General features: G+C 44.1%; 1 protein-coding gene and 1 long non-coding RNA gene across 2 annotated transcripts; one reads left to right on the top strand and one right to left on the bottom strand.

The window, feature by feature from the left end:
• The first annotated feature begins 59,158 nt into the window (after nt 1-59,158).
• On the top strand, nt 59,159-95,335 carry PRAG1 (PEAK1 related, kinase-activating pseudokinase 1). Its single transcript, XM_075607506.1, has 6 exons — nt 59,159-59,399; nt 66,680-67,092; nt 69,579-71,260; nt 80,246-80,424; nt 87,861-88,600; nt 93,015-95,335. The coding sequence occupies exons 2-6, from the start codon at nt 66,754-66,756 to the stop codon at nt 94,041-94,043; spliced, it is 3,969 nt and encodes a 1,322-aa protein (XP_075463621.1). The 5' UTR covers nt 59,159-59,399; nt 66,680-66,753; the 3' UTR covers nt 94,044-95,335.
• LOC142498889 (uncharacterized) lies at nt 80,088-83,066 on the bottom strand. Its single transcript, XR_012802575.1, has 3 exons — nt 82,903-83,066; nt 81,368-81,466; nt 80,088-80,410 (listed from the first exon to the last, which is right to left on the bottom strand). It is a non-coding gene; the product is annotated as an uncharacterized LOC142498889 (long non-coding RNA).
• Nucleotides 95,336-144,179: the final 48,844 nt, after the last annotated feature.

Here is a 144,179-nt window from a genome sequence, read left to right as displayed (position 1 = left end):
CACGTGGGACGGAGGGGGAAGCCCAAACCAAGCCCCGCTCGCAACCCAGCCCCCCCCCTCCGCTCCCCACGTGGGACGGAGGGGGAAGCCCAAAACAAGCGCCGCGCGCGATCCAGCCCCCCCCCCACACCCTCCCCCCTCCGCTCCCCACGTGGGACGGAGGGGGAAGCCCAAAACAAGCGCGCGATCCAGCCCCCCCGCACCCTCCGCTCCCCACGTGGGACGGAGGGGGAAGCCCAAAACAAGCGCGCGATCCAGCCCCCCCACACCCTCCGCTCCCCACGTGGGACGGAGGGGGAAGTGCCAACCCAGCTTCCCCCGTGCGCGCCTCCTGCGCCAGTCCACCTCCTGCCCATGATCTCCCCCTAATCACCTGCTCCCGATCCTCGCTTGCTGCCCGGGGGTGTCCGGGGAGCGTGCTGCGGCGTCGGCCACTTCGGGGGGGGGGGGACCTGCTGCTGCTGAGGCCCACGCTGCGCTGTGTGTCCCATGTCTTGGAGAGGGCCCACTGCCATGCGGAGACCCCACTGCTGCCACGTGTGACCCGGTGAGTGTGTGAGTGACAGACTGAGTGTCTGTGAGTGTGTGAGTGTGCCTGTGTGCCTGTGAGTGTGTCTGTGAGTGTGCCTGTGTGTCTGTGAGTGTGCCTGTGTGTCTGTGAGTGTGCCTGTGTGCCTGTGTGTCTGTGAGTGTGCCTGTGTGTCTGTCAGTGTGCCTGTGTGTCTGTCAGTGTGCCTGTGTGTCTGTCAGTGTGCCTGTGTGTATGTCAGTGTGCCTGTGTGCCGGTGTGCCTGTGTGCCTGTGTGTCTGTCAGTGTGCCTGTGTGTCTGTGTGTCTGTCAGTGTGCCTGTGTGTCTGTCAGTGTGCCTGTGTGTCTGTCAGTGTGCCTGTGTGTCTGTCAGTGTGCCTGTGTGTCTGTCAGTGTGCCTGTGTGTCTGTCAGTGTGCCTGTGTGTCTGTCAGTGTGCCTGTGTGTCTGTGAGTGTGCCTGTGTGTGTGTGTGTGTCTGTGAGTGTGCCTGTGTGTCTGTGAGTGTGCCTGTGTGTCTGTGAGTGTGCCTGTGTGTCTGTCAGTGTGCCTGAGTGTCTGTCAGTGTGCCTGTGTGTCTGTCAGTGTGCCTGTGTGTGTGCCTGTCTGTGTGTCTGTGTGTGTGCCTGTCTGTGTGTCTGTGTGTGTGCCTGTCTGTGTGTCTGTGTGTGTGCCTGTCTGTGTGTCTGTGTGTGTGCCTGTCAGTGTGCCTGTGTGTCTGTGAGTGTGCCTGTGTGCCTGTGTGTGTGTGAGTGTGCCTGTGTGTCTGTGAGTGTGTCAGTGTGCCTGTGTGTCAGTGTGCCTGTGTGTCTGTGTGTCTGTGTGTCTGTGTGTCTGTCAGTGTGCCTGTGTGTCTGTGAGTGTGCCTGTGTGTCTGTAAGTGTGCCTGTGTGTCTGTCAGTGTGCCTGTGTGTCTGTCAGTGTGCCTGTGTGCCTGTCAGTGTGCCTGTGTGTCTGTCAGTGTGCCTGTGTGCCTGTCTGTGTGTCTGTGTGTGTGCCTGTCTGTGTGTCTGTGTGCCTGTCTGTGTGTCTGTGTGTGTGTGTGTGTGTGTGTCTGTGTGTGTGTGTGTGTGAGTGAGTGTCTCTGAGTGTGTGTCTGTGAGTCTTCTGTGTGAGTGTGTCTCTGCGTGAGTGTCTGCATGAGTGTGTCTCTGCGTGTCTGTGAGTGAGAGTGAGTGTGTGTCTGTGTGTCACCCTCTCCCTGTGTCGCCCTCGCCTTCTCCCAGTCGCCCTCGCCCTCTCTCTGTCTTTGTCTCTCATTCTCTCTGTGTGTGTTCTGTGTCTCTCTTTTTTTGTCTCTCATTTTTGTGTCTCTCATTTTTGTGTCTCTCATTTTTGTGTGTCTCTCATTTTTGTGTCTCTCATTTTTGTGTGTCTCTCATTTTTGTGTGTCTCTCTTTTTCTGTGTGTGTCTCTCTTTTTCTGTGTGTGTCTCTCTTTTTCTGTGTGTGTCTCTCTTTTTCTGTGTGTGTCTCTCTTTTTCTGTGTGTCTCTCTTTTTCTGTGTGTGTCTCTCTTTTTCTGTGTGTCTCTCTTTTTCTGTGTGTGTCTCTCTTTTTCTGTGTGTGTCTCTCTCTGTCTGTCTCTCTCTGTCTGTCTCTCTCTATCTGTCTCTCTCTATCTGTCTCTCTCTATCTGTCTCTCTCTATCTGTCTCTCTCTATCTGTCTCTCTCTATCTGTCTCTCTGGCCGAGTCCATAGAAGGACAGGCCGCGCTGAGCCGTGCGGACGCTCCGCGCTGAGCCCCTGCATACTCAATGAGGATGCCTTGAGAGGGGGCTCACGCGAGCGTCCGCAGGCATGCTGAGGCGCTGGAGTTTTCAGCCGACAGCCAAGCTGTTTTTCAGAGCACTGTCGGCTGAAAACATCCAATCAGTGCTGAGCAGCGTCAACGTCACGGCGCCTTGACGTCCCTTTATCTGTCTCTATCTGTCTCTCTCTCTGTCTCTCTCTCTGTCTCTCTCTCTGTCTCTCTCTCTGTCTCTCTCTCCCACTCTCTCTCCCACTCTCTCTCCCACTCTCTCTCCCACTCTCTCTCTGTCTCTCCCGCTCTCTCTCTCTGTCTCTCCCACTCTCTTTCTGTGTCTCCCACTCTCTTTCTGTCTCTCCCACTCTCTCTCTGTCTCTCCCACTCTCTCTCTCTGTCTCTCCCACTCTCTCTCTCTGTCTCTCCCACTCTCTCTCTCTGTCTCTCCCACTCTCTCTCTGTCTCTCCCACTCTCTCTCTGTCTCTCCCACTCTCTCTCTGTCTCTGTCTCTCCCACTCTCTCACTCTCTCTCACTCTCTCTCCCACTCTCTCTCTCTCTCTCCCACTCTCTCTCTCTCCCACTCTCTCTCTCTCCCACTCTCTCTCTCTCCCACTCTCTCTCTCTCCCACTCTCTCTCTCTCCCACTCTCTCTCTCCCACTCTCTCTCTCTCCCACTCTCTCTCTCTCCCACTCTCTCTCTCTCCCACTCTCTCTCTCTCCCACTCTCTCTCTCTCCCACTCTCTCTCTCTCTCCCACTCTCTCCCTCTCCCACTCTCTCACTCTCTCTCTCTCTCACTCACTCTCACTCTCTCCCACACTCTCTCTCTCTCTCCCCCACACACTCTCTCTCTCTCTCCCCCACACACTCTCGCTCTCTCCCCCACACACTCTCACACTATGGATCTGGATATCTTAACTGCCCTATACTACACTGAAATAACCTATACTGCTTACTTCCAGATCTGACTCAAGCTTCACACGGAAGACATCGAACCCCCCCTAACCCAGAAGACAGGTAACGAACACCTCCCCTCCAATGTATAACATTGCGGGAATGAGGGTACCTGGACTTTGAGGGTCTGCGGATCAGGTAAGATCCCAGACGGGATTGCTGCTTTAAATATTGTGAAGCGGGGGCATCCAGACACTAGTTAAGGGGTGCAGGAAACTGGTCATCCACATCTGGCTTTTTTTTTCTAGATTCGACATTTATACACACACACACACACACCAAGGACTAATTGTAGTATAATGTAATACAATAAATAAACTAATATCAAAAACGAATGTTCTTACTGCACCGACACACTTTATTCGAGCAAATACCCAGTATGTACCTGGCAGATACCTGGAATGCGCCGCTCCTCACCTCTGACAAGCCCCGTTGCGTTTGCCTTCCCAGCCTGGGTTCATGCCTGGCTGACGGGCGGCTGATCTGTTAAATGATAATGATTAGGATTTAATAGGCTGCAATGCTTCGCGTGTCTACCAGATGGCATAAATTCATGAATTGTAATGCAGTATATATATATATATATACTGTGCAGTATTGCAGCCAGCGGGAATAAAATGCTTCAATCCCTGCCTGGAAAATACCTCAATGCACTCGGGCAGAAAACAGTCACAAACCTCAATACACCCGGGTATACCCGAATTCGTGGGACTAGCCGAGCTCGAATAAAGTGTGTCGCCAGTGTACTAGGAATTTATTCAATTTATTTAATTTATGGCTTTTTTTTAAATGCGTGGCTGGGGGCGGGACTAGAGGCGGGGTTGGGGGCGGGACTAGGGGCGGGACTAGGTGGCGAGTAGATTTTTGGGTTCGGCGAGTAGATTTTTGGGGGATTTGTCAAGCACTGTGTATATATATATATATATATATATATATATATATATATATATATATATATATATATATATATAGCAACTGTAAATATTACTGTATACTCATTTGCATGTCTTAGACAGGTCTGCAACCCTGTCTTTCCCCATTATCGCCCAGCATACAACGCTTCCACTGCAGCAAGGGATTCTGGGAAATGACATGCAAATGAGCACTCAGTGCCACCTTTTGCCACCATATATATTAATTTTTACTTTTTGTAGGACAACTAGATATAAATATATATATATATATATATATATATATATATATAGATAGATAGATAGATAGATAGATAGATAGATAGATAGATAGATAGATAGATAGATATAGAGAGAGACATATATACAGATATATATATAGGTATAAGTTGCAGCGGAAATATAGATAAGAACTGTAACCTACGACACGCCTACGACACACTATGACACGCCTAGTACAGTAACATTTGTCACCTGGTAGAAATGGAGCAGAATAAATTCCGATATCTCTGTCCCCGGGCAAACCCTCCACGACGACAGGAAGAAATTTTTCCCGCATCTGCTCCTCCAATGGTGTTAAGATTAGAGCTTGTGCTGGCAGCCCACCTCCAGTGCTAGAAGCATGCATCCGTTGTGCTTGTATTTTTTTCTTTAAGTTTGCCCTTATATCATCGAATCTCTTCCGACAGTTCGGCTGGTCCCTGACATGATTCCCACACGCAGACACAGCCAAGGTTATTTGATCCCACATTTCTTTTTTTGATGCTGAACTTGTCCGCCCTTGAAATACATACAAAATATATGACGTTAATTATTATTATAAAAACGAGCAGTTTCCTAAACTGCTACCTGTTCCAAGAGATACCAAACATGCTGGCTTAGGTGTAATATGTGTACCACATGAGCATTTACGTGTAAACATACAAATGTAGGGAAGCTTGCATGAATATTGTATGAACTTTGCCAAAAAATTACACTGATTGTTATGGTCGTTCTAAAGCATGAAGGAATATGTGTGTAACAATTAAGTTTAATTGATAGATATTATAGAATAATATTTTGATATTAAGACATCTCACATGTCCTAGGATAACATGCCTTTGAAGAATCAATGCAAAGATAGACTTACCTAGTAAATGCCCATACAGACATTCATAGTGCTCCAGAATCCCTGTGACAAGAACTCTGTTTTCCTCTTCATTGAACCGAGGATTACGTGGCCGCTCAAGACGTTTCTTCCGAATACGTGCAGGCCCAGAGCTTGGCTGCTGCTGACTGGACTCTCCTTCTTCTAATGGAAGAGACTCCAAAAGCGGGCCACCAGCAACCACCCCACCAGCAGACGCACCAGCAGCAGACACCCCACCAGCACCAGCAACAGAGCCACCAGCAGCACTCGCACTCACAGCAACACCACTCGCACTCACAGCCACAGCACTCCCCTGAATCCTACGCTCACTCAGACGCGTACTCACATGACTACCAGTACCACTCAAGCCAGCATCACTCTTCCCACGCCTAGCGGCCATACCTCTAGCACTCACAAAGAACAGAAAATAAATTTAAAGACAATCACACTGAACACTTACAAAGTGAAAACAAGACAAAGATGTAAACAAAACAACACAGGACAAACCTCTCACAATACACCACAACTGTCTCAGTCAATATGAAATATGTAAATTGCCCAGCTCTGTGTGTGTCTCTCTCTCTCTCTCTCTCTCTCTCTCTCTCTCTCTCCCAACAACACAGAGAATGAATAAAAATACACACTGCCTTTAAATGGGCCGCTCAATCCAAAACATGCTTGCTTCGGCAGATTCAGCAAGAAGTTTCATTGGGGAACCTAACACCACCTCACCATGCACGCAGATACATCTGTGTGTGATTGGCAAATCATCGGCAGAGTGGGAGCAAATGTTTTCGGCTTGATTCGGAAGGGATTCAGCACTTATTGCATACGGAGAGGGAAAATCGGCAGAATCATGCCGATAAGGTACCCTTGGCGATTGCACTTTTTCGGCGCTTACTGCATAGAGCCCATAGTCTCCTGAAGAATTCTTCTAGGTCTAAGTACAATTGGATTTGATCCAGTTTGGTGGTGGGACAGAATATTAGTCCCTTGGAGAGAAATTAGATTAGAACTCCCTGGCAGACTGTGTGTTCTTCTGGGTTGAGGGTGTGTATCTGTCTTGAAAAGACAGTTGGGGTTTCTAGTTCTAAATAGTTGTCCTGCTTTTTGTTTGTTTGAAATACCTTATGTTGTGCCAATGGTCTGCAGTCATACTGAGGGAGGAGTTGTAGTTTCTTCTGTTTCTTCTTGATTAAGTTCTGCTACAGTTTCTTGTGTAGAGTTTGCATATCTTTTTCCAGTTTGTTGGTATTTGTACTGCTTTGCAATTGCAGGGTTTGGAGTATTGTGCATTTTTGCCATTCTAATTTCTGTTTTTTTCCATATAGTTGATTGATCAGTTTGTTTCTCAGTTTCTCACTGGTGCGTTTTCAGAGTTCTTCCGCGTAATGTGATTTGTGTGTTGTTGCAAGTTCATAAAGTTCACTAATACACATTTTGCATATGTCTTGTGCAGCGTCATAGCAAGTATCTGGACATTTCCTTGCTCCACGGTAGCCTTTGGGACACTATCATTTTTGTCTGCCACAGCTTATATCAGTAACACCTAGCTTTGGCATTAGGGAGTCATTTTCTCATGTTTTTTTCACCCTTGTTTTCTCTGCTGACTCATTGTTTACATTTCAGACTTTGAGGGGACCCCACCTCAGCACATTTTAGACATTTATTTTCTGTCTTTCTCTGGCTCTTTATTATAACTGCCAGGGTTTAGCCACCACCTTCTGGCTACACAGCATCTAGGGTATTCATTCATTATATTTTCATTGTTGCTCTTTTTTCTGTGTTTACTTGGGTTTCTGTAGATATTGTTTTTTTCAGTCATTTGTACTATCATGTGTTGCTGATCGGCCGATCTCCATTGCATTTCCAGGGGAAATTACTTTCCCCTGGATTTGCATTATCATACCATGTATTTTGCATGTTACATATTTTGTGTCCCTACATTTTTATTGTGTGTTCTTTGGTTCAGCAGTGTTCAATTAGTATGTGTTTAGGTATATTTTAATATTATTTTTGTGTTTTGTATTGCTAATAAAATCCATTTTGTACTTTCACATATTTTTCGTGTGCTTTCAACAAACCCTCTTTCTTTCTTTTTGTGTTTATATATATATATATTTGAAAATTCGTATTATCTCCAACTCAGTGGGATAGCCATGGGCTCAAACATGGCCCCATCATATGCGAACCTTTACATGGACATGTATGAGCAAACCCACATCTTATGCGATGCGCCCAATGCACATTACATCAGAAAGTTCTTACGCTACATTGACGATATTTTTATTGTTTGGAGTGGCTCAACTGTAGAATTACAGGACTTTGTGAACCATCTTAACGATATTCCATCAAAGATACGTTTTACACTGTGTTACAGTGAACTTGAAATTCCATTCTTGGATACGATGGTATACAAAGCAGGTGACAAATTGGCCACTAGGCTATATCAAAAAATAACTGACAAGAACACACTGCTTTATGCCACAAGCCACCACCCGGCCCCGTTGAAAAAGGGGCTCCCATTTTCCCAGCTACTACGAGTGAAGCGAATCACTAGTGATCATAATGAGTTGGAACCTGCTCTCATCAACATGGCTAACAGGTTCCTAGAGCGAGGTTACAGTCCGGTCGACGTCAAAAATGCATTGGATCGTGTGATCCGGTTGGATAATGCGGATTATACTAACACTGAACTGGGAGAGCAAACAACAAGCTCAAGATTCAATGTTATAAGTACATTTAGCACTGCGTCCCCATGCATACAACGTGGCATTAGAGATAATTGGCATGTTTTAGCTAATGATGACAAAATAGGCAATTTTTTTCGTGAACCCCCCTTGTTTTGTTTTCGCCGTGGTCCGTCTATTGGGGACATGATCACGCAGGCAGATCCAGCTGACAAATACGGCAAGGACAAAACTTGGTTAACCCAAAAACCTGGGGCCTACAGGTGTAAGGGTTGCACGAACTGCCAATATATGCAAGTGGGGTCTTTCTATTGCCATCCACACAATGGGACCAAAATCAAAATTCACCAACATCTGAATTGTGAATCTAAATTTGTTATATATTTGATTAAATGTCCCTGTGGTTTACTGTATATTGGGAAGACAGTGCGAATGCTTAAAGAACGCATACCCATCCATCGTTCTACAATTCGTAAAGTATTGTCCACGGACGCCAAGGATTTGGAGTTCAAATGTCTCCCTGTTGCCAAACATTTCAGGGACTTTAAGCATTCACTGGCAACGTTTAGGTGTATGCCAATCTCACAGATCCGAGCGCCTACACGAGGGGGTGATAGAAACAGACTTTTGTTGCAAAGCGAAGCAAGACACATCTTTGAATTAAAAACAGTGGCCCCTTTTGGCTTAAACGAAGATTTTTCGCTAGGATGTTTCTTATGAATGACATCTGGACCATGATATTTTGTGGTAGTGTACAATTGTTTACTGTTGTGTTGTTGTGCAATTTTGTATGTCATTGTTCCTTCTGTAATATTTCTGCATTACGTTTTCAGGTGTTATTTCCATATGTGCCTATGTATTGTTATTTTCACTTCATCACGCAATGGTTTTAATGTATGCATCAAGATAGTTTATGATGTCCCGCTTCGAGACCGTAGATATTACATGTTGTATTTGAGACTGTAGAACATCTGACATATCGTTTAAATATGCCTTGTTGGTCACAGGTTGTCTTTAGGACAGAGTTTGACCACGGAGTGCAGTATGTATATTGTCCTCGGATGGACACATTCTTGCCCATCATAAGTTGTCTCATTAGTCACATATGCTATAAGCCCATCGGTCGCTCTAATTTAGAGGAAATTGGTTTGACTATACATGATATCTGGTTTTCGATTTTAGACTTTATTAGTCGTTGTAATTATAGTATTTATTATAGTGGGACAGTAATAACAATATATCTTACAGCGATGCACATAGTGTTTCACATGTGTGGTGGTAAATTGGTTTATGTATGTTTGCTGTGTGTGCTACTGTACGCGTTCTCATGCTGGAACTGGTCCTTCTGAGCATTTTTTAAAGCAATAATAACACATAACATTACATGCTCCATTGAGCCTTAGCATATGAGCTTTCCCAATAAGGTCCCATTTGTTAGGTGCCCTTCCCTATAGCATTTATTTTGTTAGAACCCCTTATATGTACTTGAGGTGGTTTACATGTGAGGGTGCCCTTATGTGCGCAGTGGGGCTAGCTTAAAAACAGTAAAGATCCTGCATTGTGATGTATTGTGCTCACTGAGCCGCCGGGGGAGCTTCGCGCATGCGCGAACCGCCATTACAGTGGCCATATGTACCATTCGGGCCACCGCAGCTAGTTCATGAGGTAACATCTTGGGATGCAATATGGCGGTGCGTTCCAGCAGTACACTGCTGGTCACGGCATTGGGAGCCCGCGCATGCGCGATTGTGCCTACGGGTGGACCATTGAGGCCACCGTAGTTTAACAGGCTGATTCACATCAGAGAATCCAAGATGGCGATGCGTTCCAGCATTTGTATGCGTGTCACAGCGGCGCGGTTTCGCGGGCAATGTTGCCCCTGCACGGGTGAGTTTAATTTTATTTTTGATTAGTTTGGGTATATAAGGTGGTGGACTAGCATTCACTTATTGCACGTCCCTGAGGAAGGTCACGTTGAGTGGACCTAAACGTTTTAGGTGGTGCCATGTTACTTTGAATACAACTTCATTGGAACTACTGGACTGTGTGCTGTCTCGTTTTTTCCGGACTCCAATCTGGTAAAATCTACTTTTTACATGTGCATATGGGGCTAGCATCAGCATCTTACTTTTGTTTACAGTGTGCCAACTGAGATGATTTTTTCATGTGTAACTATATGAGTTGGGCACCTGCCAGTAAAAGGATACGAAGTACCCTGCAAGGGGTTAAAGTCTGTGGTCCACGGCGTTTTTGGCCTATTCCGTGGATGTTATACGTGTAATAGCCTTACCATAAATGAATGTTGGTTTTAACCACGTAAGGAAATAACATGGAGGAGTTTGCAGACACGTTTGAGGTTTTTTCAGCCATCTCTGAATCAGCTAGCTTTAGCGAGGCTGAGATTTCCAGCATCCGTTACACGGAATCCTTTGAATCTGTTTTGGGACCTGAAAGAGCGAGTGACGTGTACAATGACCTGATTAAATTAAAAAAGAGGGAAGTTGACTACTATCTGCACGGTGTGACGCTGTCACATTATCACAAAGAAAAATTGCTACCCCGTGGGTTTAGAATAAAAAATCAGCCCACTATAGGGAGAACAGATCCAGAGTTCTGTAGAAGATGGATTGCAATATTAAATAAATGTGCATTTGACTTGATTATCCTTGTAATTGATCAATCAAGTAAGGAAATCATTAAGATCAAAAAAGAGATAGACACCATTTACTCCAAACATGGAACAACTTTAGAAACTGACACTTCAACAAATTGGACGGACAAAATACAGTCCTCCATCGACACATACAGAAACAATCTCATTAAATATAAGAGAGAGAAACTCAAAATTGTGGAGTCAGATTATAAGGATCGTAAGGTATACAGATGGTTGCTGGGGTTAAGTGATCCACCAACAGGTGCGCAAGGTCAGCAGAGGGGCCAGTCCCGCCGAAGACGGGGGGGGTACAGAAAGCCTGGGTACAACACCAGTGATACGGACTTCTCAGACGCCGCAGACACTGTCAGTGACAGTATGTCTGCAGAACCTTCTTTTTTAGGACAAGGACCGGATGGGAGAGCCAAGCCGCCTATAGGAGTCGGAGATGCCGGAGGAAAACTAGGCGAGGAGGCCGAAAGACGACGATATCCGGAGCGCCACCCAAACAGGGGGAGAGGTCCAAAACAACAACCCAGGAAACGGTAATTTTTAATCTTTCCAAACATACCCTCTCATCGGCGGAGTTAAATGTTCTACACAAAGGTCTTGGCTTCGTGCCAACATATAAGCAAGACCCATTCAAATGGGAAGTGGACCTCTTTAAATTAAATAGACACCTTAAACTCAAGGACTTCTTTTCAAAAGCAGAAGCCAACCAAGCACCTGATTATACAAGATCCCATTTCAGGCCACGCAGTACGTTTGATCCACAGGTGTCTAATCCCAGTATTGCAACATTTATGAACCTTCTAGGTAAAGCTACAAGAAGTAATATCAAGAAACAGAAAAAAGCTTCTTCAATCTGACGAATGACGAAAGACTGGCGGTCAAGTCCTTAAGAAACAACAAGAGTATTATCATCCGGGCCGCTGATAAAGGCGGTGGAATCGTCATTTTGGACTATCTTTACTACAGAGAGGAGGTGTTGCGCCAACTGGGAGACACTGAAACGTACAAACAGTTGGGCAAAGATCCCACTGTGGCGTATAAAGGGGAAATCGATGCCATTATCCAAATGGGCATATCCAATGGATGGATCTCGGAAGATACCGGCGGTTTCCTTACCCAGCAGCACCCTAGAATACCTGTCATGTATACGATCCCCAAGATTCACAAATCTACCACACACCCACCAGGTCGACCAATCATCTCGGCTCGGACATCACTATGCCATCCGATTTCGCAATACGTGGATTTTTATTTACAACCGCTGGTGGCGGGCATGGCTACGTTTGTCAAGGACACTACCAATTTCATGGAGCATATTAACGATCTAGCATTTGATCCATCTGGGTGCATATTAGCTACCCTCGATGTAGCAAGTCTTTAAACGAACATTCCGCACAAAGAGGGGTTGGAGGCTATCAGAAGAAAGTTGATAACAAGCACGTTGCAGACTGGACCTCCGTCTGAATTCTTACTGCTCCTGATAGAAGTCATCCTAAACAAAAATTTCTTTAGGTTTGAAAATTCGTATTATCTCCAACTCAGTGGGACAGCCATGGGCTCAAACATGGCCCCATCATATGCGAACCTTTACATGGACATGTATGAGCAAACCCACATCTTATGCGATGCGCCCAATGCACATTACATCAGAAAGTTCTTACGCTACATTGACGATATTTTTATTGTTTGGAGTAGCTCAACTGTAGAATTACAGGACTTTGTGAACCATCTTAACGATATTCCATCAAAGATACGTTTTACACTGTGTTACAGTGAACTTGAAATTCCATTCTTGGATACGATGGTATACAAAGCAGGTGACAAATTGGCCACTAGGCTATATCAAAAAATAACTGACAAGAACACACTGCTTTATGCCACAAGCCACCACCCGGCCCCGTTGAAAAAGGGGCTCCCATTTTCCCAGCTACTACGAGTGAAGCGAATCACTAGTGATCATAATGAGTTGGAACCTGCTCTCATCAACATGGCTAACAGGTTCCTAGAGCGAGGTTACAGTCCGGTCGACGTCAAAAATGCATTGGATCGTGTGATCCGGTTGGATAATGCGGATTATACTAACACCGAACTGGGAGAGCAAACAACAAGCTCAAGATTCAATGTTATAAGTACATTCAGCACTGCGTCCCCATGCATACAACGTGGCATTAGAGATAATTGGCATGTTTTAGCTAATGATGACAAAATAGGCAATTTTTTTCGTGAACCCCCCTTGTTTTGTTTTCGCCGTGGTCCGTCTATTGGGGACATGATCACGCAGGCAGATCCAGCTGACAAATACGGCAAGGACAAAACTTGGTTAACCCAAAAACCTGGGGCCTACAGGTGTAAGGGTTGCACGAACTGCCAATATATGCAAGTGGGGTCTTTCTATTGCCATCCACACAATGGGACCAAAATCAAAATTCACCAACATCTGAATTGTGAATCTAAATTTGTTATATATTTGATTAAATGTCCCTGTGGTTTACTGTATATTGGGAAGACAGTGCGAATGCTTAAAGAACGCATACCCATCCATCGTTCTACAATTCGTAAAGCATTGTCCACGGACGCCAAGGATTTGGAGTTCAAATGTCTCCCTGTTGCCAAACATTTCAGGGACTTTAAGCATTCACTGGCAACGTTTAGGTGTATGCCAATCTCACAGATCCGAGCGCCTACACGAGGGGGTGATAGAAACAGACTTTTGTTGCAAAGCGAAGCAAGACACATCTTTAAATTAAAAACAGTGGCCCCTTTTGGCTTAAACGAAGATTTTTCGCTAGGATGTTTCTTATGAATGACATCTGGACCATGATATTTTGTGGTAGTGTACAATTGTTTACTGTTGTGTTGTTGTGCAATTTTGTATGTCATTGTTCCTTCTGTAATATTTCTGCATTACGTTTTCAGGTGTTATTTCCATATGTGCCTATGTATTGTTATTTTCACTTCATCACGCAATGGTTTTAATGTATGCATCAAGATAGTTTATGATGTCCCGCTTCGAGACCGTAGATATTGCATGTTGTATTTGAGACTGTAGAACATCTGACATATCGTTTAAATATGCCTTGTTGGTCACAGGTTGTCTTTAGGACAGAGTTTGACCACAGAGTGCAGTATGTATATTGTCCTCGGATGGACACATTCTTGCCCATCATAAGTTGTCTCATTAGTCACATATGCTATAAGCCCATCGGTCGCTCTAATTTAGAGGAAATTGGTTTGACTATACATGATATCTGGTTTTCGATTTTAGACTTTATTAGTCGTTGTAATTATAGTATTTATTATAGTGGGACAGTAATAACAATATATCTTACAGCGATGCACATAGTGTTTCACATGTGTGGTGGTAAATTGGTTTATGTATGTTTGCTGTGTGTGCTACTGTACGCGTTCTCATGCTGGAACTGGTCCTTCTGAGCATTTTTTAAAGCAATAATAACACATAACATTACATGCTCCATTGAGCCTTAGCATATGAGCTTTCCCAATAAGGTCCCATTTGTTAGGTGCCCTTCCCTATAGCATTTATTTTGTTAGAACCCCTTATATGTACTTGAGGTGGTTTACATGTGAGGGTGCCCTTATGTGCGCAGTGGGGCTAGCTTAAAAACAGTAAAGATCCTGCATTGTGATGCATTGTGCTCACTGAGCCGCCGGGGGAGCTTCGCGCATGCGCGAACCGCCATTACAGTGGCCATATGTACCATTCGGGCCACCGCAGCTAGTTCATGAGGTAACATCTTGGGATGCAATATGGCGGTGCGTTCCAGCAGTACACTGCTGGTCACGGCATTGGGAGCCCGCGCATGCGCGATTGTGCCTACGGGTGGACCATTGAGGCCACCGTAGTTTAACAGGCTGATTCACATCAGAGAATCCAAGATGGCGATGCGTTCCAGCATTTGTATGCGTGTCACAGCGGCGCGGTTTCGCGGGTAATGTTGCCCCTGCACGGGTGAGTTTAATTTTATTTTTGATTAGTTTGGGTATATAAGGTGGTGGACTAGCATTCACTTATTGCACGTCCCTGAGGAAGGTCACGTTGAGTGGACCGAAACGTTGGAGGTGGTGCCATGTTACTTTGAATACAACTTCATTGGAACTACTGGACTGTGTGCTGTCTCGTTTTTTCCGGACTCCAATCTGGTAAAATCTACTTTTTATATATATATATATATATATATATATATATATATATATATATATATATATATATATATATATACATATATATATATATATATATATAATTTAATATTTGTATTTATATATATACATTTTTTTTTTATACACACGTATTTTGATTTCATATGGTATTTTTTTTTATATATTTAGGTATTCTGATTATATATCTCATGTATGTATTTTTGTATTATATACTTTATGTATATACACTTTATTACACAGTTGATTAGCCATTTTATTCCCCACCAATCGGATTTTTGAAAAGAACTATAAATATCCATCAAGCCCCCCCCCCCTCCCCTCCAGTGAGTTATCCCGGGATGAAGTCGGCGTTTATCCGACGAAACGCGTAGGGCACGTCATCACGCTGGACGTATGTGGATTAACTTCAGAGGATTCCCTGACTGTGTATCTTTGGAACACGGAGAGGCTGTGTTGTCGTTCGTCCGGTATGCGAGTGAGGAGTCGGCATGTGTGGTGCCTCACATCCAGGTTACAGTCCCCCACGGGACTTGTTCTTGGTGCAGGAGTCCTTTCGGAAGAATGGGTCAAATCGGTTTATGAGTCGGAGTGTCTATATCTACCCCTGCCTACAGAGCCTTACGGGATATCCCGGCTGAAGGTCGCAGGTCTCGACTCTACATCTAACCGATCAGGTACTCCTATTTACATTGCCTAAAATGACTTATTTGCACTACACCAGGACATCAGGCTCTTAGCTGATGGGCGCAATTGAGCGCAGATCCCGAATCAGCAAACATTAGGGCTCAGAGTGTCAGGAGTCAGTTACATGGAAACTAACACTGGAACTGTTTGTTTATGTGCATTTGCTACCAGAGTTACTTATCATCTTTACCCTACTTCCAAGGAGGACATTACAAGAAACACACAAATAATCTAAGACTTCATTAACCCTCAAGGTTCTTTCCTCTATTTCCATCAGGATACAGCATCCACCCACATCCATTTTTAAATTGATAATTTCAATTATATTTTTCATGTAATTAATTGGTCATACTATTTGTCTGATTGTTTTATATATATATATATATATATATATATATATATATATATATATATATGCTAATTAAGAGTGTGCACTCATCAATTTGTGTGTGTGTGTGTGTGTGTGTGTGTGTGTGTGTGTGTGTGTGTGTGTGTGTGTGTGTGTGTGTGTGTGTGTGTGTGTGTGTGTGTGTGTGTGTGTGTGTGTGTGTATATATATATATATATATATATATATATTAGTTCTGTTCATTTAAGTTACAGTTTATAAAAATATCAGAATCAAGCATGACATTTATGATAACAGTTACATTGATTTTATTGTGCAACACAAAGTAGGTGAGGTATCATGCAGTTCATTATACACTTTAAATTGCTACATTCTCTGTACAGATTTAAACTGAATTAAAATCAGCCGGTACTGCCAGTGCGATTTCACTCTATGACAAAAAAGCATATAGAAATTATTGTCAGACATAAGTTTCATTGAGTAACTTGCTTTGTCATGGAGAAGAAAAATCTAACGTTTCCTTACATAAGCTTTAACATTGAAATAGGTTTACATTTTTTAAATGTTTACTTACAATCAATCAGAAGAATTTACAGTCCTTAACCATTAAACATACAACGATACGGTTCAAGCAATAATTTTCTCGGCAATTTTTTTTTATCACTATTGTACAACGTTAGACAAAAGCAGTTAAAGCAGCAATCCTTTGGAATTTCTCTTTTTTTTTTTGCTAAATCGAAACCTTAGTGGTTCCCTGGAGCTGAAACGTGTTCTTTCTAGCCACACCCCCCCCCCCCCCCATCCCACCCACTGTTTCCCAAGATATTTACTTTTTTATTTGCTGGTAAAATAAAAGTAAAATCAAAGATGGCTGCAAGGGGTCTTCCAATAGAAAGCTGCAATATCATGCTCTGATGATGTTACTGTTTCCTATTGGTCAGTGAGTGGCGGCTTGGAGTACAGTAGCTACTATAACAATTTAGTATTAATTTATTTCCAGGTAATTTAGCTCTTAATTAATTAAGCTGACAATCCTGCTACCCCTGTAAGTCTTCACTAAATTCTGTGTGGGCACCGCTGAAACGCCAAATTAGAAAAAAGGGTTGATCAGAGGAGGCATGTGTTATCTCACAGATAAAGAAGATTAAATGTATGTTTCTGCAAATAACATGTTCTGTCCTCTTAGCCACCAGATCATCTCAGGTCTCCTCTTTTATCTGCCAGCAAGTAGAATATAACTATTGTACTGTATGTTCAAAGAAAAACCTCGGGGGGAGCATGCAATACTGTCTATTGTATATATTTTTTTGCATGTCTGCATAAAGGAGGCCAACCTGAATCTTATGTTAGAATTATTAAACCAAAAACACAAATCTTTTAAAAAAACCTTTAATATATCCATGTTCAAATATTTTCAATTCCTAAAAACAAAAAAAGACATTTCCATCAAACCACTTCTGGTAATAGTACAGGCCTGCACAACTCCAGTCCTTGAGGGCAGCAAACAGGCCAGGTTATCAGGATATCCCTACTTCAGCACAGCTGACTCAATTAGTGGCTCAGTATGACTGAGCCACTAAGGGTTTGTCCCCGCATGCTACTGCAGCGCCCGCTGTGGAGGACGCTGCAGGGACGAGAGCCCTCCCCTCAATGGTGCCGGGCCCGCTGCGAGGGGGGGCCGCAGCGCTGTGGCGAGAGTTTCTATTGAGAGCAGGACTCGCGACGGAGTGCTAGGCCACGCCCCCCGGCGGTTCAGCCAATGAGGGCGAACCTGCCGGGTGACGTCATGGCCGTGCCCCCGTCACTCCCCCGCCATGCCCCTCCCCCCCCGGTCTCTCTTCCTGCAGCTCACTGCAGACCGGGGAATCGGCTGCACACGCCGCCAGCCTCGCGGGCACGCGTGCCGTGGAGGCACTGGGACCATAGCCTAATTGAGCCAGCTATGCTGAAGTAGGGATATCCTGAAAACCTGGCCTGTTTGCCGCCCTCGAGGACTGGAGTTGTGCAGGCCTGGAATATAGGATGGCCCAAGATAAACAGGCCCCATTAGTTTTTTGGGGGAAATGCAGTTCATGTCTTGCATTCAGTTGTGCTGCCATGCAGTAAGTGTTGGGGTTTCATTATGCAGCTGACAACTGAGTAATAGATATTTCCCATTGTTTCAAAATTATAAATGATAAAATTTCTAACAAAAAATGAATGAGGCCATTTTTCCTTGGGCTACCCGGTATTATGACTAGAGATGGGAGAAAAAATGTTGCCGATTTGGATCCGGTTCCTTTGGATTTTCATGGATCAGTCTCAAAAAGAGCGATCCGCTGTTATCAGATTTATTTTCTATCACTGACAATCCATCTGGCGGATTTAATAATCCGTGGTCGGATTGTTAAAAATGCCGCACTCAGATTGAAGGAGAGATGAGAGATTTTTAACAATCTGCTGTGCAGATTTCAGATTCAATATGGAATCTGGTTGCAAATTCTTAAAAAATCCACCTAGATTGTATCCAATAGCAGATTCGCATCAATCAGCATACATTTTTTAGCATTCAATCCGCAGACGGAATTTGGTAGGGGGACATATTTGGGCCAAAGAACTCCTGGGAAATGGATTTGGACTGATTCATTGATCTCTAATTATGACTTATAAGTATCGAGGCTAAAGTGGTGCACGTCTGGGGCAAAAACACCATATGTATCAAAATAAAAATTCCCATTTACATTAGTAGAATTTTTTGTTTGATACCTTTTGCTAAGAATTGCACCACTTCTTGCCTTGACACACAACCCCCTATGTGTTTTCACTGCGTGTATCAATAAAAGGCCAGCAGGCATTTTCTTCCATTCCTCGTCACTGGATATTTTAGAGAGCTTTACCACAGAGAGTATTGTTTTAGAAAACAAAAACTAGCATCTGGAGACTTAGGGTGGGCTCATTCATCAAACAATACAAAAAAATATATGTTTCCAAGGCACTCCTAAATTAGATAGAAAAGCTATGAGAGTTATTTATTAAAGTCTGGAGGCAAAACCAAAAGCAAGAAAACTGCACCCAACGTGTTAAGAAAAAAAACATTGTAATTGAAAACATTTGGGATTTCCTTCTTTTACAAATCTGACCTGCCCATTGGTCATGAGACATTGCACATCAGGGTCATATGAACCTGCAAATTATATTGGTTGAATGTTCCCATTTTTTGGCGAATTCTTTTGGCAAAAAAATAAAATAAAACAATTGCATGTTTCTTGACTTTGGGAACTTTATCAAACAGTTGTCACATCTCCTGCTTTGAGACTTTGATAAATGTCCCACTATGGCCCAGTAACAGATGTTTTGGATTGCTATTAGAATTTACTTTTCTCTCATGAAGTGTTAAAGCGTCTCTTTTTCACCAGGTATTATTATTTAAAAAAAAAAATGTTAAAGTTGATTTATTTCTTCATATGTAATTTGTAATATGCTCAACATTGTTGGTGCTATTAGATTTGTGTTTGCATGTGTTTGGAAGTATTAAATATCACATTTTAAAATATGTATATTTATATACATATAATAATTCTAGTTGTTTTAATAAATATCTAATTGGATGCAAAAAATGAGTGTAGAATTATTTTAAACTGCCATGTGGCCAAAAATGGAAACAAATTCTACACTATATTGGTGACAATCTAAGGGGTAAATGCTATATATGTTGAAGCGGCTATATACTGTACAGACGTCAATAGTGATTTTCAGCCGAAAAACATCCTCTTTGGCAAACATAGAATTTACCCCTAAAGCTTCTTCTTATATGGGAATAGAAACAATCAGCAGATCCACACCAACACACAACATGGTTAAAGAGCTTAACAACCTAATTGGCTTCCTTAACCAAATGTAAATATTCCTACAGAGAAGATTTAGCATCTTTTGTTCCGCTGGTAATTAAGCATTACTTCTTTTTTTTTTTCTTAGGGTTTCTCAATGAGGAAGCATTTCCTCTCACCATAGCCCCCCTCTATCTTTATAAGAGAGGTATTATGGATCAAGGATGGAGTAGAGGAGGGGGCTTTGCCTGTGTAAAACTCTTGTTGAACACACCGTGACATCAGACAAAGGGAAGGAGCCAGAAGAAATGAAACCCCTGCCAAGTCTCAGCTGAAATGATTTTAAATTACTTAGGTGTGAGATTCTCGTAAAAGAGGCATCGATCACCCAGATGTAACCCCTTAAACATGTCACTGCTGTTAGTACATTTTGGTACTAGACAGACTAACACTTTAAGGTAATACATTTTCAAATGTCAAGTTTTGGAAGACTGATGGCAGTTTGTGACATCTGGTGCATACAGTACTGTTAGCTAACAGACAAGGGGATCTGCACGCAGGTGAAGGCTGCAGAGTTTACTCTGCTCAAGCAAAGGGAGGGAAAATTATCCAAACAGTTACTGGGAGGGTGGTGCTCACAGGGAATGGATTGATAATAGGTGAGAGGAAAGAAAGAATCCCTTTAGTGGGGCACTAAGGAAAGTGCACCCTAATTAAAACTTACATTTTATTGTAAACTGATTAAAATAGATTGTTTGGAGAAACCACTTACATAAAACAAACAAACAAATAATAATTAAAAGACGGAGAGGTGTGGTAGGGTGTTTAATGGAGGTGTTATTAAATATAAGTACCTCTTTAATCAAATCTTAATAGACCCTAGAAAATGGGTGGTCTCTATACCAAAGGTAAGTATGAGTACTCACAGTGATAGGATATCTCTGAACCCCTGTGACCATTACAGTTGAATGGGGTAAAGACAGTTGAATGTATTTGTCTGCTAGATGAAAAGTAAGGCTGTATGCATTAATGGCTGAAATGAAACAGACACAAAACACCTCAAACAACAGTATATATCAATATAAATTCGACCAGTCTATTGTAAGACCAGCCACACTCACTGCAGAGATAGGAGAGATCAACCTTTTGCTGCCCACGGACGCAGTCTACGAAGCACTCAGACAGTGTATAGCCCACACCTCACCGATGAGCCGACGTAACGTGATGGTGACGTCAGACGTACCCTACGTACGTTTTACCGTAACTGGCTTCATCGGGGGCCCCCTGAGTGCTTCGTAGACTGCGTCCGTGGGCAGCAAAAGCACTCAGACCTCAGGGTTGATCTCTCCTATCACCTCCATTAAACACCCTAGCACACCTCTCCGTCTTTTAATTATTATTTGTTTGTTTGTTTTATGTATGTGGTTTCTCCAAACAATCTATTTTAATCAGTTTACAATAAAATGTAAGTTTTAATTGGGGTGCACTTTCCTTAGTGCCCCACTAAAGGGATTCTTTCTTTCCTCTCACATACTGTTAGCTGGCAGAAAGTTCCTGCACCTTAAAAGGGAAATCCCTCCTAGGACCAAAGTGAACTAATTTCAGCAGTGACATATTTAAGGGGTCTCACTCATCTCGGTGATTGATTAATTGAACAAATCTGACACTTATATGTATTTGATTTTTTTTTTAAAGTTAGACTTGGGAGGCGTTTAATTTCCTCTGGCAACTTCCTTGTATCTGAGCCCCCCTCTTTTCACATTAACATTATTGGTTCTCTGATAAGGACAGGGTGGGATAAGTGTACAGAAAAAAACCTTGATCGATAAACCACCCCCCCCCCCATTCAGATGCCCCTAAGAAATTCAACTTGTAAATGACGTCCAAAAAATTGAAAGCAGCCAATCTTTAGGGAAGCCAGTTAAAGTGTTACTTTTTTAAGTATGTTTTCTGGCCTGCTGTGTGGGATTGCACCTTTTATATTTGTCAGGGTAAAGGGAGAAAAAGTGACACGCAGAGGTACCCGATTTGATACATCTCTCAATGTATTACTTCCTGGTAAAACATTTTTATAAATAAATAAAAAATAAACATCTTACAATATGTGCGATGACTGGCACTGTCGCCCGGAAAGCTTCAATGATGTAAATGGGTCTTTGCGTGGGATAGCACCAGATCAGCGCTATTGCAGTTTACAGAATGAGGGCCTGTGATTTTATCCATGAAGATGAAAAACACTCACGCTGGTCCATGAGTGGGGGGGGGAGGGGTTACAGGGGGTACGCGGGGGGAACGCAGTTCCTGTACCTTTTTTCATAGACCACGTAGTAAATTTGATCGCATTATTGTGATAATCTAAAAAAAAAAAAATTGGGGGGATGTTTAATAAATTAGAATGTAATAGTTACTATTAACAAAAATAGCATAGATTCGAACCGACTTTGAAAAATGAATAAATGTGTATATTATTGAGCATGTCCACGAATAATTCCCCCTCCCATCCTCACGTCAGAGTTCCCACCGCCTTTCTTTCTAGAACAAAAAATATCATTGTCAATAACAACGTCAAAACGTATTACGCTTTATGTCCAATGTGAAGAGGCCAGCAGCAAAACAGTTAATCTGTGTACACTTTGGAGGGATTAGAAACTTTAATCAAATAAACTGCAGGCATGGGTGACTGTTTACAACATCTTGTAAATAAATAAAGCAAAACGGCTCTCCAGTTCCTGCAGTTACAGTATATCATGGTGCAAAAACAACCGCAGCGACAAAAAGGGTGCACAGGAGAGGATTACAGAGAATGTGCTGCGGTGTTTTGTTTTTTTTGTTCTCTGCATGAGTTTAATCACGCCGAGTTGAAAAGGAGGAGAATTCAAACAATGCAGAGAACATTTCAGTGCAAAGTGGAATTATGGCCTGGATTTGGAAGCACGCACCGCAGGTGTTTGGTAAACAAGGGATTTTTGCAATTCAGAATAAGAAGCCCCTGCTAAATAAACTTTTGTTGGGGGGAGGGGAAAACCGGGGGAGGTTAGTTTGCATGTGTGGACTTGTTCCAACTTCTGTTAGGCGAGAGATAATCTAGAAGTTAATTTATTTTTATATGTAAGACAGTGGCTTTATGTAATGCTGAGCAAGCCATAACATAACATGTCTGGAGAAGGGAACTAATTGGTCCTGAACATGTGCATTATTTTTATATTTAACTGTAAAAATGCCTTTGTGCTGTGTACCACGCGCTGTACTGGTATTCAGAAGGATTTTGAGTTCCATTGGGAGAAAAGCACCATAGGAAATAAAGTTATTATTATTATTATTATTATTATTATTATTATTATTATTATTATTATTATTATTATTATTATTATTATTATATCAGCAACTGGCAAACAAATACTTCATGGCTGCCCGGTAGACCAATCGTTTTTCTCCTACATTATAATAGGATAAAGTTCCAGAGCTCCCACATTTTCCAACCAAATGATACAAACCTGCCCTTTTGCTTAACTCTTTAAAAAAACAGGGAAGTCTATTTAGAAGGGCATCTTTGTTTCTATTCTTGTACTAGAGTATAAAGCTTTGGAAAATAGAATCCCACATGTTTTGTGCCCCCTTAGTAAAAAATGAAATTTCAAAAGTTGGTCTTTTCGAACCAACCATGGTACCATTACCTTTTTAATAGGAAGACGGAGTGGCTCAGTGAGTAAAGTATATTTCTATAAGTCTCTATATCACGTATAGAGTATCATCTGCACAATTACATGTTTTCGTTCCCTTCCATTTCTGTGATTGATTTGGAGGGATAATACCTGCATCCTAAGAGAAAATTGAATCCACCTGAAAGCAATGGGTCTTGTGTTGTGTATATATATATATATATATATATATATATATATATATATATATATATATATATATATTTATATATATGATATAGAGCAGGGGTGGGCAACCTATTTTTCAATGTAGCCACAAGAGTGGCGAATTAGAAGTGAAAATAGCCACACCATGTAAAAATGTAGGTATTATGTTGCGCATGCGAAAATTTTAAACACACGGTTTGAAAAAGTTTAGAAATTCTCAGACCATAACCCCCCTCAAGCTCCCTCACCCCCCTCCTCCTCTCACCCCCTCAAGCTCCCTCACCCCCCTCCTCCTCTCACCCCCTCAAGCTCCCTCACCCCCCTCCTCCTCTCACCCCTCATGCCACCACCACTATCTTCCTCCTCATCTCATTTCCCCCATCATCATCTCATGTAAACCCCCTCATCTCCCCCAGCACCCTTCATCATCTGCCCCAGCACCCTTCATCATCTGCTCCAGCACCCATCATCATCTGCCCCAGCACCCTTCATCATCTCCCCCAGCAGCCCCCTCATCAGGCAGCAGCCCTCTTCCCCCCGTCCCTGGTATCAGCCCCCGCCCCCTGTATCAGGCATCAGCCCCCGTCCCCCTCATCAGGCATCAGCTCCCCTCCCCCATCCCAGGCATCAGCCCCCCTACCCCATCCCAGGCATCAGCCTCCCTACCCCCCATCCCAGGCATCAGCCCCCGTCACCCCCGTATCAGGCATCAGCCCCTGTCCCCTGCATCAGGCATCAGCCCCGTCTCCTAACCAGATCGCGGCGGCTGAGAAAGAAAGGGAAGGAAGCGGTGGTGGCGGGCCTGGCCAGGGGAGGGTGGGGATGGGGATGGGGAGGAGCGTTTCAGCGCATCAACTTCTGGTGCTGGAGGGAAGGAAGCGCGTCACACCACTGAAGCGGGCTGGGAGGAAGGGGAGCGTGCCACACAGCCGGAGCGCGCTCCTTCCCTACCAAGTAAGACTCGTAAAGCGAGAAGGGCCGAACTGCTCCAAGGAAAAAAAATTTGGGCCGCGCGGGAAAAATCATCATCATCATCATCATCATCTCTCCTCCAGCACCTATCATCATCATCATCATCATCCTCATATATCTCCCCCAGCACCCCTCACTATCAACCTTTGCGATACTCCCCCACCTATATCTCATACCCCCATCTCTCCCCTCACCCACACACATAATACTCCCTCTCCACATCAAACACACAATACCCCCCTGCACACCACAGACATCCCACCCCCCCTTCACATCACATCCTTCTCCCCCCGTGCCCTCACATCACTCTCCCCCCATGCACCTCATATCACTCTCCCCCCGTGCACCTCACATCACTCTCCCCCCGTGCACCTTACATCACTCTCCCCCCGTGCACCTCACATCACTCTCCCCCCCCTGCACCTCACATCACTCTCCCCCCCTGCACCTCACATCATTTTCCCCCCCTGCACCTCACATCATTCTCCCCCCCTGCACCTCACATCACTCTCCCTCCCTGCACCTCACATCACTCTCCCTCCCTGCACCTTACATCATTCTCCCCCCCTGCACCTCACATCATTCTCCCCCCTGCACCTCACATCACTCTCCCTCCCTGCACCTCACATCACCCCCCCTACCTCCAATCACTCCCCCACCTCCAATCACCCCCCTACCTCCAATGACCCCTCCCCCTGCACCTCCAATGACCCCCCCCCTGCACCTCCAATGACCCCCCCTGCACCTCCAATGACCCCCCCTGCACCTCCAATTTCACCCACTCCCTCTCTACCTCGGTTTGCTCGGAGGAGGCGGCAGAGAAGGCAGGACTGCACGCGTGCGCTCTAGCAGGCACGGAAGTGCCTCAATGCTAGAGCGCGCTGCTGCCTGCAGTTCTCTGAGCGGGCTGATCCGGGAGGGGGGAGAGCGGGCTGATCCGGGAGGGGGGAGAGTGGGCTGATCCGGGAGGGGGGAGAGCGGGCTGATCCGGGAGGGGGGAGAGTGGGCTGATCCGGGAGGGGGGAGTCGGGCTGATCGGGGAGGGGGGAGAGCGGGCTGATCCGGGAGGGGGGAGAGTGGGCTGATCCGGGAGGGGGGAGTCGGGCTGATCGGGGAGGGGGGAGAGCGGGCTGATCGGGGAGTGGGAGAGCGGGCTGATCCGGGAGGGGGGAGAGCGGGCTGATCCGGGAGGGGGGAGAGTGGGCTGATCTGGGAGGGGGGAGTAGGGCTGATCAGGGAGGGGGGAGAGCGGGCTGATCGGGGAGGGGGGAGAGCGGGCTGATCGGGGAGGGGGGAGAGCGGGCTGATTGGGGAGGGGGAGAGCGGGCTGATTGGGGAGGGGGAGAGCGGGCTGATCCGGGAGGGGGGAGAGCGGGCTGATCCGGGAGGGGGGAGAGCGGGCTGATCGGGGAGGGGGGAGAGCGGGCTGATCGGGGAGGGCAGCCCTTATATTGTGGTTACTCAATTCGCCACACTTTGACTCCCAATTCGCCACAAGTGGCGAATGGCAAAAGGGTTGCCCACCCTGGATATAGAGAATGTGAGTGTGAATCTACCAGCTTTATCCACACAAACATTGTGTTACAAACATTATTATACCATTGTGTGTTCTCTATTCCTCTTGTTTTTGGTTTCTGTGCTGCCCAAATTTCTGAAGATGGCTACAATATATGTAGGAGCAAGTTTGAGGGAGCAGTGGATATCACATCATACATGAAAGATAAAACATAACAACCAGTAGTGCAATATGTCTACTATAAATAAATAAATGGAGTGCTAAAGTCTTCAATGTGAATACTCACATTCTGGTGAGTATATAATGCAGAATCCAATCAGTGGCACTGCTTGCAGGATTAGATGTGCGTGTGGGTTAACCTCCAAAGAGAGAAAACAGGAACACCATAGCGCAGATGTATTCAAAAAAACTTTATCTAAATATTAAAACTGGTCCTGTATGTATGTATGTCTTTATTTATATAGCGCCATTAGTGTACATAGTGCTTCACAGCAGTAATACACGTAACAATCCTATAAATAACAGATAATACAAATAACAGATCATGGGAATTAGTGCTTCAGACATGAAAGTAACATTAAGGAAGAAGAGTCCCTGCTCCGGGGAGCTTACAATCGAATTGGTGGGGAGAACATACAGAGACAGCAGGAGGGCATTCAGGTAAGTGTGTCTGCAGGGGGCCAAGCTTTATGTATCATGTATAGTATTAGCCACGGTGTTACTCATATGCTTCTTTAAGCAAGTGTGTCTTAATGTGAATCTTAAAGGTGGATAGAGAGGGTGCTAGGGGATGGCATTCCAGAGGTGTGGGGCAGAAAGTGAGAAAGGTTGAAAGCGGGAGAGGGCTTTAGATACAAAGGGGGTAGAGAGAAGACATCCTTGAGCAGAAGAGTCAGGATGGTGCATAGCGAGAAATTAGGGCTAAGATGTAAGTAGGAGCAGAAGAGTGTAAAGCTTTAAAGTGAGGAGGAGAATTAAGTGCGAGATTTGTGATTTGATAGGAAGCCAGGACAGTGATTTCAGCAGGGGAGACACTGAGACAGATTTCGGAAATAGTAGAGTGATTCTGGCAGCAGCGTTTAGGATAGATTGTAAGGGAGACAGGTGAGAGGCAGTAAGGCCGGACAGAAGGAGGTTACAGTAATCGAGGCGAGAGAGAATGAGGGCCTGAGTGAAAGTTTTAGCAGTCAAGCAACAGAGGAAAGGGCGTATCTTTATTATATTGCGGAGGACAAAGCAACAGGTTTTAGATATGTTTTGAATGTGAGGGGCGAATGAGAGAGAGGAGTCAAGTGTGGCCCCTAGGTAGCGTGCTTGGGCTACTGGGTGAATGATGGTACTTCCAACACTAATGTGGAAGGAGGTAGTAGGGCCAGGTTTGGGAGGCAGAATAAGGAGCTCTGTTTTTGCCATGTTAAGTTTCAGTCGGCGAATGGCCATCCAGGATGATATTCCAGAGAGCAGGATATGTAGAAGGAAAGGAGCACAGCTTCCACATCAGTGGATAAAAAATAGATAGGGCAACTCCAGATGTAGTAAAATTGTGTTTATTGCACAATCAGCTTAGCAATGAAGGTGTAGAAAACACACCAACATGTTTCATCCAACAGGACTTTATCTTTTTTTTTTTTAAAGATCATTTCTTGCCACTGTATGTATGTATGTATGTATGTATGTATGTATGTATGTATATATGTCTAGATCAATATATACATACAGGGTAAGAAATGGTTTGATAGGAAATGCTTGTTTTGCTGTCTTTAAAATGATTTTGGCTATGCTGCTATGCATAAATGTGTGTGTAATGTATTTTGTAATTAGATAGATGTAATTTTTGGTGTTGTATGCTGTACTTTAGGTGTGGTGAGGCTTGCTTTTGTATATTGTATTCTTTTTGGTACTTATATTTTGTCTGATGGTAACTTGTTCTGTTTAACGATTGAAATAGTTAATTGTGTAATTGTTATGGATGGTATTTTAATTGTTTTGGGATTTGATTAATGAATGCTAATTGATTTATGGTGACTTGCTTGGTTTAAATAGTATACTTGTTTGGATTTAATGGTATTTTGTTTGGAATATTTTATTGTTAACATTGATTGTCAGAGTGTACACGGTGCATAGATTGTATGCATCATGTATACATGTAAATTCAATGTTTTGATTGGCATTTGATGCTTTTGATTGGAAGATGAGATTTGATTTTTTAAGGAAATAGGATTTTATTTTCCTGTGGCTGATATGGAGAAGTGGTATTTTTATTAGAGCATGTTTTTGATAACCCTGAAACATTTCTTTGTATATTGGTTCATCATGTGTATATATATATATATATACACATATAAGATGAAAATGAGGATGGCCTTCATCGTGGCAGCCGGACATGGGTGAGTGCTATATGTATTTAATGTATTTTGCACATTACTATACTGTATGTGTTAAGGGTGATGTATTTATGTGTTGTAAATTTTTTTGGGGTGCACTAAATTGGTACTGCAGGCCTGCGGGGAACACCCGAGGGCCACCGCCGGCCTATAGTATCATTGCTGTGCATCCCCAAAATGTTCTATATGTAATGGGGGTATAGGGGTTGTTGGGGGCACAGGGGGTGTATGTTGTTTATTGCAATGTTTATTGGGGGCAATTGTCCCCAATAAACATGCTATTATGCCTTAACCCCTTCATTGCTTTAGCGGCTATCCGCTAAGGTAATGAAGCAGCATTAATGTATTTTCATAATATTGTGCGGGAGCAGGGGGTCCCCTGAGCTGAACCGCTTTGATTTGTGGCTCAGGGACCCCCTGCTTCCCGAGTTACAGGCCCCGGTTTGGGGCATCGGTTCCAGTGTAGCTGCCATATTTATAGCGGGCACGTCGCGTATGGGACGCTATAAATATGGCGGTGAAACTGGCACCCGATGACACATACCGGGGCCTGTAACTCGGGAAGCAGGGGGTCCCTGATCCACAAATCAATGCGGTTCAGCTCAAGGGACGCCCTGCTCACAGTACACTATTATTAAAAATATATTCATGCTACTTCGTTACCATAGCACATAGCCGCAAAGGTAAGGAATGATTGTTTATTGATATGGGTGTTTTATTCATAGTGTATATGTGCAGAGGGTCTCCGGAGCTGAACCGCTTTGGTTTTAGGTCCGGGGACACCCTGCTTCCCGAGATACAGGCACCTTTATGGGGTGCCGGTATCCCTCTGCTTTGTTTACATTCCACGGTCACGTGATCGGGACATTTAAATGCAGAGGGATACCGTCACCTCATAAAGGGGCCTGTATCTCGGGAAGCAGGGGGTCCCCGGACCTGAAACCAATGTGGTTCAGCTCCGGAGACCTCCTGCACATGTACACTATGAATAAAATTGTATTTAAAATAATTTTTAATGTGCCGATGTTTGCGCCGAGAGAGCGGCGGATCTCTCTCGGCTGCAGACACATCTCGGCAGGGGACGGCTTCTTGGCAGCTTCTCACCAGGCAGACTGTCTCACCACCGGTTACTCGCCATGTTTCTCTCGCTGTGATTCGCCAGGGATTCGGCCCTTCCTGCATACAGCGAGGGCAACACGCAAAAAACATGGTGAATTCAAACCCCTGGCGAATGCAATTTACCGCTGCTTACTGCATGACCCCCTTTGACTCCTAGTATTCCTAAGTTTTTACCTTTAGTTAGTATAGATCTCAACTTATCAGAATATTTTTTTGTGGGGTCCCTTGTTAGTCTCTGATAGGTATCTGTATCGCCTAACTGTCTGCCAGCTTCTGCTATGTAGTTATGTTTGTTTATCACGACTACCCCCTCCCCACCCTTGTCAGCTTGTTTTATGACAATGTTATGATCTTCAGCCAATTCTTCAAGAGCATCTCTCTCACTTTTACTGAGATTCTGTATCGATTTAGTTTTATTGTATGTAAGTTCTTCGAAATCTTGGATGAGTTGTTGTGCAAATACATCTAAAAAATTCCCTTTGCTTCCCTGGGGATAGAAGGTGGATTTCTGTTTCAATCGAGTGTGTATATATTCTTGTTTCGTAACATCACTGGTGACAGGGAGATCTATCCCAGGATTGCCTGCTGTCCTCATTTCAGTGTCTTTTTTGAGGAAAAAACATCAGTTTTCTTAAGAACCTGTTGGCATCTATAAATAATTCGAAGCCACTAGGGCCTACTGTTGGTGCAAACGTTAAGTCTTTGGCTATTACTTTTTCTTGAGATGGGGTTAGGATTTTAGAACTAAGATTGAATATACTTTGTCTGTTTTAAAGGATTTTTATTATAGTTCTTCATTTGTAGTTGTTATTGTTTTTCAAAATGCATGTTTATTGTGCTCATGTAAAGCATGTCTAGACTGCCTCCCTCAATTGATATACTATCCACCAATCACTTGGTTATTATCCGATAAGGTGATTAAGGGGTTAATTGATATCAGAATGTAATTGCACTGTATTGGCTATGTATTTTGTTGGCAATGGAGGACACGGATTTTGCTGGCGAGGGGGCTTCTTATTGATGAGGTGATTAGAACTTTAGTTATTTTATTATGCTACTTAATGTGTTTAATAATGGGCAAATAATCTATTATCCCTATCTGGATAATAGTTATTTTGCACATTATTATACTGTATGTGTTGTGGGGGGGGGGGGGGATTGATATATTTAAAGTATAGGACATGTTTATAGGACATGTTTATATACTATGTCTCCATAGTCAATAATTGGCATTAGCATCTGCTGTGCAATACGCTTTCTGATCAGGAGACTTAGGGAGGATTTGTTCCTGTAAAGTACCCCTAGTTTGGCATAAGTCTTGGTTGTCAAGGTATCAATGTGCATCACGAATGTTAAGTAGGAGTCAAACCATATGCCCAGGTATTTAAAACTAGTGACAGGGGTTAGGGTGGTGTTAGCGTTGGTTCTAATCTTGAGCTTAGTCACTGGAGGCTTTACAAATTTAGTCTTGGTCCCAAATACCATTGTTACAGTCTTGTCAGTGTTTAAAAACAGTTTGTTTTGGGAAATCCAGTTTTCGAGTCTCAAAATTCAGACTGAAGTATGTGTTGAAGGTCAGAGAGGCTATGGCTGTGTGCATATAGGATTGTGTCATCTGCATACATGTGTATTGAGGCTCCCTGACAAGCTGTGGGAAGATCATTAATGAACACTGAGAAGAGACCCCCTACTCGCCAGAACCTCTGTATTTTGGGGCACGAACCACCAGATATGGGCTACCTCCGTAGCCCCTGCAACAGAGATTCGTGGTCCCTGGGTAAATCTGCCTCAACCTCTGGGGCATCAAGTACCCTCTGAAAATAACTTTATAGATATTTTCTTTGGATATGGTACATACTGATGTGTTCGTTGCATTGGTCCAGATAGTTTGCCAGTCCACCCAAGAAATCTCCACCTGAAAATCCTGGGCCCATTGAACTATATACCGGTGTGTGCAAGGAGCTTTAAATTAACGGGAGCTAAGAAATTGGTAAATACTTCAAATAAGTCCCCACTAATAATTTATATTTCTGCATAATTCTTTGAATACTGTGTACTCTGGGAAAGACCAATCTGAGGACAGTTGCCTAAAATAGTGAGAAACCTGCAAAAATCTGAACATCTCCGCTCCCGTCAAAGAGTATCTCTGACAAAAATCGTTAAAATTGAATCATTTACCTCTCAGAAGCATATCTCCCACATCCCTTATGTCATTAACCTTCCATAGATCAAAAGTACTTGTGGACCAGCCTGGACCAAAGTCCAGGTTGTCAAATATAGGGGTACATCTCGAAGGGGCTGAGGCTAATTGATCAATGGTTTTGGCCTTAAACCAAATCCTAATGGAAAATTTTATTACGGCCGAGTCGAAAAGGTCTGGTCTAAGACCCTTTGTTGGCTTATTACTCCATAAAAGAGCTACCCATCGGTATTGACCTTCCTGGGAATGCCAAAAAAACACCTGTTTCAGATTGGCAGCTAAATAATATTTCCTGATATCAGGGACCGCCAGGCCCCCTCTCTCTCTGGGTGCAAGCATAACTGATCTCAGCACTCTTGGTCTTTTGTTACCCCAAATAAATTGCATAATTTTATTCTGTAAGTCCCTTAAGCATTTTATTGGAATAGAGACTGGGAGTGTCGGGAAACAATAAAGCAGTTTCGTGAGAATATTCAACTTAACTGATATAATACGACCTATCCAGGAAATTTGGTAGCCGTTCCAGAGTAGAATTTCCCGTTTTAATTTTGTAAAAAGTTCTGGATAGTTATCTTTATATAGAGATTGATAGTTTTTGTGAGGAAAATCCCTAGATATTTCAATCCCCCTTATTCCAATAAGTGTAATTGAAATTTAATTTGATTAATTTAACCTCGGAGTCTGGTAAAATTAAATTTAAAGTCTCTGATTTAGCTGAATTGATTTTATAACCTGAGAACAACCCGCACCTAGAGAGCTCCTCCTGTAAATTGGGCCGTGAAGTCAGAGGGTTGGAAATTGTCAGGATAATATCATCGGCAAAGGGGGATCATTTGAAACTTTCCTGGCCAATCTTGATACCCTGAATATCGGGGTTTTTTCTTATTTTGCTTGCAAGTAGTTCAATTGTTAATGCAAAAAGCCGGGTGGGTGGTGGGGGGGGGGGGGGTAATGGACAACCTTGCCTGGTCCCATTACTGATATTGATTTGGTTTAATTCCCCCCTGTGGCATTTTTAGGGAGGCTGTAGGGGCATCATATATGGCTTGGACCCCTTTTAAAAATGGGCCGGAGAAGCCAAACCCCAACATAGTTCTGTTTAGAAACCCCAGATAATTCTGTTGAACGCTTTTTCAGCGTCTAGACTCAACAGCATCGCTTTGGGTTTAGAGCACTGAACATAATCAATTATATTGATAATCTTGCGTTTATTATCTGAGGCCTGACGCTTGCTTATAAAACCTACTTGATCATAATGGATTAGTCTTTAAATCTGTATTAAGTAGCGAGATTGGCCTGTAAGGTCCTTTCCTTCCTTAGGTATTACTACTATATTTGCTTTTGACATTTGCGAGGGAATCTGGGAACCCAATAAAAAGCTATTAAACATATCTAAAAGATATGGAGCTAGCATTCCCTAGTATTTTTTATAATAAAGATTTGAGAAGCCATCTGGCCCTGAGGCTTTTGAGGGCTTTAGACCTTTAATAACCTCTATTAGTTCTGTCAGACTAACTTTAGAATTGAGTCGCTCTAATTCTTCCGTGGAGAGTTTTAGAAATTCACATGCCTGGAGATAGCTGTCATTTGTTCACTGGAGGATTTATTAAAATTGAGATCTGTTGAATAAAAATTTAGAAAATTCCTCAGCAATTTGGAAAGGGTTATGTGTAATTTCCCTGTTACCTCACTTTATAGCTGATATTTGCGATTTAGCTTTAACACCTTTTAATTTGCAGGCGAGAAGCTTATCTGCCTTATTACCTTTATTATAATAAGTCTGGCGGGTCAATTTAAATGCTTTTTCGGTGTCCTCCAGTCTTAGTTTATGTAGTTCCTCTCTAGTCTGACAAAGAAGTTTATAGATCTTCGTGTAAGGGCGCGTTTTATGTTCCTGTTCGAATTCAATTATTTTAGCTGTGAGTTTACCTTGGCCTCTAATGGAGGCTTTATGAGCCTCCCAGAGAGTGGACGGGCTTTCGACTGAGCCTTTATTTAGTCTGAAATAATCTACCAGAATATTCCCTATCTGTTCCTCAATCCTCGTCTGGTTCAGAAGTGACTCATTTAGTCGCCACTGGAAAACCTTAGGTCTAGTGAAAGGGGGTCTCAGGACCATTTCCCCTGGGGTGTGGTCAGACCATGATATAGGGCCTATACCTGTCTGAGCGACCCGATCCAGAAGATTCGCTGAGACAAATATATAGTCAATTCTAATATATACATCGTGTGGGGGAGAGTAAAATGTTTAATCCCTTTGTTTTTTGTTCTTCATACGCCAAGCGTCTAACAGTGCAAACTCTGTTGTCAATTTCTTAAAAATGTTTGCTTTGCTGAAAACCTCGTTCGCTATTTTATACCGCGGGGATGAGGACCTGTCCAAATCGGGGTTCAGAGTCATATTAAAATCACCCCCTAGTATTATATCATCCGAGGGGGATTCCCCAATCTCCTCTAAAATTGCTTTCAGAAAATCAGCTTGTTGATCATTCGGGGCATATATATATATTTACTAAGGTCATTCTAATCCCCGACAGCAGCCCTCTCACCAAAATAAATCTACCTTCCTTATCCCTTTTAATTTCTTCCATTTGGAATTGGATATCATGTTTTAACAGAATTTTAACTCTTTTCTTTTTGGAGAAAGAGGAGTAGAAAGCCAATGGATAAGTATCCTGAAAAGTGTTAGGGAGGTCCTGGGTGTTAAAATGGGCTTCCTGCAGAAATAGAATATCTGCCTGCATTTTCTTAAATTTTCTCAGGTCTATTCTCCTCTTTTTATTTGAGTTTATGTCCTTTCACATTTAAAGAGACTACTTTAATGGGAAGTTGGACAGTCATAGTTTACAAATCAAAACTCGCTCTGCAGAATTCGTGAGATATAAAATAGATTGTGGGTGCTGTGACAGAGTCACTGACTCAGTAGGCTGTGACAGTGAATGAAGAGATGCTGTAGCCAGTTCACCGAGTGTTAATCTGCTCAGACAGAGAAAGCACAGCTGAAGACTGATTAAACAGGGGCTGAACTATCAGTGAAACAAGTGCTTTAAAAAGCAGGAAGTTGCTCACACAAGGTGAGCTTGTTTTTCCATCTGAGGGTGGAGAGACTTCTCCCGGCTAGGAAGCCGTAGCTGCTGCTGCTCTGGTACCCCAGTCCTGCGAGGAGCTTTGCTGCTGGGACCAGCTGGGACCCCAACCCAGGGTAAAGATAAAGATACAGATTGCTGCGAGGCTGGACACAGCTTGCTCCCCGGAACCGTGTTCCTGTTTGCTGTTGGAGCTGCATTACAGATAAGACTTTATTATTATGCTTATTGGTTATCCTTTGTGTAGCATATGTTTTGGGCATGACCAGATTAGCTGGCTGTCCTGTTAGTAAGGGCTCAAAAAGTGAGTTAGTTTCCCTAACGGGAACAGGCTTTAATTTCTAGAAAGTAGTTTTTAAAGGGACAGTGCACCCGTACTTTATTTTGGTTGTGGCTAATAAACTACTATAGTTGAACGTTTCCCATCGTGTCTAGCGTCTTACTGACCCCGCCGCGAGGCCGTCCTGCCACAGTGCACAGACGTCATTACCTGGATTGAGAACTCACTACGACCCATTTTGGGGGAGGGAAGACGTATCTTTCTCGATGATCTGTGGTGGTATTGGGAAGGGAACACCTTGGGGAGGGGAAAGAGATTAGGGGAACAGACTCAAAAAACAAAAACAACAACAAAGAGTAAATGGGTGGGATGGATCTAGTATTTATCCTAAAACTTGTTAACTGATGGTCCTCATGCGGACCAAACTAAAGGGCTAAAAAATACCCAAATGGGGGGGGTGCACAAGCGCCGAGGGTTCCGGAGCCCTCCGAACTCCGCTGAGGACTCCTGCTTACCAATACCGCTGAGCCTCTTAACCTCTAAACTCAACCCCTTTCATAATACCCGCAAGAGATGAAAAGAAGGAGGGGAAATAACTGGAAGTATTACGTAAAACCTGAAATAAATAAAAACATTTCAAACCACAGAAGATATTATCAAGGACAAGATTAAGGCTGAAAAAATTGTCTGTTTCTCGAATTTCTTAGTCTCCCCTTAGGTCTAACAGGTCCCAGGGTAGGGGCCTCATGAATGTCAAACCTCGGCGTGGAAAAACGTTCACCACGGATCATCTAATCTGAGCCGCCATCCTCCTCCAGCGGTCGATCCGGGTCAGCCAAGGCAAAAGAAGAAAATCTTTCTCCCAAACAAGTCAGAAGAGCTGAGTCGGGGGTCTCTGGGTTGGCGTCGCTTTCACTCCGCCGAGAAGCTTCCGGTGGACTCTTGTGCTTCGGAGATGGTTGCGACTTCGCCGACTGCTGGCTGTGTACATACAGGGCTCCTAGGAAATTCTCTGCCTCTTCTGGGAATCTTATGGAGTGTTTCTTCCCATCTTTAGTCACAACTAGGCGCAATGGGAAGGCCCATCTGTAGCGGATCTCGTTATCTCTCAGAACCGTTGTGACTGGGCAGGGACCTCTCCTTCTAGAAATTGTAGATCTAGAAATGTCTTGGAAGATCTGGATCTTGGAACCTTCGGTATGGACAAATTCTTGGTTTCCACAGCCTCTCGTAATTTTCTCTGTTGTAGTATAATAGTGCAGTTTAACTATTACATCCCTGCATCACCGAGGATCCGCGAATTTTGGAACCAAGGCTCGATGTACTGTATCCATATGTAAATCACTTGATTGAAGCAATGAGTCTTTTTGGGTAAACAAGTTAATCAGATATGGTTGTAACTCACCCGGTTCAACTGTTTCGGGATGTTTCTGACTCTGAGATTTTGCCTCCTTTCCCGGTTCTCCAAGTCATCCACTGTGTCGTTCAGGTTCCTGATCTCATCGTTAAGTCGGAACAATTCTTCCTTCATTGAGCCCTGGCTCTGTAAGGATTCTGCAAGATTGTTTACCAGCTGAATTGTTCCTTCTGTCAAGGAAGTCAACCCTGCTTTAAATTCAGCCACAGCTTTGTTCAGAGCCACTTGAAACACCCCTTGCATCTCTTTAAATAATTATTTTAAGGCTTTTGGGGCGATCTGGGTATTTTCTTCTGTGTCTTATTCGTCCTCTTTGTCTGTAAACCTTTCCTCTTGTTGTTGTAGTTCCCCCTGTGCCTGTGAGTGCGCATGCATGCGCAAGCCTGCACAGGTGCCATCTTGGGACCAAGGAACCGAAGAGGGAGCTTTTGTAAGTATCCGGAGACGGAGGGAGTTGTAGCCTTACGGTCTTTGCGGGAGAGGGGCATCCTCAGAGGTTCCGCCATCAGGGGAGGTTATTTTTGTCCACTTTGCGGCTGTTTAGAGGGCTAATTGATCCGCAAACTTGGCGGAGTTCATGGAGCTGGCTCAGAGAGCTTCAATTCTCCCTGACGCTGCATGCACGCCCCCAGGAGTGATTTTTAAAAAAGCTAAAAAATCTGACAAATCGATTAGCACCAAGCAATCTGTCATCCAAAAAAAACAAAATTCAAACATTTGGCTTAATCCAACTAATGTTTTTTTTGGCTGCTTTTCATGTAGAGCTTGTCAGTTTAAAGCTGTGGATAAACTACAGTTTAGATTTAAAGCCACTGGTGAACAATTCTCCATTAAAAGTCATATTACTTGTGAGACTATGTGAAAGAAATGGGGAAAATCCCCTGGTGGTGCTACAAATATACCAGGCAGTCAATAAAGAAATATGCACTAAGTAAAAACCAAATATTGAATAAATGAACGGTATAAGTGTCCCAATTGGAATGCCGATGTTATGTGCGGGCCTGAATACCCCCACCTCACCTGTTTGGAGCCGTTGGAAGCGATGTCCCCACGCCGATGGAACACACCCCCCCGGGGAGGAGAAGATAGCTGGTGTACACCTCCTCGGCTGAACTTGCGGCAAACCCGGTGAAGAGACTGACAGGTGTAAAGCAGCCCTGCAGGCAGAGTCTCTGACCGTCTAACCGGGTGCCTGCTGGAGATCCCTTGGTGAACCGGTCCGTCGCTGCAGGGGGGTAGGTGGCGGCTAATGGTGGGGAGGACGACACACTCAAACCTCCAAGCTGGGTCCGTCGATGCTGTGATGTCCCGGAGCAGGTGAGGGAAGGGGTTATCGGCTGCACACTGGCTATGTCCAGGACACTGCGCAGCTCGTGAAGAAAATCCTCTCGGATGGAACAGCTGCTCCGTGTGTAAAGTGCCGGTGCGTGCTGCAATGCTAGGGAGAGGTCAAAAAATGATAATGGAAGAGCAGAGCACTGCCAAAGGAAAATGAAGAGGGCCTGATGCAAAAAATGAGTTTATTAATTAGGCATAATAGCCAAAAAAGGACAAACACACTAAATATAACTCTAGTACTTGGGTAAAACCAAAAGATCTCTCAAGACTCGAATACTTAAGCATCTCAGCAATATCAGGAGGAAAATGATGACCCATAATGCCACCAAACATTTCTGCATGTATCACCAGGCAGATAGTTCAGGCCTAAAATATCAAGGCATAGAAAAAGTATTGCAAAATTGGAGAGGTGAGAACAGGGACGTGGACCTCATGAGAAAGGAAACATATTGGATACACAAATTAAGAACACTGACCCACAAAGTGCCAGGGGGTGTTTTTGATTTTGAATATCCTTGTGTATTGAGTCATCTCTGCAATAGGAGTTGTATCTATCAATGGGAATATTAATATTTACTATTGCCTTTAGAGTATATTCAAACATGAGAAAAATGTATTATAATATATTACATTACATTTTGACATGTTCATAGGTAGAGGGTGATTACTGTGAATACCTTACACCCACCTTTCAACAGAGTATGAGTATGAATATATTAATGTATGGTCCTCTTTCTCTCTTTTATCTCATATACATGTTCATATGAGGATATACTCACCTACGACTGAAGATTGCGTCGGTTAATGTATATAAAATTACTATGTGTGATCCATCTGTTTGTTTTAACATGTTTAATGTGTTGTATTGCTGGTGTCTTCCAAGACACTGTGACATTTCTATAACGAGGACATTTAATATTCTATATTTATCCATAGTTCTGACCATAGTAAATGTCGATGTTAAAGACTGTAGAGCAGAGGAATAATGTAATACAGTTAACACTGCATTTTAGTTTGACACCAGCACTACACTCTGGAGATATCACATACAAGTCTGTTTTAAATTATTTTTATTATAGTTCTTCAATTGTAGTTGTTATTGTTATTCGAAATGCATGTTTATTGTGCTCATGTAAAGCATTTCTAGACTGCCTCCCTCAATTGATATAGTATCCACCAATCACTTGAGCGCAACTTTAAGAGCAGGGGATTCTGTATCCAATCAAAAGTTCTGAGTCCCTTTTAATCTTCAGAGCGTGTGGGCTAGGCAATAGATGCTGATGAAGCCGGGGACACCCAGAGAAACGTGTTGAGTTCTATTGCACCAAACAGGGAACTCCAGTGAGACGACCAAAGTTTCCGGGCGGCCGCAACCAGAAGCTGTACCAACCGGCACCTCGCAGTGATCACCGTAGCAGTGCAGAGGCGGTGAGATCGCCGCCAAGTTCAATTATTGATGTTTAATTGCCTTTCACCAAGTGGCCTTCTTGTAAGTGCGCACTTTATGTGCCAGGACCAGTTTTAATATTCAGATAAAGTTTGTTAATAGATCTGCGCTATGGTGTTCCTGTTTTTCTCTTTGAAGGTTAACCCATCTAATCCTGCAAGCAGTGCTAATGATTGGATTCTGCATTTATATACTCACCAGAATGTGATTATACACAGTGAACACTTCAGCACTCCATTTATTTATTTATTTATTTATAATAGACATAGGGGACTATTGGTTGTTATGTTTTATCTTTCATGTATGATGTGATATCCACCGCTCCCTCAAACTTGCTCCTACCCATTACTTGAAGAGACGTAGAAACCGTCTTTTTGAAGGTTGAGTGGAGGCTCACAGCTTATTATTTTTAACACTTTAATAATTATTTATAAGTCACTTGCACTGTGCACTTTATTTGTTCACACCTATGCAGTGTGTTTCAGCATCACTAGTGCTAGTAGAGAGCGCCACCCTATATATCCCCACTTTCTATACAATATATCTAGAACAGAAATATATAAATGAAAACGAGTAGCATGGATTGCTGCATTAGAAACTTTGCCCTAAAATAATGTGACGCGGGATAATACCTAAACCTAGATTGCCATTTCTTAATTTGTTTAATCCCTTTTCTGTCACAGGATCAGGCACGCATGGCTTTACAGTATGTGGCGGTATTCTTATTCAGCAAGGATTCTAGAAAACAAGCAATCTATTCCATAAATGGTCTGCCTCTGACTTGTAGCATATGAACACAATCTCAGTGGTCAACTATACTATATAATGGTACAATGGGGTATGGAAAAAAAACACAATTTTTTTTTATTCTTCAAATCTAAACAACCCAACTCTTTAGCGCTTTTCCCACCATTGTCCACAAATATTGGGCTTTCCTGCACTCAATCAAAGTAGCATTGCTTTTTTTAATGGCACTGCGGCCCCTGCATAATCCTTTTAAAAATGTTGTTTAGAGTGTGTACTCCACCTAATTGATTTTGGTTACCTTACCAAGCAGAGAATAGATACATTTCTAAATGTAATCTTTGGTACAACAGGCAAAAAAGTGATCATTTAATTTCCCCAAGATCAAGCCTAAAAAAAAAGAGCCGATGCATTGATAAGCAGATCCTGTGATGTGTCCTGCACAAGAAACCCCAGCCCTGTGTGCATATCTGCAATGCTTTCCTTGGGTCTTCTTCGTGTGTGGAATGTGTAGAGCTGCACCAGCAACACCTACTCTGGTGAATAAAAATTCCGAGCTCCCAAATCCTGAATAGAAATGACATACTTCACATGCCACGCTAGACGCAGATGTGCAGAAAAGACCAAGAGAGACAATAAAAGGAATGAACAATTTTTTGACACTTCAAAGAACGCCAGGAGGAGGATTCCACGTTTCCTTCATTGTTATAAATGGTTGCTATTAAATAAAAAAAAATAACCTGTTCACCAACTTAGGGGGGAGGGGTGGGGGGTAAATCATGTCCTGGACTGCAAAATATATATCTAAGGGTAAATATAGGAGGAGACGGCTTCATAGCATATTGTACTGGGGCCAATGAGCTGCAAAACAAATCCTGCCACATTCCTTTATAGAGCACAACAGATCCCATTTCCCAACATACCACAGTCCTGCCTGACACAAAATGGAAACATGTCATGTTTTCAAGTTACGATGTTAGTTAGCATGGATGTTTAACTCATCCTGAAATGAGGGGGTTAAGCAATTGAAAGGGCCTTTGTTTAGAGAAAAGGGGCTTTGAAAAACGCAGCACTGTTAGAATATCCGTTGACTGTTTATTCATGTAAAGCCTGTAAATCACAGGCAGCAGGTGCGGACTGGAATGTTCTGGCTGTTGCATCTGCTTTGTGTGTCCAATTTACTTTAACTGCCATTGTGGCAATGCCACCAACGATATGAGATTGGGAGGGGGAAAAAAATAAGTATTTTTCGTTCACTTGAATATGCTGGATGTATTTGGCCAAGAATCAATGCCTGAAGACACAACATGTAATAAACTGGAGAGTAAAACGATGTACAACGCAAGTCATGCTCTTGGGTAGATATGGGTTGTGCTACTTAAATATGACTTAATTTAATGTTCCCACCAATGTTCTCTGTGAGTGAACGTGCAGCAGTATAAAAGTATTGATGAGTATACAAATTTCCAATGAATTTCCAATGAAAATGCTCTGTTTAAAGAACAGCGACAGCGAAATGATGATTGGCTCTCTTGCTTACAGCTGCTGATCTATACAGTCTAACCCAGTCCAAATACAACTTGCAAACCCCATATCATAGTGAAGAAGGACTTTCCTGCAGATAAGTACTGTATTAAAAGAATAGGAAGCCGGACCTGGCATCACACATAATTACACACATCAAGGCTATTTTACCTAATTAAAATAAAATAAATATAGGAAATATATTTATTTAAGAAGAAAGAACTTGGTAGAATGTCATTTCCCCCCATAGCAAATGCCAACAATAGGTGCAATAAAATCAGGCGCTGGTTTCATATCCATCTACCCAATTCCATGCACTCAAGGCGCTGTAGTGCATGGCATTGGGTACAGGGCGGTGTAATACAATTTATTATTTACAAATTCAAAGATGTCTCTTAAAAAGTGTCCACCCCTTTCTGATTTCTTCTATCACAAATAGTATAACAGATTTTATAAACTGTGTCTATAAAGCATTAATTGCCACAGTGTTTGTAATGATAATGCTTTCCTGCAAAGTAGCCCTACTTTTCACACATCCCCCTACTTCCCTCTTCCATTCTGGAAAGATTTTAAAAACTTCTACTTAAAGTCCCTACATTGTCTAGTCAACCCCAACCCCACTTTCCTGTTTCCTCTCTCTCTCCTATCCTGCTTTCCCAAAGAGAGGGAAAGCTCCCACAATCCTGTATTTTGCACTCTTCCCAGGCCGTTTTCACGCATCACACATTAGTACAGTATCTCAGCGAGCTTTCTCCTGCTATGTACTAGCTGTGGAACTGTATAGTCCATTAGCAATTCTTCGCCTCTTGTTCTTGCTAAAGACAGTTCTACTCCTCCAATGTTGCCATTCAAATGTCTGCAACCAGCAGGAGGGTGACCTGGAGGTGCTGGAATTCTGACACACTGGGTTAACATGGTGACAGGATGGGATGGGAGATTTTCCCACAAATCAGGAGAGTTTGTGTGTATTTTGATCAATCTAATAGACACAGCTGCATATGGTCAATTTTATCAAGACTCTCCAAAATGGATTTCAAGTTATTTAGGGGGTAACTCTATATACACCAAAGACTTCAATAGGGATTTTGGGCTAAAATCGGCCTAAACAGCTGCTTCAGTGTTTATAGAACAAGACCCTTATTGTCTGTGCCTTAGAGGGGCGAGAAAAATGTTGTGAACCCCTTAGGATTTTCACATATTTCAACCCTAAAATTTTATTCGATCTTAATTTAAGTCCAACTAATAGATAAAGATAACCTGAACAAACAAATGACACAAAAACATGATACTTATTCTACATTTATTTATTTATTCACAAATTATTCAACGTTCAATATCCATGTGTGAAAAAGTATGTGCACCTTTAGATGCAGTACCTGGTGGCACCCCTTTGAGCAGCACTAACTTCAACTAAGTGTTTCCTGCAACTGCTGGTCAGTCTCTCACATCGGTTTTGAGGAATTTTGGTCCATTCCTCATTACAGCTGCTTCAACTCAGTGACATTTGAGGGCTTAATTGCATGGACAGCTCACTTCAGGTTCCGCCACAACATTTCAATGGGGTTTAGGTCCGGAGTTTGACCAAGCCTTTCTAAAACATGGAATTTCTTCTTCTGCAGCCATTCGTCTGTAGATCTGCTTGCATGTTTAGGATCATTGTCTTGCTGCATGACCCACTTTCACAATGCAGAATTCGTGGTTGTGTCAATGATGGCAAGCCGACCAGGTCCCGAGTCAGCAAAGCAGCCCCAAACCATCACACTCTCACCACCATGCTTGCCATTTGGGATGAGGTTCTTCTGATCGAACGCAGTGTTTGATTTTTGCCAAATATACAATTTCTCATTGAGGCCAAAAGGTTCTATCTTTGACTTGTGTGTCCAGAGAACATTTTCATTAGTCTTGTGGATCATGTATGTGCTCTTTCGCGAACTTTAAGCGGGAAGCAATGTTCTTTTTAGAGAGCAGTGGTTTCTTCCTGGCTATCCTTCCATGAACACCATTCTTGTTCAATCTTTTTCTGATAGTTGAGTCATGAACACTCACATTAACCAAGGTGAGAGTGGCCTGCAGATCCTTTGATTTTACTCTGGGGCTCTTTGTGACTTCCTGGATGATTTGCAGGTTTGTTCTTGGAGAGATTTTGGTAGGATGACTGCTCCTGAGTAGAGTGACTGTCATCTTGAACTTTCTCCATTTGTAGAGTACCTGACAGTGGATTGGTGGAGCCAATCCTTTTAAAAGGTTTTGTAACCCTTTCTAGACTGATGAGCATCAATAACTGCTTTTCTGAGGTCCTCAGAGGTTTATTTTGATCATGGCATGACGTGTTTCCACACACCTACAGTATATGGTGCAGACCAAACTCACAAAGTTTCTAACCTTTATATAGGATGGGGACTCACACACTCACTCCTGAAGATCTACTTAATTATTTAAACACCTTATTCTTGTTATCCCCTTTAATTTAGCTGATAAAACCAAGGTTTCACTTACTTTTGCACATACCCCGACTCTTAATTACTAATTGTTTGTCTAATTTATACATAATTTTATTTCAAAAGACATGGAATTGGTTAATATAAACCCCAATGGATAAACAGAAAATTGGAGGGCAGGAGCATATTGGTGCCTCCGCTAACCAACTAGAAGCTCATTTTTCAAACGCACTCCTGTGCGGTTAATATAGTGTACTTTGCACATACTGCTGTCTACTGCAGTCAGTAATTCTGAGGTCAGGATAGCGTTGTTGTCAGCCCGTAATAGCATTCTGCGACTTTCCGATTGGCCACGGGTTACTATGGTAACCCGTGACGCTATAAATACACGCTTCCGACCTCAGCTGTTATTCACTCGCCCCTGAAGAATCTCCGTGTAGGAAGGAAACGCGTAGGGCGTTCGGCGTGGTGATGTCATCAGGGAGGGACTGGTGGGAGTCGAGTATCGTTGGTACACTGTATCTTCTGTCTCTGCTACAGACTCGTTTTATTTGCTCTTGTGTCTCGGTTCAGTTGTTGGCTTTCACACTGTGGGTTTTGTTTGTGGCTGTCTCAGTGCTATCTATTATGTATGTCAGACGGTTCAATGTTATGCACTGGATACATTGATTCAACAAACACTGACTGTCATATTGAGGGCTTTATGCACCACTCACTGCCAACTGAGTGCTACTATATATGAAGGCACAGTGCTTTGCAGCAGACCATATGATTGTTTGACGCTGATTGCTCTATATAAGATATTGTCTTATTAGCACTGTTTAACTTAGACGGCATGTCCATAAACCACAGTTCAATTTATGTGCTGCTTGTATTCATTTAAGCAGAGTGTTTAGTCACAGCTGATTCCAGGCATTTATACTTTTTATTAGCTATATTTGTTATTGATCTATGTGCTGTGTATGTTAACATTATCAGGCGTAGAGTCAATCCACATACCTCCAACTTGTGATTGTGTTGTACCTACAGTGTTAATATTATGTTTTATTTGTTCAGAACAGCAGTTAATTATTCTATCAACACACTGTTTGGTGCTACATCCCACAATTACAGGTTGGTTTGATCGGTATGCTACGCTTTATGCCGCACAACACATATATGTTGATATAGTGATTAGAGTCTCGTTAGTGACTGTAATTCAGAGATCCAATGTTCTATAACAATAGGCAACATCAGGTGTTAATTAGCTCTTCTGATTCATTTCAGATATATGCAATAGTGTTATACACCTCTAGCCCAACCCTACCTCCCCACCACCCTTCCTTTATAAGTACATTGTGTGTATATTATCAATACTTTGTATGTAGAATTAATTTTAGCAAGTTAATTATTAAACGTTAAGTTTTAACCGCCCAGGAGTGCGTTTGAAAAATGAGCTTCTAGTTGGTTAGCGGAGGCACCAATATGCTCCTGCCCTCCAATTTTCTGTTTATTCATTAATATTGTGGGTGCAGTTGATGAGCTGATATTAATGAATAAACAGAAAATTGGAGGGCAGGAGCATATTGGTGCCTCCGCTAACCAACTAGAAGCTCATTTTTCAAACTTAAATTGCCACTGTCCCACACCCACAGTCGCTCCTACCAACCATTGTGGCCAAACACTGACATCTACTGCGCTTATTCCCTCACCTGCTGTCTCTGTGTCTACCAACATACCACATAGATTGTAAGCTCTCTGGGGTAGGGATTTCCTTTCCTATTGTCTGACTTGCTGCGATTATTGTATTATTATAATTTCCTGTTCTGTATTGCTTTTGTAATGCGCTGAGTACCCTGCCGGTGCTATATAAACAAAGATATACATGCAAATTGGGGCACATTGTAAATCAGTCTTTTTACTAAAGTAAACTGCAGTACTATCAAGAGGCACCCTTGTTTATTCTCCTGTCTACAATTGTGGACTTATTAGATGGCACTGTAACTTGTGTATATATTGTTATAATGGAGTGTTATAAAGGAAGATCACTGGTCAACTAAGTAAGAAAGCTTGATCCAAGGCAAATGATCCATTCCTGGTGATCACGGGGAGATCACTTTATTTCCGTCTTGCCTTAGGGAATAATATTACACAGCAAAATCATTGTGGCCGGAATTTAGAATGCTATAAATTCTACCATGTACAGTGTTGCCAATTCTGCCAAGAAATTAAATCTTGCTGATGGTAATCAAACCTTTATCACTGTTCCTAACTAGGAAATGGTCTCATGTGAGATAACTAGTAAAATACTTTTTTTTTTTTAAACACTAAAAATGTTCTGGTCAAAACGGGGTTAAGTTAGATTTCTGTGGCCTTGTAAGGAAATGGAAAAAGATCAGAAAGAAAAAGGAAGCGTGAGTAAATATCCAGAAATTGCATCCATTCCCAAAGGAAATGCTGACACAATTTCCCCTCCAAAATTGAAAGAACGTGCTTTGTTACAGAGTTTACTTCCTGTGTGCCACATAAGTTGCCTTAGATATAGTACAGTACAGTATGTGCTTGAAATACTGTTGCTTATCTCCATAAATAAAATGGATTCAAGATAAAGTGGTTCACAACCTTCCCTGAGGACCACAAATCTCTATGGGGTCCTGTGTATTCATGCAAAGAGTTTCCTTTGATGCAACTCATATTGTGATGAAGAAATCACTCAGCACTGACCGCTTCAAAACACAGGCTGCTTATTTATTGAAGAGTCAACGTTTAGGCCTAAACACGGACTTTTGTCACAATGAAGCCAACACAGCTCCTGAATTGCATTTAATTATCCACAACCCAGATGCCACGAGAATCTAATGCCAGCAGCTCTTGTTGCATACCAACCCAATAGTGTGATAAAATCCCTGATGTTTAGAAAACAAAAGAAACATTAAATCATGCCTTTCCCACATATCACAATGTAAGGCATAGGAGAAAATACAAAAAAAATGCAGGGTATACACAAACCACTGAATGTACACAAGTGTTCAATAAACTGAGCTTAAATGTTGCTAAGCACATACTGTATAGTCTGATACCGCCAAAACCGCAAATTGAGGGGTTAATAAGCAAAGACATAAAGATGTAACAATATAAAAAAGGCAAATACTTGTTTATTTTTACACATTTCTTCATTTTCTACAAACACTTGTGTCAAATGTATCAAAGTATTTCCTACATTTGATGCAAATTGTGAGCCAGAAAAGTTTACGTCACCTTAGACCTGGCAGATTTTTTTGGTGCGAATACAAGATATAAAAGTGACACACAGAGTTTGCCACATCTCATTGTGTGCTCATTTGCATGTCATTTCCTAGGATCCCTGGCTGCAGTGAAAGCTCTGTATACTAAGAGATAATGGGGAAAAACAGGGTTGCAGACCTGTCTCAGATATGTGAATGTCCCTACAAGCTTTATTTTTATTTAATAACTTTAATTCATATAGCACGTTTCTCCAAAGCGCTTCAAAAATACAGTATAGTGCACGGTATTCAGCACATAGAAATGAACCCCCACAAATCCTATTCACACCCTCTGTCTATCTACTTCTTCCTGCTGCTGGGGATTTCTTTCCTAACCCAGCCATATACAAACCTGCTCTCACCCACGCCTCCCTGCCATCTCTTCCCCTGCAAATGGTGTTAACCTATCTAATTTAATACTAACCAACCTTAAAACTTGCCTCGCAAAAGAAGCATCATAATAGCCTGCATTCATGGCTACTGTCTCACACCCACAGTCACTCCTACCAACGATTGTGCCCAAGCACTGCCATCTACAGCAGCGGTGCGCAAACTGGGGGGGGGCAGGAGAATTTCTAGGGGATGCATGGCGGGTTACATAGGCCCTGCGCTCTTCCCCACGGCTTCTAAATTAAATGCTGGGGGAGGCGTGAGGCCTCTGTAATTCACTTACCTGCTGCCTGCCGGGTCTTCGGCGATGCATCGCCATGGCAACGTGCGGCAAATAATGCGATGGGGTCAGTGACATGACGTCACATGAACCGCGACGTCATTTGACGCCAAGCCATTGGGAGGGGGGGGCGCGCGAACGCTGCGGCTTTGAGGAAGGGGGCCGTAGCTCAAAAAGTTTGCGCACCCCTGATCTACTGCACTTAGTCCCTCACCTGCTGTCTCTGTAAATCTTCCATCATACCACTTAGATTATAAACTCTTCAGTGCAGGGATTTCTTTTCCTATTGTCTGATTTTGCAGCGCTTATTGTATTATTATAATTACTTGTACTGTATAATTTGCGAAGCACTGAGTACACTTTTGGCGCTATATAAATAAAGATATACACATATGTTACAGACACAGTCCCTGCCCTGTAGAGTTTACAATCTATGATTTTGGGTGCGTGACTTGCCCAAGGTCACAAGGAGCTGACACTGGAAATTGAACCAGGCTCCTCTGATTCAAACTCAGTGACGTTGTTTACAGTCAGTGTCTTTGCTCACTGAGCCACTCCTTATTTTGCTCTATCTCTCATTATAATCTGTCCGCTGTGTAAATCCTCTCTAACTCCTCCTATTGTCACTCCCCAAATCGAAAGGTGATGCAAACGGCGCACAACCGGGAGCAAAGACCTTCATACTGTGCATTGGCGCAAAGAGACACAAGATGAAAATGATGCAATTTGAGTACATTTTGCTCCAAATGTGCTATGATACATCACCCTCAAAAAAGGATCAATGCCACCTATGTCTCAGGCGTGCATCAAAAGTTACTGCACCATAATGAGAAAACGTAACAGGATGTCAATGTAACACTATTCTCCTGCTGTATCTGTTCTTACACTAAAACAGGGATTTGTACAGTAGCTCTAAACGTCCTGGTCCTGCTTCTCTATAGCAATACCAAATTTCAAATTGTGTACTAAACTACTCACCATAGGTATAAAGAAAGGAACAACAAACACTATTGTAGATGTCTAGGTGTGGCACACTCCCTCCCACAATGAGCAGCCATTTTACCTCTTGTTTCAACGTTGCCCCTTATTCCGCCTAGATTGTAAACTCTCATGAGCAGGGCCCTTATTACCTTCTGTATGTATTTGTGGATGCTTGTCCTTATTTGGGATGTCATTCTGTTTCTGTAATATTTTCGTACAATCCAGGGGGAGCATGTGGGGAAAAAAGACAATAGTGCAAACAATATAAGTGCAGACGTGTTTCAATGTTGGGAGAAATGTTGCAGACTTGGCTCTATATACAGCCTACTCACAAGATGCAGGATGTAACACAGCGGGAATAATAAATGTCGCTGTGCCTGGAGTTTCTCCAAAGGTATATTGTAGTCTATGATCCCATCAGTGGACTCAGGGGAGGTTTGTCCAACATAAGAGGGTAGAGAGAGACTACATAGCGCAGATCAATATTGTAAAAAAGACATTTTATGTAAAGAATGAAACACACTTACAATAGTGCAAAAGTAATATACATAACTCTGTACTCCCATTGTACCACACTGCGGAATATGTTGGCGCTCTACAAATGAATGATAATAATAGTAATGTCTCTGTTGGATCACTAACTAACCTAACCGCTCTCCCGGAGTAGGGCAAGTCTCTTTTGTGTGGCCTAGGTAGAAAGCTTGTAGCAGGTGTGTTGCAGTGCCATGCAGGGTTTCTACTGGTGGCAGTGTTGAATGCATTGAGCGTAGTAATAACGTTTCTTAATCTTGCAGCAGATTGCTTGTCAGAGACCTTAATTTAACCCTTCTCTGACCCAGCAGTTTCTGAAAAAGAACAAAGGGAGAAAAAAAACCGTACAAAGAATATAGGATTTCTCCTTTTTCTTATTATTTATCTATTAGATTGTAAGCTCTCCGGCGAAGGGATTTCCTTTCCTATTGTTGCCCTTATTGTATTTTAATTAGCTGAACAGTACTGTCTCTTTTGTAAAGCGCTTTGTACATTGTGAGCGCTATATAAATAAAGATATATATGTAGCCTGGAGCTCCCGTGGCTCCTGGAGACCCCCCTCCCCTTGGGCAGCTCGGTCGCGGGTGTCGAGAGACCCGACGACTGCTTCCAAGGGTGGGGGCTGGAGCAGGGAGCAGCGCGGCTTCTCCTGCCTGCGGCCGGTTGCCGGGGACGCGATCGGGCGGTTGCTAAGGCCGCGATCGCGTCTCTAAGGTCCCGGCGGCCGGACAAGCAGGGCGCCGCCATTGAGGACACTGTTGCGCATGCGCAGGGACGCGTAGGCGCAGGGACAGCCCCCGAGACAGGGATAGCTCGCGCGAGAGCAGGGAAAGCTGAGGGAAGGTCGAGGCAGCCCGGGAAAGCTTGCGCAAGCGCAGTGAAGGTAGGGAAAAGCCCGCGAACCCCTAGCCTACCAGGGAAGGCTCTGAGCTGGGACTACATATCCCAAGAGCCTTTGCGAGCCCCATGTGACCCCAGGGAGCCAATAGGGCTTAGGAGACCCCTGGGAAAAGAGATACATTTGGCGGGCTTGGAGCACGTTAGATCAGTCAGAGGAAGGAACAGACAAGGGAAGGAGGTAGGGTACAGGAGTCAGGGACTCCCCTGTACTAGGCCAGCACCCCCTTGGTCCGAGATAGCTCAGCTCCCCAGTAAGGTGAGTGTTGCCAGGGGCAGCCCTCAGGATAGGGACCCTGCCACTTACATTAGTGGGAGCTGGGGAAAGGAAGGTTACAGAGAGTTGGAGTCAGGGAGCTGTAGGGAAGTAGGGTGCGGGGAGCGAGTGCAGCTTCTGCCCCATATAGGTACCTACACCCCAGGTAGGCCCCAACGCCCCACTAGTTTAGTGGGTAAGTGCTTAGGGAGGCCCGAGATAGGAACGCTGCCCTTTAGCATAGAGTGCTGCCTTGTCAGAGTCACGGCTGTTAGTGCTGTGAGGTCTGACAGGCAGGCACCTTGTTTTGCAGCACGTTGGCTGCAGCCTCCAGTGAGCTACAGCTTGCGGCTGTAGGCGCTGGGACTAGTTAGCAAGTAGTGAGGCTGAAGGGACTTGGGTAGTTAGGGGAGTGGGACAGGTCATTACCCCTGCAGGCCCATAGGAGTTCCCCCAAGCCACTACAGGTTGCTGTACTACAGGGACAGGCCCTAGGTTAGGGTTCCTGTCACGTTAGTACTACTTAGATAGATAGGGACACAGCGGCTGCTGCTGTTCCTGTGGAAGCGGTTGGACCCACGTTGAGGTCCACAGAGACGATTCCAGAGTGGGACCGCCCTAGCGGTGCGCACATGCCGGAGTTCGCTTGGATAATCAGACGGATTCATCACACGTCTGACCCTTTGTGAAGATTGCTGACCCGAGCACCGGAGTGCTCGGCAGGTATCTAATACATAAGTGCACCACCGGGCCCTTAGCTTAACTGTGACTGCGCAGTCACCCATTGACTCTCTGCAAGAGTGCGGGACATTGGGTGGGGATTCTCGGGACACTGGGTGGGATCACCTGGTGTTGGGGAAGCGTCCTGCGTGACGCAGTAGGTGTCTCCTCGAGAGAGGGACACAGGTTATATTGTGGTACTGCCGTGATATGTTGTTTGCATGTTAGTAAAGTCCTTAGTTATTATATACCCGTGTATGTGATTATTGTATTGTCCTGCGAGGAACCACTCCCCCTCTGGTGGGAGCCATCGCAGGTGGAGGCGCTGAATTGAGTAAGTGGTTACCCCTAGTATAATTGCCCCAGGTTCCCCGTGGCGGAAGCTCAGCCCTCCTGCGAGCCAACAGGTAATGCACCACACCTATGGTAACACCGTATGTTCCTTGCACCCACATCAGATCTGCGATTGGGGGGGGAATACCCGTTACATATACATGCATACATCTGTTCATTATGTAACTCATCATCACTAACTCTCCTTTGGCAAACAGCTAACTGCAAGCTGTCAGGGTTTTTCCAATATGGATAACACCTTGATACTAAGAAATCCAAGATGAAAATGCCTCCCTCAGCATCAATTTCATGCCAACATTGCATTGATAGACAAACTCCTTTTTTAACGATGGTAAAGAAAAATGTGGGCAGTTTTAATTGCATGTATGCATATTTTTATTTATATAGCGCTATTTATGTACATAGCGCTTCACAGCAGTAATACACGTGACATAATGTACTAACTGATATATATCACATTTTATTTGATGTTATTACGTTTAAATCCCCTTAAGTAATGTGCCCAGAATATGTTGGCAAATAATAATAATCCAGGGATGTTTCTGAGACTGGCACAGAAATCCAGGGACTAGTTTCCCTGGACCAGACCAGTAGTTTAAAGAGGACGTGAGTGTGAGTGTGAGTGTTTCAAAATCCACCGCCCCTGGGCACTTACATATGTCTTCTTCCTCCTTCCGATTCACAGCGTCGGACGTCACCAAAGTTGCCATGGCAACAAGACGCCGTGTGATGCCCTGTTGGTGACGTCCGCAGCGTCATTTCACGCTGCGAATCAAAAGGAGGAGGAGGGCAGGCAGCAAGGAGGCGCCTGGCATGTGTAAGTGACTTCCCATCAGGCCCGAGAGCGCAGACATTTTTGCCACCCCAAAATTGTGCTGCCTTAGGCCCGGGCCTACTGGGAAATCTGCCAATGAGTGTGAGTGCTTCACTAGTTACACTGTAAAGTCTTCAGGCTTCACTGTCCATGTATGTTTGTGTCAGTACTCAAGTTAGTATGCCATACTTTGTCCCACCATTAAAGCAGTTAAACATGTGTAACGGGTATTCCCCTCCCCCCAATCGCAGATTTAGTGTGGGGTGAAGGAGAACATACAATGTTACTCGGGTGTGGTGCATTACCTGTTGGCTCGCAGGAGGGCTGAGCTTCCGCCCCGGGGAACCTGGGGCAATTATACTAGGGGTACTCACTCACAACAATGCAGCGCCTCCACCTGCGATGGCTCCCACCTCGTGGGGGAGTGGTTCCTCGCAGGACAATCAATAATACCATACACAGCCTATATATAATAACTGGTGACTTTACTAACAGACAAGACCACATAGAATAACAGGTGTCCCTCTCACGAGTAGAATCTAACTGCGACGTCTCGCATGATGCTTCCCCAACACCAGGTGATCCCACCCAGTGTCCAAAGAACCCCACCCAATGTCCCGTACTCTTGCAGAGAGAGTCAATGGGTGACTGCGCAGTCACTATTTATACTAAGGGCCGTTGGTGCACTTGTGTATTAGATAGTACCTGCCGAGCACTCCCGTGCTCGGATCTCCAACTGCTTCACAAAGGATCAGTCGTGTGATGGTTCCGTCTGATCCTACACCGGACTCCTTGCACGTGGACCGCCAGGGGCGATCCCAACCTGGAAACAGTCTCTGAGGACCGCAACTTGGATCCGAACCTCTTAGCAGGAACCACAGCGTCCGCTGTGTCCCTGTCTAATCTACCCTACCGTGACAGGATCCCTAACATAGGACCTGTCCCTACAGCACTAAGTGACACGCGCTATACTATAGGCCGTCCCTACAGCACAGCAACCTGTAATGGCTTTAGGGAAAACTCCTAGGGGCCTACAGGGGTTAAATAACCTGCCCCACTCCCCTAACTCTTCCCAGTCCTGACTGTTGCTAAACTAATCCCAGCGCCTACAGCAGCAAGCTGTAGCTCATTGGATGCTGCAGCCAACGTGCTGCGCAACAAGGTGCCTGCCTGTCAGACCTCACAGCACTAACAGCCGTGACTCTGACAAGGCAGCACTCTACACTAAGGGCAGCGTCCCTATCTTGGGCCTCCCTCAGCATTTACCCACTAAACTAGTGGGGAGTTGGGGCCTACCTGGGGTGTGGGTACCTATATGGGGCAGGAGCTGCACTCGCTCCCCGCACCCTTCCTTCCCTCACAGCTCCCTGACTCCAACTCTCTTAACTTTTCTTTCCCAGCTCCCACTAATGTAAGTGGCAGGGTCCCTAACCTGAGGGCTGTCCCTGGCAACACTCACCTTACTGGGGAGCTGAGCTATCTCGGGCCCTGGGGGTGCTGGCCTAGTACAGGGAGTCCCTGACTCCTGTACCCTACCTCCTTCCCTGGGCTGCTCCGGTCTCTCACTGCCCAATGTGCTGCAACTGACAAAAACCCTGTCTGCACACAACATTGTTGCAACTCTGCAGCATGAGAATCTGCCAGCTCTATTGGCTTCATTGCTGCCTGTGACAAGGGTGAAAGTGCAGTCCCCAGAGACTGCTGGGAATTGTAGTCCTTGGCAAAGCTCTTTTCTATGGGGACCACGTGCGCGATCTTTACTGCGCATGAGCGAAGCTCGCGCCCAAACCAAGAGGGCGGTGCCCGCCGGGAGAAGTCGCCGTCCCCTTCCCCACTGCCACAGGGGTAAGGCAGAGGGCAAAGGAAAATCAGGGGAACCGGGGGTGACCCCCTTACACATGCATATATATTTTAGCTTGACCATTCTTGAGAACAGTGACGTCACCAGCTCTCTAAGCATGAGCGCTAGGCTGTCCTTCTGCAATTTGCGAGCGTGAGCCGGGGGCGTGGCATTTTAGGGAGGGGGCGTGTTATTGTCTGTATTGTGTGTGTGTCAATAAATAAATATATATATATATACAGTGCTCGACAAACCCGGTCACCAGCTCGCCAGCTGCGATCGGATATTGGCTCTTGGCCAGTAACCTTTCCCCTGCTCTGCAAAAAAAAAATCCCCTGCTCGAGAAAAAAAAAAAAAAATGAAAAAAAAAAAAATCGTAGCTGATTGGCTGTGACGCGGGATGGAGTTGCCAGGACTTCAAACCGCCCTTTGTGCACGGGTAAGTAATGGGGGGGGGGGTGGGGGGGCAGTGAGTGTGTGCATGCGCGTCTGCTGCTCCTCCCCTTCCTCCTCCTCCTCATATCCTCCTGTATAATTGTGTCAGCTCCTATAATTTACAATTTAAGGATCCGGTCATGGAGGAGTTTGGACAGATGCTTCAGGTGGGGGGAATATAATACACATTAAATATTTATATACAGTATACACTGATACATCCCCCCCTCCGGTGTTCCCGCTGCCCGCGCGGGTCGGAACATACTGCAAAAGCCGGGGTGTTTCCCTCCCCCACCGTCCGGTGCCCGCGCGGGTCACATACTGTAGTAGCCGGGGTGTTTCTCTCCCCCCCCCTCCTTCCAGTGTTCCCGCTGCCCGCGCGGGTCACATACTGAGGTAGCGGGCTATTTCTCCCCCCCCCCTCCCCTCCGGTGTTCCCGCTGCTCGCGCGGGTCACATACTGAGGTAGCGGGCTGTTTCTCCCCCCCCCCCCTCCCCTCCGGTGTTCCCGCTGCTCGCGCGGGTCACATACTGAGGTAGCGGGCTGTTTCTCCCCCCCCCCCCACTCCCCTCCGGTGTTCCCCCTGCTCGCGCGGGTCACATACTGAGGTAGCGGGGTGTTTCTCCCCCCCCTCCCCTCCCCTCCGGTGTTCCCGCTGCTCGCGCGGGTCACATACTGAGGTAGCGGGCTGTTTCTCCCCCCCCCTCACCTCCCCTCCCCTCCGGTGTTCCCCCTGCTCGCGCGGGTCACATACTGAGGTAGCGGGCTGTTTCTCCCCCCCCCCTCCCCTCCCCTCCCCTCCGGTGTTCCCGCTGCCCGCGCGGGTCTGAAGATATTGCAGTTGCCGGTGTTTCTCTCCCCTCGGTGCTCCCGCTGCTGGCGCGGGGCGGGAGGAAGTAGCGGGGTGTTTCTCTCTCTACCCCTCCCCCCCCTCTCCCCTCCGGCGCATGTACCTTCCCGTGTGTGTGTGTGTGTGTGTGTGTGTGTGTGTGTGTGTGTGTGTGTGTGTGTGTGTGTGTGTGTGTGTGTGTGTGTGTGTGTGTGTGTGTGTGTGTGTACGGGTATGAGAGATTGAGTGTGTGTGTGTGTGTATGGGAGAGAGATTGTGTGTGTGTGTGTGTGTGTGCAGGACACAGAGGTAACCCCCCAGTCAGTCACCCCCACCCAGTCAGTCACCCCCCCCACCCAGTCAGTCACCCCCCCCCCCACCCAGTCAGTCACCCCCCCCCCACCCAGTCAGTCACCCCCCCACCCAGTCAGTCACCCCCCCCAGTCATCCCACCCCCCAGTTAGTTACCCCCCCCCAGTTAGTTACCCCCCCCAATCAGTTACCCCCCCAGTCAGTTACCCCCCGTCAGTCAGTTCCCCCCCGTCAGTCAGTTACCCCCCCCCCCGTCAGTCAGTTCCCCCCCCCCCCCCCCGTCAGTCAGTTTTCCTCCCTCTCTGTCTCTCCCCTCTCTGTCTCTCTGTCTCTCCCCTCTCTGTCTCTCGGTCTCTCGCCTCTCGGTCTCTCGCCTCTCGGTCTCTCGCCTCTCGGTCTGTCGCCTCTCTGTCTCTCCCCTCTCTGTCTCTCCCCTCTCTGTCTCTCGCCTCTCTGTCTCTCCCCTCTCTGTCTCTCGCCTCTCTGTCTCTCCCCTCTCTGTCTCTCCCCTCTCTGTCTCTCCCCTCTCTGTCTCTCCCCTCTCAGTCTCTCCCCTCTCTGTCTCTCCCCTCTCTGTCTCTCCCCTCTCTGTCTCTCTGTCTCTCCCCTCTCTGTCTCTCTGTCTCTCCCCCTCTGTCTCTCTGTCTCTCCCCTCTCTGTCTCTCTGTCTCTCCCCTCTCTGTCTCTCCCCTCTCTGTCTCTCTGTCTCCCCCCTCTCTGTCTCTCCCCTCTCTGTCTCTCGCCTCTCTGTCTCTCGCCTCTCTGTCTCTCGCCTCTCTGTCTCTCCCCTCTCTGTCTCTCTGTCTCTCCCCTCTCTGTCTCTCTGTCTCTCCCCTCTCTGTCTCTCTGTCTCTCCCCTCTCTGTCTCCCCCCTATCTGTCTCTCCCCTCTCTGTCTCTCCCCTCTCTGTCTCTCCCCTCTCTGTCTCTCCCCTCTCTGTCTCTCTGTCTCTCCCCTCTCTGTCTCTCTGTCTCTCCCCTCTCTGTCTCTCTGTCTCTCCCCTCTCTGTCTCTCTGTCTCCCCCCTCTCTGTCTCTCCCCTCTGTCTCTCCCCTCTCTGTCTCTCGCCTCTCTGTATCTCGCCTCTTTGTCTCTCGCCTCTCTGTCTCTCCCCTCTCTGTCTCTCCCCTCTCTGTCTCTCCCCTCTCTGTCTCTCCCCTCTCTGTCTCTCCCCTCTCTGTCTCTCTGTCTCTCCCCTCTCTGTCTCTCTCTCTCTCGCTCTCTCTCCCTTCTCTGTCTCTTCGCTCTCCTTTCTCTGTCTCTTCGCTCTCCCTTCTCTGTCTCTTCGCTCTCCCCTCTCTGTCTCTTCGCTTTTCCCTCTCTGTCTCTTCGCTCTCCCCTCTCTGTGTCTTCGCTCTTCCCTCTCTGTCTCTTCGCTCTTCCCTCTCTCCCCTCTCTGTCTCTCTCCCCTCTCTGTCTCTCTCCCCTCTTTGTCTCTCTCCCCTCTCTGTCTCTCTCTCTCCCCTCTGTCTCTCTCTCCCCTCTCTGTCTCTCTCTCCCCTCTCTGTCTCTCTCTCCCCTCTCTGTCTCTCTCTCCCCTCTCTGTCTCTCTCTCACTCTCTGCCTCACACTCTCGATCTGGATATCTTATTTACCCTGTATATATTAACTGCCCTATACTACACCGAAATAACCTATACTGCTTTCTTCCAGATCTGACTCAAGCTTCACACGGAATCCCCCCTAACCCAGAAGACAGGTATAACATTGCGGGAATGAGGGTACCTGGACATTGAAGAACTGCGGATCAGGTAAGATCCCATGCGGGATTGCTGCTTTAAATATTGTGAAGCGGGGGCATCCAGACACTGGTTAAGGGGTGCAGGAAACTAGTCATTCACATCTGGTTTTTTTTTCTAGATCCGACATTTACACACACACACACACACACACACACACACACACACACACACACACACACACACACACACACACACACACACACACACACACACACACACACACACACACACACACACACACACACGTAACAAAGACTAATTGTAGTATAATGTAATATAGTAAATAAACTTATGTCAAAAACTAATGTTCTTACTAGGAATTTATTCAATTTATTTTATTTATGTATTTTTTTTTTAGCGGGGGCGGGGTTGGGGGCGGGACTAGGTGGCGAGTAGATTTTTTGGTGCGGCGAGTAGATTTTTGGGTGATTTGTCAAGCACTGTATATATATATAGATATGTAAATATAACTGTATGCTCATCTGCATGTCTAAGGCAGGTCTGCAACCACGCCCTTCACCATTATCACCCAGCACACAGCACTTCCACTGCAGCAAGGGATTCTGGGAAATGACATGCAAATGAGCACTCAGTGCCACTTTTTGCTTCAAAAACCATTTTTAACATGGTTCCCTATAGGCTTAAGCTTACTGCATGGTCACAGCTTTGAGCACAGCCAGGGTTAAGGTGCATACCCAGAAAACTACCCACAGTCAGCTGTTTCGACCTTAATGGGTCTCATCAGTGTGGGGTTGATTGACTGGGTATGCAAAGAAGCTAAGGGATGGGATATACCATAATACTGAGTTAAGTTATGGTGAGTAAAAAAAGTGACAAAAACCCTCCATATATATATAGCAATAACAATAAAGTCCAAGTAGACAGGCAACAATATCAACATAAAATAAAATTGATCAAATCTATCGGATTGGTGTACTACACTTTATTTCTCAATCTTTAGAACTGGGGAATAATACTGTTTTTATTGTCTCTGGTAGGGAGTGCATTGACTGGTGCTGATTCGTTGCAGAAGGATCATGTGACCCTTCTGAGCGCTTGGAAATCATTTTTCCATGTCTCCCCAAGCGCTGAGCATTGCCGAGCGTACGTGCACATGCGCGCACACGAAGCGTCAGCGTGGCCATGCTCATTTGATAACACTAAAGGGAGCGCGCCAAGCATAGCGCACGTCGCGGCAGCGTGGCCGCAGCCTAATACTGAAGTACTCATTTACTCTGAACTTTTATGGATCTTTTTGCTAGGATGTCCATAAGAGGCATAGCACTACATTACAGGCACAGAAGGGGTTAACACGTCCTCAGCCTGTCCCCCCCCCTCCCCTCCTCTTTTGTCTTCCTTAATGTAATTACATTAATTGTCCTGTGTATACTGTGAAATGAACCCGTTTAAGCAGACAAAAGGTGTCCTGTGGGTGGAGCACTGCAGAATGAATACAGAACCAGTGCTACTTGTGTGTAGGATTCGTTCTGTTCTTATCTAGTTGGAGAAGGGAAGGGCTGAGCTCCACCCCTCACTCCCCACCTCTGCCCCCAGCCAGCCTCCTTGCTGCAGTAGTAACAGAAGTCTTCTGGCAGCTCACATTCTCCCGCACAGGCTGTGAGCAGCAGCCGAGTCTGACTCTTCACATACTATTAAGTGACGCTGATTTGAACCCACTTGCCATTGACTCTGCATGCCATCCAGATTAAGGGAGATCCTCGGATTGATTTTGCCATGATCTGCACTGAAGGCACTACAACCCTCCCCTGAACACTACCAGGTAACAGGATGCAGTTTATTTGAATTGTGTGTTTACAAGTGTAAACAAACAAACTCATACCATGTTTATGCAAAAAAGAAAAAGGATCTGGCTGTCTTTAGACAAAAAAAAACACATTGTTTTGCATAACAGTTTCTTTAGTTTTCGGGATCTGATTGTAACCTGCATCATCTACTAGTGTTTAAAAAAAAAAAAAAAAGCAATAGGAACTTGCCCAGGCAACATCGTATTCCCTTCACTTTCTACTTGTCTTGTGATAGCCCACCCCTTCCCCCAGGCTGCTGACATGTTAGCAGTCAAAGGGTTACAAGGAAAGTTTGTTTCGATCCCAAGGGATAGGTGGAATTAGGGGGGAAAAAGCTGAAACTCTTTGGTGTTACATTTTAACCCAAAACAGAGGTTTCTGTTTTGCCATTGTTTATCAGTGGGGGTATTTATGGTGGGGAAGCTGTGGAGATCCCGTGAGTCTGCTGCTTTCCTGGAGAATCCTGTTTAACAAGAGGAACTGACTTCAGGGGACAGGGTGTGAAAGCAGCAGCCGCACAAGGCAGGTAGTCTCCCAGTGAGCGTTTCTAGGAGAAATTGGAAAGTTTTGTTCCTGGGGTCACTTTTCATGCAGCACAAGCAAGTGGAGACCTGAAACCTGAAGCAGTATCTTGGTAACATAACTCTTGTTCTTACTTTGCTGAAAATGGTTCCAGTAACATAGCAAAATAAGAGTGCTGTGTAGTAACTCCTAATATCATTTAACGGGTCCATTAACTTGTAAATAAATGTTTACCCCACTACTTGAGTGAGGGTGGCAGAGGTAAGAGTAGCATTGTGGATAATCAATAGAGGCTTGCTGACTTTGCAACTATTTGGGGATGTTACTTGTCACAATAGTTGAAGCTCCTTTAAAAAGTATCTGCTCTGTAAAGTCAAAAAGGGAAATTGTGGGGTAAATATATTTGTATTCTAAAGCAGGTCAATATGAAAGATGATGAATTATAAAGTGCTATGTAAGGTTTGTAAATAAATAATCCAGTCGTAGTTTCTCACTCGGATCTTTTGGACTATGTACCATATATGTCAGTTACTGCAAATGAGACTGTAAGATCTGGATTCATTGTGCATGTGTTCGATGTACAGTGAGCTCCTTGAAGCACACCCTCCACATCTACTAGTGTGTATATTACTGTTATTTTATTGTTATTGTCTTCACAACCCATTCTACTTTTAGAATGTGCCAACATACCTGAAGGAAAGTACAATGGGGTGGGAAGACAGTGTTTTAAATAGCAGCAACCATGTATAAGAGGAATTTGTTCTGGTGACTCGAGTTCACACTGAGGTTTCCATGCATCCCCCATGGAAACCCAGTGGTGGCTGCTTAAATGTATCTTAACTAATATTGTAAAGCACTCTGGAATTCAACAGTAATATGTACACACAGAAAACCTCAATATGGGATTAAGGCAGATTTTATGACTGTACATTTAATGTCTTTTGGAGAAACCCATTAGTTAAGTTACCTTACTACAATCCAATGTATTATGGTGGTTGTTTCTTTTGTACTTCTATTTTTGCATGTAAGGGTCACCCTCAAAATAGAAATCCCACCACTTCAAAACAAACACAAGGGCAAGCCATGTGGAAAGAAAAGACAGGAATGTGAATTGATCAGCCTTAGAAGATAGGGCACTGCAGGGATTACCGTGTGTTGTTTTTCCAGTATCTGAAATAAACTGCCCATGTTTGCAATAAGCTTTTTTATTAGGAGAGTATTGTTTCCAGATTGCGCATAGCCTTTATTTGATCAACACCGCATTCAACATAGTCATCTATGATCTGCCAAGATCTGTATGTTCCTTTACAGCTGGAGGAGCCAATGCGATTGTCATGTTTACACTTGTACTATCACTTGCATATAAGTGTATTAGTAATGCAGTCCTCCCTGCCAGAGACCACAAATGGTAACCTAATTTCTGTAGCACCTTGTTGCCAGTGCAAATGTGGCTTCTCCCGTCTTCTTTGAAGGCTTTTTAAGAGCATCTACCTTGTGCCCGCAGTGCATTCCATTGCAGTGACTTGAATCTTTCTCCAGCACTGAAGGAAGGGCAATCATATAAACGTTTATGGGTCCAACTGTGTGATAAGCAGTCAGTATAACTGTGTCATATAGCGCAGCTGAATTGAGAGATTACCTTTTCTCAAAGCACTTCGTATTTCTGCAGTTACAAGGTGCCATTTCTCTAACGGTCTATTACAGCCGGTTAGCACTGTAATAAATGTGACTTGTTTCTAAGTCCGATACTGACTAAAGAGGTGAGTCATCCTGCTTTTTGCTCTAGTGCGAAATGAGCGCAGGTCAGCATTACATTGACAGTTTTTTTTGTTTTTGTTTTCCTTTCTTTTTGCTTAACTCTTTTCCTGCTAGAGGGGGCCCTGCAACGCACTGCAAAAGGGGGTTCATGTGGAAAGTGAGCCAAAATTGAAAAAATTGTTCCGCTGCTCCCTACAAATGTTAACTGTTCTCCCATCTATATCATTGTAATTCCCAGATTGTAATGCATTTTATTGGTCCGACATTGAATGAATCCACCGAAGTTGCACGTCTAGGCCACAAAAAGTAGCGCGGTTTTATAAATGTTGCAGCAGCAGAGTTACCTGCTGGGTTCAGTCACTTGAGCGGTTCCAAACAGTGAGGGCGAACCGCTCACGGCCACGCCTGCTCTCCACCGGCTCCCTGGTATAATCACTATGCTGCTCAGCGCTGGGTGACATCACAGAATAGCACTGCCACCTTCCCGCATTTTGTACAATTGAGCCCTTACGCAGCTCTTCTAGGACCTAGCTGTGCGCAGCAACTGCATGTTATACCAGCTGCTGCACAGCACATGTTTTTACTCAAGGCAGGTATCTGCTGACTGACAAATGTTATTGCAGGGCAGACGACCAAAGCAAAGTGGTCTACGTTGCTAACAGCCTTTAAATGTATTCAGCTCTCAGTAATACCTTTTTACTGCAAGGTGTACAAAACAAACAAACAATAACTATATTGCTTGACAGCAACATTTTGGTGACATGGGATAGTTCAGAGCCAGTGCATTGTGCTGCTGTTAAGTGAAGCCACATTCCTGGAGGGATTAGATAAATTAATCATAGATTTGGCATTCAGCAGTAGATTATTCAATTTACCTGTCCTGATTAACCCCTTGAAGCCTGGGCATTTCAATCTTCTAATATGTAGATCTTTATATATATATATATAGCGCTATCTGTGTATATAACACTTCACAGCAGTGATAGACGTCACATAATAATATAACGCATAATGGGAATAAGCGCTTGTGACATAAAAGTAACATTAGGAAAAGGTGTAACTGTCCAAATCCTTTCTACAAACTCAAATCAACTGGTATTTTAACCTTAAACCTAAAGGTGGTGGCACACCAATTTCTTTCTTAATCAAGAATATGACTTTAAATGAAATAATAATAAAGAAAATGCTTAAATGTATAATTTGTGTTCCCCATCTAAAAATACATGTTCTTTTAACAAGCTTTTTTTTAATGTTCTCTACCTAAATTCTTTCCATTTCTTTTATAATGTAGCATTCTGCTGCTATTTGTTTCTATTTGGCTAACACATCAGACTAACATGGCTACTGAACCATTTATTTTTTTTTGCACATAATTACTAATCTTTGCTGTCTGTGTATGATGCATGTCAGCTTTAGCACAATCACTTAACGTTAAGGATATGCAAAATGTTTCCGATTTTGAGGAATTGTTTGCATCTTTTTTTCTTGGTTTTTTTTTTTTTGCATTTTTGTGACATTTTTGCTCTAAACTTTGCCAGAATTTCACTTTTTACGGGCCAGTATTTAGTGAAAATGGCAGTATACAAAGGGCCACGCCTGCACTTTTAATGATTTGACGAATATGTTTTGCGACGCTTCCGGATTTTGCACTAGAATGTACGCTGAAAATACAGCCACGAACTTCTTCGGTCAAAGTGTTGCACCTCTCCATTTTAGTATACTCTACGCATGGCCACATCCTGTATATAACAGGTCTAACTGAGCACATTGGCCTACTGGTTAAATCTTGTTACTGACTTTCTCTTACTAAGCATAGGTGATCTTTCAGAGATGTAAAGACCATGAACTCCGATTGAGAAATGGGGACTGATTCATCAAGCCCTGATGCAGGTTACCACACCTCATCCAGCGTTAACTTTAATGGCAAATAATTCCAGATTGGGATGGACATAACCCACATCGGAGCTTGATAAATCCTAGTGTATGACCCTCCTACTCCATGAATTTAGCATCATTCAAAAGTGCAATCCCACATAGCTGGGCATAAAACAACTTTTTATACGTAATGTAACAATCTATTTGGATTTCGTAAACAAACCTAACTGTGCCCATAGCAAAGGTTTGGCTGCTTTCGTTTTTGGGAAATTAGATTTTCTTAGGGGCCTCTGAATGTGAAAGTGTTTGTCAATCAAGTGTTATCCCGCCCTGTCCCTATTAGAGAACCAATAAAGATAAGACAAGAGGGAGAGAGGGAATTCTGGCTGTACAAGCACTAGCTGAACACTGTGATATCGCACAAAAGGGAGCAGCTGGAGGGAATCAAATCACCGTGTTTATAGACTAATTTTTAAAAAAAATAAACATTTTAAAAATATTTCTAGTTATCAGATTTGGGTAAAAAAAAAAAAGGGCATCAATAATCAGCATGTAACATCCATGTTGCTGGCATTGGTTCACTTTGGTTTTCCGGCAAGGGAAGGATATCTTTGCAATGTATGGAATAAGGCATATATATCTATCTCTTACAAAGCATCTCTGTGATGCTATGGGGAAGTTAAAATATGATCATGAGCCCTACTGACATTATTATGTAACAGTACAGAAATATCTTTATTTCTAAATTCTCCCACAACTCGCACACATGAATGGTCTATTCTAAATTACATTTAATAAAAAATATCCCCTTGTGAGCATATTCACATGTCTTACACAGGTCTGCAGCCCTGCTTTTCCCTGTTATCTCGTGGCATACAGTGCTTCCACTGCAGCGAGGGATTCTGGGAAATGAGCACACCATTACAAAACCATGTCTTACATCCTCCCCTTTTTCAGATCCCTATACCATTCCTTCCTTACCTTCTCTTCCTGTATATGTACTGTCACATCCCATGGCTACTTCAGGTCCCACCAAATGGTTTCCCCTTCTCGTCTTATTTTCCCTATTTAGTTGAATAAGAAGCAGGATGATGCGCAATCAATGGAATTTGATTAATCATTAAGTATGTATTTGATCACTTCTCACCATATTGAATAGAGTGATAAATATACAGTATCTTCTTTCTACCCACAATGTTTTTTTCTCTGTGGCAATTTTTCCTCTGTCTCCTGTGCCATAAACAAATGCTACATTTCTATTCCACCCCACTGATGCCATATCTACTGTATATCTATCTACCTTTTATTCTCTTCCAGTATCTAGTTTTATATATATATATATATATATATATATATATATATATATATATATATATTTATTTATTTTTTGCGTTAAATCACTTGGCCTTGTAATATAATATTTTGCACTATTTTTACATTAATTTAAGATATGTTTAAATCTACTGTTAGTGGGACTGTGCCTTTTCATTTTTATCTCCACTGTGAGCCTACTTCTGGGCTTCAGGATCTACTGCTTCCCACTTAGCCCAAAAAATATTCCTTGTACATATTGCCTTTCCTTTCCCTTCTTCATCCTGATCACATATTCACAAATTCTGCTTCAGTTTTCTATTCCAGAGAAATATTAATTGAACACGGTATTTGTGGGGACTCTTAAAATATGGCCTCGTTTTTAATTCTAAAAACGACTTTACAACTAGTGGTTTACAGAGAATGAAACCCTAACAAAAGGTAGAAATGCTGGCACCAGGCTTTGTCATCATGAGATTAAAATCTAACTCTAGTTTTTGAATGTTCCATAGATATTTAGGACAATTATGAACAAGAATGCACTGGATGAACAAAACGTGCTTATGAGAAGACAAACAGATCAGTATTTAACTATACAATATGTCAAGTTAGATGTAGCACTGAGGCTTTTTGTCTCTTGTTCTGTACATGAGGTTACAATCCCAGCAGCACTCCTTTTGACACAAATCTACGGGATGTGGTGGTTTTTTTGTTGTGAGTTTACAGGGGCTGTGGGTTCAGAGAACAAGGACTGGATCCCAGCCACGTGGCAATTCTGTTTGTCATGTTATTTGCCTTTCTGATGGGAACCTACAGCTTTGAAAGAGTTCAGCATTATATCACAAACTCCTCCATACAAGAGGCAGCATAAAAGGAACAATGATAAGTGCAGACCAATTGGTGCTAGTTGTTTGAAGTGTGCAATAAGGCTGATGAAGCTGTGAAAGGAGAGAGCACACTTTTGATATGTTAAATGTTCAAGGTGTCAGTTCTAATTGTCAATAAACCAAGAGGAAATGCACATACAGTAGGACCCTATATTTATATTGCTGTGATTTTTGTCATAGAAGTAGGGTGTTTGGGGGGGGGGGGGGGGACACTAAATCTTATCCAACAGTAGAAACACATAATTTAGACAGACTGTAATCATATAGTCAACATTAATATCCTGGTATCGTGAGAATGAAGGATGTACTCATAGGAAGGTTCAGATATGACAATGACCCTATACTGAGTAACTTCCTTGGCAGTTAACTGTATGACACATACAGTTAAATCAGATTTGCGTGTCTGCGTTGCAGTCTAAAAGGAGCCAGTTTTACGAACATCAGATCTTGGCATCCACTTAAGTCATTAAAGCTTTATCCCTTTTGGGGAGTCCTATATCAAACACTAAGGTGTAGCACAAATGCTGAACAAATTTAAACTGTATATAATTTTTGCATAACTTGTATTCTCTTATGTAGCATAAGGGAGAATGCATCAGAGTTTACACAAGAACATAATGCAATATATTTCAATTGAAAAATACTAATGTTAAGGATGTGAAAAAAGGTGTACACATTATCCACATTCTGTAATACAGTTTACTTTAGAAACCAGGTGCATTGTAGGTAATTCAGACTAATTTTATGAGAATAAACTTTGTAAGTGTGAATTTTTGTAATCCTTGGAGAATAGGTCTTGTTTTACTGTTGCTGTTAATCATTGGTAAATGTAACATTTTTGTCAAATGCAATATTGTATCCAAACTTTTTTTTAGTGACTGAGACTTGTGATTTTTTTTTAGGTCTGTCCAAAAAAGCTTCCATCCATTCTGCACGGAGCAGGGCGCAAGATGAGAGCGACAATTCCAGGCATAGGATGCACAAAGCCAACCCACTAAACAGTGAGGGCTTCAAAATGTCTGCGTGCAGCAACTTCGTTGAACAAATTTGGAAGCCCGGATCTTGCAAGAACTGCTTCTACCCAAGAAGTGCCCACCGGCAGCCTCAATCCCCCTCCGATGTGAGAGCTGGCAATTTGCCAGTGTTGCACAGCCTTAATGGGATTAGGATCAAGTCCGAGAACACGCACCAGGATGATGACTGTGTAATTGCTGCTCTGTATTCCAAGCCCACCATAGCAGTAAAGCCAACCATGATTACCTCTGATACCGCTGAGGTGTGGGCAGAGCTGAACAGCACCGAGACCCTCTCTCAGGTAAGTTATCACTGCTCGGCTAATTAAAGAATGCAAAGTGTCCTAGCACTTTCTGTGCTGGAGCTGAGGCATCTGCATAGAAGTAAATACTTAGTTTGAAATAACTTCACCATCAAGTATACAGATCTAACCAATGATCTTGCACCTGCTGGCGCGCTCTCATGCAAGAGAAGTAAGGTTAGCCCTATCCCTTTTTCATTTTCGGCTAATTCTAAACAATGGCTGCTCTTCCCACTGGTGCATGGTGTATGCCCTGCTGCAGCACACCGGTGGGAGTAATAACATTGACTATATCTGTAGAACAAAGCTATACTACATCTGGGAATTGAAGAGAGCTTTTTTTTCCCCACATGGGACCCTGGAGATTTCACTACACTTCCGGTGTCCTTTCTCTCCCTTTTTGCCTTAGTTCCAGGTTCTCCTTGACTCCCTCATGTTTTTGTTGCTCATCATTTTTCTCTTCAAATACACTTGGAAAACAAAACTCCAAAAAAGCACTCCCAACTCTATCTAACCTACTGCAGTTCACTTATTTTAAAGAGGCAGTAGTTTAAGGTTCTTGTTGCTGTATAAGCCCTGGGGAAATGTAGCTTGCAGGTTGTGGTTAGTTTTTAAGGGGAAAACATGAGTTTATCATAGATGGAATAATAGATTTTTGATGGAGCTATAAATCCTTTTATTTCAGAAAGGCCCAACCAAAAGGAGACAGGAGACAGTCTATTCATGTTTGGTTATTTCTACAAAAACACATTCATGTATATAACTTTTTAGAGTTTGTAATAAACTATATAAATTGAGTCTTTAATGCAGTACCTCCGATCTGGCTTTTTTCCCAGCTAATTTTATGTTCTGTAGTTAGAAAGTACTGTTCTTATAAGTGTATTCATTTTTGAGGCAAGGAATAAGAAGTTTTTTTTAAAAAGTCTGTCCTTGGAGTGTGACTGTGCCCCTATTCAATATGCCGTGAAGCCACTTCCCAGTGCTGGAGAACGTTTCAGGTCCATTCATATGAATGGGACTAAAATCTTCTGCAGCAATGTACAGTAGCTTCACAGCATATTGAATAAGGGCTTCAGTGTGTTTGTGTGAGGTTAAGCTGTGACATCTCTGCAGTGTTCTGACTCGAACCACACTATAGATCTCTTGCAAGCTGCATCTATTCTGCAGATGAATAGCCTCCACACAAGCCTGTGCTGGTGTTGGAGCCCTTTACAAGTTTTTATTTATGTAATGGGCGCTATTGCCTTGTTGTTCACTTTACCACATTAACCATTACTTTGTGGAAAGGGCTGTTCACTCGATTACTCAATGTGGTCATGGTTAGTAGAATTAAGATAGTGAGGGAGTCTATGAATACGAATGACATGCCATCTTTCCAACCAAATAATAGGATATCTTTCAATCCTGCTATGCAAAACCTACTTTCTCTACAATCTCCCTTTCTCCCCCCCCCCCCCCCCCCCCCTAACCATCGTGCCATGGCATGATAGGAAAAGGTCCAAAGTGCAGGGAAATCGTTTCAGGCGAGGAGAATCCTGCTTGTGCAGCCAACATAACATAGACAAACAAATTCCTCAAAATGCTGGTCTCCTGTAGGACAGAGGTACAAAGTAGAGCTCTACTCCTCACAAGTTCACAATGCAATTCTTCATTTATCGTAACAGCCAAGAACAGAGGAGAAACAACGTTTCAGGTCCCATATGGATTTTTCATCACCTAATGAAAGTTCCATATAGGACCGGAAATATTGTTTCTCCTCTGTTCTTGGCCTTTGCAATACATGAAGAATTGCATTGTGAACTTGTGAGGAGTAGAGCTCTACTTTGTACCTCTGTCCTACAGGAGACCTGCATTTTGAGGAAGTTGTTTATGGGAAAAGAAACACACTTTAGAGACTTGGAACAATAACAAAAGGCTAAAACTTATAATAATCCATATGATCATTGTGAGACTAACCTCTTTGCAGCAGTGACCTGGTAAACATCGTAGAGCGCTACTTTGGCTGCCCTACCCCCACAGAAAAATAGTGCAATAAATATCTTGTCAAATATCAAAAGTCATGTCAAGGAAAGGTCAATAGAGAACAACCTTGTCTGCAACTAATATATTTGTTCGAAAACAGATTTGAAATGGGCACAGTTAATCCAGACACTTGTCAAAGTTTAGTTTTTGTAAATGTATCTCTAAGGGTTGTGGGGAAAGTAACTGAGGGTACATATTGGGTAACTTATTAAAATACGGCAATATTTATGTAACGGTGTAGAAACTACAGTACTTTTTTAAAGAGCTTACTTTTTATAATGCACAATCAACTCCATAAAACAATAGCATCTTCAGAACATAAGTCTGTAACAGTAGTATCCCTTTGCCTCAAACACCATATGGTATATACCATACATTTTACGTAGAGAGAACATAGTATTTAGAATCTGGTGTGTTTTCATAGAAAATGCTAATTTTTCTTCTTTCTTCTCCTGCTCCCTTAGGTTAGCTGGAAAATGTATTCAACAAGCAATTCAACTTTGAAACCTGAGGACATTTCCAGGGTTACCCTGGACAACTTTAAGAAGCCCTTCGGTCATAATTACAACTGTGCTAGTGACACTACTTCACAATGTGTCTTAAATGGACTACAAAGCCGTGACAAGAACATGGGGATTAATGCTGTACACAACCTGACTTACGTGAGTCACCTTGGTGGTCCAGCTGACAAAGCCACATTTCTTAAGGAAAAGCTACCTACCTCTTATGAGGAATCTACTCGGGTAACTACACCTAATGATGATGGCGATATCAAGAAATTAAACTGCATTCAGGAAGAAGCTGCATTACTTTCTTTAAAGAGTAGAAGTGGTTACTCCTCTGGAACCCATGGTAACAAAGAGACTTATCGTCATATCACACACTCATGTAAAGATAAGCCAGCTCCTCCTGGAACATTGCAATCAAGGGACAATACGGTGCGTCAGGGCACTGGGATTCCAGATACAGGATTGTGTAACCTGGACAACCCAATGCAAGGAAGACCTGCCAAAAACGGGTTAAAAAGCTCTGAATGGGGTTGCAGTAAGAACCTGTACTTCAGCAAAATCAAAGTATCGCTTCACTCTAAATCTGATACCTTGTCAGACACTTTTTCATATGACCGAATGAAAGACAACCCTTTCGCATCACCCACTAACTCAGATTCTCAGATTAGTGAGTTTCATCCACTTAAGAACTACAAAAAAGGCCTGGCAACAAGCCCTCAGCATTTTACATTCCCCGAGCCACATCTACAGCTTCAGGCTGAAGAAAGCCACAGTGAGCCTATTTATGCAGAAAGCACTAAAAGGAAAGGTGTTTTAGGTAGGGTAGGGGTAGGTACAAAGACTGATGGGCAAATAGATGGAAGCTGTAAAAAACAGGCTGCTGACGCCAGTGAGGAGAAACTACAGTCTTTGCACAAAACTGTGTTCCACGATTCCACAACACTGGTGACCGCAAAAATAACGGTCATGGCAGCCCACACAGAAGAAGACAACAGAACAATTTATCTCAGCAGTCCAGACTCTGCAGTTGGGGTTCAGTGGACAAGCAACAGTCCATCATCTACTAATGACCGTGCAAGTCTGTCGCCATCTTTTCACTGGGGTGAGCAAAGCCAAGGGAAACAAGAAATTAAATCTGCTGAAGTGAGCCAAAAGAGCCTTGTGCATCTATCAAATAAATGCCATGGTAATAACAGTGCTGTTGTACCGCCCAAGATGACCAAATCATCTACTAGTAAAAGACTATCACCACCAACACACAATGCTGGCATGATATGCTCACCTTCTCATAAGAAGGAAACAATGGAGGTAAATGACCGGTGTCTGCCTTCTTTATCTGGGGACCGAAGGCAAAAGTTGTACCAGGCATCATGGAGTAGACAGTGCAGGATTGACGAGGAAGAGGAGGAGGAGGCCTCTCTCTCTCAGCAATCAAGGACAAGTGCTTTGGGCAGTGGACAGCTTGTTGCTTCCAGCAGTGCTAGTTGTAATTATGATGACAGAACCAACTTGGAAAAGCCCAAAAGCAGACAAGGCATGAGTAAATCCGCCTCTTGTCCTGTTGAACTTGCTAAAGTAAGCAGTGCAATAGAGGATTCCAGCCACCCCCCACCTCCCCCACCCAAGAAACAATCGAGGTATGTGCTCATTACCAACCGATTTCGGGATTGTGTTGTTCTAAGTTTGAGTACATCTTGTCAACTGCAAATAATGTTAGTTCTGTACCAGCTTTATGGAATATAAGGGGGCATTTCTAACAGCTTTGTTGACCCAATGCTATAATAAAAAGTTTATAAATCATCCTCTATTACCTAGTGACGGGAACAATAATTAAGTACTGTATGTTTCATGGAAATATAAAAGGAAATACCATGCACAATCTACTGTGAGACTTGCCCTGACATGCCTTTTTTTTTAGTAAGTATTGTACTTGCATGTTCAATTACCTTCTTTTAAATTGGCATTATCTATGCTAATGTTTGTATTCATCAGTTTGAGACTGTTTCAGATCATGTCTTGAGATGCTTCAAACTTTAAAACATTAGAAGTGTCAGGCTGATGTTATACCGTTTTAGTCAGTGTGATGGGCAGAATTTTCACAGAAGTCATTAAATGGGTGAAAAATAGCTAAGCACACTCCCTGTATCATCCCCTTAGTCTTAAAGAACAGCGCCTTTTTGTAAAACTAAACTTTTCATATTTGCATGCTTTTTAAGCAGAATAATGCTAATTGGACTTACGTCATACAAACCATTCTTCGGAATAGGATTTGTAATCACAAAGTAGAAGGCAGATGGATGTGGTCAGCGGCAACTTGTTCACCTTTTTATCCTGGAGATGTGACCTATACTATGACATTGTCTCTTATTATACTTTTTACAGCTAATTCATGTTTTTAGGCTGGGGTTCTAAGAAGGTGTTATATCTCACTGTACACACTAGTCTAATGAAAGTTACAACTTTTTACCAACCATGAGATTGTTGAGCTTTCACTGTGGATCTATTTTAGGCAGATGGCTACAGAATATACTGTACTTGTTTCCTCTTTCTAACCAAATAATGGTGGGACAAATTAACAGATTTTAGTTTATTACCGTTTTTTAGTTTAAAGGATTAAACATATTGACTCGGCGAATATGCATGTAATATCCATTAAAGAAAAAGGTGTGGCCCATCGGCAGACCATAGACCAATATACAGATTATTGTGCACTCGTGCACAAAAAGGATTTCCATTCCAAACATATTTCATGTAGTAGAGCTGGTTGGGCTGACTAGGCATCGTTACCTAGTCCTTGTACTTGACATGTCTTTTGACAAAAGACAAAAAGCCCCAGTGCTACATCTAATATGACAAATGATATAGTTTAAATACTTATGTCTCTCTTCTCATAAGTGAGGGTCATTTAGTCAAATTCTTTAGCCAAAGTTTTTTAAGCCTGTAACCACACCACAGTACACCCATTACAGGTCCTAAAACTACATGCAAATGCTTTCTTAACTGCTCTAATGGAGGGAGAAATGTCTTAATAGACTGGTCATTCATAGGTGCATAACAAGAGCTGCTATTTAAAGTAGGGTGGGTGAGATTAAAACCAGGGAGGAGAGGTCAAAAGCCTCCAACCAATTGTTCACCAATTGAAACCTACAAACAATTGTTCTCCAATTGAAACCTACAAACACACACACAACCCCTGCAGGCTCTCAACCCAGACACACCACGTCATATATATTTATGCAATGAGGAGTGATACTGGGTTTGTGACCTAAAGTATATAACAAAAGATAAAAGGCCCCAGAGCTACATCCAATATGACACATTATACAGTTAAATACTTATGTCCCCCCTCATACTGTGCCAGGGGTGCGCAAACTTTTCTGTTAGCGCCCCCCTTGTCAGCTCTCCCCCCTGCTTCTGCCCCCCTTCATTTACCGGCTCTGAGCTTGCGGCGTCATCTGACGTCACGTGACGTCGCGTTGCCATTTGACACCACGGCGTCATTTGATGTTGCGTTATGGCGACGTGTTGCCAAAGAGGCAGCTCAGACCAGGTAAAACAGATTTACAGAGGCCTCGTGTCTCCCCCGCCATTTAATTTAAATGCCCCCTCTCTGCCTGGGGGAAGGGTGTGGGGCCTCGGTAACAACCGTGCCACCCCACCCCTGAAAATCTCGCGCCCCCCACTTTGCGCATCGCTGCTGTAAGTAATGGTAATTTAGTAGAATTCTTCGGTCAAAGCATTTTTAGTCTGTGACCACACCAAGCTATGCCTTTTTTACAGGTCCTTAAACTAAAATGTAGTTGGACCTTTTTTGTTTTGTTGCGTACATGCTCACAAACCAAGTAGCACTCCTTTTGACACAAATATATATGGTGTGGTGGGATTAGGTTCTGATATTGCTGGGGCTGTGTGTGTTTGACATTACTTTTGCACTATGGCTCTCAAATTAGTATCTCTACTGTAGTATTTATTACCATGCTAGTTAATGGTTTGTACATTAACTAGGCTGTAACACAGGAACATTGTGATCGCTGTTAAAAAAAAAAAACTGCTGGTGACATCACCTGAGATCTGACTTCAAAAGTCTGCTCATGGTTCCAAGGTTCAACAAAGAATCTGACCGCTCCTTCTTCTCTTACCGTGCACCCCACAACTGGAAAGATCTACAGATGCAGCGGCCGTTATTCGAACATTCACGCGTTGTATACCTCGGAATACCCATGTCATGGCGCGTGATTTCTTCCAACCTTCCCGCCCCTTCCCACCTTTAAGACGCGAATGCAGAAAATGGCATTTTAGTGTTAAACACTGAAATTGACACAGTAGCACATTACAATTCATTCATTACTGCCATGGATACGAAACAGAATCCATGCAATTCAAACAAAGCAACCGCGATAAACACGTGTGCCTGGGGCGATTGGCGGCGTTAATGCCGCGTGGAATACAGCAGCGCACACAAAAATGGCTCCGTGATTCGTTCGAATAACGGCCGCTGCATCTGTACCTAAGACTCTCATCCGCCACCAGTCTAAGTTCTTTCAAAGCTAAAGCTGTCTCACATTTTAATCTGGTCTGTAACTGTTACACACGCCTATAATATATATTATATCTAACTGTGCATGCAATGTCTTTAAATATGAACAGGGTTATACATTATATTTAATGTTACCATTTATTATTATAACTGTGCCCAGGACATACTTGAAAATGAGAGGTAAAACATTTTATAAATACATAAAATTGTATACCTGCCTATTAATCAGAGTGAAATTTGGGCAAGCAAATCACTTTGACTCCTGATCAATATGCTGTGTAGTCTGTTTTACTAGGCTGGAGACGCGTTTTAGATACACTCAAATAAATAGGAATCATATGTTTTTGAGCACGAGGGAGGTATCTTCACAGTATATAGAAAAAAAGATGGGGAAGAGATCTGATGCAAATATATCTACAGGGTGAAAATATAAGCCCCTGCAATATCCCACTACTTTTGTTACATATGAGTCTGGTTCTAAAGCTATGTAACAGAAATACATAGGCGTTTTCAAGCTAGCGAAACACAAAGGACACGGTTGTAAAACACCTTTTCCCTTTTATCTCGACTCCTTACCACCTATAGCCTGCTTGGAGAAATAGAGATGTATAGACTTTTTTTTTTTCAGAGACGGTTATTGGTGCAATCCCCTTCCTTTGAAGGAGGCACAAGAAGCCAAAGTAGTCTTTAACCCTTTATTTATGAAATGTTTAACCAGGAAGTAATACATTTAGAATTACCTCTCGTTTTCAAGTATGTCCTGGGCATAGAGTTAAAATGACAAATAATACATGGTTACAAATACAGTTACATAAATGAACAGGGTATACATTATATACAAGACATTGCATGCACAGTTAAACATACTATATATTGTAGGCGTATGTAACAGTTACAGACCAGATTAAAATGTGAGAGGATGAAGGGAGGGAGGGTGAGAGAAGATGAAGGGAGGGGGGGGGTGAGAGAAGATGAAGGGAGGGGGGTGAGAGGATGAAGGGAGGGGGGGGTGAGAGGATGAAGGGAGGGGGTTTAGAGAGGATGAAGGGAAGGGGGGTGAGAGGATAAAGGGAGGGGGGAGTGAGAGAAGATTATTTATTTAAAAAATGTTTTACCAGGAAGTAATACATTGAGAGTTACCGCTCGTTTTCAAGTATGTCCTGGGCATAGAGTTAAGATGACAAATAATACATGGTTACAAATACAGTTACAAAAATGAACAGGGTATATATTATATACAAGACATTGCATGCACAGTTAAAGATAATATATATTATAGACGTATGTAGCAGTTACAGACCAGGTTAAAATGTGAGACAGCTTTAGTTTTGAAAGAACTGAGACTGGTGGTGGCTGTGAGAGTCTCCGGTAGGTTTTCCAGTTGTGGGGTACATGGTAAGAGAAAGAGGAACGGCCGGATACTTTGCTGAACCTTGGGGCCATGAACAGTCTTTTGGAGTCTGATCTCAGATGATAAGTGCTGCATGTGGTAGGGAGAGGCGCTTGTTCAGATAGATGGGTAGCTTGCCCAGAAAGTATTTGAATGCAAGAAAGGAAAGATGAACTTTGCGCCTAGACTCAAGACCAATCTAGTTCTTTGAGCATTTCGCAGTGATGTGTGTTGTAGTTGCATTGGAGAACAAAACGGCATATTGAATTGTAGAGGGTGTCAAGTTTTCCAAGGTGGGTTTGGGGTGCCGAGTCGTATTCTATGTCCCCATAGTCGATTAATTGGCATTGGCATCTGCTGTGCGATATGCTTTCTGACCAGCAGACTTAGGAAGGATTTTTTTCCTATAAAGTACATCTAGTTTGGCATAGATTGTGGATGCCAGGGTATCAATGTGCATTCCAAATGTTAAATGGGAGTCAAACCACATGCCCAAGTATTTAAAACTAGTAACAGGAGTTAGGGTGTGTTAGTTAGTGTTGGTTCTGATTTGGAGCTCCGTCATTGGAAGCTTTAAAAATGTAGCCTTGGTCCGAAATACCATTGTTACAGTCTTGTCTGTGTTTAAAAACAGTTTGTTTTGGGAAATCCAATTTTCAAGTCTCAAAAAGACAGATTGAAGTATGTGTTCAAGGTCTGAGAGGCTATGGCTGTGTGCATATAAGACTGTGTCATCTGCATACATGTGTATTGAGGCTCCCTTACAAGCTGTAGGAAGATCATTGATGAACACCGAGATGAGTTGGGGCCCCAGAACAGAGCCTTGCGGGACACTGCAGGTGATATCCAGGGGGTTGGAGTTAGAGCCTGAGAGACGCATGTTGGGATCTACCTGATAGGTAGGACTGAAACCAGTTTAAAGCATGCTTCCCTATTCCAGAGCTCTGGAGTTTGTTAAGCAAGATAACATGGTCAACCGTATCAAAAGCCATTGCAAAATCTAGGAATACTTTACTGCCAGAGATGCCAAAATACTGGCATAACCCACTTTGTGACTTGATCACTGGAGTGATCTGATCAATGCTTTAAAATCATTGCTGTATTCTCTGTAACCCAACTACAGATGTATTGAGCTGCATCTTTCTCCCCGTGGCCCGTGTTCAATATACAGTGAAACCACTTCCCAGTGCTGGAGAAGAGATCGGCTTCATTCAAATGAATGAGACTAAAACCAGGGAAGTGGTTTAACAGCATATTGAATAAGGGCCTTTCTATATGTTCGAATGTATCGCAGTACACACCCTGTGATACTCTGAGTTATATTAGGTTAAGTTGCGTTATCTGGGGGAATAATGTTATTCACCACATCCGTAGCCCTAACAAAAACCAATAGTATATGTTGTATATTCCATATAATTTTTCTTTAAAAAGCTGAGCTTCCCAACATATATTGTGCACCGATTTAGGAAACAACCGTAACAGAATGGTTGAGTAGCCGAGTACTTTAATGTCATTGCAGCTATACTACATATTGGTTAGAGAGACTTGGCCTTTAAGAAAAGGAAGGTGAGAGCACCTCTGTTCAAATTAGGTATCATTATAAACAAATCCCATCTGCTATACCAGAATTTTATAGTAATGACAATTTATTCATATCATAACTCCACCTTTTTTCTTTATACCAGAGGCCTCTGCCTAATAACTCTGAAATACCGAACAACATGTAAAGTTCATTTCACCTTAATCTATGGGACTTGCCTGCTAGCAATTATCATCACCCACTTCTTTGGAGCTATCTTCTCAACATTCCTTGCAGGCATTGTGCAGCAGGATGGCATTCAAGCTGCACAGCCATATACAAGTGTGTAGCTTGATGGGTCCTGTCACTGACCTGTGCCGTAAGATAAATGGGATAATTGACTCGGGACACACAAAAGGTTGTCTGTTAGATTAGATCAACACATGACTATGAGACTATAGTCTTGTTCTCACAACACTGACTGGCCTGATGATTTGTAAAGATTCAACCTCTCTTACAGGTTCAATTTTCTATCATTAGGAATGACATTTGCTTTTTCCTTCTTGTGAGTGAAATACTTCAGTCATATCTTCTAGATGTTTTCAAACTGAAATATTAAACTAAAATAATTTTTACGGGACCTTTAAGTATGGTCATTATTGTGATTATCAAAGCAATGTGTTGTATCTCAGCACAAATCCATGCAACTGTGGAATCGCCTCAATGAGGTACACTTTCTTAACTAGTCCCTCAAAGGAAGCAATTTATATTGCCTACTCCATAAAATATAAGTGCAAAATGAGGAGAGGTTTAACATCCACTCTTTTGTGTTTAGTTAATTTATTGCTTTTTCAACTATAAATGGTCGTATGATCTTTTGTAGTGGGTAACATTGCCTATACTGTACGCTTCTCCATGATAAACTATGTACAATATTCTTGCTTTATACGGTAGCACCCATTTCTCTGTGACAATGCTCAGGCATATGAGACATCAACCCACAGACATCATGGGGGCTGCCATGGCAATGGTATGATTTGTTATGCATCTTGTGTTTATGTTGTGGTGGCATTTTCTTGGTACGGTCAATGAAGATTGTTTAAACACGAGCTGTTCCCGTTATAAGTTCCAAGCTGTGCTTTGTTAATGTACGACCTCAAAGCCTTAAATGGCATTTGTTTTATATTTCTCAGTAGCAGTACTACATAAGAGGGGGGTGAGCTATGTTAAGAATTTGTAGTGTCCTTGAATCCGGTGATTGATTTACACAATGATCTGGTGCCTTCTGTGTGTCTCTCCCTTGAAATCCCTTCCACCTATTCCCACAGCCTTTAAAGGATAAAAAAAATCCTGGAGTGCGGCCTAGTCGCATTCCATCCCGTAGCCCTGACCTCTCAAGTATTGTGACTTCTATTCAGCAGTGGAACTCACAAAGGACATCCACTGCTCAGCCCAAAATTCAAGTTGCATACACTGAGAAGACAAGAAAAGAGCATCGGCACCAACCTCCACAAAACACTGGCCAATTTACCGGCAATTTTATGCATTCCACTGAAGAAAATGTAAATATAGCAAGGGGAAGAGAGGTTAATGATTGCTAATGTTCCAAGGAGAACAAACATTAACCACCACAATATCTCCTTTCAGAAACATTCTTGTTGATTTATGCCAGAACTAGGTTGCTTTTCCACATATTTTCTGAGAGATTCTAGCCTTTATCTTTTGTGTTCTGTACTGGCTCCAAGTCTAATCGCCTAGAAATATGTACGTTGTAAGCCAAACGCAGCTTTAGCTTGGTGCAGGATATAGAACGTATTGTGCTCTCTCTTTTGTCTCTGTCCTTTTTATTTGTGTTGTTGATCCATATGAATATTGTTACCTAATACAGAGCTCTAAATCAACCGCACAGGACTATAGCAATGTTTCCTAATGAATTCTATTCAGGGGCCAAATTCAGCTGAGCTGTAGTGATTTTGAAAGGCAAACCATAGGAAAGTAAATACTAGAATAAACCGTGACTATTATAAACCAAAGTACTGGAGAAAGTTTTTTTTATAGGTTTTATTTTTTCTTATATATTTTTTGAAAATGCACTCTGTTCAGCACATAGAATTGGGTAGGCTTAGATATATAAAATGACTTGCACATGACACTGTATCAAACCATGTCCAGCACTGCAAAGCCAAAGAGCTACTCGTCTTCCACATATACTGTATGTAACATTGGGTCCCAGTGGCACAGTGTTGGCCAGCTGTACTGTTTACTGTCGTTTTGTACACTTGAAAACGTGTAATAATTGTAGTAAAAGAATTGCGTTCTTTATATGCAGTCTCTTGTTTTGTCATAAGTGTATGTGCTTCTGGAATTAGTGGGGGGAACGTCTAATATTTTGCTGCTTTAGGTTTTGGGGAAATTCTTAAGTTACATTTTTATAGGGGCCTCTGAATTTGGAAGTGTTTGTCATTCATCCGTTTTCTTTACTCTTATCCCACCCTGTTCTCAGAGAGCCAATAATGATGGGGATAAAGGGAGCTCTGGCTCTGCAACCATTTGCTGAACACAGTGACATCAGATCAAAGGGATTAACCAGAGGAACTCAAACCCCTCCCCAAATGTATATCACCATATTTACATGATAACTTCATCATGATTTCAAATGACTTATAAGTGTTAGATTGGGGTGACAAATCCCCCCCCCATTATCCAGATATTGAGAATGAGCACACTGCTTTCTGTACTGATGCAGTATAACCAATCTCTGCCTTTTTGTACTCCCTAATAGCACTTTACATTGGAAAAATGTTCCTTACATTATGTATGACGCAAGCCCAGATTTGCTAAGTGCTGCCAAGTCATAAGGCACCTTATGGCCCGTTGAAATAAGTGGATTGTATGGTGCATTAAGAGATTTGACTTATGACTCGTAGTACCTTGTCAGTTCCACCATGTTCATTTGTGTTTGAACCCTTGTCTGCTTCTCCATAAACCACAATAATAACCACAAAGATAGTTCCCCTGTATGGTAACATTTTATTTTACATGTGCATGCTGTTGAAAGCCAGAGGGGGAGGCTTCCATGTGAAATTCCTGTAGCATATATGTACGGTGAACATGTTTTTAATGGCTGCAAGATGCACAGAATTAACTGACCAACTACATGTTTTTTTCCCCCCAAGGCATCTCCTTAAAATGAACAAGAGTAGCTCTGAGCTGGAGAATCTCAGCCTTGGCTCTGTGGAGAGTCTTGGAGAGTCATTCAAGGCCATGAATGTCAGCCAATCGAACGTGAATATCAATGTCAGCTTCAGCACCGGCTCCGTAGATAGCCTGGATTCCCGAACCTGTAGCGAAGGAGGTAATTATATTACATGTGGTTTCCACTCACGTGAACAATCACCTGGTTAGGAATAGAATAGCCAGTTAACATCTTTTTATAGGAAAGTTAATGCAAGATCTAAAAAAGATGAGTTCTTAAACTCCGGTATAATATATACATGATCCTACAAAAGGGTATTACAACCATCTGAATAATCTAATTTTCTTAAGGATCAATAGGTTGTAGTCCGCAGACTTTGTTGCAACACAGTAAATCAGCTATCGCATTGTCAAAAGTTACCATGGTTTTATTCACTAACCATTGGTCATGCCTCATCATTGCATTCATCATAGGTGTATAGAGGGACTGCTAAAGGAACTATAAAATAGTGCTTTTTACACTAAATATTGAGTTGCCTATAATTTATCAGTAGCTCAAACCTAGTAATTGGTCATTTTAATGAGGAAAATCTTTTTTTAATAAATGTCAAGTTCCTTCTGCACCAGCTACCTATACCACACTATCCAACCTCTTTTATACAATTTGCTTAAACAAATGATGCTAAGGAAACACATTTTGATGCAAAGCACCTTGATGTATTCATGCAAACTGATATTTATATTCTGTCTGGTAAATGAAACGTCCATTTTGAAATGGTTCACTTGATGTTTTGCTCTCTAGACCCTGAAAAATAGATCTCAAATAAAAGACAGCATCTATAAGCATTGGTATTTAAATAGAGGAGCGGACCCTAAGAGTTAGTGACTTGGTTTTGACAGAGTGTAAGGGAGAAAGCGTCAGCCTGCCGGACGAGGGGGGAGGGGTAAAGTAATCAATCGGACCTGAAAAATGAGGTCACATAGACCAGAAGGCCTTCCTACCGTGGAATTTTGGGAAATCAACTATTTCTTCATTATGCATCCCATGGTTCCAAAACAAAGCTGTGATTTCATTCATAGGCATTTAAAACATTTTCACTTACTTTTCAGCTTGCTTGATCTGCGGGATAAGACGAGGTTCTTTTACGTGACCCAAATTATATTATTCACAGCTTTAGTTTTGGTTGTCAAGGTAAAAAGATCTAAAGTTTTGGGCCAAGAATAGGAATAAGTTAGGTAGTAACAATTGGAAGCAAACCATTTCCTATTGTCTTATACTACAACCAGGGCTGCCAACAGAAATCATGGGACCCAGGATAAATGAAAGGAGCAGGGCTCCCCCCAACCATGGAGATGGCCTCAGGTCAGGCCCAGTGGCTGTGGGGGAAGCCGTTGCTACGGGGGGGTGGTGTGGCGGTGGCTGCATAGGGGCCGGTGGCTGCGGGGGGGAAGGGGGCTCGTGGCTGTGGGGGAAGCCGTTGCTACGGGGGGGGATGGTGTGGCGGTGGCTGCATAGGGCCGGTGGCTGCGGGGGGGGAAGGGGGCTCGTGGCTGTGGGGGTCGGTGGTTGCGGGGGTGGCTGCGAGAGGGCTATTGCTGCGGTGGGTGGCGGTTCTGCGGGGCGCCCGATGGCAGGTCACAGCAGTTACTGCCGGCCCCGCCCCGCTGCAGGCAACTGTCTGTCCCACGCTGAGGCTGCTCATGCGAGCGCCGGGCATCCTTCTCACGCCGGCGCGGCAGAAGCTTAGCCCAAGGTGCCCCGCAGCCACACTGCATTTTTATTTTTCATTAACGGGCACGGCCATGCTGGGGGGCCGGGCCCACTGGGCCCGGAACGCCAACCCGGCAGACCCCCCCATGTTGGCGTCCCTGACTACATTCTTAGACATTCTGTTGCTAAATTATCAATGTGATATTACAGTAAATAGAATTGATAGTGTACCGTCCTTAACATGCTCATGTTGTGAGCACCAAGTCTAGATATGTAGATATACTTCCTCTTTTATGGAAAGGAACCTAGTTTACTATGATATATTGCACCAGTACTTTTATTTGTACTGTAGTTTCATACCTTGCAAATTGTTTCCCCTTTCATACTCTTGGTAAAATACCCGTTTGACTCTTGCTATATGGAAACATCTGGGCTCAAATATTGCTCTCCTGTTTATTTTCAGCACTTAGATTCTGTGTAACAATGTGACATTTTAGTAGTGGAAACAAAATCTGATTGGCTCACTGACCTTTTTAGATATCCTTCAAATCACTCTACACCTGCTACCTGTTGGGTCTTTTTGGCACTTTCTTACTTTTTAATTTTTTTGATATATTTTAAGCCCATTCTGTTTGTTTCACAAAGAATGTTGGATATAACTGGATACGGTATTCATATCAAGAGACGGGTGTGCTGAAAACGTAACATTGTTAAGCAAAGGACTTTAGTGTCTAAGAGATACAAATATACTAAGCTTTAGTTAAAGCTATTGCGTCACCTGCCCTCTGCACAGAATGAGTGCCTAACATAATATAAGCTGCCAGATCAGCATTCAGCAAGCTGCCACTCCCCACCTCTATTTGTAATCTGTCTCCAACGTGGCTGTAGTCACAAAGCAGCCTGGGAATGGTATTATACACACCCTACCTGAACACCACAAACATATGGTTTAACTGCAGTGCTGGCACAATCTGTTTCCAGCGGGTTCACCAGTTATCACACAGTTACGATTTACTGGGCCTGTTTTTTATGACTCAATGGAGCAATGAATCATGGCATATTGTAAACCGTGCAGGTCAGCAAGAACTATACAAAAAAAATGACAAGAAGATTGTCATTTGATCCATTCTTAACAAAGTCTTAAATATTTTACACTGTACACATACAAATGTGTGTAGGTATCTTTATATGTGATTCCAATACATTAACGGTATTAAAGTAAAAAAAATGTATTATCACGGTTTGCTAAATACTATTTAATGTATCCTTGTATAATGCATGCAAGTTGTTACAGCAGACTGGTGCACGGGTTTTTCCTTTTTCCGGTCGGAAAATTAGAATGTACCGAAAAGCCTTTATGTGCAGTGTCAACAGACATTCATTCACGTTTAACACCAACATCGTTCATTTTGTTTTTTTTATTTTTGCCTTTTTACATTTTATTTTTTTAATCATAATTATATTCTCAGCTGCCAAATACTTTATCCATTGTAGAGCAGTATTAATATATCATATTTCTTTGCAGGGCCTCCACAATGAGTTTACCTCTGAAGGGCCCAGCTCACCGTATGTAACTTCCCTCAGACGACTGCACATTAACCATTGTGGTATTCTTCTGCCATCAAGATATGATCACTGGCCTACCCCCTAGGGAAAACATTATTTTCATGTGCAGTCCATGGAAATTGCTGTTGGGGCTAGAATTTTCTGTGGAAAACCGAAAAGATATTTCATGCTATAAATTATTATTATTTTCTTTAAATAGTTAAAGAAAAGGTTACCTGCCACCTTGGTGCTTTTTAATATACTCCAAATCCATTTTCTGTTTCTTGCTGCGGCTTTGAGTACAAAACACATTCTTTTTCTCTCCTGTTTAATACTGGAACATAACTTTTGAGAGTGTTTGAATAAGCAGCAATCCCTCTAACTAGTCCCCCTTTATTGGAGCAGGGGATTTCTCCAAATCTTTCTTACGAGTGAAGTTACCGGTATTAGTTCCTGTTTTTTTAAGGGGATTTAAATGGCCCCCCAGTGGGGGGCTATAACCGATGATGTTGCAGGTTTTCTATTTGGACAATTATTTAAAGCCATTAGCGTGATTTTCAGTAGGAAAAAGAAGACCCTTGGTGCAGAATTAGAGAACAACTTTGCTGCTTTAAGTAAAACAACTTGTCAATCCCCTTCAGAGACCTAATACTGTATGAGTAGAGATGGGCAAATTTTTTGGCAGATTTGGACCCACCTCTGATCAGCCGGTTCCTTTTGGCCCGGGAATTTCCACAGATCAGTCACAAATAAGGACGATCCGTAATTGCGGCTTAAAATTTTCCTGTTGTGTGTTTTAAAAAAAAATATGTTTAAACAGGGGTTCTCACCATTAATTTCAGCTCTCGGGACCCAATGCCTCCTGAGATACATACATCCGTAGAGGGTGCCAGTATCTCGACAGTTTAAATGTCCCGGTCACAGCTTCCTATTGGCTCACGTGACCAGGACCAGGAACTGTAGAGAGATACCGGCACTCCCTACGGATGTATCTCAGGAAGCATGGGGTCCCTGAGCTGAAATTAATGGGGTTCAGCTCCAGAGACCCCCTGCATCAAACATTAAAATAATATAAGATATTTTTTTTATATCACCTAGTCCAGGCTGGCGTTATCCCTATCTTTCCGATGTATATAATCAGGGATCAGGGACTGCCTTGGGGCAAGGTTGTTGCCTTGGGTCCCTTGCATTTAGGGGGCCCTGCGCCCCCTCTTGTCAGCGCAAGAATCCAAATTCCGCCTGATGGGAGAGCTGGAGGAGGGAGCCGGGGAGTCCTCGAAGCGGCGCAGGACCCCACCACTGCTTACCCCAAAGTAGTGTGTGTGTGTGTGTGTGTGTGTATCTGGGGGAGATGAGTGTGCATGCGTAGACGGGGTCTTGCCTTATGCGGAGCGGCCTTCTTTCTGCAGCGTTGCACCGTGACATCATAACGCTGCTGGAGGAGGGGCCCTGCTGCCAGCGTGCCGCCTTGGGCCACGCCAAAGGTAAGGCCGGCCCTAAATAATGGCCAATATATTGGCCATTATATATACATAGTCAAGATAAGCTAAAACATCCTGAAATAGATGTTAAAATAGTAATTAAAATGCATTACAGTACATATTAACCCCTTAGTAGCCCAAGGGTCAACAAGTCATCATGGGTTTCCATCACTAGCTGATAAACAAAGGCTAGAAATGGGTTAATAGAAACATAAAACTACACTACCTAGCCCCTTGACTGCCTTAGTGGGTAGTAAAGCATTGCCCTGCAATGCGTGACTAACCGCAGTGGTAACCAAAAAGTTAACCCCTCCCACCCCCCAACAAAACAACCCACCCCCACAACAGTAATGGGCAATAGCCCTATTAGCTAAATGTGGCTAATGGGGATTTTGCCCATAGAAAAGCCTTAAAAAGCACATTTAACAAAATATACATTACAATAAATGAAAACATAAATCCCCAACAAGAGTTCCCCCTCCCCCACAGTAATGGGCAATAGTCGAATTAGCCAAATGTGCCCAATAGCTCTTTTTGTCCATTGAGAAGCATTAAAAAATACATTTAAGAAAATAGACTTTACAATAAAATAACGTAATCAAACTCTAGCCTTTGTTATCCATTGGCACTGTGGCTACCAAAGCCCTCAACAGGGATCTAGATACCCATATTGGCAATCAATGAACACACTACGTAAATAAAAGTATTATTCAATCTTGCTGGGATGAAGACACATCCTCCTCAGGGGCACCAACAGATATATCCAGTAAAGGGCCATTGCCTAACCATCAACAAAATAACAATCCTAGCCCGATGGTCAATAAAAACTAAAATCCGAAAAATGTAATCCCTGCCCGATGGCACAAAAATAAACAAACAACGAGCAGGCACAATAAATCCAATCTGGAAGAAATGGTTCCTCTGTTGATTTGAAGAGCAGTCTCTGGTGATTAGTTAGTTCTTCTTTATTGCTTTAAAGATGTCTTCTTGCTTTTCTTCTTTTCTTACAAATGTTGACTCGTCATCGTCTTCCGGACAAATGAGACATAATAGGCATTATGTAATGCCTGTGACATCACATTTAATCAGTGAACCCCTAATTTTTGCCTGAAAATTACATCTCCGGCAAAAATGAAGCATCACATGATGCATCAAGCAACCTGATATACCATGTGATTCCATTTCTTTTTTTGGTCATGTGTGAGGTCATCTTTGAAGGGAAGGAATCGCTTTGTATATTAACCAATCAGGTTGATTGATGTATCGTGATGCTTCATTTTTGCCTGAGATGTAATTTTATGGCAAAAAGTAGTAGATCACCATGTGTCTGATCAAATGTGATGTCACAGGCGTTACATAAGGTCTATTATGTCTCATTTGACCGGAAGAAGACGACCAGTCAACATTTGGAAGAAGAAAAGCCAGAAGACGTCTTTGAAGCAACAAAGAACTACTCAACAGAGACTGCTCTTCAATCAACAGAGGATCCATTGTTTCCAGATTGGATTTATTGTTCCTGCTTGTTTTTGTGCCATCAGAGAGGGATTCATTTTTATTGGCCATCGGGCTAGGATTGTTTTTTTTTTGTTGATGGTTAGTCCTCTGCCCTTTATTGGATGTATCTGTTGGTGGCCCAGAGGAGGAGGATAAGCCTTCATCCCAGCAAGTGTAAGTAATGCTTTTATTTATTTAGGCTGTTCATTGATTGGCAATGTGGATATCTAGGCCCTGTTGAGGGCTTAGGTAGCCATAATGAATGGCTTAAAAGCTAGCATTTGATTGTTATTATTTGATATGTCTAATTTGTTAAATGTATTTTTTTTTATGCTTCTCAATGGGCATAAGTGCTATTAGTGCATGGCAAAGCTTTACTAAGAGTAAGGTGGACGGGGGGGGGGGGTTGTTAGGTAGTGTAGTTTTGTTTTATATTAAGTGGCCCGTGGGCTACTAAGTGGTTAATATGTACTGTAATGTATTTTAATTACTATTTTATCATCTATTTCAGGCTGTTTATCTTGCCTACGTATATTGGCCTTTATATACATAGGAAAGACAGGGCTAACGCCCGCCTGGACTAGGTAATAAAATAATATAATATATATTTTAATAGGTTTGAAGCAAGGAGTCTCTGGAATTGAACCCCATTCATTTCAGCTCTGGGTAACCCCTGCTTCCCGAGATGCACAGCTCCGTAAGGGTTGCCGGTACCTCTGCATTTTAAATGTTCTGTCACAGCTTTCTATTGTCCCACATGACTGGAACATCTAAACTGCAGAGGGATACCGTTGCCCCCTATGGAGGTAAGTATCTCGGGAAGCAGGAGGTCCCCGGGAGCTGAAATTAATGGAGTTCAGCTCCGAAGAGCCCCTGCTTGAAGCCTATATAAAAAAAAATATTTATATATATATTTATTGATTGATTATTAACAATGGTCAAATCTGTGGGCGGCTTTTGATGGGGGAGGGGGGGCGGTTTGGCCTAAAATATCCAGGGAGCGTATCCTGACTTCTGTCCAAATATCTATATATGTGTTTAACCGATGTTGGCATCTTCACCTCTAAGCACGTTCTGCAATTTTTTACAATTTTTTTTCCCCTTAGTATTGTCCGTTTGATTGCCCCATAACCTAGTGGCCTTATCATGGCTTTTGTAGCTCCTATTCCAGGGGAGAATGGGTTCTGCATAGAAGGCTTTATGATGTGATTTATCCTTTAATTATGTCATATCTGCAATACTAAAGAAAATGTTGGTTCTTTATCTTGTTTATTTTGACAGGTTACACTTAGAGCCAGTGAGATTACTGTTTGGACACACCAGTTATTAAATGTTTATATATGTGGCTTTTTTTTATTTTTGCAGGTCAATCTTATGAGGCAGTTAATTCACCCACTCTTTCTCACGGGGGTGATGAGAAGCTGTTCCCCCAAGTTTCATGCCCCATGGACTCAAGTGTGGGGACTCCACATGGATTCCTACAACCCCCACCCTTGCCAATAAAGAAGACTATAAACAGGGCTTCCTCTGTACCAGACAACTCTGCTTGGGGCCGGGCCTACCCTGCGAGAACGGGAGTCAATCCAAGCAGTCCCAGACAAAATCTTAGTAACTCCGAAAGCAATGTCTGTGGGCAGGAAGTTACACATGTTGGCTATCCCTTAAGCCCAGGGGACAAACAAGTTATGTTTTCCTCCTCTGAGTCCTTAGAGAAATGCTGCAGAGGTAGTAGGCACAGAACTGAGGTCCAGAACAGAAACTGCCTTCAAAGCAGAGGATCCCAGGTTCTGTCTTCCTCACAGTTAAGCGTGTCCAGCCATACCTCCTCTGGATCAAGCCTCCAGCTCCACCACTTGCTTAGCAACATCGACAGCAAGGAAGGGATGTATGCCAAGCTTAGCGGCCTTTATGCACAGTCCATGCGCCGCTTGGTGAACAAATGTGATGACCACTTCATGCGGGACCAGAAGAAGGAATTTCGCTTTAATGAGAACAACTGGTCACTCTTTAAGTTGACGAGCAACAAGCCCTGCTGCAATGCTGGTGATGCTATTTATTACTGTGCAACCTGTGCCAAGGATCCTCTTAATAACTATGCTGTAAAGGTAAATACATATATATTTTTTTTACTTTCACAAGATTGAGCTTCTTTTGCAAGTACTATAATTGCACAATAAAATCTGGCATGATACATACAGTAAAACAGTTGAAACTTGTATCTCTACAAGATCTTTCCAACACTGTCTAGAGTTAATAGAAGTAGTAATTGATTTTTAGTAGGTGTTTTGTAGGGTGTGGGGGTACATGCACTCAGTCAGTTAATCCCCAGAGATCTTCCCAGTCGCCCCAATACTGTATTCTTCCTACTATAGTCCATGTTAAAGCATATCTAATTATTATTTTGATAGCGGAAAGAAGTATCCGTACTAAATACTTTCCCCTGTTTGCGGGATGCTCTTTGGAAGACCAGAACAGAAATTTAAATATTACACTTGCTGAAGCTGAAGCATTGCTTGAAGCTGATAAAGCTGCAAAGGAGCAAGACAGTGTCACTTCAGCCGATGGGTTAAGATAGTGGATCCATAAATATAAATAAATACATTGGTATGCATATACTGTAGAATTATTTAATCTGTTGAAAGCCCTGAGGGTGGTTCATTTTTGTGCCATTTGGTCTTTTCAAATTGTGAAATAAAATGTACATTTGAACTAGTGATTTTATACATGGGTGCTTTGAAGTAAAAATCGGTTTACTCCTGTTTTTTTCATGTATATTTTTTAAATGTACATTATGATTCATATCAGAATGGTACTATGCTTTAGTATATATTTTTAAGTGAAGTTCCACATTATTGGTCTTGGGGCTTTTTGTTTATCTTTTGGTGGGACAACCATTGATTTAGCCCAACGCTGATTGCTCCAACTTTGAGATAATTGCTTTATTCTTCCCTCTGTTTTATATGAGCACTGATTGAACAAGCCCACAGCAAAAGCATTGTGTATTGTATAGGCAATGTGCTGTTTCTTAACATGCCTATTTCAGTTGGGATTTTGTGTCTAAATTTGCAAACAGATTTAACATATCTTAAATGATAAAAAAAAAAATTGAAGATGGTAAAGAAGATACCCAAGTTCTCTCACTTTAAAGCACTTCTAACATTTGTTAATCGATACTGCACTTTTAATACATCGTTACAGTTCATAGATCAGTTTGATTTCACGTATTCGTGCAAAATTATTCATCATTCATCGTTCTTCTATTCCAATCTTTTGTAGATCAACATTGCATCAATTGTTTTGTTTCAGTTGGGGGAAACGTGTGTATTGTTTGGAGTAATTGCCCAGTCTGGAGAATTGGAGTAGAAGAATACCACCATGTATCCATATGATTTATTGATTAAGAAATAAATCAATGCCAAAGCAAATCACTCTTCGAAAACCTACATAGTTTTAATGGCCATTTTAGGGAATCTATCAGCTGTTCTCCTGCGTTAAACCAATCGAGCACTTGTTAGACTGGAGCTCAACATCTATTTAAACTGTCATGCTGAGAGATCACTGTGTATTTGCATGTGTAAGCACACATTAGTTGCTCCTCATCCTGTACATAAAAGGATAGCTATTCCAAAGACAAATTTGATGAGATCTTTCAACAGAGAAAGAAGATAGTTGTAGAATACTGACTACCAATAATGTAATTACAGGTGATTTAATGTTGACTCCCCCATAAATAATACATTGCAGAGTGTGTTTTAGGTACAGTACATAATAGTTGCTGAATCAACCTTTGCTCATTAAATAATGGTTTCTGCAGTAGGTTACAGAAATGCATTTATAATTGATAGCGTTTAGTACAGTGTGTTACAGCCATGCTATTCACACAAACCAATACTCATCAACCTCTTACCCTCAACAGCTGGCTACATAGATCTTACTAGAATCACTCCCTGAAGTCTGCACTGAAGCTAATCAATTTAAAGTGGTATTGTAATAAAGTAAAGAGCTCAACCATCTGACCCGTTCACTACTACCTCTACTTTACTACTGTTTGTTTCACAATTCAGTGTGAATAAAAAAACATTGATTTGCTTAAAAGATTTGCTAATTTTATGTAGAAGCGTCAATCCAAGCGACAGTATCTGTTTTTTGTAAAATAGGTTTGAAGCAGGGAGTCTCTGCAGCTGAACCGTGTTGATTTCAGCTCCGGGGACTCCCCTGCTTCCTGAGATACTTACCTCCGTAGGGGGTGCTGGTACACTGCTGTTTTAAAATGTCCCTGTCACACGGGCCAATAGGAATTTGCAAGGAATGATGTCATGACTTCCTGTTGGTCCACTGGGACATTTAAGCCACCGCTACGAGAACCAAAACTAGCACAGCTTTTTCTGCTACCGGCATCATCTTCTTCCAAGATAAGTATCTCGGGAAGCAGGTGGTCCCCGTAGCTGAACATATGCTTCAAACCTATTTTATTTATTTATTTTTAAACATGTCGTTTGGGCTTCTCCTTTAAAGCGGCACCACCACCACTTAGAAGCAAAACTAATAATGTTCAATATACAAGTAGTATTGATTTACAGGCAGTCCTCGGTTATCCGACACAATGCGTTACTCAAAATGGCGTTGTTAAGCGAAACGTTGTAAAGCGAAACACGTTTTCCCATAGGAACACTGTTTAAATGAAAGGTTCCATTCCTGAAGGCATTTTTAACACTAAAATACACCAAATATTTTATGCAGGCAATAAGATATGCAGCACACACATAAATGATATAGTGTATATACTGTATTATATATATAATATAACATAATAAATAATATATTCTATAGTATAATATTATATATATATATATATACGCTCTTACGACGCTTTGCAACGTTGTTTATGTGAATGTGTATATATATACACACACACAACATTAAAAAAAGGGTCGTAAGAGCGTTGGATAAGCCATTTTGGCGTTGTAAAAATGAATATAGGTATGCACTGCACAGCGTTGGATAAGCCATTCGTTGTAAAGCGAAGCGTTGTAAAATGAGGACTGCCTGTAGTTAGTTTTAGTGTCTAGTGCAGTGTTTTTCAACATGGGTTCCTAGGAAGCCTAGGGTTTCGCGGGCATCCATAAAGGGTTCCCTGCACAATTTTGAAATGATCTGACATTTGCAGATTCAGAAGAATTTACAATGCATTTGCTCTCGGGTGCACTATTAGAGAGGGTTGGGGTTCCTTACAATGCATCTGATCTCAGACACACTAATAGAGAGGGTTGGGGTTCCTCAGAATGTCACAATATAATAATAGGGTTCCTTAACCAAAAAAGGTTGAACACCACTGGTCTAGTTGCACTAGAGGTGGATGAATTTATGACAAATTGCATTCTTCCACTTTTTTAAATATGTCCGAGTCTATTAGCGTTTGGTAAAAAAAGACACCATTGGGTTTTGAATTAGTTGGAATATGCAAAAATTTGCGGAAGTTGGCAAAAATAAATGTATGGCAAATGTTTCACCGTTTGGGATTTTTATCGTATTTTTTCACAAATCCCCCAAAAAGCCTGCAAACCAAAATTCTGTAAGTCACTGGTTAGGTATTGTAATGGTACAGAAATCAGTCATCAAGGCTAAATGACACAATCCTACTTTAGTAAATAGACAGTGTTGGCCATTGCTAAGGATCCATGATTTAACTTTTTTTTCCCTCTACATTTCGGGTCACACATTATCGGGTTAAGAAGGGGAAATAGTTATTACATGCTAGTAAAAGGAAGAACAAATGTTGGGGCACCGTAAGTGGAACCGCAGTTTAAAAAGTCACAAATCGTAGTCCTGTATAATCATACGTTTGATAGCTGTGTGATTTGGACAAAGATCGATTGAAAAACAGCTGTCGGCACCGTGCACAGTGCAATTATATTAACCCCTCCACTACAGTACAATATATTGCAGTGGTTATGCACCCTAATTCACACCAGAGCAAAAAAAAAAAATATTTATTTATTTTTTGTCCCCCTTTACAAACTTGAACAGATACAACATATACAAATCTCCCCTTTTTTTTTTTTTTTTAAGTAATTATTCAAAGACTCCTAATTATGGCCTCCATTGTGGTTTTCTACACATTGCTTTGTAATCCACCACTCACTCATTGTAATTGCTGTGAACTGTTTCATGAGTCTGGAGTGAGAGGCTGTAATGGGACATATTTAGTATTACGTGTGCTATTTGTTGTTGTGCTGTTTTAACCTAATTTGTTTTTAAGTATTTTAAATAGTACAACTCCCATAATTAGATTCCATAGAATACCATAGCTTGCTGTTTTCATAGGCATTTTGTTGGATTAGCCCCACGTTAACTCCGACATTAACATTTGTATATAAGAGCATTTAGGTTCAAGAAAATCAATTGGTGGGGGGAAAAAGTAGCAGTCTTCAATAATATGTTGCCATTTGGTCAGTCAGCTAGAAGCCAATCAAATAATCAATCTATTTATAATGCGTATCTGTTTGTGTATTTCTACAGATGTGTAAGACCGAGGACTCAAAAACGCAATCATATTGCAGCCTCTCGCTACCTGTCCACTTTAACATCCAGCAGGACTGTGGCCATTTTGTGGCCTCTGTGCCCTCAAGCATGTTACATCATTTGGATACATACCAGGGTCCTTCTGCCAGTGAGGGCCAGCCTGGCAGTCTCTCCACTGAGGAGGAGTGTGTGGTGGTGATCACCCGGGAGGTTCCTTTCTGCACAACTGCAGGCTTTGTCAAGGAGTCTGTGTCCAGCCATCAGGCCAATCCAGAGGTTTATGAACGCCAAGTTTGCCTTCTCCTGCTGCAGCTCTGCAATGGCTTGGAGCACCTGAAGGAACATGGCATTATCCACCGCGACCTCTGCCTGCAAAATCTGCTGCTTGTCCACTGCCAGACCTCACCTGACAAGATCAAGGACGGCAAGTATGTACCAAGGCTCATTGTCAGCAACTTCTCCAAAGCCAAACATAAGCCTGGATCTGAGGACTCCAAGCCCAGAAGGGATAAGGCCAGGCTGGCTCCTGAGATTATGGCTGCTTCCCAGTACAAAAAGTTTGACGAGTTCCAGACGGGCATCCTTATTTACGAGCTCCTCCACCAGCCAAACCCATTTGAGGTCCGGACCAGCCTCCATGAGCAAGAGTACAGCCAGAAGGACTTGCCCCCGCTTCCCTCCCTTTCTGTTTACTCTCGGGGACTACAGCATCTAGCCCACTTACTGCTGGAAGCTGATCCAATCAAACGTATCCGCATATCTGAAGCCAAGCGCATCCTTCAGTGCCTGTTGTGGGGTCCTAGGAAAGACTTAACAGACCAGCCCTTTAGCCATGAGGAGGCTCTGCATTGTGCCCTGCAGAACTGGATCGACATGAAGCGGGCACTGCTAATGATGAAATTTGCTGAGAGGGCTCTGGAGCCCAAGCAAAGCGTCTCACTGGAGGACTGGCTCTGCTGCCAGTACTTGGCATCTGCAGATCCATGCTACCTTTATAAAACATTGAAACTCATAAGGCTAATATGATCCTCGGCCACTAGCACATTCATTGGCACCCAAAATGTACATAAATCTGGGAAGCTAAACTATGATATAATAAACTTAAGCCCTTTTGCTGCCAGGAAGGCCCAGCAACACATTGCAGAGCAATCCATTCCAGGACCCTCCGGCAGTAAAGCAGTTGCCCAAAACACTACTCTAGAGAACCGCACACTGCTAGGTAAGGCAGTCTGTCATCGATATCACTGCTGATGCTGATTGTTTCCCAGATTATCATTAACTAATGTTACGCCAAGCTCAAAAATGCTTCCTGTCGAAAAATTTGTTTCTGAATGCTTTGTTTGCCAGCATCAGTACTGCCTGATATGTCACTTTTACTTAGGTTACTGTAATAAAGCTGAAGCCCCCCCCTCCCCCTTTTTTGTTTTTTTTTGTTTTTTTAGTAAAAGAAGCATTTCAAAAATCAATCCCGTTTCTAGAATATTAAACCTCATCCATTTTCTATCTGGCAACAAAAAAGGAAAATACAAATAAAAATAGCTTTCCAGACTGTGATCTGATGGAAAATAAAAATAATCGAACACATGAATCAGAAGAAAGAATAAAATGTTGTATTTAAAAAATCCAGCAATATTTACTGTTCAATTAAATTGAGTAGGTGTAACAACTCCATTTAAAACCTGTACAAACACACCTGTTACTGTCTTGGGGTCTGAGACACAGATGCCTGAAATGATATCCTGTGATACAGGGGGGGGAGTGTGCCAGCTTCCTGACATCATTCATTCTCACCCACAGTAAACGGTGAGCGTCGGCAGCTAAGCGTGGCTGGGAAGACCCGCGGTGACTTCCTCTGTCTCCTTTCCCACTTGGATATTCATAACTTTAGTGGTGCTATCACAGCTGCCTTTTATCTAACAGTGGCAGAGTAGAAAGTACTGTTGTCACTGACTGTTATCTGTGCTGCATTTGTAACATAATTGGTTATCGGTTTCCCCGGCAGCAGATGAATCAATTCTGACTGTTAAAATTATAAAATTATAGCATTTTATGTATTATAGGTGTACATATGTTTGTATATAGTCGACTACAAAGTGTCATTTTAACCCTTTTTCTGCCAGAGGGCCTCAAATTGCAGTGCAATGATTGACTGGCTCCTAAGGCAATGAAGGTTTAAACATACAAGACTGTTTACAAATCAGTTATTCCTTTAAGTACTTAACATGACGTATAAGAATATTGTGGGAAAGGATCCTTGTCCTTTTTTTTTCTTTCCTTTTTTTGTTTGTATGTACTGATTTTTTTTTTTCATTAAAAATAAACATTTTAAATTAAAGTACTGTATTTGGCATCCATGTGATTGGAATTTGTGTTTAGTTTCCTGCTTTGGGGCCAATTCTATATCCATCGAAGCTGAGGATGGGGAACTTCAATGATAAATTTTGTCTTGGAAAAAAAAACAGCCCGACTGGCTGCTTGGGAGGGGGAGGGTGGAGAGATTTAGAATAAGCCTCTTAGTTATACTAACTATGGCATATTGGTCCTAATTCAATCACGTGTGATAATGACAACCTGACGATATCACACAAAGCGCCATTGACGAAAATAGGGCTTTCTGTTCAACAGCACAAGATCTGCGCTGTCGCACTTGTTACAATAAAGGTCATTTTAATGCATTTTTTGTTTTGTGTAGAAATCTGACCTGTCTCTTCTATACAAAAAGAAAACTACACCTCCGTAGTTCTCAATTTTGGAATCACTTGTGCATTCACCACTTCGGGATGAACCCATAACTACCCACCACTTGCATGCATTGCATATTCCATGGTATTTGTAGTACTTCATGCTCTGTTGTTCAGAATGAGTCTAAGCCAATTAAACAGTTCTTCAGTAATGAAACCTAAGTCAGAAGTAACACACAGTGTTGCGATGATTGCACTTCACTAGGTTGTTAAGAAGGATATTTCTATCCCGTTTTCCTTCACACATTGTGACCCACATGCACTACGCAGTGCTATGCCACAAGGCACCTTCCAGCACCAGTAGACCCCTTATACCCCCATTTACATCTTCTTTTTGAGAGTCATAGGTTTGATGCAGGGGATCCCTGTAGCTGAACTGTGTTAATTTGAGCTCCGGGGACCCCATTTTTTCCCGGATTCATACCTCCTGTAGTAGGTGCTGGTATCTTTCTCTGCAGGTCTAAATGTCCTGGTCACGTGGGCTAATTGGAAGCCGCAAGGAATGACGTCCCATCTTCCTATTGGCCCATATGACGTGGGACATTTAAACGCCGCCATTTTGATAGCCTCGTAGGAGCTGCTACCTGCAGAAATACTAGCACTCTACACCAGTAAGAGAAATTAACAGTTTAGTTCAGCTCTGGAGACCACCGCTTGAAACCTATTTTTTTTTTTTTTAACATGTTGTTCTGCTTTAAAGGGGCAATCCCTCCTAGGACCCACATAAACTAATTCCAGTGACGTGTAAGAGAGGGGTGCGCAAACTTTTTTGCCCCTGCGCCGCCCTACCTGCTGGCGACCCCCACCCTCTTACCTTGTCTCTGGCATCAAATGATGCCGCATGTCGTGATGTCGCGTTGCCCTGGCGTCGCGCCATCGGAGACAAGGTACAGAAGACTCGAGTGATCCCCCCGGCATTTAAATGCTTTGGGGGGACCGCGGGGCCTCTGTAAAAAACCCTGGTGTTAGAGGTCTGATCTGGGTAATTGATATCATTATTTTTATTATTTCTTTTTTTAAAGATAGACTTGGGAGGTGTTTAGTTTCCCTTGACTTACCCATGCCTTGAGCTGGACTCGTCTCCCGTTCTTAATAAACACACCATACAAATTCTTGGGAGAAAGTAATGTCCACCGTCCATTTATTACAACAGATACATATAGATCATATTTATTCCCAACTAGAGACCCAGCCAGATTGCTCTGCCCATATCTACTGCAACTCGAGGGATAACCCCAGCTCATGCACTTCTAGCAATTCAGTACCTTAGTCCAAATGGCACAGAGCCCCCATTTGAAAGGTCACTACCAAACCAACCAAGCCTAATCTGGCATGGTACCGCATTCCACAGATTCCTTCTGGGAGGTCGCTGCCATAACCTGAAATGGTACCACCTTCCTCACTAAAATACTTCTGAGGTAGGTCTGCGACTTCCCTCCAGGAGCCAATACTGATTGATTTCAGGAATCAGGAAAATCTGATTTTGCTCCTGTAGATCCTAGAAGAAAGAGAAAGCTAATGTAGCCCATCTACCCCTAAGTGAGATTGGGGTGGGTACGCCTTCTCCTGGCTTCTCTGTGTGGTGATGTGTACCTGATGGCAACAGGAGGACTGAGTGTTCCGCGATGGTGTGGGGAGAAGCAGGACAGGAGGGACAGGTTTTACCTTAGTTCTCCATAGGTGCAGCGCCTCCAGCCAGCAGGGATCCTCTGTGGTTGATCAGGGGATGAGCCCCTACTGACATTCCTCCATACAGCAGAGACAGTCTTTCTTGGTTTTATTGCAGGTAGATGTTATAGATTACAGACGTGTATTTCTTGGCTTTCTCTTATAAAGACAGGTAATGCCCTGAGCAAGGCATTAAACCCCTCTCAGGCCTGCTGTACCCCTCCTCCTCCTTGGGAGGTGGAGGGCTTGGATGGTGTTCACTCCTCAGAGGAGGAGGTAGAATCTTTCAGGGCCCTGCTAATTTAGGAGAATGCCTTTTTATAACCTGAGAGCTGTTTATTGTAACCCTGACCCTTAACTAGACAGTTTGAATACTGATTGGCTATCACTCTCCATAGATGAACCAACAAGTATCCCTCTCTCAGGTTGACATTCTCTGACAGTTGCTAGACCCGCCCTTGGATGCTGATGACATCACCCAAGGCTGCAACACACACACCGGGCCTAAAGAAGGAATTAACCTTTCGACTGCCTACACCTAACAGGACTGACACTGGAAAGGCCCAGGAAAAAGAAGTAGCTGCCGGGAGGCTAGGCTATACTAAGATACCTCCGCCTTGCTATAAGTACCCCTTACGTAACCCCTCCCCCTAGTATGACATCACGGCTCCTTAGGCAGGTGGCCCCTCGACCTAAAGTCATGCTGCCCCTTCCTTACAAGTCCAGAGCGTTCTTTTGTGTGATGTCACTGTGTGTTCAGCAAGTGCTTGTACAGCAAGACCCCACCTCCCCTTAACTTTATTAGTTCTCTGATAAGGACAAAGTGAGATAAGGGTACAGAAAACTGTCTGACTGTGTGAGTTTGCACCTTTAATGACCTATAAGGTGTCTTGTTGAATGGTTCCACTTAGTAAGTGTAGGCCTGTCTTTTTCTATCCTGTCAAAGGTAATTTATAGAACTGCTCTGATTCAGGAATGCATTTCAATAATCTCCTTTTCATATCCATTACAGGAAAAGTGTCATGTTTCATGTAATAAATCTCACACATGTTACTCCTTGATAAGAAAAGTAGTTACGGCTGCTTTCAAATTTCAAATGAATGGATAGTAGAGTATTAATAATCACAAAAGATCTATATAGTTACTATGCTTCATCTTAGTGTAATTAATATAGATTTTCTTCAGGGCCACAATCTCTGTTTTGTACAAGTTCAGCACCGCAGTCCTGCTTTATAGGGATGTGGCTCAATTCTTATATTCACCAAAGGATCCACTTCACCAGTTGCAAATAATTAACGTGTGTTCATGATTCTCCAGTGATCACTGACAGGGGCATAAAGAAAATAGTTGTACAGTGTTTTAAATACAAGAGAGCTAATGTGCAATAATCCATTTTCCTACGACCAAATGGGGAAAAAAGTCTCTTCAGTTATTTTTTATGCTGTAAAACAGGAAGCTATAGGTTTGTAATTAAATAAGTACTGTAAAAGACATAGTACCATCAGTGTTGATTTTTTTTAACCTCTCTGACACACTGTCAGTCTGCAATGCTTGACAATTTAGGGAGAGAGGTGTTTGTATGTGTAACGGTTTTTCTGAACCGGTCTGAAACCCCCAAACCTCATATTGGCCCCTGTGGTCTAACCAGTCCCCATTACAGTGTAGTGTCTGGTGGTGCACCTGTTGGCTACAGGACTCCTGAGTCTCCCGCATGATGGTGTGTGGGGATGTGCCAACCCAGACAGGCAGCTGAGGTAGTGTGCTTGAGTCCTACCTAGATCCAGTGCAGCGCCTCCACCTCATCAGGATCCCAGCGTGAGCTTGTGGATAGTCCTGGTGAGGAACTTCTCTGTGGTGCAGCCCCCTGTGTAATCACTCCACACTTACACACGAGGGTTTCTTTTATCAGAATCATCTTTATTGGTACGGCGGGCCAACTGCCCTCCACAATGGGGTGTATTTAGCCCTCCATTGTTCACCGTACTTCCCTTGGAAAGGTAATGTCCTCCTAATGTAGGGATTCCCTATCCCCGCAGGGATATCTACTCTGTGCCAGGTCCCTGGTCACAGTCTCTTTCTTCAGCTACTATAACATAACTACTTCTTCTCCTCCTCTAACCACTCAGCAACTCCTTCTCTCAACTAACTTTTGAATCAGTGCTGTGCCTTATGTATCCTCTGGGGGCTGGCACAACTCTGACATCACTAACCATGGAGTCAGAGCCTGTGACCACTCCCATCCATACATAGGGCACCTCACCAGGGTGTGAAGGCAAACCTCCATAATTACTGCTGGCATGCCCATAACTTACCAGGCCTTACTGTCAGCAGGAGAGATGACTGCAACCATTTTACAGCATCGTTACATTCTCCCCCTGGTGAATCCCACCGACCCCGGCTGGGACCTAAATTTGCAGTACCTTTCGTCAGGAAGCACTGTAAAATGGAACATCATACATGAGATTCGTAATTATAACAAAACAGTTCACATCGCGCCAAGCACGCCCTGACCAGCAGCCACGAGCCCTCCTAATAATAGTGCCGTGGGTCAGGTTTCTTTACCTCCCGTCCTCCCATGTCCAGAACAGTCACATGGTAGCTACGCGGCAACCCCCTCTCAGGCCTGTATACTACCCGGGGTTTGTATACACTTCTCCCAATGCTCCAAACCCTTATCAGGTGCTCTATCCTCTCTTCTGCCTTACTACCAGTAATGGCACCCCCTTTGTTGACCATGTACTCCTCTATGGTCTCCCTTAACCACTTGTCCCTATTCTCCTCGATCTCCTCCATGAGGGGTTCAGGAACATACGGGTACTCCAACCCATGGGAGTACTTGTATTTTGCAACGATCGCCCTTTCAGCCCTACTACTCCTAGTTAGGTTGGCGTTCCCTGCTCTCCCTGGTAACACCCATGATAGGGGCTCATCCGGATCTACGGGGTCGGACAATATACCAGGGCCCATGGGTTCTATCTCATTTCGGTCTATCATGAGCCACCAATATTGCATCTCCTTTTTCCTCTCGGCGGGCGTGAACTCCCCTTTAGACCACCAGTAATCTACGATGTTGTCTGTTTGTAACAAGAACCGCGTGCGGTCCATCCAGCCCACGTACCCCTCAAATAAGGGCGCCCACCAACGGGTCTCCCTAGGCTTCTCGTCCCACTCTTGAGAATCTCCCTCTTCTGTACCTCCCCAGGAGCATACCCTGGAAGTCCCTACAGAACAGGGCCTGGACCATCTCTCATGTTTTGGGTCCTCCCCAGCAGGTATATCCGCCTCTTTAGGCACCCACCGGGACTTGGATAACTGTCCCAATTGTCCTCCTCCCTTTGAGCCCTCCCTGCAATCAAAGCTGCTCAGTCTTTCCCCAGTCCGGTTCTCACCAACCCCCAAAGATCCTTCCGACACCCCCACACTGGATGATGATCCCCGGGAACAGGTGACGGGGACAGGGGCATTACCTAGGGCGTGGGGTTGGGCGTAGGGATAGGCAGTCGGCAGCCGCGGGGTTCCGACCCGTTCGCCTTCCTTGGATTGTCCCGTAACACCGGACGGTGGTATCGCCGGTGGCGTCTCACCCCTCTCCGGTCTCCGCGTACTCCGGTTCTTCTTAATCGATCGGGAACCACCACCCGATCGCTGAGATGCGTGCCCTCTGCTTCCGCTGGTTCCGCCGCCTCTACCGGAAACGCCGTCATCACTGGAGTCAGAAGCGTCGCCATCTTGGGATGGACCCCCATGCGGGATCTCTTCCTCCACAATCAGATCCGGAAGTCCCTCTGCGTCCACGTGCGCCGACCTGGCCTGGCACAGCCTCTCCTCTTCGAGTGATGGCATCGGAGCCTGGCAAGGACAAGGGCTATCCTTACCAGTCCGCAGGTTGGGCGTGGACCGTCCGATACCACTGGACCCGCCGGTCCCGAGAACAGCTGGGCTTCGCCTCTCCGGTTTCGGCTCCACCGGTGACACCCGGCTCCGTCCACTGTCACTTCCGGTAAGTGGCCTTTTGATCCCATTCCCTCCACCGGACACCGCCACCGGCCAGACCAGGGTACTTGTTGGTTCTTTGGGTCCCTCGTCCGAGGGATCCGCACTTAGGGTACTTGGGGTCGCTGAGCGCGGCGACCGCCTCCTCTTTTCTCTGTCGGTTGCTGGACCAACCACGTCACACTCCTCGAGATCCGTACCCTTGGTCCATAGTGCACCGGGGACTCGGCGGACAGCATAGCCGTATTCCCCCCTGGGTCATTTTTCTGTATGGGCACGAAGGTGGGCATTGGCCACAGATATTGGGTGCCACACTGGGGACAGCGCGCCGCTGTGCCCATGGCGCCGCCGGGCAGTCGGCATTGCAGGCAGAGGCCCACTACTGTCTCTGCGCCCCCTACACGGATCACCAGTACCCCGTCGGGTACTGCGTAGGGCTGGGTCGAAACCATCCGGTTTACATCTGGGGAGCAGGCCATAGTCTTAGTGGGAGCCACTCGTAACACTGGTCTATCCTGGAAGCTGGTTCCGCGTGAGTGACCAACAGGGGTTGAATGGTCAGCCACTCCTTGGTTCAGCTCTGCCCTCATTTGACACAATTGGAATCCGCCCCCAAGAGTAACGATTATGGGCGGGTCCCACAAGGGAATAGGATGTCCTTTAATTGAGGCCGCACCTCTTTCAGTCCTAGAGGGCGCGACCACAGCTTTCGCGCGCTTTTCCCCAACAGGGCGGGGTTCTTCTTTTGCCACCAACTCCAATCGCTTCCTTTCAGCTGCCTTGCGTGCAAAGTATCCTTCTTTCTTGCACCCAATTTCAGCTGCCGGAACTACTTCTGGTAATGGGGCCGTCAGCGCACCGGCTCCTGGGCCCGCGGGATTCACACCCACGGGGCATAGCTGGAAACCACTCCCCCTGGTTGATATTAGGGGAGGGTCCCACAGACAAAGTGGTTGACTCAGCACCGGGGCTGAATGAGTCACTGTCCAAGAAGGCGCGGCCGCAGCTTTCGCGCCATACCCCCCATGTGGGCGGGGCTCTCCTGTTGGCGCCACTTCTGGCCAATTCTTTGCAACTGGTGTATTTGCAGAATAGTCCGCCATCGGCCCACGCGGTCTCCCAGGGAAGCGGGAGCCGCCATTTTGTAAATCCTTTCCATCAGCTACAATGGCAATGTCCTCAACACAATCCTCCAGGGTGGCACCTCGTTGTCCTAGACAGGACCAAAACGGTGCGGCCACAGCTTTCACTCCACTCCAGAGCAGGCTTGTAAAAGACAGGTCAGCAACAGCTTGCTCTCCAGCGGGGCGCACGCCAGGGGTGCTTCCCCAATCAACCTCCGGTCGCCATTTTGGACTATCCGCTCCGCGCGGATCCTCCATTCTTGCGGTCGTCATTCCCTCGTAACGGTTATCGTACATGGGGCTCCTCTCTGCGGGGCAGCCACCACACCGGTACAATAAAGATTTTTCTGATGCACCACCATGTGTACCTAATGTAGGCTGGACTCATGTATGCACTACCTCAGGCTAGGCTCACTAGTGTCTGCTGTATCTCCTTCCTCCCAGTCTGTGCTCCCTACGGTAAGAGGTCTCGAATGGGCTAGAGTACTCTGGGGCTTCCATGCAGTACTGGGACATCTACCTGTCTTGGTTAGCCTAGCGCAGACCCTCTCCAGGATTCCTGACCACGTTAACAGGCTATCCCTTCTGGCATCCTACCAACTAGCACTACCTCAAGGTGACTAGGACAGCTATAGCCCGGCTCCGTCCCAACGCAGCACAAAGTGGCAGCAGACACTTCTCCCTGTTTCCCAGTGTGCCCAGCTAAATCCTGTCCTGTTGACAGGTCTACTTATCTCAGCAGCGCCTCCAAATGTAACGGTTTTTCTGAACCGGTCTGACCCCCCCAATCTCATATTGGCCCCTGTGGTCTAACCAGTCCCCATTACGGTGTAGTGTCTGGTGGTGCACCTGTTGGCTACAGGACTCCTGAGTCTCCCGCATGATGGTGTGTGGGGATGTGCCAACCCAGACAGGCAGCTGAGGTAGTGTGCTTGAGTCCTACCTAGATCCAGTGCAGCGCCTCCACCTCATCAGGATCACAGCGTGAGCTTGTGGATAGTCCTGGTGAGGAACTCCTCTGTGGTGCAGCCCCCCTGTGTAATCACTCCACACTTACACACGAGGGTTTCTTTTATCAGAATCATCTTTATTGGTACGGCGGGCCAACTGCCCTCCACAATGGGGTGTATTTAGCCCTCCATTGTTCACCGTACTTCCCTTGGAAAGGTAATATCCTCCTAATGTAGGGATTCCCTATCCCCGCAGGGATATCTACTCTGTAAATGGAAACAAAAGAAAACAGCGCACAACGCCAAATGGGTTTTTTTTTTTTCAAAGTTTTTTTTTTTTCAAAGTTGTTTTTTTAATCTCATCGAGGGCCGCACAGAGAGGCCAGGCAGGCCGCATGTGGCCCGCGGGCCACGTGTGGTGCAGCCCTGTCTTAGAACATTCTGTTCCAAACCCAATCCCCCCCAAAAAAACCCTTGGGAGCGAAAGACTGACGCCCTGCCCCAGAACCAACGGAGTGGCACTAGCTGAGAGAAGCAAGCACCTGACTCTCCTGACAGCAGCTGCCGAGTGGTAAACAATGTGAAACACACTAAATGCACTTTACCAACCTTTATTATGTACGCAGATATATTACCCCTTTAATTTAAATTATATTGTTGAACTTGCTTCACCATTTGGCGTTGTGCGCTGTTTTCTTTTGTTTCCATTTTCTTAGTGTGTGTGGGGTGCTGAGCCACCCCCTGTGTTTATAGCAGCAGACGCCCGTATCATTAACACGGTTATGTGATATAATTTATTTATTTTTTATATATCTCACTGTGGGAGCTGTGGTATAACCTCTTATCACATATTTTTATGGTTTAGTCACTGCACTGTGTATATCCATATATTATAAATCCTAGTAGTTAGTTAGATAGTAGCGCACAGTATTTTTTCTGTTTTTTAATATCTACTCTGTGCCAGGTCCCTGGTCACAGTCTCTTTCTTCAGCTACTATAACATAACTACTTCTTCTCCTCCTCTAACCACTCAGCAACTCCTTCTCTCAACTAACTTTTGAATCAGTGCTGTGCCTTATGTATCCTCTGGGGGCCGGCACAACTCTGACATCACTAACCATGGAGTCAGAGCCTGTGACCACTCCCATCCATACATAGGGCACCTCACCAGGGTGTGAGGGCAAACCTCCATGATTACTGCTGGCATGCCCATAACTTACCAGGCCTTACTGTCAGCAGGAGAGATGACTGCAACCATTTTACAGCATGGCTACATTTGTATGTTTTTATTTATATAGCTCTAGTAAAGTGCGTGCAGCACTGTAGAAAATACATTAAAAATACAATATACTAAGTGCATCATACAAAGGCACACCATAGCAAAAGGAATCCCTACCGAAAAGTAATTACAATCTAAGGGCTTGTTAAATAGGCCACGAAGCAGACGTTTGCAGAATATTACCATTGGCAGTGGGATCGGCTTATTAATATAGAGCCCTAGGTGCCACAGTATGTTGGCAGGTAATAGGGGAAGGAGTAAGTGCAATGGATAGCAGTGATTGGCCAAGACAATTGGTAAGTGGGAGCTAACTGACTGGACATGGCGGACCCATTCACTTCTCGTCTAGAGGGTTCTGCAGTACATTTCTAGAAACAGGTATTAAATCGAAATACTTCAACTACAACAATGTTTCCCAAGTTACCATGTTGCAGATAGAGAATTTGGGCATCAGCAAATGGTGTGGTTGCTACAGGCCCCCAGCATCCAAGAGAGCCTAAGGCTTTGGACCCGCTGTGTCCGGCAGCGCGCGCGGCCCTCACCAGCAGGGGTATCCTTCTTGAGCCGGTCCCAGTCCCCCCTCGCTGCACGGCTCATTACACGCTGTGACACGTCAGCCGCCAGGGGATGCAAGAAAATTGTGATCCCGAACGGTGACGCGTCACGGGGTGCGCTGATGAGCCTATCAGCGGCAGGGCCGGGAGCTGTCAGAGAGCTTCCTCCACAAGGTAGGGGGTGGTGTGTGTGTGTGTGTGTGTGTGTGTATCAGCTTGTGTGAGGAGGGCATTTGTGGGAGAGGGAGCAGGAGCTGCTTACCTTCCAGCAGCCCGCAGCAGCTCCCTCCTGCAGCCCGGGAGACTGAGCCCATGGAGGGGGGGAGTAGCGGATCCCTCCGCTCAAACCACGCCCCCCCCCCCCCCGCTCAAACCACGGCCGCCGCTCCCGCTCCCTACAGACCGCAGATAGCGGTCAGTGCCTCTCAGCGCACTGCCTGCATGCAGTGCGGGCGTGCTGACTGAGGGAGCGGGGCCATAGCCTTAATCATCTTGAGACACTCAGACACTGAATCCTGAGTTGTCCATTAAAGTCTGATTAGTGTTTTCCCAAGATTACTCAGATATCACTTACATGCTTCCTGAGAACCTTACAGATATGGAAGGATATTTCAGTCTCCCATCTGCAAAACTGAAGCAAGAAAATGTTACCAGTTGTCCTGGAACAGGACTATCTATTTCTGCCTCTGTTTTACCTCATCCCCCTTTTTTTTCTTGCAGCTCTGCCTGCTAGCTATATTTGGATGTAAGTTTTCCCTGCAGCTTCACTCCTAGTGCAGATGGAATGGATACATTATGTTACTTTTCTCCCTCCAGTCTGTCATACCCTGGTTGCCCTGGCAACATCTCCAAGTCCAAGTCCTCCAAGTTAATGGACTTTACCATTCTCCCCTGTCTGTTTTTACAGATAGTTTAGCCTGACCCTATTCCTGTGTTACAAGCAGTACACACTTCCTTTTCTTCCTGACACTGGCTGAATGAGTACTCCTGCTATATCCCTCTTGGCAGGGCCATTTCCTTTTTACCTGCCCCTGATTATCAAGCACCCACAGAGAAGCACTCTCTCACCACATCATACCATCCACAAGTGCCTGTATATACTGATGCTTTTCCAATAAAGTGAAGAAAATATAGCAGGACTTGGTGTGCTTTGGAAAGGGGGCTGAGTTAAAGCTAACTGAGCTATTCACACATCACACGTGACCCTGGTTCCAGGATACCAGTTATATAATCAGAACAAACCTCATAAGCAGCAATGGTGTTTTTTGCTTTGATAAACCAACTACTTTTTCTTGCTTCAGTATAGTTCCAAATAATTAGAGTTTTGGGAGTCAGTACAAAAAAAGTAAAATTTTGGACAGATTCATTCTGACTTTAAAAATAAAGGTCTATAAACACCTGTAACGTCATTAATACTGTGAATGAATAAGATGGTCTTCCAAAGAGTGTCCCTCACACCAGATCTAAAATGCATACATTTCTGTGGCTCTGTGATTATTGGATGTTACACAAATTCCAGTAGTTCCCTTTTGCCAGTCCAGACAGAGGCCTCAAAGAGAATATGAAGCTGAGGTTTATTATTACTATTATTATTATCCTTTATTTATAAAGCACCAAGATATTCTGCAGCGTGAACCAAACACACACTAAAGGGTATCGCTAACACTATATATAATCTAGGTAAAAAAACAGAACCCAGAAAAGAATGAAAAAAATATAATTGGTACAAAGTAGAGCCAAAAATAATAATAAACTGGGAACTAGCGGTGCTAAGTGATAAGAATAATATCTAAACACACAAAAAACTAACAAGATCCCTAATATAGCACTCAAATAAACCTACATATAAATCAAAATGAGAAAAAATGGATCAAAAAATCAGAATGCAAAATATGATAGATTTCAATGAAGCACAGTAGATAACACTAACATTAATAACAGCATACACTGACAGCAGCAACTCCTAAATAATAACAAGAAAAATACATATAAACGTAAAGCACACCTCTAAGACCTGTGAAAAAAGGAGATCTATACTAATAAGCTAAAGTAGCCTACAAAGATCTCAGTCCAAAAAACTCCCTACCTAAACCTATTAGTAATGAACCAATGATAAATAATAATAATAATAATAATAATAGCATAAACTATAAATATTAAAGTTCAAAATAACAATCAATAGGAAAGATATAATCTAATACACTTAAATGTACTAATAAGCACATAAGAAAAATAACCAAAGGGGAGGATGGGGAGAAAAGAAAAGAAAAACTCAAACCCAATACAAAACAATCACAGGAATGAGGAAATGTAATGCAAAAAAATATACAGACATGGGAAATCCACAGAGCGTAAAAGCCAAGGAACATCTAAATAAATATAGCACAGAGACATGCCATAAATGTAGCTATCCAAGATAGGCTAGGCAGTAACTTGTATGTGCAAAAAATGCAAAGAGATGAACCAGTCCTGGTGGTAAGATAACTGTATGGAAACAGACAATACTCAGCTCAATCATGAGAGAAATCAGTCCATGTAAGGGCCGTTCTATACAGAATGCGGCCGCGCGTTCCTATGCGAATGCGCGTGCACGTGCCGCGTGCTTTCCATGTATATAGAGCCGGGATCTGCAGGTAAGTGTATATGCGTGTATGCGCGTGTATGTGCGTGTATGTGTGTGCGTATATGTTGTGTGAGTGTAAGTGTAAGGGGAGTGTAAGTAAGATTTTTTTTTAATTAAAAAAAAAGTTTAATATTTTTTTTTTGTGTGCATTTATTTACTCCCCCCCCCACAACACACACACACACACACCCATACAAACACGCATACATGCATACATACATACATACACACATACACACCAATACATACATTTGAGCGCAGGCAGCGGCGCGAAAAGATGAATTTCTTCATCTTCGCCGCTGTTTGTCAGCTCCCCTCTCCCTGCCGTTCGCGCGTGGCACATCTATAGAAAGGCTGACTAACGTCAGCCAACTAAAAATCCGCACGCGCGCACGGCGTAGCACGCGCACGGCACTATAGAACGTGCCTAAGGGATAGAGCTGGAGCTGGGCAGCAGTCCTAAACAGAGGATGCCGCAGATCTGTATCAAAACCACAGGAAAGGCAGGAGTAGATTTCCTTCTTGCTAAATAATTAAAAGGAGAACGATGGGGTCAGGAATATTCTGCAGCGTGGTACAACAGGGGAACAGAATGATATAAATGAGGACAAATAAGCGCAACAAATACAAAAAGTAATGAGGACCATGCACGTGAGAGCTTAATTTGAATACTCATTAAACCTTTTCTCCCCAGAATTGTGTCACTGGCATCCTTACCAAGGAATGAGTTTATCGGTAGTTCTAAAATAAGAAGGGCCTGTTGCACTCTTGCTGTGTACCAGAAAGCCGGAGATAATCATTATTTGCAGCACGTCAACGGAATCATTCCGTCAAACTGCATTATATAATACAGGAATATGTTACCAGCGCAAATATACAGTCAGGGACTATGCACTAAGGCAATTTTAGAGCAGAAAAAGGCTGCTTTAGCGTGGTCGAAGTGTGATATTACTATGGAGGTACGGAGTACCTAATGCCACAACTTTTGTAGTTACAAACCCAGAATAACACTTTGTGGATTTAAAAACGTGCAGCTCCACTTTGGAAAGAATATGGGATTGGCTGTTAAAAGCATACATATTGTATAAACCTTTATCATGAAACCAGGCACATTACCACTTCTTTCTCAATTATTATTGTTATCCTTTATTTGTGCAGCGCCAACATATTCCGCAGTGTGGGGGTACAGAGTAGCATCAATTGCACAAACTGAATGACATACAAGTAAGGACAAGCGCACACAGATACAGAAGGTAGTGAGGGTCCTGCTCCTGTCCTGAGAACTTACAAATGTTCTTATCATACCTCTGGTACTGACTCATTTTTTATATGCAGTTGCCTGAAATGTAATGATGCAAGTTGAAAATAATGCTCTGTGCATCAACTGTGCTCAGAACATCCCAAAACGTTATCATCAGGTTAAAGCTCAGCTTGAGACCATCATCTACTATGCTTAAAGCTGGGCCAAAAATGACTAGCCAGACCCGGGAGACATATGGAAGACTCTTATGAGCTTTTTTTCTTTGCTAACCAGCTATGTGAAATCCTGATTTGTGACCGAATGTTTGTCTAGGGGAAGGTTCCTGTGGGAAAGTAGGCTCCATATGACACTGCTAAGAGGAGAAATGGAAAGTGTTCCCGCGGGTGTAATAGTTCTATAGTCTCAGATCACAGCATTTCCTTCTAGTGTATTTTACATTTACACATTGCTGACTGTTGAAAGGCAAGTGAGAAATTCTTTTACATTCTTTGAAGACAAAGTGTTTTATTCCCATACATGATACCATTTGTTGCCTACAGGTTTCCAGGGACACTTGGCACAAGTTTGAACCTTTCTGCCTCTCCCTTCCCCTGCACCCTCCTACACACATTCCTGCGTGAATCACTGCAAGGAGCAAATACTGTACAGAGATTATAGGATGTTTTCATAGCCCCCAATGCTGTTTAAAGGAGTAGCTATCAATTAATTCTAATGTATTATGAACTTAAATTCTTCAACTTAATCTTTTTTTATTTATTTTTTTAACTTTGTATTTTTTATTTTGTATCACAGTGAATTGAATTATAACAGTTTGGAACAGTCAGATATTGTTGCGGGGGTGGGGTGTTGAAGGGTACGGAAAATTAAAAGGAGGGGATTATAGGGAAGGTTGGAGATTGGGTTGAGTAGGGACAGGGCACTTCACTTCTATGGTACATTTGTATAACATATAAATGATTCTAATGTCATTCTTCATTGATATTATTACAATACTGTTTTGATTGTACTTTTTAGGTAGACATTAAAGTTTGTCTTTTGTACTGTTCTGTACTGCAAATCACGTAAACCCATCACATAGATTATGGAGCTATAGTATCACTCCCAGCCTGGTTCTACATCTAGAGCTAAAGCACCTGTATATCAAACCTGGGTTCTATCATTCTATCTAGTCATGGTTCCCGTATATTTCTAAACTTGTGCATGGTGTTGTTTAGACAAGCGGTCATTTTTTCGTTGCATTTGCCAAATTCTGTTAATTATTTTAGTCATGCTCGGTATGAGACCTTGTAAGAGGGGTTAAGGCTGCACTCCACAAAAAAGAAAAGATGCATACAATTTACCGGTGCTGCTGGTTCAAGGAAGTACCTGCCATAAACTCCAAAGTACACTGAGGAAAAGAAGGGATCCAGCGCTCCACGGATTTCTGAATAAGAAAGATTTATTGTGCCACACAATGTTTCGACCTTATGCCTAGTCACTTGATAAAGACCATAAGGTCGAAACGTTGTGTGGCACAATAAATCTTTCTTATTCAGAAATCAGTGGAGCGCTGGATCCCTTCTTTTCCTAGGTATGAGACCTTTCCAGAAAACTGCTATGGTGCATCTGGTGGCCGCCATTACAGTTAGGGTGACCATTCGTCCCGGTTTTGCCGGGACAGTCCCGTTTTTTGCTGGGCTGTCCCAGTTGTCCGTCCATCCCGGGAATGTCCCATTTTTTCTCCATGGTGCGCGGGGGATTCGGCGACGATGCGCGGGGGGGTGCGTGGCGATGCGCGGGGGAGCGGCGGCGCCGAAGAGGAGGAAGAGAAGGATGCGGCAGCCGGGTAGTATTTTTTCCATGTTAGAATGTCGGGGGGGCTGGGCTTTAGAGAGTAGAAGCAGGGGAGTGGTTGGAGGTCAGAGGATCTCGGGGGTGGGGCTTAGTACCGGGGCCGGATGGAGTGAGCTGCTTCTCGGTGAGCTGCTTCTCTGTGTGTGTGTGTGTGTCTCCTGTCTGTGTGTGTCCTGTCTGTCTGTCTGTCTGTGTGTGTGTGTTCTGTCTGTCTGTCTGTGTGTGTTGTCTGTCTGTGTGTTGTCTGTCTGTTTGTGTGCTGTCTGTCTGTGTGTGTGTCATAGGAGGAGAGGAGGGAGAGGTATGAGGAGGGGGAGATATGAGGAGCTGAGGGGCAGGTATGGGGAGGGATGGGGCAGGTATGAGGAGGGATGGGGCAGGTATGAGGAGGGATGGGGCAGGTATGAGGAGGGATGGGGAAGGTATGAGGAGGGATGGGAAAGGTATGAGGAGGGATGGGGCAGGTATGAGGAGGGATGGGGCAGGTATGAGGAGGGATGGGGCAGGTATGAGGAGGGATGGGGCAGGTATGAGGAGGGATGGGGCAGGTATGAGGAGGGATGGGGCAGGTATGAGGAGGGGAGGGGATGGTATGAGTTGGGGAGGGGAAGGTATGAGGATGGATGGGGCAGGTATGAGGAGGGGTGGGGCAGGTATGAGGAGGGATGGGGCAGGTATGAGGAGGGATGGTGAAGGTATGAGGAGGGGAGGAGAAGGTATGAGGAGGGGAGATATAAGGAGGGGGGAGATATGAGGGGGGAGAGGGTAGGTATGAGGAAAGGATGGGGAGGGAGAGGTATGAGGAGCGGAAGGTATGAGGAGAGGAGGGGAGGTATATGGAGAGTTGGGGGAGGTATGAGGGAGGAGAAGAGGGGGAGGTATAAGGAGAGGGGGAAATATGAGGGGGCAGGTATGAGGAGAGGAGGGAGAAGTATGAGGTGGGGAGGGGCTGTGTGTATTTGGCACTGTGTGTGTGTGTGTCACTGTGTGTGCACGTATATTGGGGAGGGATGTTGAGTGTGGGCAGGGGAGAAAAATTCATGGGGGTGGGGGTGTAAGAGAGAGGGGGGGAAGGAATGGGTAACTGGGGAGTGTGAGGTGGGGTGAGAGTGAGGAGGTGTGTGAGGTGGGGGGGTTCTCGCAAGGCCGCCGAAACGTGGGTAGGAGGCCCTGGTGAAAACATTCTTCCTGGGCCCCGGGAAAGCTGTCTGCGGCCCTGCATAGCAGTGATGTCACTGATTGCCACGAGACCCTATTTTGCAAAGTGTAATATACACACAAGGTCAGGAATGTCACATTTTTAAAAGTCTTCATTTTAATTAATGCCTAAATTTTTTTATTTAATTTTAATTTATGTCAAGTAATTATTTATTTAATTTTAATTTGTTAATTATTTTAATTTTAATTAATGTCTTCATTATTTATATACACACAAACACACACTGCAGGGCCCACCTCCTATACACACCGACACACACTGCAGCCCCCACCAACGGGACGCATTATGGTGCCGAGGCATCAAGTGATGCCACATTGTCATGGCAACATGTCACCGCCTGACGTCAGTGTCTCGTTGTCATGGCAACGTGGTGTGTCACGTGATGTAATTTGTTTTATAAATAATTTTTTATTGTGTCCCGGTTTTTCATTTTGAAAATCTGGTCACCCTAATTACAGTTTATGCGAGGTAAGTTTGGGCTCATTGTAGGTCCAATTTTGAGTTGTGTTTCATTTAATAGGACTGACCATGGGTTCAATCTTTGAATCTCTTTGAATATGGTGTTATTGTTAATCTGGTTGTTGTCTGTGTGCTGTATGATAAAGTGTCTTATTTGTATGTACTTGAATAGCTCAGAATTAGGTATCTGGTTTGTCTCCTGTAGGTGGCTATAAGAGATGTGTGCAGAGGTACATACAATTGAGACGATTAGGGTGAAATTATATCTTGGCTTTATTGAGCCTGTTCCTTTTTCCAGGCAAAACATACAAAAACAACAAAATAACAGACACCTATCCCTTTGTAAGGGCTACTTACTTCCCCAGACCCTATCTGCAGGACTGGAGGGATATTCCCATTACCAGCCTATCATCCCAAAGTCTCAGGAACTTCCTTAAGCAGGTGGCCCCACACGTCAGTCTCTGGCAGGTTCCTGGGTCCTCTGTGTCCAGAAAATATAAGTCTCTGGGTGTCTTGATCTCAGCACACCTTTGTGCTCAAGACAGTGTCTGTGTGTAGGCTTCTGTGCTTTCCTGTGTCAGCCCAATTGTGAGCTAAGGAATCCACCTCCTCTTTCTCATATCAGGCTTTTTACAGAGCTCTCATTAGTCCAGATGGGACTAGTTAATTGAGTGGCTGCAATTAACTATCTCTCTGCTGGATTTAGAGGCAGTGTCTCTTAAAGAGTGATAAGTCCCTGTTACAGTGGGAATATGTTTTGACTTTACTACCAATGGTGAGCTTTGTAACTCCTGTTAAACCAATGTTTATCCACCATTGGTATTTTTGCAGTTCACAACCTGGTTAAAATGTTGGTGTATTAAATAATGGTTGCATCGTGAAGTTGGGGGCTGTCAATCCATGTTTTAAGCTTATTGCATTCCGCAACTGCAGGGAATGCCTGGTTGTAGGGAGTAGGGAATTGCTGGTCTCTCTTAGAGTTTTGGGAATCCAAAGTAGAGATCTTAATGGCGTTGATTCCGAGTAGGTGTTTTCTATTTTGAACTATCGAATGAAGTTGGGCGCAATGGACCATAGCACTAATTGTGCTATCTGGGCCACTTAACTGTAAGATTTCATATGCGGTACTGCTAGGCCTCCTTGTTTAGGTCTTAATAGAAAGTTAAGGTTGATGCATGTTTTTTATTGTTCCATATAAATTGAGTGGTACTTTTCTGGAAACCGATGATGTCTTTATTCTGAAGTGGTATTGGGAGACACTTGTATAAATATAGAATTCTCGGGAAGAGGTTCATTTTTACTGCCGCTATTCTGCCAAGTCGTGATATTGAATATTTTGTCCATGTTTCAAGGTCCTTTTTTTGTTTTTTTATACGTTTGGAAAGTTCGCCTGATAGAGTGTGGTATGAATTTGTGATCCTAAGTAAGCTACGCTTTCTTTTTTCCATTCAAAGTCAAAATTAAGTGAAAGGAGCTTATTTACTTCCTCTGGCATATTTATATTGAGGGCGTCTGATTTACGGTTGTTTATTTTAAGACATGAGATTTTTTTTAAAATCTGTTTAAGATGCTAAACAGGTTTGGTAGCGATGTCATATTTTCTTTATGGTGAATAGAATGTCATCAGCGAGAAAGCCGAGTTTGTATTCCTGCTTGCTCACTTTCATGCCAGAGATGTTTGGGTTAAGCCTAAAGCCTATGGCCAGGGGTTCAACTGCTAGAGCAAATAAGTGGGGTGAGAGAGGGCATCACTATCTTGTACAATTTTTGATTGGGAATATATCATATGTATAACCTGTCTTATGTATTAGTGCTTCTGGTGATATATAAAAAAGCAAAAAAATACCCGGGCGCTATCTCAATATGCAATGTGGAAGTGAATAAAATAAATCGAGAGAATAATACAAGCTTTTTGGGGTGTAATACCCCTAAATCTTATGGTGCCCTCCTGTGACTCTGACCCCAACAGGATCTATCCAGGACCCTTGATGATAATGGAACACAAAGAAAAATGGAGGAGCACAGGGTGAGGGATAATGCAATGCAAAATGCGGATGGTGATAACTCCTGACAGGGGTCCGGTGGGATATAATACACCCAAATGGATCTCCTGTCTGGAGGATGATGATAAGCTACTGGTGTCAAGCACAATAATAAAATATCACTTACACGGCCTTGTGCAAGTGCTGGTGCAACAAGGTTTCTTTTTCTTCTATTTCTTCATTACTGTAGGCGGACGCTCACAGAGGTATGCAAGGGAGACTTGTTATGGTGAAATTAAATAAGTCTTTTATTGCGCCTGTTTCCTTAACATCAGGAAACCATCCAAACAAGGGGTAAACAAAGCTTCTATTCACTTGGGAGTATTTCTAGTGCAGTCCACAACTCCCTTTAGATAAGCATGTCTCCCAGCCCCAAACATATATCATGAAATGAGCAGATATAAAAAGTCTTATAAAGGAAAGTCTTATCTGTTCCTTATAGTAGGAGGGAAAATCTTCTCTGTTCCTGGGTTGCTACCTTTTCCTCAGGGTTTGTCAGCATTCAGGTTTAGAAGTTTCCTCTCTGTCTTGAAAGCAGCTCTGCTGTTTCTTCTGGCAGGCTCAAGACGTCTGTCCCCATGTCAGTCTCACGAGTTGTGAGAGTCAGGCACAATCTCCCTTTCTGTTTCAAGGGCAGGCTTTTCTAAGCAACCTAATCAGGCAGGTGGTGTTTGTTAATTGACTACAGGCAGTTAACCACCACACTGCTGGATTAGAGGCATATTTACTGAACAGGGATAACTCCCCTGTTACAATTACGATGTGGAATTCTTCCTGCTTCTCCTGCGGCCGTCTCTCCTTGGGTTGGGTGAATGCTCCTGGTTCTTGTCTCTGTACCTTCTTGTTCCTTATAGAGGTCTCCCTCTCACAGAAAAAAGCCAGTTAGATCTAAGAAGTATTAAAGCACAAAATGTGTAATCAGAGGCTGTGGTTGCTGGAAGTGGGGAGAGGGAGGGTAATTAATAGTAAGCAGAAAAACTGCAATCACTCACACGGGCTAGTGCGAGTTGTCCCTTGTATTTCTTCACTCTTGTCTGTCTTACTTGGGTGTAATTTGGAACTCCGTGTCTCTCCCACAGAAAGACAACCAATTAGGTCAAAGGAAAGTATATGTCAATGATACAATCTATAGTAACCCTAGGTAGGGGGATGAAGGGCGGTGTATATAATAAAATGATACAATAATCACTCACACGGACTAGTGTGAGTGCACACTTGTAGAGGTGTCTTTTCTTCCCTGTAGATGGTATCTTCACTCTTGTGTCCCCTCTATAGCTGGATGCTAGGCTGTGGTGGGACTCCTCCTCCATGCAGGGGTATATAGAGAGACTAATGTCCGCACTGGAGCTCTAACAAAAAGCCTTTAATATAATATACAAGTGTTGCTGCTATTTTATTCCACTTGCACATGTGCTGCAGGCAGCATTGGGCTGTTCTGACTGGGTTTATATGGGCCTAAAAAGTTACCTGACAGTTTGGTTCTGTCTGCTTAATTAGCACATCTGAGGCAAATTAAAAAAGATAGTTTTCTAACCAGGGTGTTCCCTGCCTAGGTGTGAAAGCTTAATTCAATTAAGAGTTGAAGGAGTCAGGATTCAGATGTGGGATATTACCTAAGATTGTTTCAGTTGCATATACTAACATACAGGTTCTGTGTTTTGCAACTCGGAACCTACAGCATAGTTCCAGACCTAGGGAGATAAGGGAGGTGTTTGGGGTTGTCTCGGTGAGCATGTGTGGGTTACTATTAGGAGGCTGTGATGCGTCCTGGATGCTGTGGGTCTTAAATGTTTTCCATTACATTTAGTTATAGGTTAGTGCAGGGGTCTGCAACCTTTCAAGAAAGAAGCCATTTTATAAAAATATTCTTTGTCCAAAATATTCTGAGAGCCACAACATGTGCATGAATATTACACACCCACAAACACATACACATACTGTACACACACTAATAGGTATAAGCATTAACATACAACAAACTTAATTTAATCAGAAATAGGGAAAAGAAAAAATATGTGGGGGAATAAAATGCATCTTACAATAAGTCCCTTTATTTAGTATTTTTCATTTTTTTCCCGTACAAAACAGTTTATTGTTTTCAAATACACAATATACACTCCCCTCCCCCCCCCCAAATACTGACACACTTACATTGGTCCTGCCTCTCTCTTCACTGTCCTAGGTTGCTGCTTCCCAGCTGCTGCCTCTCTCCTTCACTGCGCTGCTTTTGGCTGCGGGGGGGGGGGGGCAGCCGGCGCTGAGCGGGCCTCTTGTTGCCACCGGGCATCTCCCCAGCTGCTGGCATGCCTCCTGCACTGTCCCACGCCAGGCCGCTCTGATATCGGCGCACGGGGCAAAACTGGTGCACCGTACTTTGATATGGGTTGTGTAGCAACCTGCTGAATGGGTCTACCTTAACGTAGTTGCCCGTTTAGCATATTTTGGCCAAAAGATTGAACTAACTGACACATAGTTATGAGAAGAAAATACATATAAATTAACAAAATAATTTCTCATATTGGATATGCATTGGGGTTTCTCTGTTTACGGTTGTACTTTTATGCAAGGAGGCACAAGATGTGTGCGCCTCTTTTTGCCCCAGTGTAACAAAAGATCTCCATATCTCCCAGAATTCCATGCATAAAAAATGTTGATAGTGAGATATTTTGGGCAGGGATTAATTTGACCTGCCTTGTTTTACTGCATACAAAGTTGCTTATGCAACTTTTAAAGAATAAGTGATACTTTTGAAAGTTTCCTCATAGCCTGTACTATGAAAATCCGACTCAAATGGTCAAACTGTTCACTTAATGTCTGCCAGTTATGTGCCACTGCTTTTTTGCTCAGTCAAATACTAATATTTGCTCATCATAACAGTGTGAAAGTACACTGCTCATGATTCAGAGTGGAATCTGCAGTTTAGTACTGCAGTAAATAGCTGACATATGAGTCACAGAATGAATGACGCAGATAATTCAGGTAGGAAAGCTAACATTTGCCAACAGGTGAGTGATCATTTGTATAAAACTGGGTTAGGTCCCATATCTTATACACACATTTCTTTTTCTTTTTTTTTTTACATCTTAAACACTTTGGAGATGGTTCATTAAGTGTTAAGTAGTGGAGATAGTTCATTAAGAGTACACTAGTCCTTGTAATGTTGAAGGGATACTATTTGAAACATTGTTGTGCCATCTGCTATTAAACAAATGTTTTTAAAGCAGCAATCCAAGATGGCGGATTTTTTTTGCGAATAGTTTTTGACATACTGTATAGAATTGAAGCAGGGGCTCTCCAGAGCTGAAGCACATTCATTTCAGCTCCGGGAACCCCCTGCTTCTATAGATACTTACCTCCAAAATAGGTGCTGGTAGCCACTCTCCTCGGCTACCAGGGTTCACAATATGTCCACTCTTCAAAGATTTCCCACCCTGCAGACTAATAGAAAGCCGGGATGTCATCGGTGCGGCTTCCTATTGGCCCATGTGACGCGGGAGCTTTAAACGTTAAAGCCCAGCTTGCTGACCCGGAGGAACTGCCAGCACTTACTTCGGAGGTAAGTATCTCTGGTAGAAGTGGGTACCCGGAGCTGAAATTAATGAGGTTCAGCTCCGAAGACCCGCCGCATTAATTATATATATATATACACTTCCCAAAACAATTGCCGGCCTGAATTGCTCCTTTAAGTGAAGAGCTGAATCAGGCACCATAGTTAGGGAGAAAACTATATTCTTATAGAAATTGTTTCAGACAGACTGAGTAAACCTATTGGCCTTCCTAGTCTGCCCATTTTCCTATCTGCTGTAAAACCTCAAACCTTATTTCATCGTATGCTTTCTTTCATACTGTATGTAACCGGTGTTCCCCCACCCTACGGTAGATTCACTGCTACCTGGTGTTGTGGTGCTCACCTGCAGGTTTACATAAGGGCCTGAGCTTCTGCCGATGTTAGTTGGGGATGAACAGGACAGGCTTTTGGGATCAGTAGCTCTCATCTCCTCTGGTACAACGCCTCCATTCACACTGGGCCTATCGCAGATAGGTGCAGTCCCTGCAGAAAACCTCTTTCCCTCCCCCTGAAAGACTGCAGCCTCAGGCAGGAGTAAAAACAGAACTTAATATTTATTGACGGGTACAACTGAACAACACCTAGCATTGCAAGGTCTTCTCTTGGTCCCTGGAATCAATCTCAAGGGCTTGAAGTCCCTGTGGTCTATCCTTATCTAAATAAATAGAGGATGAGACACGCACTCAATCATATAGGTAATAGAGGTGGGGTACTTAGCTGCCGGTGCGCTGGTCCTGGGGAGCTCCTGAAGTCCCAATATGATACAGTAGAGAGATATGGGGATTAACCCCTAGGTGTACCGAGGCTACTACCCAGGCTATAATAGATACTGTCCATTGGTCATGGAGAAAGACACCACTTATGAAAAATTATAAATATAAGGCTATATAAGCCCATCCGGAATCAGGGTGGTGGGCTAGGAAATTTACCCGGTAGAAGTACAGAGAGGCACCTCCTGGAGAGGCGCCTCAAGGTAAGTCACTGATCCGGTGTCCGTCAGCCTCACCTCCACCCAGTGTCCTGCGATAAGCCGTTCAGCTGGTCAGTACTCACAGACTCCGTTTCTATCTGGTCAGGACGCTGAAATGTGTGCAGCTTCTGTCTTTACTGCTCGTGGTGTCGGCGTGCTCCAGCCGGACGTGACGTCAAACAGGGAAGAAATGGTAAACCGCGGTCACAGCAACTCCAACAGCCAACGCATTGAAAAAAGTCAAAAACTTTATTGATGACTAACAGTGAACATCAGCAGCAGTACACTCTGACGCGTTTCGTCCAATGATGGACTTTTTCAAAGAGTGATTACCCATGCATCCTAACGATCCTTATATAGGGGGTGATGGGTCAAAATAATTATTCAATCACAGGGAGGGACCTTCCCCTTCACCTGCAAACTAATTAAACCATTTGAATCTATTCCGGGCAGCTAGATAATCCAGGACAGCATCCCTGACCCACTCCTCTCTATGGGCCTCTGCTTCCCGCATTAAAGGCTCAGGCACATATAAATAGTCGAATCCATGGGACATCCTGTACCGTTGTACTACTATTCTGTCTGCTCTACTATTTTTAATTAGAGTCTTGCACTGGCAGCACCCAAAACAATGGTTCAGTGGGTATTTTCTCCTAATACACCACCTTCAAGCCTGAAGGTGATATCATCCCTAGTTTGATATCCTTATCTTGCTCTCTGCAGTTTCTTTAGCAGTGGACTCCCCTTCCTCCCACCAATGGCCTACAGTATCTCCTGTAATTAACAAGAACCGGGTTCTATTCATATGAGGTACATAACCGTGAAACATGGGGTCCCACCAAGGTAACAACTTCACCATATTTTGAACTGCTAAATCACCCATAGAACTGATGAGGGTCTGGATCTATCTTACCTAACTGACCTATCTGACCTAACTGACCTATCCTTCTCTGGAGAACAACACAAATTCAGGAATTTCACCCCCAGTAGTCATCAAACCCATCCCATACCCTACAGTCCTGGGAAGGTTTGAATACATGGTCAGTGTTCTTGGAAATGTCTGATGCAGCTTAGCTTAGGCGCAGCGATATGTCCCAAGGTGTCAGTGACCTCGCGCCTACCTTGGCCCACAACCGCAAGGACTTGATGAGCGTAGGAGTACTTAGCACCCCTGTGCTCCTTGACAATCCCACGAGCACGGCACTGTTGAAGGAATTGGTCGATGTCAGTCTTACCCACTGGAGCGGGGGTCATGGCTTCCGCATCCCTCCCGGTGGACGCATCAGTGATGATGACTTCCGGTTGCACTGGAAAGGTGGTGACATCTGCGGGAGAAGAAGAAGAAGTACTGTCCGGTACCTCCACAATGGATTCCTCCGCTGGCACCAGCTGGGCCGCAGCACTTTCGCCGATCAACGGGCTGTAGTCGTCTCAGGAACCTGGGAATTAAGTGCATCCTCACCACTCCGCTGTGTCGCTGCATCCGCTTGGTTCTCCCTACTGGGAGCAGGCACCTCAGACTCCTAACGAAGATCCTTCGGGCCCTTTGAAGTCCTCTGCTAGGGTGGGATCATCTCCGATGACGTCACAGATATTGGACGGTGCTCCCGCTCATTCCGGGTGGCGGTTACCTCCACGCTGGCAACGAGGAATCGATACTCCAGCCGGAGCATCATGAAGGGAGCCCATCGCCTCGCCTTTTTCCAGCGCAGCGTCGGACACCTTAACTGGGGAAGAGGACTGGGACACCTCGGCGTCACTGGAGGTCCAGCTCCTGCACCACCAGCAGAAGTGACCCGGCCTCCTCCCAAGCGGTCATCTCACCAGATAAATCATCTTTACAGTCCTGAGCAAGGACACACGGTTCCCTTGGAGCATCCGCTCCCGATTCTTCATTTCCGGCATAGTTTTGAAGATAGCCCGCATTCTCTACTCTCTGTTCTGGGTGGCATAAGTTGTAGATAGCCATCACACAACAATGCTCCTCTCTGGGGGTAGGTTGCCTCATGAGTCTTTGTATCTCACAGATAGTAGTGTAGAAGGCCTGTACTTCCTTCTGGCCAGGCATTGGTGGTAGCAGCACCATCGGCTGAAGGTGGGGTGTCCCACATCTCTTACAACAGGACTTAACTGTCACTTCTCGGCCAGGGTAGCCGCAGTTTGAACAAATACACTGGAGAAAGTCCTTTCCGTTAATTTGCACTAACAGGAGGCCTCCTGGTAGCGCATACTGTACAAGGGTTTTCTCAGCCATAGTAGTAATATTATGAGGAGCAGTCGTGAATAGTTCTCACTCTGCTGATTCCCCACGTGCAACTGAGGGTGCGGTAGCTCTTGTCCAGCTATGACCCTAGTGGTGACACGCTATGTTCAATTCGCTCTGTGCCTCCTCCCCCTGGTTGAGCCAGGAGTCCAGGTGATGATGACAGGTAGGCACCGAACTCAGCACTAGTTATGGGCGGAGCTTCGTTTTCGCGCCTTACCCAGATATTTTGCAACAGAAAAAGCTTGCATCTTGCAAAGCTTACCACATGGTTCTCCCGTTTTGGCGGGAACCGCAATTATATAGCTGTAGCTCCTTTAAACGGATGTTCTGGCCTCCGATTTTCGAGAGCCCCCCTGGGACGCTACCCGCACATATCATTGAGCACTATATGTGGATCGTCATGTTGTAGTCTCTTACAGATGATTCTGGTCCCCTTGAGCCCCAGAAAGCCCATGTACCCTACTCATAATTCTTCTGAATATTGCTCTGACACAGTGGTTATCAAGCACCTCTCAGTCTGGGATAGAGTTGGATATTCATGTGATGGTTTTCCCTTACAGGGGGTTCTGGTCCCTTGGATACCAAGAGCCCCCAGGTATACCACCCATAATTCCTCTTGCAATGACCATGATGACAGTGTTTTTAAGGCACTTTTGCTGCAAAAGTCTGCCTATTTCTCAGATTTTAGATCTCAGCAGCGCCTCCAAATGTAACCGGTGTTCCCCCACCATATGCGAGATTCACTGCTACATGGTGTTGTGGTGCTCACCTGCAGGGTTACAAAAGGGCCTTAGCTTCCGCCGATGTTAGTTGGGGATGAACAGGACAGGCTTTTCGGACCAGTAGCTCTCATCTCCTCTGATACAACGCCTCCATTGCCACAGGGCCATCACAGATAGGTGCAGTCCTTACAGAAAACCTCTTACCCTCCCCCTGAAAGACTACAAGAGTAAAAACAGAACTTAATATTTATTGAAGGGTACAACTTCACAGTACCTAGCATTGCAAGGTCTTATTTTGGTCCCTGGAAACAACCCCAAGGGTTTGAGGCTCCTGTGGTCTATCTTTATCTCCCACACTCCCTGGTGGAGTATGGGTTAGCTGCTCCCACTCCATTGAGGGAGGGAGGGAAGGCCTGGCACCAAGTCCCTGGTCCAGGAATGATTAACACACACCACTCCCCATGAGGGGAGAGGGTAGAACAGAACAACCACTACATTTGGCTGCAGCTCCTTTTTGTTATCAGGGGAGGGGATCCAGGTCACCTGATGGCTATTAGTACCTAGGCCTTAGGCAACCCCCCCAACCCCCCCCCCCCCCGCCCCTCTGTTACTCAAGAGAACTGTTTACTGCAGCAGGGTGTATATTTAATCCCATGCCATTGTCACTTGAAAAAGACCATTATGGTCGAAACGTTGTGTTGGCTCAATAAATGAGTTTGAATTTGCTAAATCTGTTGTGCCCTATGTTCCTTTGTTCATCTGTTCAGGACTGATTGCAGGCTTTCGTGCAAACACTGGAGCACCGGTAACTGTATTACTATTTTTTCTACTCTGAGGTGTGCAGCATTTCTCTAATATTGTCTGGTATATTTAACCCCAACACTGCTTACGCTGGTACCAGGGCTTCCGTGTTAGGCAGGGAATTAGTAGCCCAGAGGATACCTGGCTGCACATATTTAGGATTGCATTATTTCTATACCAAGCAATTTTTAATTCTCTTACTGTATGAGTTTCTACCATCTCTATTTCACAAATCCATCATCCTTTCCATGAAGAAGTACTGGCCCTAAGCCTGCCACCCTCTATCTTCAGGGCATAACCTATTCCCTTTCTCTCTCTCTCTCTGAAAAATGCTTCCCTCTTATTGATCCCTTCTTTCTTCCAAGTTGTACATGTTAGGTCCTTAGATCTGCATTATTCATCAGACAAAGTACAGAGACATTTGAAGAAATTACTTTTGGGAATAACGTTGCAGTACTTCTCAGCACTAGAGGGTACTAATGGCAGTGAAAGTGTTAATAGATTAAAATAAGGTGATTTTGTGTATCTTTGTGTCTTTCACCGGTTCCCACAATTGTGTAGTTAACCCCATTGTTATGTCATACATATTTTTGGCTGCGGGCAAATAGTGCCTGTCTACCCAGATATCACGCACTCTACCCAACATAGCAAACACCACAGATAATTGCAACATACACAAAAACATACACACCAGATACATGCAGCATGCACATATAGATACATGCAGCATGCACACATAGATAGATGCAGCATGCACACACCAGATACATGCAGCAGCCACACACACAGATAAATGCAGCATGCACACACACACACACACACACACACACACACACACACACACACACACACACACACACACACACACACACACACACACACACACACACACAATGGACAAATTCACAATGCACACACACACATGCCAGATACATGCACTATTCAGAAACACATCAGATACACACACATTACATATACATGCAATATACACACACTCATACATATCAGATACATGCAACATACGCACACATGCAAACATCAGATACATACATCACACACATCAGATGTATGCACCATACTTATATATCTAATACATGCAACATCTAATACAGGGGTGCGCAAACTGGGGGGCACGGATTATTTTTGGGGGGGGCACGGGCAGTTGCAAGGGCCGCGCGCTCTTTCCCAAGGCATTTAAATTAAATGCACTTACCGGAATTTGTAAGCCTTGTTGTGCCGCGTCGTCATGGCAATGAGGCGTCAAATGACGCCGCGGGGCCATGTGACGTCACAAGACCCCGCAGCATCATTTGACGTTCATTGCAATGGCAACAGGGTCACGTGACGTGACATGCCCATGGCGTTATTTGACACCGGCAAAAAAGTAGGGGGGGCGCAAGCACCTGGGTGGGAGGTGGAGCAGGCAAGGGGGCACAGCTCCAAAAGTTTGCGCTTCCCTGAGCTAATACATGCAACATCTAAACACATCCAGAATACAGTAATAAATACAGCCACACACATACAGTATACTAGTACTTACACATATACTGTATACTGACTAACATCCACACGCATAAACACTTAGGCCTCGGGCATGGTCAGCGCTTAGGCGCTGACCCGTGCTGAGGCGCGCTTACGCTCGGCAGTGAGCCCCTGCAGCCGCAATGAGAGCGACTTTAGCAGGGGCTCGCGCACGCTTGCGCAAGCGTGCGGAAGCGTATGTCTGATCACATTTTTAGTTTGAGCGCTCCCGGGAGCGCGGGGTCGGTTACGTGAGCGGTTCGCCCAATGAGGGCAAACCAACTCCGTGACGTCACTGGCAGCCCCCCAACACGCCCCCAGACGGCGAACTAAGGCCAGGGAAAGCACCCGCTTTCCCTCAGCCTCAGCATCTTTGGTCCTCTTCTGCTGCACTGAAAGTAATTTAGTGAACCCCTGAGTCGAATCTTCGCCGATCGATCCCAGGAGAACGGATCAATCAGCAATTTAGCTAATTACTTATTGTGTAAATTGTACTAATGCACATATTAAAGGGAAAAAAATAAAAAAAAACGGCAGCTTGGACTGCTTCTTTAAGCATATCACTGTCCTTCGTTCAATTTGGTCCTATGTGGCATCGTACATTTGATTGTTCATTTTGCTAATTGATTCATCTTTCAAACTCATGTCGGGCCTTTTTAATGAAAGAATTAGAAAGACATTGAAAATGTCAAATTTTTGTACCAGTCTGATTGGAATTCATTTAAGCATTGTATTCCCAGGATGCAGTTGTCTTTGAGCCCTGATTTCCTATTCCACTCAGAAAACAGTAGAATCCAACTCTACTAAGAGAAAGACCCCAATGACATTTGCTCTAAACGTTTATATAACACAGGCTGCTCCTACTGTATGCTGCAGGCAACGTTGGATTTTCTTGTGTGAGATATATTTGCCTCTGACAAGGGGGTTTTGTGTAATGTCCTTGGTAACACATTGTTTTACAGTTATGGGAATCAGTGAAAACAATTTATATCTATGGCGCTCGGCTTAATTCAAAATGATTATACGTATATAAATATAAAAAGGATATATACAACCAGTAATGTAGATGCTGGCAGATCCGATAATATACTCCACGTGGGGATGATCACACATGAAACGAAAAATAAAAATACATAGTGTAATACTGTATATCACTTGGTGAACACTAAGGACAAACAGAGAAGACAAATGCTGAGAACAACAGGTAACTCTATGAATATAAAAAACACATTTAATATAACACAATGAATACAATTAATAAATACAATATAAAATAGATATAGGGTCCCACTGGTACAATCCTGCTGGGGCAAGTGTGCCCGCTTACCAGAGAATGGTAGAATGTAGGCAGTGGATAATTAGAGAGTATCCCCTCTCATCTGTGGCTGCTCCATGCGCTCCTCACCGACTTCGACATCGTGTAGTAGATATCACGGCCAGGGTATGGGGCGGCAGCTCTGCTCACGCTCGGACAGACCACTGCAGCTCTCGGTGCTCCGTAACACGGCTCGGTACACGTGTACCTAAGAAGTCAGTTGATCGCCTATAGCAGATTCGCCAATCCCCTAGCCCGCAATGCTGTGGGGATGGTATGCGCAGATTCGTCAGCAAGGGCGTTCAAATCGGGAGTAGGCGGGGAACTTGGCAGATGGTAAAGCAGTAGTATGTGGGACCACCCTACGTGTTTCAGAAGACCAGGCTTCCTTCCTCAGGGGTGTATAAATGATAATAAAGTTCCTGTGTGTCCAAATATTTATAGTCCCAATTTAAAGGTGCAGTATACCAAATAAAGTCGTCGACATGCGCAGTAGAGATATCTCATCTGCTTGGTATCTCAGCACAAGACAAACATATAACAAATGACAATAAAGACATGATTAAATACAAAATGTACTACATAATTATAACAATATGATATACATGTTAGAATAGCATCTAACTAATATATTAAAATAAAACCTAAACATCGCACAATGTTACTAACAATATTACTAATATTGCCCATATACTAAGCATATGGATGAAAGACTCATATTAATATCCAAAGCTAGTTTTTGTCCAAAATGTACAATATACAATTTAATATGCCCTATGGACCTCTATATTCCATTAACATGTACAGAAATATCTGTATGATGTAATGCCCATAAGAACAGTGTCCAGTATCTATATGTAAAGAATCTTTAGCTACAAATAATTCTAAAGTGCATAATAATGTGTAAGAAAGTGTATACAAATAAATGTATATATAAGTGAAATCTCATTAAATATAATAATTATCGAAAATCATACTAATATTTTACTGTGTTAGTTTGAGTGCCTGATGTACTAATATATACACTACCGACACACTTAATCACACTGCGGCCAGATCCGCAAGCCGGGAGATTTCACGGCTTGCTAGTGGCCGCCCCTCGGCGTGCCGCGCGTCATAGACGCGCGGTCACGCGTCTTCGGGAACGTGCGCCCCCTGCACGCGCGTCCAGGGGCTCCCCGAGGGAGCCCTGGTGTCCCGCGATCGCGGGACGGCGGCAGGGGGTTCCGGGGGACCCGGCGGACCCGGCAGCGGTAGGGAGAGCACCCCGATCGGAGGGCGCTCTTCCGCTGCTTCGGCGCGCCCGTCACTCTCGGGCGCGCGCCAGGCTACTGCTGCGGCCAAGAACGGGCAAATGCTCGAATAAACTTGGCCGCAGCAGTATGTTGTTTGATAGTGTAAGTTCTGGTAGTTTTGGTAGAAGTGAAAGAAAGGCTCTTAGTGCTATATTTACAAGCTGTACATGTGTTACAGATATAATATCCCTTGACAGCATTGTTATTGTGATGTTTTGTACGCATCAAGGGGCAACTTGGAGCTATTTACTGGCCTATATTTAAGACCTTTGTAAATATGATTTTAGGATTAAGGGTAATATGTCTACAAGATCTTTGTCTTTTTTTAAAATTGGCCAATATTTGCGAAAAGTTCTTTTTATGGCCGGAGCCATTTGATTATATTGTGTGATAAATGGTATGTCCAATGTGGAGTCCGATTTCCTCTGCTTATATTTTAGGAGGATAGTTCTATCTATTTGTTCCACTTCTGAAATGATCTGATCTATATCAGACGGTGAATAATTTCTATCTATAAATGTATTTCTTCAATCTTGTGCTTGCATGTTAAATACATCTAAGATAGTTCTGTTCCGTTTCAGTCTAGTGAACTGTCCTTTGGGTATGTTATTGATCCAGACTTTGCTGTGATGACTGTCGGCATGAAGATAATTGTTCGCCTGAACCTTTTTAAAAATTTTTTTTGAAATAGCGCTGCCTTATCTGTTTTTTCAGTTATGGGAATCAGTCATGCTTAACTAAGTATCTCTACAGTTTGATATGACAAAGATAAAAAGGTCAGTGGCCGAGATCAGGAGCAGGCGCAGGGAACCAGAGCACCAGTCAGGAGCCAAGAGTGGCCCAAGGAAGCTGCATGGGGAACGTGATTTCATGGAGGCTGAGATCAAAGGTTTGTGCCCAATGTTGGGAGCAGACACCGGGACCTGGATTGAGAGCCAGGAACCTGGAGGGCCCCAAACAGGCTGGATGCAGAATAATGGATACGTCATCTTTATTTACCTCGGAACGCATCAGTGTCCCTGTTAACTTATACAGCGCAAGTCTCCTATGTATTGGGAGTGTAGACTGTCACAAGTTTTGGCATCAATCAACACCCTACTGTTTTTTTTTAAATTATCTATTTGAGAACTTGTGCCCTACTCTCAGTGAAAAGAGCACTCAGCATTTATATCAAGCATGCTTCACCTCTGATCCTAAATTTAATCATTGGAATACAACTGGTGTACACACAAATATAGTAGCTACTTTTTTGCATTGTTCAAATCTGATTCAGCCAAATCATTTGTTTTTAAGTCAGTCCAACTACCTTTGGTTATAATATATTTTTGTAATGGTTATTTTTTGTTCCTGATTTTTAAATCGCCTGTCTATGGGGCCTATGCAGAGAGCAGCGCTATTTCGAAATTCGCCATTTTTTGGAGAAAATCGCGCAGAAAGCAGCAGAAAATGGCGAGTTCCGAAAAACGCGCCAATTTTTCTTTTCTATTTGTAAAACTCGCCTCGCGGCTGGCGAGAACCTCAATCTCGCCAGTTTTAAAAATATCCTAATGCAGAGAGGCGCGAACGGCATCTAGCGACTGTTCGCGCCAATAAAATGGCGCGATTGTCTCCTGTTTGCCTCGCCAGAAAAAATTGGCAAGAAGCTGCCGCTCGCGGCCATTGCAAAGGGAAAAAAAAGGCGCGAATTTGTTTTTACACGTTACTCGCCACACGCATCCATGTTAAACATAGCAGAATTCGCACTTTTCTGCATATGGAGAATAAAACTCTCCAAAAAAGCTACTTTTTAATAAATTCGCCAATTTTAAAATTCGCTGCTCTCTGCATAGGCCCCTATATTCGGATATGCTTTTCCTTCATATATGAGGTGTTTTTATAGTATGCTAATCAGACCCCATGTAACCAACTAATAATAAATGAACATATTAGTGTATAGTGCTCTTTAATTGTTTTCTTTTTTTTGTGGGGTTTTTATTTTTGGAGTTGTGAGAATCCTGCACGCCACCTATATTTTCAAACTCATATCAGGCCTTTTTTAATGAAAGAATTAGAAAGACATAGAAAAATCTAATTTTTGTACCAATACGTCCCTATTATGGCTTCATCATGCTAGCATTGCACACTAGGATTTGAATTCATTAAGCATTTAATCCCAGGATGTGATTGTCTTGGAGCCTTGATTTCCGATTTCACTCAGCAAACTGCAGTCTGAGTGATGGGAATTGTGACTATGATGAGCCAGGTATAAAAACTGACAGAGTAAAATCCAACTCTACTGAGAGAAAGAGCCTAACTACATTTATCCAGTGCAGGCCGCTCCTATGCTACAGGCAACTTATGATTTTCTTGGGTGGGAGGGAGAGATGTGCCTTTGATAAGTTTATTGTGTTTAATGTCCTTTCTGAAGAAATGACAGATATGGGAATTAGTGATGCCTAACTAATCATCTCTAAATCTTGATATCACTGACCTAATGTTAGTCATCACCATTTTGTAGCATGCATCCCATTACACACTTAAAGACAAAGGGTGTAAAAATACTTCAATGAAGATTTTTATCCAAAAATGGCCCTGGACAGCTGTTTTTGTGTATACAGAATAAGGCCCTAAGGGATAGATTCACTAAGCCCTGTTAGGTTAACATCACATAGGCTCAGTGTAACCCAACCTGCCCGGCTTCCAAGGGCGATGAGGTAACAAGGTTGTATAATAATGGGCGCCAGGAACTTTAAAAGTATAACTGTCATTTATTTGTGTCCCCAAACACAGGGACCGTTCATCCATCCATATATTCACACTTTGCACTGTATTTTACATCAGACCTAAATGAATACGGTTCTTCCCTCAGTGCCCACTCTTAGCACTTGAATAGCGGTACATATCTGTTTCTTCACTGTGATAAGACCAGGACCCTCCTCATTGTTTCGGACCATCTCTCCTCATTATCTTGGTAATACTAGGCCCATTTGGGATCGTAGCGGGTCCTGTATACATAACCCACTACCTTGGCATTTATGGTAACTGCCGCTTCAGCCTGAGAGGAATGTATATGTAGAGCCGCGGTTAGAGCTGATCCGCTGGCATCAGGCCCGCCAACAGAAATCATGGGGCCTGTGACAAATGAAAGGAGCAGCCCCCCCCAAACCCATAGCGACCCCCCCAGAACCCATAGCGCACCTACCACGAAAAAATATCTTTTAGCGCGCAACTTTTACTTAACTGTTTTCTTATTGTGATACAGAAAAAAACATTACAATGCAGCCTGTTTATTTTTATATTTTCAACAAAAGATAGGTGACTGCCTGTCTGGGTGGGTGAGTGAGTGGGTGAGTGGGTACAAGAGTGAGTGGGTGCAAGAGTGAGTGGGTGCAAGAGTGAGTGTGTGAGATTGAGCGAGTGAGTGGGTGAGAGAGTGAGTGACTGGGTGGGTGAGAGAGTGAGTGACTGGGTGGGTGAGAGAGTGAGTGATTAGGTGGGTGAGAGAGTGAGTGAGTGGGTGCGTAAGAGAGTGAGTGAGTAGGTGGGTGAGATAGTGAGTGACTGGGTGGGTGAGAGAGTGAGTGACTGGGTGAGAGTGAGTGGGTGGGTGAGAGAGTGAGTGAGTGGGTGGGTGAGAGGGTGAGTGAGTGGGTGGGTGAGAGGGTGAGTGAGTGGTTGGGTGAGTGAGTGGGTGGGTGAGAGAGCGAGTGACTGGGTGGGTGACTGGGTGGGTGACTGAATAACTGGGTGGGTGACTGGGTGGGTGGGTGACTGGGTGGGTGACTGAGTGACTGGGTGGGTGACTGAGTGAGTGACTGGGTGGGTGAGTGACTGGGTGGGTGACTGGGTGGGTGACTGAGTGAGTGACTGGGTGGGTGACTGGGTGGATGACTGGGTGGGTGACTGGGTGAGACAGTGACTGGGTGGTGGGGTGGTGGGTGACAGTGACTGGGTGGTGGGTGACAGTGACTGGGTGGTGGGTGACAGTGACAGTGACTGGATGGGTGACAGTGGGTGGTGGGTGACAGTGACTGGGTGGTGGGTGACTGAGTGGTGGGTGACAGTGACTGGGTTGAGTGACTGAGTGGGGTGGGTTGAGTGGGTGACTTACCCTGACCGGGTGGGTGCTGCTTCCTGCTTCCTTGCCGCTTCCCCCCCTGTCCCCAATGTCCCCTTAGCAGATTCCCAGGGCAGGAGGTGGGCACAGAGGGGGGGGGCGCGGAGGTGGGCTCAGGGAATGCACAGGAGGGGGGCGCACAGGAGGTGGGCTTGGGGGGTGCACGGGAGGTGGGCTCGGAGAGCGCACGGGAGGTGGGCAGCTGTGGGGGGGAGGGGCGAGATGCTGGGCGGCTGCAGCATCCTCCGCGGCTGTTGCTGCTGGGTTGGCGCGCGGGAAGCTCTGGGGGCGGGGCGCGAGGCTGGCAGGCGGCTGCAGCATCCCCCACAGCTGCTGCATGTGGCAGGAGGCGCACGGGGGGGGTGCAGTGTTGGCGCTTCCCCGCCCTCCGTCCCACGTGGGGTTCGAGGTAGCAAGGGGAGGGTGGGGGGCACAGGCAGCAGGCAGGGCCCACAGGCAGCAGACAGGACACCCTGCGGGACCTCGGCTCTGCGCATGCGCAATCGCCACTATTTATAAAAAAAAAAATTCACGGTACCTAGCATTGCAAGGTCTTCTCTTGGTCCCTGGAAACAACCCCAAGGGTTTGAGGCTCCTGTGGTCTATCTTTATCTCCCACACTCCCTGGTGGAGTATGGGTTAGCTGCTCCCACTCCATTGAGGGAGGGAAGGCCTGGCACCAAGTCCCTGGTCCAGGAATGAATAACACACACCACTCCCCATGAGGGGAGAGGGTAGAACAGAACAACCACTACATTTGGCTGCAGCTCCTTTTTGTTACCAGGGGAGGGGATCCAGGTCGTAGCCCCATGTAGCCAGGTCACCTGATGGCTATTATTCTGCTCTTGGGCTGGCAGTAAACCCTGGTACAATCAGGTTGCCAGTAGTTGCTATGGAATTTTCCCCCTCCCCTTTGGTACTGCAGTTGAGTGACAGCAGGGGGTGGTACATCCTGTTGTAGATGGGACAATTGGGGTGCCTGTCTTCTGGCTGTACTTAAAGGCAGGACCGCCCTAAAGTTAGTAGTGTCCTTCCCCCTCTGAGGAAGGCAGGTCACAACTGGGAGCCTGAGATTGGGGCCTTCCCATGTGCTCTTCTCTCCGGGGGAGAGTGAGTGTGGACCATACCTCTACTTCTGCTAGGGAGGTGGGGAAGAGCTCGGATGGCTGTGGGTGCCCTTGGCCTGTAGTGACGGTCCAGGGACCATCATTCAGTGAGAGCTGAGAGTACTGCATCGGGCAGAAGCCTGCTGTGTAACTGGGCTGTACAGAGTAAATAAACCGTTCCTGTTGTTATATACCACCTGCCTGGTGCGTTACCTTACTGGGGGGTGAAGTAATAAGTTCTACCGTGGGAGATCAACTTCAGTTCCTGGAGCCTATGGCAGATGGAGGCGCTGCCCTGCTAAGAAGATATGTGGGGTATGAACCCCAGAAGCCTAGTCCTGTGTCCCCACTACCACCGGCGGACAACTCAGCACTCCTGTTACTAGCAGGTATCATGCACCATACACCATGTAATGGCCCCTATCTGCGATTGGGTGAGGAAAACGCTGTTACACCGGTATGGGTAGTACCTAGGCCTTAGGCAACCGCCCCAACCCCCCCCCCCCCCCCTCTGTTACTCAAGAGAACTGTTTACTGCAACAGGGTGTATATTTAACCCCATGCCATTGTCACTTGAAAAAGACCATTATGGTCGAAACGTTGTGTTGGCTCAATAAATGAGTTTGAATTTGCTAAATCCGTTGTGCCCTATGTTCCTTTGTTCATCTGTCCAGTTCTGATTGCAGGCTTTCGTGCAAACACTGGAGCACCGGTAACTGTGTTACTATTTTTTCTACTCTGAGGTGTGCAGCATTTCTCTAATATTGTCTGGTATATTTAACCCCAACACTGCTTGCGCTGGTACCAGGGCTTCCGTGTTAGGCAGGGAATTAGTAGCCCAGAGGATACCTGGCTACACATATTTAGGATTGCATTATTTCTATACCAAGCAATTTTTAATTCTCTTACTGTATGAGTTTCTACCATCTCTATTTCACAAATCCATCATCCTTTCCATGAAGAAGTACTGGCCCCAAGCCTGCCACCCTCCATCTTCAGGGCATAACCTATTCCCTCTCTCTCTCTCTCTCTCTCTCTCTCTCTGAAAAATGCTTCCCTCTTATTGATACCCTTGATGCTTGAATCATATCTTCTTTCTTACAAGTTGTACATGTTAGGTCCTTAGATCTGCATTATTCATCAGACAAAGTACAGAGACATTTGAAGAAATTACTTTTGGGAATAACGTTGCAGTACTTCTCAGCACTAGAGGGTACTAATGGCAGTGAAAGTGTTAATAGATTAAAATAAGGTGGTTTTGTGTATCTTTGTGTCTTTCACCGGTTCCCACAATTGTGTAGTTAACCCCATTGTTATGTCATACATATTTTTGGCTGCGGGCAAATAGTGCCTGTCTACCCAGATATCACGCACTCTACCCGTCATAGCAAACACTACAGATAATTGCAACATACACAAAAACATACACACCAGATACATGCAGCATGCACATATAGATACATGCAGCATGCACACACCAGATACATGCAGCAGGCAAACATACACACACACACACACAATGGACACATTCACAATGCACACACACATGCCAGATACATGCACTATTCAGAAACACATCAGATACACACACATTACATATACATGCAATATACACACACTCATACATATCAGATACATGCAACATACGCACACATGCAAACATCAGATACATACATCACACACATCAGATGTATGCACCATACATATATATCTAATACATGCAACATTTAATACAGGGGTGCGCAAACTGGGGGGGCACGTATTTTTTTTTTGGGGGGGGGGCGCGGGCAGTTGCAAGGGCCCCGTGCTCTTTCCCAAGGCATTTAAATTAAATGCACTTACCGGAATTCGTAAGCCTTGTTGTGCCGCGTCGTCATGGCAATGAGGCGTCAGATGACGCCGCGGGCCATGTGACGTCACAAGACCCCGCAGCATCATTTGATGTCCATTGCCATGGCAACAGGGTCACGTGACGTGACATGCCCATGGTGTTATTTGACACCGGCAAAAAAGTAGGGGGGGCGCAAGCACCTGGGGGGGGGAGCAGGCAAGGGGGCACAGCTCCAAAAGTTTGCGCTTTCCTGATCTAATACATGCAACATCTAAACACATCCAGAATACAGTAATAAATACAGCCACTCACATACAGTATACTAGTACTTACACATATACTGTATACTGACTAACATCCACACGCATAAACACTTAGGCCTCAGGCATGGTCAGCGCTTAGGCGCTGACCCGTGCTGAGGCGCGCTTATGCTCGGCAGTGAGCCCCTGCAGCCGCAATGAGAGCGACTTTAGCAGGGGCTCTCGCACGCTTGCGCAAGCGTGCGGAAGCGTAGGTCTTATCACATTTTTAGTTTGAGCGCTCCCTGGAGCGCGGGGCCGGTCACGTGAGTGGTTCGCCCAATGAGGGCGAACCAACTCCGTGACGTCACTGGCCCGCCCCCCAACACGCCCCGGACAGCGCGGGAACTAAGGCCAGGGAAAGCACCCGCTTTCCCTCAGCCTCCGCATCTTTGGTCCTCTTCTGCTGCACTGAAAATCATTTAGTGAACCCCTGAGTCGAATCTTCGCCGATCGATCACAGGAGAACGGATCAATCAGCAATTTAGCTAATTACTTATTGTGTAGATTGTACTAATGCACATATTAAAGGGAAAAAAATTAAAAAAATGACAGCTTGGACTGCTTCTTTAAGCATATCACAATCCTTTGTTCAATTTGGTCCTATGTGGCATCGTACATTTGATTGTTCATTTTGCTAATTGATTCATCTTTCAAACTCATGTCGGGCCTTATTAATGTAAGAATTAGAAAGACATTGAAAATGTCAAATTTTTGTACCAGTCTGATTGGAATTCATTTAAGCATTGTATTCCCAGGATGCAGTTGTCTTTGAGCCCTGATTTACTATTCCACTCAGAAAACAGTAGAATCCAACTCTACTAATAGAAAGACCCCAATGACATTTGCTCTAAACGTTTATCTAACACAGGCTGCTCCTACTGTATGCTGCAGGCAATGTTGGATTTTCTTGTGTGAGAGATATTTGCCTCTGACAAGGGGGTTTTGTGTAATGTCCTTGGTAACACATTGTTTTACAGTTATGGGAATCAGTGAAAACAATTTATATCTATGGCGCTCGGCTTAATTCAAAATGGTTATACATATATAAATATAAAAAGGATATATACAACCAGTAATGTAGATGCTGGCAGATCCGATAATATACTCCACGTGGGGATGATCACACATGAAACGAAAAATAAAAATACATAGTGTAATACTGTATATCACTTGGTGAACACTAAGGACAAACAGAGAAGACAAATGCTGAGAACAACAGGTAACTCTATGAATATAAAAAACACATTTAATATAACACAATGAATACAATTAATAAATACAATATAAAATGAATAGATATAGGGTCCCACTGGTACAATCCTGCTGGGGCAAGAGTGCCCGCTTACTAGGGAATGGTAGAATGTAGGCAGTGGATAATTAGAGAGTATCCCCTCTCATCTGTGGCTGCTCCATGCGCTCCTCACCGACTTCGACAGCGTGTAGTGGATATCACGGCCAGGGTATGGGGCGGCAGCTCTGCTCAAGCTCGGACAGACCACTGCAGCTCTCGGTGCTCCGTAACACGGCTCGGTACACGTGTACCTAAGAAGTCAGTTGATCACCTATCCCCTAGCCAATCCCCTAGCCCGCAATGCTGTGGGGATGGTATGCGCAGATTCGTCAGCAAGGGTGTTCAAATCGGGAGTAGGCGGGGAACTCGGCAGATGGTAAAGCAGTAGTATGTGGGACCACCCTACGCGTTTCAGAAGACCAGGCTTCCTTCCTCAGGGGTGTATAAATGATAATAAAGTTCCTGTGTGTCCAAATATTTATAGTCCCAATTTAAAGGTGCAGTATACCAAATAAAGTCGTCGACATGCGCAGTAGAGATATCTCATCTGCTTGGTATCTCAGCACAAGACAAACATATAACAAATGACAATAAAGACATGATTAAATACAAAATGTACTACATAATTATAACATTATGATATACATGTTAGAATAGCATCTAACTAATATATTAAAATAAAACCTAAACATCTCACAATGTTACTAACAATATTACTAATATTGCCCATATACTAAGCATATGGATGAAGGACTCATATTAATATCCAAAGCTAGTTTTTCTCCAAAATGTACAATATACAATTTAATATGCCCTATGGACCTCTATATTCCATTAACATGTACAGAAATATCTGTATGATGTAATGCCCATAAGAACAGTGTCCAGTACCTATATGTAAAGAATCATTAGCTACAAATAATTCTAAAGTGCATAATAAGGTGTAAGAAAGTGTATACAAATAAATGTATATATAAGTGAAATCTCATTAAATATAATAATTATCGAAAATCATACTAATATTTTACTGTGTTAGTTTGAGTGCCTGATGTACTAATATATAATGGATGTAGTAGATATTACCTAAATTAAATAAAGTAAAAACATTAATTGTGATATTAGATAATGTCTCAAATGATGTAAATCAGTCCTGCCAGAGGGATTGAAAATGAAACTTAATTTTGCAACTAAAAATGATTTAAGATCAAAATCTACATTAAGACCCAATGGCGTTAAGGTGTGAAGTTCGTAGATCCAAAAGGATTCTCGTCTCCCCAAAAGACTAGTGATATTGCCTCCTCGCCAATGAGGCGTGAGGACTTCTATGGCCATGCATTTAAGACCCCTAGGGTCTTTATCGTGCGCTTGGAGAAAATGACTAGACACACTATGTGTGATCAGGCCTTTTTTAATATTGTAAATATTGTGACAAACGCCCCTCTTTTGTAGTGCTGACGTCTGTCTGGGTTCTTCCCGACACAGTCTTCTAGGGTTAATTATACAACAAACAGGATCATGCAAAGTATTATGCTGCTTAACTCAAGCTTCTGCCTGCTTTATTTTCATCCAAGTAAGGTACTGCAGCTTTAACATGTGAAGGTTAGAGGTACTCAGATACTTTCATTCAGCAGTTCACATATTTCAGTGTTACCATATTTCCCACACTGTTATTTCAAGAAATAAAACCAAAATCATATAAGCAAAATCCTATCCCTTTCAGGGATCTAACTACACATCAGAATCAGTCTCTCTAACAGCTGCTGGCCAACTAAACTGGTTCCCCAGCTTAAAACAATGCTCTCTCATTTAGGGTCACAAGATACAGTACAGTCTTTTAGCAACAGCAGTAACCATTTGTTTTGTCTTATCTGTTCGTGGAGTCCAGGCAAATCCTCTGGTACTGTGATACGTGGAGGGGCCGTCAACCCCGATACTGGATGCAGGGGAGCAGCGACACCCCCAGCCCCCAGGCTCCAAGGAGAGAGAGTGAAATGCAAAACCTCTCTGCTCTAAGTACCTGTGCATGTGATTAGAAGAGCAGGTGAGGGAGAACTAGAGCCATTGTAATCTGTGGTCTGGATTTTCCATCCAGCTGCCTGAGTTAATGGGAAGCTGTGGAACGGATCATTAACTATTCCTGCACTTTCTGCTCTAAAACGGGGCAGAAAGCTGCCTAACATCTTTGGACTATGTCACAATATGCTCGTACAGTCTACGTTTTATGGGCCGGGTGGTCATACCCACATACTGCAGACCACAAGAACATTCAAGGAGATAGATGACATTTATACTGTTACAGGTGATATGTTGTTTGATAGTGTAAGTTCTGGTAGTTTTGGTAGAAGTGAAAGAAAGGCTCTTAGTGCTATATTTACAAGCTGTACATGTGTTACAGATATAATATCCCTTGACAGCATTGCTATTGTGATGTTTTGTACGCATCAAGGGGCAATTTGGAGCTATTTACTGGCCTATATTTAAGACCTTTGTAAATGTGATTTTAGGATTAAGGGTAATATGTCTACAAGATCTTTGTCTTTTTTTAAAATTGGCCAATATTTGCAAAAAGTTCTTTTTATGGCCGGAGCCATTTGATTATATTGTGTGATAAATGGTATGTCCAACGTGGAGTCTGATTTCCTCTGCTTATATTTTAGGAGGATAGTTCTATCTATTTGTTCCACATCTGAAATGATCTGATCTATATCAGACGATGAATAATTTCTATCTATAAATGTATTTCTTCAATCTTGAGCTTGCATGTTAAATACATCTAAGATAGAGCTGTTCCGTTTCAGTCTAGTGAACTGTCCTTTGGGTATGTTATTGATCCAGACTTTGCTGTGATGACTGTCGGCATGAAGATAATTGTTCGCCTGAACCTTTTTAAAAAAAAAATTTGAATCAGCGCTGCCTTATCTGTTTTTTCAGTTATGGGAATCAGTCATGCTTAACTAAGTATCTCTACAGTTTGATATGACAGAGATAAAAAGGTCAGTGGCCAAGATCAGGAGCAGGCGCAGGGAACCAGAGCACCAGCCAGGAGCCAAGCGTGGCCCAAGGAAGCTGCATGGGGAACGTGATTTCATGGAGGCTGAGATCAAAGGTTTGTGCCCAATGTTGGGAGCAGACACCGGGACCTGGATTGAGAGCCAGGAACCTGGAGGGCCCCAAACAGGCTGGATGCAGAATAATGGATACGTCATCTTTATTTACCTCGGAACGCATCAGTGTCCCTGTTAACTTATACAGCGCAAGTCTCCTATGTATTGGGAGTGTAGACTGTCACAAGTTTTGGCATCAATCAACACCCTACTGGGTTTTTTTAAAATGATCTATTTGAGAACTTGTACCCTACTCTCAGTGAAAAGAGCACTCAGCATTTATATCAAGCATGCTTCACCTCTGATCCTAAATTTAATCATTGGAATACAACTGGTGTACACACAAATATAGTAGCTACTTTTTTGCATTGTTCAAATCTGATTCAGCCAAATCATTTGTTTTTAAGTCAGTCCAACTACCTTTGGTTATAATATATTTTTGTAATGGTTATTTTTTGTTCCTGATTTTTAAATCGCCTGTCTATATTCGGATATGCTTTTCCTTCATATATGAGGTGTTTTTATAGTATGCTCATCAGACCCCATGTAACCAACTAATAATAAATGAACATATTAGTGTATAGTGCTCTTTAATTGTTTCCTTTTTTTGTGGGGTTTTTATTTTTGGAGTTGTGAGAATCCTGCACGCCACCTATATTTTCAAACTCATAACAGGCCTTTTTTAAAGAAAGAATTAGGAAGACATAGAAAAATCAAATTTTTGTACCGATACGTCACTATTATGGCTTCATCATGCTAGCATTGCACACTAGGATTTGAATTCATTAAGCATTTAATCCCAGGATGTGATTGTCTTGGAGCCTTGATTTCCGATTTCACTCAGCAAACTGCAGTCTGAGTGATGGGAATTGTGACTATGATGAGCCAGGTATAAAAACTGACAAGAGTAAAATCCAACTCTACTGAGAGAAAGAGCCTAATTACATTTATCCAGTGCAGGCCGCTCCTATGCTACAGGCAACTTATGATTTTCTTGGGTGGGAGGGAGAGATGTGCCTTTGATACGTTTATTGTGTCTAATGTCCTTTCTGAAGAAATGACAGATATGGGAATTAGTGATGCATAACTAATCATCTCTAAATCTTGATATCACTGACCTAATGTTAGTCATCACCATTTTGTAGCATGCATCCCATTACACACTTAAAGACAAAGGGTGTAAAAATACTTCAATGAAGATTTTTATCCAAAAATGGCCCTGGACAGCTGTTTTTGCTTATACAGAATAAGGCCCTAAGGGATAGATTCACTAAGCCCTGTTAGGTTAAGGTCACATATACTGTATGGCTACTCCCCATGGTTTACCTTGACTCGGTGCTGGAATTCAGGCGGCTGGGCGATGAGGTAACAAGGTTGTATAATAATGGGCGCCAGGAACTTTAATAGTATAACTGTCATTTATTTGTGTCCCCAAACACAGGGACTGTTCATCCATCCATATATTGCACTGTATTTTACATCAGACCTACATGAATACGGTTCTTCCCTCAGTGCCCACTCTTAGCACTTGAATAGCGGTACATATCTGTTTCTTCACTGTGATAAGACCAGGACCCCTCCTCATTGTTTCGGACCATCTCTCCTCATTATCTTGGTAATACTAGGCCCATTTGGGATCGTAGCGGGTCCTGTATACATAACCCACTACCTTGGCATTTATGGTAACTGCCGCTTCAGCCTGAGAGGAATGTACATGTAGATCCGCGGTTAGAGCTGATCCGCTGGCATCAGGCCCGCCAACAGAAATCATGGGGCCTGGGACAAATGAAAGGAGCAGCCCCCCCAACCCATAGTGCCCCCCCCCCCACAAACCCATAGCCCACCTACCACGAAAAAATATTTTTGAGCGCGCAACTTTTACTTAACTGTTTTCTTATTGTGATACAGAAAAAAACATTACAATGCAGCCTGTTTATTTTTATATTTTCAACAAAAGACAGGTGACTGCCTGTCTGGGTGGGTGAGTGAGTGGATGAGTGGGTGCAAGAGTGAGTGGGTGCAAGAGTGAGTGGGTGCAAGAGTGAGCGGGTGAGTGGTTGAGAGTGAGTTACTGGGTGGGTGAGAGAGTGAGTGACTGGGTGGGTGAGAGAGTGAGTGACTGGGTGGGTGAGTGAGTGACTGGGTGGGTGAGAGAGTGAGTGACTGGGTGGGTGAGAGAGTAAGTGACTGGGTGGGTGAGAGAGTGAGTGACTGGGTGGGTGAGAGAGTGAGTGACTGGGTGGGTGAGAGAGTAAGTGACTGGGTGGGTGAGAGAGTGAGTGATTGGGTGGGTGAGAGAGTGAGTGACTGGGTGGGTGAGAGAGTGAGTGACTGGGTGGGTGAGAGAGTGAGTGACTGGGTGGGTGAGAGAGTGAGTGACTGGGTGGGTGAGAGAGTAAGTGACTGGGTGGGTGAGAGAGTGAGTGACTGGGTGGGTGAGAGAGTGAGTGACTGGGTGGGTGAGAGAGTAAGTGACTGGGTGGGTGAGAGAGTGAGTGATTGGGTGGGTGAGAGTGAGTGACTGGGTGGATGAGAGAGTGAGTGACTGGGTGGGTGAGTGACTGGGTGGCTGACTGAGTGATTGAGTGACTGAGTGACTGGGTGGGTGACTGTGACTGGGTGGGTGAGAGAGTGAGTGACTGGGTGGGTGAGAGAGTGAGTGACTGGGTGGGTGAGAGAGTGAGTGATTGGGTGGGTGGGTGGGTGGGTGAGTGAGTGACTGGGTGGGTAAGTGAGTGACTTGGTGAGTGACTGGGTTGGTGACTGAGTGACTGGGTTGGTGACTGTGACTGGGTGGGTGAGACAGGTAGTGACTGGGTGGGTGAGAGTGAGTGACTGGGTTGGTGACTGTGACTGGGTGGGTGAGACAGGTAGTGACTGGGTGGGTGAGAGTGAGTGACTGGGTGAGAGTGAGTGGGTGGGTGAGAGAGTGAGTGGGTGGGTGAGAGGGTGAGTGAGTGGGTGGGTGAGAGAGTGGGTGGGTGAGAGAGTGGGTGGGTGAGAGAGTGAGTGAGTGGGTGGGTGGGTGAGAGAGTGAGTGACTGGGTGGGTGAGAGAGCGAGTGACTGGGTGGGTGACTGGGTGGGTGACTGGGTGGGTGACTGAATAACTGGGTGGGTGACTGGGTGGGTGGGTGACTGGGTGGGTGACTGAGTGAGTGACTGGGTGGGTGACTGAGTGAGTGACTGAGTGAGTGACTGGGTGGGTGGGTGACTGAGTGAGTGACTGGGTGGGTGACTGGGTGGGTGACTGGGTGGGTGACTTGGTGGGTGACTGGGTGGGTGACTGGGTGGGTGATTGGGTGGGTGACTGGGTGGGTGACTGGGTGGGTGACTGGGTGGGTGACTGGGTGGGAGAGTGAGTGAGTGGGTGGGAGTGAGTGAGTGGGTGGGAGAGTGAGTGGGTGGGAGAGTGAGTGGGTGGATGACTGGGTGAGACAGTGACTGGGTGGTGGGGTGGTGGGTGACAGTGACTGGGTGGTGGGTGACAGTGACAGGGGGGTGGGTGACAGTGACAGGGGGGTGGGTGACAGTGACAGAGGGGTGGGTGACAGTGACAGGGGGGTGGGTGACAGTGACAGGGGGGTGGGTGACGGTGACAGGGGGGTGGGTGACAGTGACAGGGGTGTGGGTGACAGTGACAGGGGGATGGGTGACAGTGACTGGGTGGTGGGTGACAGTGACTGGATGGGTGACAGTGGGTGGTGGGTGACAGTGACTGGGTGGTGGGTGACAGTGGCTGGGTGGTGGGTGACAGTGACTGGGTGGTGGGTGACAGTGACTGGGTTGAGTGACTGGGTGGGGTGGGTTGAGTGGGTGACTTACCCTGACCGGGTGGTTGCTGCTTCCTGCTTCCTTGCCGCTTCCCCCCTTGCCCCCGATGTCACCTTAGCAGCTCCCCAGGGCAGGAGGTGGGCACAGAGGGGGGGAGGGCGCAGAGGTGGGCTCGGGGAATGCACAGGAGGAGGGCGCATGGGAGATGGGCTCGGAGAGCGCACGGGAGGTGGGCAGCTGGGGGGGGGCGAGATGCTGGGCGGCTGCAGCATCCTCCACGGCTGCTGCTGCTGGGTTGGCGTGCGGGAAGCTCTGGGGGCGGGGCGCGATGCTGGCAGGCGGCTGCTGCATCCCCCACGGCTGCTGCATGTGGCAAGAGGCGCACGCGGGGGGTGCAGTGTTGGCGCTTCCCTGCCCTCCGTCCCACATGGGGTTCGAGGTAGCGAGGGGAGGGTGGGGGGCACAGGCAGCGGGCAGGGCCCACAGGCAGCAGACAGGACACCCTGCGGGACCTCGGATCTGCGCATGCGCAATCGCCAGCATTTATAAAAAATTTTTTTTTTAAATATAACGGCCGGGCCCCCCTGACTCACGGGGCCCGGGATGCCCGTGCCCTTTGTCCCCCCCTGTTGGCGGCCCTGGCTGGCATCATGGACTCCTCGTCACTGAGGCTGTCTGTCGCATGACGTTTCACTTAGCAACTATAGTGGACTCTGTTAGTCTTCTCTAGGGATCCTAACCAACAAGGTAACTATCCCTGTCTATAACAAAATACATTAGGGGCGCCTGACCTATACTATTACTTTAAGAACATGGGTGTTGCTCTCCCTGAGGCTCCTCTCCTCTTGGAACCTAACTTTTCAGATCAGTCCCTCCTCCTTAAATACCCCTGCATAACATATGGATCCCATAGCAACCCAAGGTGGGGCCTTGAAAACACTAACACTACTAGTAACCCTTTAGGAGGGGGATTACATATGTTAATTAATGCCTGTTAATCATAACACAATATTCATGAAAGCAAATAACATTACTTAAACCAGGATTTACTCCCATACAAAAGAGGGCATTATTTGTAACAAACGTTATGGTAAATGACATGCAAATGCGCTAATTATAGCCTAAATTATATTCATACCATGTACACTAAGTTCTGTTAGATGTAACACCAGAAATAATGCCACATCACTTAAGTCTTACCACACTATCTCGTTACTCCTATCCTTGAAATAGGGATTTTGCTGAGGAGGAGAACAAATTGGAATATATTTTACATATTTAAATGTGCATATTTCCAAGGTGTGTTCAGAGCTATCTCTTCATAAGCATCATAGGTTAATCCATTTGGAGGTATATACGACAATGGGCACTCTCCTCAATTTGCTTCTCCTGGAAAACAATGACCAAAAAGTAAAATTTCCTGGAAAAATATCCCAGACAACACAAATTTGTTGA

Source organism: Ascaphus truei, chromosome 1 (assembly GCF_040206685.1).
Source record: "Ascaphus truei isolate aAscTru1 chromosome 1, aAscTru1.hap1, whole genome shotgun sequence".
Taxonomy (NCBI): domain Eukaryota; kingdom Metazoa; phylum Chordata; class Amphibia; order Anura; family Ascaphidae; genus Ascaphus; species Ascaphus truei.
This window is presented reverse-complemented; position numbering and strand designations above follow the sequence as displayed.

What these genes read in the sequence shown, in the direction of transcription:
- PRAG1 (XM_075607506.1), top strand. Translation starts at nt 66,754, where the DNA reads ATGCACAAAGCCAACCCACTAAACAGTGAGGGCTTCAAAATGTCTGCG. An exon ending in CCGAACCTGTAGCGAAGGAG is followed by an intron (nt 80,425 to 87,860) that starts GTAATTATATTA and finishes TTATTTTTGCAG; the next exon opens with GTCAATCTTATGAGGCAGTT. An exon ending in TTAATAACTATGCTGTAAAG is followed by an intron (nt 88,601 to 93,014) that starts GTAAATACATAT and finishes GTATTTCTACAG; the next exon opens with ATGTGTAAGACCGAGGACTC.